Consider the following 112,753-nt stretch of genomic DNA (forward strand, 5'->3'; position numbering starts at 1 on the left):
GGCTTAGCTGTTAAAATATTTGACACACACTTGAATTCAAGAGAAACAAGCACTTTGTTATCTCTAACCTGCCAGGAACTCTCTCCATCTGCCAACAATACTTGCACTGAGCACTTGCAATTGAAAGGCAGAGAGTGTTGGGGGGGGAGCAAGTCTTAGACAAAATGTGACCACTCTTACCGGTAGCTGTCTTGCTAAGTATGCTGCATTTGCACAGAAAGATCTGTTCTGATTCAGCATGGACATTGCCGACATTGTACTGCTGCTTGAAAGAATGGGAAGATGGCTCTGCCTTAGTGCGCTGAGGGATAACTGCAACAATCATAGGAGAGGGGAAAGCATGGGGGTCATTTCGTCCATTACTTTCCCCCAGTGCCATTATTCTCCTCAGTACATTTTCTACCAATCTGTAAATGATTCAACCATTTGTATTTCTCAGAAGTCTATTCCCCACTCTCTTGCCCTGTCAGAAAGTTACAAATAACATTGAATTACTCAGTATGTAGAAGCTCTGATAGCTGAAGCAGTGAAAGAAAATTACTATTTCCCTCCTTCAGTTTACCAAAGTGTCTGCTTTTTATGTTTTCAAGATAGGAGCATACTAATAAATGCAGAGCAAGGGAAAGGAATCCAAGCTAAGGAGCACTTCAACAAATCACAGGTTTTCTAGGAAGAAAGGCTGAATGTTGTTTTTTTCTGGACTTTTCCAAACTTTAAATGGCAAAGTTTGGCTTTCTTGCTTTCTATTTTTAAATGGACTTAAATAAAGTTCTTGAATAAAGATAACATGCAGTTGCATACATGGGAGCATGGGAGCATATTTTCTCTCTCGTACAAAAGGTACATGCATTTTCTTGTTGCAGGGGCCGTGACTTGGAACAGGGCTCAAATTTGTATATAAATAACACTCCCTTGATAGGGAAGCATCTCTTCCCCTGCATTCTTATCGCTGATGTTTAGGAACTCTATAGCATAGTTAATTAGTAGTGAGATAAATGAAATTATTTATTTAGAGTATTAATATCCCACCCTTCAATTAATTCTTCTGAGATAGGTGGCAGAGGAGGTGTTAGCTCCACAAGAAAGAGATCCATAGGTGGGTCTGAGACCTCAACCCCCCCCCCCATGCCAATTTATCCTAAGAGCCACTGGCATGAAGATATTCTCCCATCTCATTGTCCCTCCTTTTTGTCTTTCAGCAGTCTGAATTCATTACAGCTTGTGGTATGAAAATGTTTTTTCTGTCTTTCCCAAAGCATGGAATTTAAAGACATGCCACTGTGTGGATGATGCCAATTTATGGATGTATTACTTGTATGTCTAGCCAACATTTCACCAAAAGGTCCCAGGGAGAGTTATAAAATAACATAATTAAAAAACAAATACAAATTACATTAAAATAACAACAAACACAGTAGCAGAAACCTCCATGTCCCCTCTGAATCGGAAGAGGCAGCTGAGGTGCTAAACCAATGTTTGCAGGCAGTGGTGGGCTGGATGTGGGACAAGAAACTGAAATTGAATCCTGAAAAGAGGTGGGAAACTGAAACATTATCCTTTTAATTGTGGACTTTGTTTGACTTGTGTCCATTTATTCTTCTTTTGTACAGAATGACTTGTTTGACTTACGTAGGCAGAAGAATGTGTTACAGGTATAGCCGTGTTGGACTGCCATAGTCAAACAAAATAAAAAAAAATAAAATCCTTCCAGTAGCATCTTAGAGACCAACTGAGTTTGTTCTTGGTATGAGCTTTCGTGAAGTGTGCATACACACGAAAGCTCATACCAAGAACAAACTTACTTGGTCTCTAAGGTGCTACTGTAGACAGAAGAATGGCATTGTTGACAGGTGCTGTAAGAAATTATTTTTAAAATATTAAGCGGGTTAGAAAATGGATGTTCAAAATCTTAAGTGGTTTATAAATGCTGGTAAATAATAAACAGCATACTGAACAGACTCGTGGTGCAGTCTTGGACATGTCTACTTATAAGTAAGCTCCAATGAATTCAGTAGGGTTTATTCCCACATAAGTATGGAATATGGGATTCTCCTTTTTAAAAAAAGCTTTGGGGCAGTGAGGGTTTACTCCCTCTTGCCTCCTGCTATACTGCCCTTTAAAGCTTCTCCACCCACCCTCTATGGTAGTTGAGTACAGGGGTAGCTAGACAGCACCTGCTTGTCTCTCAGCTGTGAGGTAACTCAAGCCTGGGACTTGTGGGCCTTACATGGAGTTAATTACTTGCCTAATGGAACAACTACTGTATCTACTAGTATAATAGTGACACACAGTGGCTAAAGGAGGCAATGCATTTTCTTCACCTTTAACTAAAGTAACAGCAAAGTCAATGAAACAACATTGGGAGTGGGGACATGTTCAAACTTAAGTAGGCAATTAAGAATACATTTTCCACAATAGTTACCTGATTTCTGATTGAAACTTTAAATATGATTTCAGGGGTGGACTTTGGTCTTTCAAATTTTAACGGCACCCTGTGCAAAGCCAAAATTTGGCATGCCCCTTACCTTCTATTCTTCTCAATTCACTACACCATAAATGTGACACCCTAAGCTCTGCGCCTGGTGTGGCAGAACCAATCGGCTGCCCTAAATCTGCCTCTGGTTATTTTTATTGTATGGTTTTATGTACAACTGTTGTAAACCACTCTGAAATTTTTAATGATTTGGAGATATATAAATATTTTCTATAAAAACTACCACATGACTTTTCAGCTTATGGCAAAATTGTATTTCTCCTTCCTTTTTTGAAGATTTCTGTCAATATTTTTCAAAAATGTGAGCCTCAAATCTATTCATACCTTAATCAGTAGGAAGACCTTATTTTTACCTTTCTTCTGTTGGATAGAGCACTAAACTCTTATATATGAAATTGTAAACCATCAAGTTGAGCAGTATACACCTCTGTTCCATTGCACTGAACAGTATTCAATATTGCAATGGGTTTGATTTGACAAACTAGCTTGTACTGCACATGGGTTTGGTTAGGGTGTTTCAGAGTAGAGGAAAATCAGGCGCAATTAACACTAGCACCCCAGGTTTTAAAGATAAAGTTACTATATATGAACCAATATACAGTGGTACCCCGCAAGACGAATGCCTCGCACAACGAAAAACTCGCAAAACGAAAGGGTTTTGCGAGTTTTTAGTTGACTCGCGAGACGAATTCGTCTATGGCTCTTTTTCGCAAGACGAATTCGTCTGGCGAGGTACCACTGTAAGCACCGGAGCCTCGCCCCGCCGTGTTTTAAAGCTGCAGGGAGTGTTGCTGTTCGCTCCTTGCAGCTTTAAAACGCTGCGCGATGCGGATCCGGTGCGCGGGGGGCGGCGTCGGATCGCGCACGGCCATCCAAATGGCGGCGCGATCCCCCCCGCCCCCCGGAGCCTTGCCCCGCCATGTTTTAAAGCTGCAGGGAGTGCTGCTGTTCGCTCCTTGCAGCTTTAAAACGCGGCGCGACGCGGATCCGGTGCGCGGGGGGCGGCGTCGGATCGCGCACGGCCATCCAAATGGCGGCGCGATCCCCCCCGCCCCCCGGAGCCTTGCCCCGCCGTGTTTTAAAGCTGCAGGGAGTGCTGCTGTTCGCTCCTTGCAGCTTTAAAATGCAGCGCGACGCGGATCCGGTGCGCGGGGGGGCGGCGTCGGATCGCGCACGGCCATCCAAAATGGCGGCGCGATCCCCCCCGCCCCCCGGAGCCTTGCCCCGCCGTGTTTTAAAGCTGCAGGGAGTGCTGCTGTTCGCTCCTTGCAGCTTTAAAACGCGGCGCGACGCGGATCCGGTGCGCGGGGGCGGCGTCGGATCGTGCACGGCCATCCAAAATGGCGGCGCGATCCCACTCCGCCCCCCCCCCGCACCGGAGCCTCGCCGTGCCGTGTTTTAAAGCTGCAGGGAGCGAACAGAAGCATTGCTGTTCGCTCCCTGCAGCTTTAAAACGCGGCGCCGCGCCATTACAGGGAACTGTAAAGGCTTACCTTTTTCTCCGGTCGGGAGGGGTGTTGTGCATCGCATCCATCTTGGATCGACAGTCGATCCAAGATGGATGCGATGCACAACACCCCTCCCGACCGGAGAAAAAGGTAAGCCTTTACAGTTCCCTGTAATGGCGCGGCGCCGCGTTTTAAAGCTGCAGGGAGCGAACAGCAATGCTTCTGTTCGCTCCCTGCAGCTTTAAAACACGGCACGGCGAGGCTCCGGTGCGCGGGGGGCGGAGTGGGATCGCGCCGCCATTTTGGATGGCCGTGCGCGATCCGACGCCGCCTCTCCCCGCCGGAGCCTCATCGCGCCACGTTTTAAAGCTGCAAGGAGCGAACAGCAGTGCTGCTGTTCGCTCCCTGTAGCTTTAAAACGGCGCGGCGAGGCTCCGGTGACGGTCGGAAGGGGCCCCCGGACTTTTTTCCCCATAGGAATGCATTAATTAAATTTTAATGCGTTCCTATGGGAAACGGTGCCTCGCAAGACGAAATTTCCGCAAGACGAAAAGTCTTGCGGAACGAATTAATTTCGTCTTGCGAGGCACCACTGTATAGTAAACCTGAAGGCAGCCCTTTTTAGGGAAGTTTTTAATGTTTGATATTTTGTATTTGGTTTCTGTTGGAAGCCGCCCAGAGTGGCTGGGGAAATCCAGCCAGATGGGCGGGGTACAAATAATAAATATTATTATTATTATTATTATTATATTATTATTATATATTACATAGGTTGCCAATGTGGCCACACATACACCCACAGAGGCCTTCCCTGGTGACTTCAGATCACCTCCCCTGACAGGTATATATTTGAACGAAGCACTCTGTTTTAGCCAATATAATTGGTTGTTGGCTATGTGTGGTGCCCACAACAGTTTCTCCCTAACCCTGTGGTTTTCAACTGGTGTGCTGTGGCACCCTGGGGTGCCTTGAATTATGGTCAGGGGTGCCGCAGGCAACACTGGCCTCCATCCCTCTTTCTTCCCTCCTCCTGATGCCCTCTTGCATTTCTGCCTCCCAAAGGCTTGCACAGCTGTTTGTTGCAGCAGCCCTGATTACAAGCTCCCCAGGCGAATGGTGCCTCTGGGCTGGCCAGGCTCCCATTTCCAACATGTAGGCCCATGGCGCCCACTGCTGCCTCCCAAGGTGAGTAAGATGGTAGCCTCAGGTTAACCTTTGGCCAGTCTCCATTGGGCTGCTAAAGCTGGGGGCATCCTCTTCCCAGGCCCCTGTGGGATGGTGTGAGGAGGCAATTATCTTGGGGGTGGACCTCAAGGACTAGGCTGTGGCAGCTCCCTGGAGACTCCAAAGGAGAGGGGAGAAAGAGGAAGCTGTGGGAACACTTCACAAGGGAGGAGTGAGGGGCTCCCAGCTCTGCAGGCAAGAGGTTACATACTGGGCTTCTGAGGCTTGGAGCACATTTTCCTACAGGGGGGCTGTAGAATGTGGTGGTCAAGGGAGCCGTGGAGTATAAAAGGTTGAAAACCTCTGCCCTAATGTTCTTCTTTTTCTCAAAGCATTTTCTTACATGCTGATGAGTCCAGCCTAATTCTCCCTGCCACTGTGAATGTATCTGACCCTCGGAACTCTCTCCAGTCCCCACCCCCCTCTCTCTCTCTCTCTCTCACACACACACTCCCCAGATCTCACTCTCATTGGCCCTGCTTCACATAAGTGCTTTTGCCTGCCTGGACTATGTCCTTCAACTCTGATAATGCTCCTTGCTTGTCTGTCTGGAGGATAGGAGAGGTGTGTGTGTAGACATCTGTCTACTGTAAGAAGGTAAACTGCATTCAATGCTCTGCCCACTTTTGCCTCTAGCCTCTCCTACCATGGGCATATGCTGCTGAATGTTGCACAGAAGGGGATGCAGCATAATCCACATCCCTGAACCATAACACCAGGGGATAGGGTGGTCCACCCTTGAACAACTCCACCAGCTTTTGCTGACAGAGCTGTTGACACAGAGCTTCCTGTTCTGCCCACTGAAAGTGTGTGTGGAGAGAAGTATCACCTGTGGAACTGCCCCTTGTATTGTTGTTGTTGTTGTTGTTTAATTAAATGATTTGGTGATGAGCTTTCTTTCTTTCTTTCTTGGGACAAAATACAGATGAAACCATTGTGAATGAACAATGAAATGCTCCTAAGCATACAGTTGGTGGAATACACAGTACAAATACTGTAATGTAGAAGGTACAACATTTATTACAAAATTGTGAAGGGGAAAATGACACATAATATTAAAATTTATGCATGATTGTTTATTAAAACATGGAAATAAATAAATATATACAACCAGGGACTTTTTACAGCATGTTAGATACAAATTCTCCTGCCCACCTAGCAGTTCGAAAGCACATCAAAGTGCAAGTAGATAAATAGGGACCGCTCCGGCGGGAAGGTAAACGGCGTTTCCGTGCGCTGCTCTGGTTCGCCAGAAGCGGCTTTGTCATGCTGGCCACATGACCCGGAAGCTGTCTGTGGACAAACGCCGGCTCCCTCGGCCTATAGAGCGAGATGAGCGCCGCAACTCCAGAGTCGGACACAACTGGACCTGATGGTCAGGGGTCCCTTTACCTTTACAGATACAAATTGGCTAATGTCTGCCACCAACAATTGAAAGGAAAATGTCATAGGATGGTTATTAACAGGTCCTTTAGCAGAGCGAATGAATGATACATTAATTAATGAGTGCCAACAACAATGTTAAATAGGACCTCAAAAGGGAAAATGAAGCTTCAGCTCGACAGGTATCTAGTAATTACCCTGTGTTTTGTTTATTCTTCTCCAGGTGTTCATTATGACAATTCAGCTGGCATCCCCTGAGTGCCCTATGCATGCTTTCAAACAGTTCTTTATTCCAGAAATATATTTGAATAAATCTGAAGCCCCATAAAAAGGTAAAGGGACCCCTGACCATTAGGTCCAGTCCCAGCCTACTGGGGTTGCGGTGCTCATCTCACTTTGGCAGGAGATGTTATACAATAATCAAGAGGACCTCTTTTTCTTGTCTTTTTTGCCATGGTAGTACCATGAAGCCCTGGAGCTGTGATGTTTAGATCAGGGGTGGGCAGAATATAGAGCTGGGTTGAGTTTTCAGAAGTTTGGGTGATTTTCAGAAGATTGGCAAGGATTTCTGAATCCCAGTGGTTTAATATAAAAGCAAGAAATGACATGCACCCCTTTAATAACACTGCTAAAGTGAAAAAAGCTTGGGGATAACCATGGATAGGTTTTAATGTCGCAGCACTTGAAGCTCCATTTACTTCTGATATTTAAAAAGACTTTCATGGGAATTCTTTAATTCTAATTTATGAGTTTAGCCTCTGGTTGGCGGAACTTGGGGGTTCTAGTAAAACAAGCACACACATGAAGTAGATCCTGCAAATCTGAAGTCTGCTCACCCAAATTAAATTGTGAGCCCACTGGAAAGAGAAACACCCAGCTTTTTAAAGAGGAAGTTTCTTGCATTTGAAGCACTTGACATATGAACAAAACATACAGGCACTATTCTATTCTCAGAGAAAATAACATGCTTCCTTTCAGTGCTTTATTGCCCCTTCAGAAAAAAACCCCAACCTTATGGCAGCACTCCTGCCTGTTGTCTTGTTCTTAGTAAAGTGTCACATGCTTTGATTGTTAATAAAATAATAATATACAAGCAAGTGTGCAGTGGTTTGTGTGTCAAACTAAGCTTGGAGTGATTTATTGACAGTCATAACCGATTAGCCAACCTTCCTCCCAGGTTGCTACCAGGATAAAAAAAATGAGGGAAGAACCACAGATGGCCTTCAGTTACCTTGAGGAAAGGCAGGATAAAAATGTAGTTAATAAACCACGCCGGTTTTGGACAGAGGTGTGATTGATAGTATTTTGGCTGGTTTATGTAAAACCACATTACAGTTGTTTACTGACTGAGTGGTCTATAAAGGTTGAATAAATAATTAAAAATTAAAATATCACGAGGAACTTTACTTCCTCTCCCATCGTTGTTCAGCATTCTTAATTGCTGTCGCTGCAGGTTATGTGCTGGTTTGGCAGGACTAAGTACTGCACTAAGTGAGGCTGTCCTATGGAGAGGGTGACTGGCACGTAGCTAGTCATCCCCGTGCCAAGTGAGAGCTCCACGGTTGGATACGGGGATTGAAAGAATCAAGCGGGCAGAGACACCTCAGAGATCCGCGGAAAGGCAGCGCGTCACCGCCACGCAAATGGACACCGGCTGTCACCATCACGTGGAGGCAGCCCAAGGCCACGTGCGAACCCCAGCCTCAAGGACTCACGTGGTACTCCAACTGCGCACAGCGCGGGGCACTGCGGCTGCGCAAACCTGGCTTGTTATTACAGTATTTGCCTCTACCTACCTCCCTAATTCATAAGAAGGCGGGGCAGTTCTTGGCAATCTGAGGGACCGTGGCATATTACCCAATCACATGTCGCCTTCGGAGAAATTAACCCCATCCCCGTCAAACTGGTCACCTAGGCGACCAATGACGTTTCCAGTCTTGAGGTCAGAGAGGTACACGACTCGGCTGTACCGAAGGTTTCGAGATCTGCGATTAGCCGGTTTAAGATTGATTGACATCTTCAGGAGCGAAGACCAAGCGCACGCGCTTTGAAATATTATTATTTTCGGCTCCGTTTTTACGGCGATGCGAATTCGGTGGCCATGATTGGCTGGCTATAATGACGAAATATTTAGCCAATAGCCTTGCAGTAAGGAACAATATGGGTTGGACAAATGCGTGACTTGACCAGAAGAGTTGTGGTTTTGTCCAATTGGAAAAAGCTAGGGCGGAGAAAGCTGAGGAGTGCAAGTTAAAACAGCATAGGAAGCTGGTTTCACCAATAAGGAGTCGGGTGGTTTTCACGCTGCCCAATTATTATCATAAACTTATGAGGCGGAGCTTTGCTTGATATGCAGCCACTGTGACTAATGCATCTTGAGATGGTTGAAGAGTCGCCCAATGGGAAATGAGGAGGGGATGGAAAAGGGGGCAGGTCGCCTTGAGACGGCCAGGTAACTTCGCCAATCAGTGGTAACATTATTGCGTGCTAGCCAATGGACGGCCACTGAGGGCGGGTCCCAATGTGTTTGGGTTCGTGCTCCTCCAGGGAGTGAGACGGCGACGACGAGGAAAGTTTATTTTTTGGTGGCGGTTGACCCCCCTCCCCTCCCCCCGCCATTTGTTTTGATCTCGGTATCTGGCGGCTGGATTTCCCCAGCGGGTAAAACGGGCGGGAAAAGCGGCTCCCGCAGCAGCGCCCGTGGAAAGGAGGTGGGCTCTCCGTGTGCACCGCTGCGAGCGAAGAGGCGACGGCTGCGGCTTCTTGTAGGTGAGTGGCGAGGCAGGCCTCGGGGGCCCGTTGCGCGCTTCTGCGAGGCTGCTGGAGCAGGTGAACGGCGAGGCCTCTTTGCTCTCCTCTCAGAAGACGCCGCAAATCCCCTCAGAGGGGCCGAACGGCTCCTTCGGGCCCCTCCAGCTGTCTCTCAGCTCCGAGGGTGTCATTGTTGTTAGTATTATTATCATAATAACATGTGTGTTGAGGTAATGATGGTTCCTGGGGATACCTCTCTCGTTCCAGTTTCGCAGCTGTAGCTGCAGGAGCTCCGTTGGGTAAATGAATTTGGGGCTGTTTAGGATTGGGGCGCCGGGGGGGGCGGGAGGAGAGGGTTTTCCATCGCTTTCACTTGCGCGTGCGCAGTGGCGCTTACTTCTCTGAGGGCATCGGCACTGGAGGAGGAGAAGGGGAGTTTAGTATGTTTGGAGTGGACGTGAAACTCGCTCCTTTTATAACGACGACCTGAAAGGCTAACGGAGAGAGTTTTTCTTTCTCTCCGACCCCAACCCGAGCTAATTGTGAGATTCTTTTCTCTCCCCTCACACCGTCCAACAACTCGGGATGGAAACTCAGGTTCTGTGGTGCAACCAGTCAAGATCGGGTGGAAACAGCCAAGTACCCCGAGTGTTGCCGTAAAGGCTTATTTATAGCAGCGCTGGTTGTAGCAAGACCCAGATCTACCCATGCAGGATGAAAAATGATCCTAAAAGATATAAATAAACACAGCCGACTGGCGGCCTCTTGCTTCTGCTCTCCTTTGCTTCCGTGAGTGGGGCTCTCTTCCACCCAAGGAGCGATGACTACCTCAAGCGTAATTCGAAACAAAATAAAAATAAATAAATTCCTTCCAGTAGCACCTTAGAGACCAACCAAGTTTGTTCTTGGTATGAGCTTTCGTGTGCATGCACACTTCTTAAGATACAGTATCTGAAGATTTGTTTCGACTATGGCAGACCAACATGGCTACCTACCTGTATCAAGCATAACTCGTTTGGCATAATAATATTTGAAGCGGATAAGAAATGTTAGAACTGTTGACTCGTGGTGTTGCGTGGGGTACCCACTCCTTAGCAGTGTCAGAGCCTTTTAATTGAGAGAGGCCCGTGGGAATAGTTTAACATACAAGGTACTATCAAGCTACATATTCTGGATTAACACTAGTGTGTAAAATAGGTGGCAAGAGAAGTGGGTAGCAGAGTCAGAAGTGTTTTTTTGTGGTACTAAGTGTTGTGCAGACAGCTCTTTCTAGAGATGAAGGAACAGCTGGTATAATGCACCTCTGAGAACCCCATTTCTGGTGCATAACATTTTGCTGTGTGTTTTGTATTGTGTACTGATCAGGACTGAATTGGAGCTACCGGTACTGGGAACTTGGGAGGCAATGATCTATCTTGCCATACTTACCTCATCTGCCTTTCCAGTGCCATGGGTAGTAGAGTAAAACTGACATTTATTTCCTCTTGTGAAATAACATCAGTGATGGAACTTTGTTTCAAATCCACATTTCAGGGTTAAATCAGGCCGTAACCTTTATTCACTGAAGTTATCTAAACACTTAAGAACATGTTGTGGGCACAGAGTGGCAGGGTAGTCTTAGAGAATAAGACTAATGCTAATTATTTACATTGAGCTTTGTTAGATTCTGTGCAGCATTCTTGTCTTTCAGCTACTATATGATATTTCAGAACTACTGTAGTGTTAAAAGGAAATGCCTATCCTAGTGTAATTGGTTTGCCTGTACAATTTGCTTCAGAGTCCACACAGTTGCATACCCTTGGTGGGATCCTATTATTTTTAATTAGGTGACATATGGATTTTATTATGAAGTAAAACCTTTTTATTTTTCTATTCTGAATTGGGATAATACAATTGGGTTTTTTCTGAATATAAGGAGAGTTTTCTGCAGCATTTGTGCCTGCAATCCAAGTTTTAACTTTATAAATAGAGCTTTCATCATGTTATTTGTGCTTTAAAATGATATTCTACTATATGGAAACAAAATATATCATAGTTATTCATTTTAAAATTGTAATATTTATTATTTTGGTATATTATCAGCTACTTTGTAGACAGTTTGCTCTAAGTGGAGTATAAATCCCATAATTTTTCTTTTTGCTTTTTATGTGTCATAATGTTACCAAAAAATCTTATTAGTTCAAACCTTTTTATTTGGATTGCTTGCAGTGTACACTATAGGGTAGCCAGAGCAGTGTCTTCTCTCACCCTGCTAATTCTGATATGGGGCGGGGAGTGGCGGCTGGAAAGGTGTTTATACCCCCAAACCTTCAGAATTTTCTTCTCCTGCATGTCCATAAAGGCCAGACCAGAATTTTGTGGCTAAGTAATATGGAGTTGATTAGTAAGTTGCTTTTTTCAGATAGCGATGTTGATGTTATCAAGTTCTCTTAATCACAGAATTCTTTTTTTGTGAACAAACCACTTTCATTGCCTAGCATAAGTAGAGCATTGGCTAACAAAAATGCTGTGCCTGTCCATTCACAATGGAAGTGGGTTAGCCTCCTTAATATGAGGGTTAGCCTCATATGTAGGGGACCCAATTTGCACTGAGGATAGCCCATAGCAATTCAGACAGGGGTCTTGTAAAATCAAAATTGGTTAGTGTTAACCATGGTTACAATCTATACCAAAACATTCCCTAATCATGGTAAAAGTTGGGGATGGACTTCTAGTTGACCTAAGTGCTTCATATTGCAGGTGGTAGGTTGGAGAAAGAGAAAAGATTGGATGTTCTTCATGTATCCACTTCTGGTGAGTGCACATAACCTCAGCTAAAAGGGTGTGGTATAGTAGTTAAAGTTCTGGATTAGGACTGGGAGACTAAGGTTGAGAACATCATTCAGCCATAAAGCTCATTTGGGTGACCTTAGGCCAGTAACAAGGTTGCTGTGAGGATAAAAGAGAGGAAGTGAATCTTGTATGCTACATTGATCTGTTTGGAGAAAGGTAGGATATAACACAGTATAAATAAATACAGGATAAAACTAGCATGTGGATAACGCATAGCCCATAGGCCTCCATACTGTATGACTTTGTAAGAAAGGTAGGTGCCTGGTAGCCATTTTGTAGTACTTGATTCCCTGAACTGAAGTTCAGACTGATCAATTTGTCTGGGTTTGGATATAATGATAGAATCATAGGATTGTAGAGTTGGAAGGGATCCCAAGGGTCATCTAGTTCAGCCCCCGGCAATGCAAGAATCTTCTGCCTAATGTGGGGCTCAAATCCACAACCCTGAGATTAAGAGTCTCATGCTCTACTGGCTCAACTGTCCCTTCAACATAAACTGTGGTTAGTTAAAAAGCTTCCAATTTCCCTGTGATACTGCCAGAGGAGAAGAGATAGTACTTGAGCCTGAGGTTTGTTTGGATGTAGTTTTAATACTGCATCCAAACATTTTCTGTTTCCTGATATAGTACATTAAATGACAATAGCAAGAGAAAAAAACTGTCCTGCTCCATAAAAAGGGCTTAGAGGCTGCTTTATTTCTGTGTATTACCACTCCAAATCTTGTTAAGGTAAAGGCATTTCTTTGGGTATCACTTGTTTCATTTGCAGTTATTGGTAAGCAATATAATTCAGCACATGGATAGCCAGCGTGGTGCCCTCCAAATGTTGCTGGACTCCTCACATCATCCTTAAGCATTGTTCCTCATGCATGGGGCTACACACAAACATCTTTTGGTCTATACTTTCTATTCTATTCCTATTTGTCTTTCATATAGATTTGTAAGCAGTTGATACAGGGAGCTGAGTTCTCCTTATGATACCCTGTAAAGTGCTTGTTTACTTTAAAACATTTCTATCTTATTTTCCTGTAAGATGGTTTCTAAGGTGGCTAACAATAACTTCAAACAACCAATGTAAAACTAAATATCAATCAGTAGTAAATTAATCAGCAGGTGATCCAGTAGTAATATTAAAGTTATCACATGTAATGTACGATTCTCAGACTCAAAGCCTTCTTGGTGTTTCTGGACTCCAGTTATCAGCATTCTCAGACAGCATGGCCAGTGGTTGGAATAATGCAAACTGTAGTCCAGCAATATCTGGAAGGCCACAGTTAGCTACCCTTATTTTAAAAGCATGATGGTGAACCTTCAGCCTGCCAGACTTTACTATCTAGCCTCCAGCATTCTCTCTTGGATGTCTCACCCTCCTCCGAGGATGGGGAGTTCCATTTAACCCAGGGTGGTAAATTGCCCACTGTGCCACTATTGGGAGCACCCTCGTAGCTGAAGCTGACTTGAGTGGATCAACATGTGCATTTTACCCCCATCATGATATTGTGGTTTGGAAAACTTTCCACCCCCTCCGCTGATCAGACATTGTGGCTTCTATTCCAATTCCCCCTAATTGCTGTTGGGGGGGGGAAGGGAAAAGTGAAAAGGTGACTACAAGCCAGATGGGGTGGTCCTACCTATCAACCAGCAGACAAAGGATTCCCCACCACTTTTAAAAAAATAATTTGACTGACTTGGGGGAGTGCATGATTTTTCATTTCTGGTGAGCATACCTAGTACTTCATATGGGGATGAAAATACTCATCTTAGCTTATCTGTGTGGATTTGCTGAAGAGAAGACTCAGAAGGATGGTGTGTGTGTGGAAGGGGAGTAATGGTGTGTGATTATTTTTGTCTGGCCTCATCATATGCTGAAATTCCTCTCCCAACACCTTTACAACATGGAAATGTAACTTTGGGCCTGGAAAAAGTTTCCCATCTTTGGTTTAAGTTTTAACCCACTGTTACTTTGTATAAAAAATAGTGACTACCATGAGAAAGTGTGCCATTCTTCGTCATCAGCTCCAGTTATTTTGCTGTTTTTAGAGCAGTCATTCCCAGCCTCTGTGTATGTTCCTCAGGAAATGCAATTTTTGTTTTTAAATATGCAGATACTTATTTACATGTATGTTAGTTGATAGAAGGCATTTTGCTGTTCTGAAACAGGTTGTCACCTTGGAAAGTATAGTGGCATATACCATAAAATTGAATGTGCATTCATCTGTGATAGTGACTACCTGTACAGGCTTGAAAACACTGGATAGTGCTGCAACCACTCTAGTTCCCTTCACTTATCTTTATGCTCCAGTGGCCAGAGGCATAGGAAGGGGTGTGTGGTGGGTGCGACTGCCCCAGGTATCATGACGGGGTGTGTGACAAGATGGCAGGAGTGGGCGGCACACCTTGTGCCTGGCGGCAGCAGCTCTTCTGACCCGGAAGAGAGCAGCCCTCCTCAGCCATGGCGAGGCGCACCCGGCTGTAGCAGCTCTGTTGCCGGGTCATGTTTGACCCAGCTGCAGAGAGCAGGAGGAAATGGGAAGGCACCCTCTGCGCCCCCTCAGGAGTGTGCCCTGCCCCCCACGGGAGCGCGCCAACCTGGGCAGCACAGGTATATGCTTTGCCACTGCCAGTGGCTAACAAAATGCTGCTGTTGCATTGTATTAGGCAAGAGTATTTGTTTTCCAAATTTTCTGCAATCATTGTAGCTGAACAATTTGCTGTTCTTCAAAAATTAAAATGTTTTAACTCATATGCTATGTTAACATATACCACGTGCTTGATATTAGTGTGAATCTCATAAAGAAATTATTGTTAGTACATAATGTTAATCTAGGTCTGAGCAGAACATCCACCTTGAAATAGATCAGCATTTTCATTTCATATTTAAAATCAGAAATCAAGCCACCCAAACTGGCACTGTGGTAGTATGCCTGCATTCTTTTTAATATGGGTTTAACTACACAGAAAGCTTGATTGATGGAAAATCTGAAATGCTTGTAAACAGTAATCTGCAGCCTCTTTGGTGTAGAGGTTTGAAGTGAGGTCTCTGAATATATATATTCTGGCCCCTGAAACATGTAAACGTTCTTTAATTTGCCACTTCCCTTAACTACCAGTTAACATGTTCCCTTATGCAAATATGTATTATCAAATGTATGTCAATGTAACTTTTTGGGAAGAAAAATTTAAATTTACAACTTGATTGATGCTTTTCATTCATGTCAGACTGCAGAATTGCATGTTAGTGGTTCCTACTGTGACTTTCTGGTTATCATCTTTTGGATTATTTTGGTGATTAGGTGCTGCAGAGTATAATTTAGTACACTACTTAGTATGTGGAAATGTTTGATCCTAACAGCCACAATGCATTTTAGCCAGTTCCATTATTATGCAAATTTGTAGGACGTTGTTGGAATGCAATATCTCTTTTCGATGATCAAGTTTAACTACAGACTTTTAATTTCCTGTCAATCTTTACCAGTGTAAAAAAATGCCAACTGCAAAAAAGCAACCAGGATTGCTTATGTTGCTTTGTTTCTTGAGAGGAATTTTTGTATGTCATGCTTATGTGCTTTGCATAATAGTTGTTTTTTGTTTGTTTGTTTTGCAGTGGTTTGACTTTTGCACTGAATGTAGCCGGGATGGGTCCTTTCGGGCTTCAGCAGCCCTGAGAAGCTGTCGAGGTAACTTCTGTTTAAAATACAAGTGCACTACTAGTAGAAGGCAGAGGTGGGTAGAGAAGGTAAAGGTGTACTGACAGTTGTTTGATCTTTGGGCATAAGTCATGAAATTGAGGGAATACATTCTCTCTTTTGCAGGGAAATATGATACATTTGATGGTCTAGAGAAGTCACACAGAATGCCTATTATTAGAGAAATGTTTTATGTTGTCCCGTTTCATGTGAAGCTTTGTATTACAGTTTTAGCATGTCATGTTAAGATAAAAAAGAATTTTTTTTACTGCCAGTATAAACATGCTTACAATAATACAGTCATTGAGACTTCTGATGATCTTTTGTTCAGCTCAAAAGTTTTGGCATAATTGAATACTGGAGAGAGTTGCATGCATTTGGAGACTTCAGCACAGTAGGCATTAGAGATGGGTTGCTTATCCTAGTTCATGGGTTGGCACTCTCCAGCATGGGGCCTAATTAGGCCTGGCATGAGTCCTAATTTGGCCTTTGAGGCCATTTCCTCCAAACCTTGGCTACCTGTTCTTTCTTAAAACTATTTAATCTGAAATAGTCATATGATTAGCAGATGAATGAATACTACTAGCCTTTCCAAAGACTACATCTACCAACTCCAAACTACTTTATGTGTGTGTTTCTCCCCACTTGCCTGTCTGGGCCCCTCGTGCCTTTACTGCTGAGACATTTGTGCCAGTCACTGAATGTCCCTGATTGCAATCTGGGTGATTTTTTTTAATGGCCTAAGAATCTTCAGTATTTACAATGTGCAGTATGACTCAAAAAATTCAGATTCCAACTATTTTATTATAACATCCTTCCTTTTATTTATTTTTAGGCAGAATTTCGTGTTTCAGCAGAGTTTTGCACAGATTCTGTTCCCATGCAAACTGATGAGGGAGAAATTTTGTCGGAAGCTGGTTCCAAGGTCAGTGAATTCACAGAATGAGACTAGGGTAAATGTTGATACAATTAACTATTACTGTGAATATGTAGGTTTGAAATGTGTGCATGGTGTTTCCAGATATAATTCATTGTATTGATAAAGATTAAATACATACAGAGTTTTATTTTAGTCCTGTGCTGATATTAACAATACCTTAAAATGTGGCAATTAATACAAGAATATTGTTTCCATGGGAATACAGTGGTACCTCGGGTTAAGAACTTAATTTGTTCTGGAGGTCCGTTCTTAACCTGAAACTGTTCCTAACCTGAAGCACCACTTTAGCTAATGGGACCTCCTGCTGCCGCTGCACCACCAGAGCACAATTTCTGTTCTTATCCTGAAGCAAAGTTCTTAACCTGAAGCATTATTTCTGGGTTAGCGGAGTATGTAACCTGAAGCGTGTGTAACCTGAGGTACCACTATTTATATCTTGGAGTCTTTCCTCATCTTTATGCAGCAATTATTCCTGGTCAATATACACATTTCAAATGGGGATGTAAATAGTCACTCACCTGGTTGCTTATGACAAATGTTGCCTTTAGACAATTGGGCAGGAAAAATTTTGTAAACTGCAAAGAGCTGAGTGTTCCTGCTAGACCACTGATGAATTGTAAATACTATAGGGCTGTGTAGACTAGACATATTTTATTGATTAGTAACTTCTGTGGACTGGCTTAAATCAACCTTTTAAGAAGCTTATCTACTGAAGAAGTGTATAAAACTCAATTGAACCAATTCATGTAACACTTAGGCTAACATAAAATATTTTTAGTTTAGCTAGTTTTAGCTTTATCTATAGCCAGAGTTGCAAATGTCACAAATTATTATTGTTTTGTTGAACAAGTACTTGATGGAAAGGTAGTGTGTAAAACTCATTCATTACAGGTACTATTTGAATTGGTAACTGTAGCCCATCTTGAAAATGCAGCAGCATAAATCTGTATTCTGAACAACCCTTTTCAGTCTAGATCTAGGTTGTAGAACAGTTCATATTAGGCTACCAACACAATCACGAAACACTGTTCCCTGATAATTAACAGTAAGTGTTATACTCCTGCTTGCAAATTTTGCAGTGTTCACCTATGCTTCTCTGATAGCCCACTTGTTACCTGTGATTTGAAATTAAGTGTTGTGTGATAGTAGTTTTATTTAAGACTAGAGGGGGTGGAGCCTTCACACATTCTTCAGAGGTTTAAAGGCCAGAACACTGAGACCTGTTAGTGCAGCTGTCATGGTGCTGCTTCCCCAGCTTGGCAAGCATAGTGCTCTGCTTGCAGCCTAGGCATGTGCAATTTGTTTGTGGTATTTACAAGTAATCCTTCTGCTCAAGTGTGTGAGGTGATATGCAGCATTTATGTATGTGTACATAGCCACTTATCTGAGGATAACTGCTACATGCTACAGGTATGTAGCAAATAGCATGGCTAAAATTAATATTGGAAGTATGGTATTGGCACTAAACATATAAATCTGCTTTTTATGGAGTCTGAACACTCATCCATTTGGACCAGTACTATCCATTCTTGCTTTTACAGCCTTGTTACCTGATCTTATAACTGAAAGTGCTTGAGTACTGTAATTTGTGCATTGTGTATGCTATCACTGAGCTATGGCCTTTCCCACAATCAGATAAACACATTAGTACCTTAATTTGGATAACACCGAATGGATTGTGGTACTGAGAGAGCACAGTGATGGGATGTAGATACTACAGGAGCTAGGGAGTATGCACATGCAAACTGGTTCATCATCCAACCTTGTCCCTACTGTTTGGATATCTGAACATGGACTTTTGCATTTCAGTATGCTTTGGAGCTTTCCTTGAGTAATTGCTAATACTTGCTACAGAGACCCAGAGCAGTCAATTATGTTGAATGATTTTAGTATCAGTTGTCCACTCTAAATTATTGCTCAGCAATTTTCTTCAGAGTCTTAGGCAAATTACATTCTGCCCCAGTAAAAGGTATTTTTTTATAATTGGTTATTGAAATGAATGATGCATAGTTGTACACAGTACTGTTTTTCTAGAAAAAGAGGTGCCGGAACTTTGTTCCGGTGAGTTCCTGCTGAAAAGAAGCCCTGGTTGTACAACATTTGCTAAAGTAAAAGTGTTGTAGTAATATTTGTTTGAAGTGATCCAATCCATTCTTAATTGATTTTATTTGAGATATTCCAAGCTAGCTAATGTCTTGGAATCAGTTGTCAAACTGGCCACTTTACGTTTGGGCTTTGTTTCCTCTGGGCTCACAAGGATGAGTTGGCTTGTGCTTATTTTGCTCATGGTGGGAAAATGTTTTGTTTCTGTTAGTCTTGTGTTTGTAATGGGAGAGAAAGACAAACACTTTTATGAAACGCTTTAGCTATTAATGCTATTGTGGCTGGTGGAAAGGAAAGAAACTGGGTTGTAAATCCTCTCATTGTTAAAGCATCTCCAAAGATACTGACCAGAGTACATAGGCAGCTGCTTTGCTTCATGATTTGGTTCACGTTAACATGCCCCCCCCCCGAACTTTTATAACAGCTACTCCCAAACTCGCCCCTCCAGATGTTTTTTTGACTACAACTCCCATCATCCCTAGCTAACAGAACCAGTGATCAGGGATGATGGGAATTGTAGTCCCAAAACATCTGGAGGGCTGAGTTTGGGGGTGCCTGTTTCATAAGATCTGTTCTTATCAAACATAAAAAAGACTCGGAGGATGCAGGTTCAAATCTCCAGTTGGCCATGAATCTCACTAGAGTGACCTTTGGCTAATGACACACACAGAGAGAGGTATTGTGAGGATAAAATGGATGGAGGGGAATGCAGAGGGAAGGGGACCATGTGAACCACACTGAACTTGGGGGAAGGGTATGATAAAAACATAAACTAAAATATTGTAGGGTGATCTCACTATGTACTTGATAGAGCTTAGAGCAAAACATTTCAATTGTTTTAAAATGTTTTTATATTGCTGCACGCCAGCAATTTATGAGAGGCTGATATATAAATATTTTTATAGGTAATAAATATAATTTCCTGCTCTTGGGGAAACCATTCTTATGTTATTCTCTGCCAAATGTGTTGGAGTGGTTCTGTGACAAATCCGAAGCTCATTTTATGGCATGCCCTTGGTTTGTATGATGTACTGACCAGACCTATTGTGCTTAGCAGTTGCCCCTGGACAAAGTGAGAGCACTGTTGAACTTGCCTAATATGTCCCCCCACCCCATCCACAATTGCATATTAGTAATAGTAGGCAAATTGCCCAGAAGCTATTCATCTATTACAGTCGTTCCTTGGAAGTCAAACAGAATCCATTCCGGAAGTCCATTTGACTTCCACAACGTTCATGAACCAAGCCGCAACGGATGTTGGGATTCCAAAGAATGTTTGCAAACTGGAACAATCACTTTCGAGTTTGTGGCATTCGGGAGCCAAAACGTTCGTCTCGCAAGGCGTTTGACTTCCGAGGTACGACTTCCAAGGTACAACTGTATTAGTTTTCTCAGGAACCCTAGGCCTTTCTACCCCAATAGTCCACCTGAGACAAGTGAAAATGGGTATTTTTGGAAGGGAAAGAAAAGGTATAAGTTGTCTGTGAAAGTAGAATGGGAGAACAAATTATAAAAGAGGCATGTGGTTGTGGAAAGGGAAAATCTGTAAGAGCCTCTGGATCAGCATGTTTTGCCTAAAATAGGGAGGCTGTCACAATACCTCCAGAGAAATGTTATGCTTAGCTTTAAAGGTGTGCAGTGGAACTCATTTCCATGAGGAAATGTGGCAGATAACTTTAGCAATTTCCAAAGATGGGTTAGATAGCAGGAGAAAGTGATGATGTGATGCCCTCCCATCAGATGTCAAGGAGATAAGGTAACTATACAACCTTTAGAAGACATCTGAAGGCAGCCTTGTATAGGGAAGTTTTTTTTAATGTTTGTTTTATTATGTTTTTATATGTTGGAAGCCACCCAGAGTAGCTGGGACAACCCAGTCAGGTGGGCGTGATACTTACCACTACCACTACTATTAGTATTATTATTCCAAATTGTACCTCCATTCTTTTTGTGACTAGCAGCCTCTGACATTTTTTTCATTCCTCTTCCCTGGTTTTTCATATTCACTTCTTCCTCCCATAATAGCTTTCCTCTTTTAACTCCCTTCCATTGCCGTCCCAGTTTCTTACTTATTATTACATGTCAATATTTTTCTTATTTTCCTATTTCCTTTAACACCTCCTATCTCCTTTTCCCCTCAGAGGAGGGATACCTTCCTTCCTTCCATCCCTCTCGCTGCACCTCTCTGTCTTCTGGTTGCCAGCATGCAAGGACCTGCAGGTGCTGGCATAGTCTGACTAAAAGGCTGTGGCAGGCTAGGGGGGCACTGGGCAGGCTTTGACACTGAAGCCACCTGAAAATGACCCAGGTCTCTGTTCGAGAAACACTGGCCTCAGGATGTTGAAAAGATGGTAGTAACTAAATAAGACACATGCTTATTTGTGGGATTACATAACCATTGCTTAGGTTTAAGTAGGACCAGTAGAATAATCCTCATGGAACATTATGGTCAAAAGTGGAGTCTCCTACAGTGGTCTGTGTAGATGTGCACATTCCTGAATTAAATGAATACTATTTGGTTGGATAGGAAAGTTGAATGAATACTATACTTGCCCACTGCCCTTCATCTGATGCGTAGAAATTTTAAAACTTGGTTGCATTTTATGGTTCTTTTCACATGTAAGGGAAGCCACAATTTCTGCCACTTTTGTGCCCAAGTGTTAGGTTTGTGCACCTAAGTACACATCTTGCATCAATCATTGTATCTTAAACTGGGAAGACAATTTAAACTGCAAACAAAACTGGAAGCCATAGTTTGAACGTAGATAAACTATGTCTTGCAGATTCATAACTTTGCCTGTTTCTACAAAGAAGTATAAGTGAGTGAATTGAAGAATACAAGGTGGGAGAAGAGTAATTAGCTTGACCATGGTTTGCCATTAAAAGCGTAAAGCATGCATACTGGTGTACACAAAATAATTTATACCCATGTAAGTGAAGGGAAGTAGCCCATTTTGAAATTTTAGACTTCTTACTCTTTGGTGTTCAAAGAAACTTTCACAGAAAAATAAAATACTTTTTAAAAGAAAAAGCTGATATGGTGTATTTCATATCCTGCATTACCCCTTGTGATAATAGTCATTTGTACTCTTAATTTATTCTTTGACCTATGGCAGTTTCTTTCATCTTTATAATAAGTTTTTAAAGTGAATTCAGATAAATTGGATTCTAACATTTGTAAAGCAGCAAGTATGACAGTCTTCCTATTGGTTATGCAAGACAGGAGTTTAAAATTGGCCATCTCATGTTGCACAACCAAACAGTGGATGTCTGGAGATGATAAGAGCTTATCTCTAAAGCCCAGCAAGGTGTTAGGCTCATACTTACAGCAGAGTGTCCTGAGTTTTAAGAAGTCTGGCAATGCCATAGGCTGAAGTGGTTAGAGAAATATGGAGAGTGAATAGTCGGTGAAATTTTAAAAGGTAAAGGAGTTGTAGAATTTATTAGTCTACTTGGATCAGAAAAGGAAGTGCCTATTATGAATCATGTATGGCTTGAAGACCAAGAAATATTGTTAACCCTTATTTCCCTTTATCTTTAGGTTTATTCTTTAATTGTATGCCCTCATGCACCCCATAACTGGTGTGACTATTTTTAACATGTATGTCTTAATTATAGAATCATAGAATTGTAGAGGTGGAAGGGACCCTGTGGGTCATTTAGTCCAACTCCCTGCAATGCAAGAATATTTTGCCCAAAGTGGGGCTTGAACCTGCAACCCTGTGATTAAGAGTCAACTATAGCATCCAGAAAGATGGCAATCCAGCCCTCTGCTTACAAACCTCCAAGGGAAGGAGAGTCCACCACATTCCACTGTTGAACTGATCTTACTGTCAGAAAGTTCTTCTTGATGTTATCTAGGAATCTCCTTTCTTGTACCTTGAAGCCATTGGTTTGTGTTGTGCCCTCAGTAGCAGGTGAAAACAAGCTTGCTCTATCTTCCATGTTACATCCCTTTAGATATTTGAAGATGGCCATCATAACTCCTCTTTTAAAAAAAAAAAGTAATTCTGTAGCCTTCCTATAAAATAAGTTGTGGGTAAAGTGATTTCTTTGAAATGAGAGAGATGTAGCTACATTGTATATTTTTCCTGGTACTGTACTGAGTAATGCTCCATATTGTTACACAGCAGCACCAGCATATCTCTCTCTCTCTCTCTCTCTCTCTCTCTTCTCTCTCTCTCTCTCTCTCTCTCTGTGTGTGTGTGTGTGTGTGTTCTCAATATTCAGAACCAGCAGGACATGGAATAAAATTGTCAGGGGTAGTTGTTTCTGTAATTTTGTATTATAACATGCTCCCCACTGTAACCATTTTGTGAATGGTCCCCCAACCCTCTAAAAATTCAGAATGTACCCACTAGTGCAAAACATTTGGTAACCTCAAAAGTAAGAGTTTTTCCCCATGAGCTTAAAGCTGAAATAAACTGATTGGATTGGATTGGGTTTTCCCCATTTGAAAGTCAGCCTAATTTGCTTCTAAGCATATAAATTAGCATAATATTTTATGCACATGAGTCATGGACCTGTGCCCTTAGTCTTTTAAGTATATAGCAACACCACTGTTAAGGTACTTCTGGACAAAGTAAAAAGCTGAAATATATGGCCTGGTTTGCTAGAGAACTGAAATTTGGAATTCTAATAACTAGTACAGGAGTATTGGACATCACACTACCCGGCCCTAGAGGCAGCACATGTAAATAGCTTCAGAAACAACCAAGAAGGAAAATACTTTAAATCTTTTAAGTCACTTGAGTAGCCAACATGATGCCCTCCAGATGTTGTTGAGTACAATTTGTTTCATACCATGCTGACTGGGGCTAATGGGAGTTGGAAGTCAAACAACATCTGCAGGACACCTCTTTGCCTATCCCTGCATCATGTCTATTCTGAAAGCAGACCCTGTCAAATGCTTAAGCATACAGTTACAAATCTGTGAACAAATACATGGTCTGGTGCAAGCGTAATGCTGCATAATCTCTTGTCTATAACCAGATGCACTGAAGCCAGTACTAGTCATGATTAGTTGGAAACCAAAGTTTACAATCTTAATTCTATTCATGCTTAGTAAGATTGCAGCACATGTAACACTAACTGTGGAGGGAGAAACGAGGGAAGGAGACTTGGAATCGTAGAATTGGAAGGGACCGAGAGTTAAATTGAAACATTGTTTCTTAACCAGCAAAAACAAGCTGGTAGTCACACCTGAGTGATGGGTAATGTTCTAGTTTTTTTAGCTGGTGTATTTCAGCCATTTCCCATCTAATCTCTGGAATTTGGGTAGTACGTACTCATCACCAAAGAGATGTTCCATGATTAAAAAAAAAATAGTGATGTGACCAATCTCAGTTTTCATAAGGAAAAGATTTGGTAGTTTACTAGAAATTGTGAAATATCTTAATTATGCAGCTACTCCTGTAGCTCTATATAATGTTAGTGCTAAGGTTTCTAGCTTTGCCTCTTCATTAATATGCTAGTTTCTTACCCACAGGAAGTTTTGTTTGTTTGGAGAAGCATTCAGTTATTTGAGTCTTTATTTGCAGTCGGAAGTGATGTACTCTAGACACAGGTTTGCAATCTCAGTGAAAACTAGACATTGGATGCCAGGGCAAGATGTGGCCTTCAGCCACATCATAAGTTGTGGAAGATCTGCGAATTATTTGCAAAAATAGTTTCAAAAATTCACCCTTTCACAAGAGACCATTTCTACATCCATATTTTTCTTCCCCCACACTAGCTTTCCCTCACACTGTTGCCCAGCCTCTGCTTTCCCATCTGCTTACAGTCTCTGCCTGTGTCCCCAAATCAAGGTTTGTTAAACCCTCACTATTCCTACTTGAGCATATTTCTAATCTATGTATGAGGGGAGGGAATGACAGGAACATTTTAATCTCTCCTGGGGTGACACAGTACCTTGGCCATATCAGTGTGAATCAAATTTCCTGACACCCACTGCTCCACCCATAATGACTGTTGCCACTGAGCATGTGTAATATAGTTGTATAGCATGGGAGATGGAAAGTCCACAATGGACTTTAAATACTAAATGAAAGGCAAGTCTCAGTAACACATTTAAAGTTTTGAAAGCATCGACCACTTGGGCAGATGTTAAAGCCTTCTTAAAAGAAGATGGGTAATGCCTAGAGGAAAGAACCCTTCTGTCCCAAACATATAAATGACACTCATCTGGCTATTGTGTCCAATTAAGTTTGGGAAATTCAGACTCTTCACTGAGGAGAATTCTCTATACCAAATTTAGAATGGTTGGACAAATTTTGATTTTTAATAAAGAAAAACACATCTCAATGTATATAATCAACTTATACAACTTATGCAGAAAAAAACATGGAAGCCTTTATATGAAAAAGTAAAGAATCTAGGTCCCATATTTACTCATTTCATGTTTCAACATATAAACTTTCTTCTTCATGTTTTGCTTTATCGTAACTATGAGTGCTAACCATGAGAGTGGCAATATGACCGTGGGGTATGCATTTGTTAAATTTCAAATGGCAATCTCTTGGTTAGAGCTAACAATGGAAACTGGTGATCAATTCTGATAGGGAAAAGGGCCACTTTGGACAAAATGTATTTTGCTCCATCAATGCTGACCTGCAATGCTTGCCTTCGCAGATGGAACATGAGGATTTTGTAATGGAAGGGCATGGCAAGACTCCACCTCCTGGTGAAGAAAACAAACAGTGAGTCATGTTTATTTAAAAAGGGCCTTAATCAGTAAATTATACAAAACATGCAAGATAAATGTGTCTGAAGCATTGCTTCCTTTTTAACATATGCACAGTTTTGTTGTTTTACGATTAAATCTTAAGCAGCCAAAATAAGGGTTGTAATCCTAAACACACTTACTAGGGAGTAAGCCCAATTGAACACAGTGCACCAGGTTCGACTAATGAGCCATGCTCATGGAAGCCCAGACAAGGACCTGCTAGGGCAGTGCATTTTCCTCTGCCCCCAATTGGCTTTGGTGTGTGTGTTGAAAGAACCCCCAGAACAGCACAGGGAAGAGAGGAGAAGAGGGATTGTTCTGTCTGGCAAGCTGAAATGCTGGGGCTGATGGAATGATTGTCATAGTGCTACATTAAATTCCTCCCAGTAGAACTTACTTTTGAATTGACATGTGTAGGGTGGCCTTTCCTGGAGAACATACCATATTGCCAGTGGTGTACGTGCAACTTTACATCACTTTGCTAGAGAAATCACAGCAGCATGCCTGGTAGGGCCTCCCTATTAAGTTTATGATGTTTATCTTAAAAAGTATCCTTTTTCAAATGTGGGCCTTGCCTTTCAAAGCTAAATTTGGATTTTCCACTTCTAAGATGCCCAGACATTAACATGTATTCCAGTATGTAGCATAGTGAATTATTTTTGGCAGTACACTCTGATTTTACAGTTTCTGCAGGAGAAAATTGTTTACATGCTCAGTACCACAAGAAGGTATGTGCTTGCATTGATGGATGCATTAGCCTTTTATTCCTCCACCAATTGTTCTTAGATTCCTAGTCCTCATTCCACACGGTCTTCTGTCCCCTTCCAGCTGCTCAACTTCTGTACCCTGTCTTCTTTTTTCCTCCCTCGTAGGCATACATTGAACTTCCTAGCCCTCAACCCTTTGAGCTGTCCAATGTCCTTGTCTCTGCACTCTACCCCTCCCAACAGTGCAGAGCTGCTCTTTTCCCTCTCAGTGTTTTTCCCCCTTATTGTATGTTATTCAGTGTTCTATTGCTGATTCTCTTTCCTCCTCCTCCTACACACTTTGGATGTTCTTCAATATTACTGATTCTCACCCCAAAAGAGAGGGTGGGTTTGCAGGTAATAAACATATTCTTTTATACGCTTATGGATGGGTAACCACATTCCCTCACAGACATTCCCTCACAGACAACCTCTCTGGGGCTTTGCACCAGCAGTGAGGTGGGTCTAGCTCAGGGATAAGGGAACCTGTTGGGCTCCAACTCCCATCAGCACTAGCAGGCATGGGCAGTGGAAAAGGTTATCTCTATTTATCTCACCAACTCTATTAAAAAAAATTATTAAAGATTTTCTTGATTTACAAAGGTAGTGCAATGTCTCTCTTGTATTTTTCCGTATAACATTTTTACAAATAAGTTTTTGTTGTTGAGACATTAGGAAGAAAGGGGGGAGAGAGGTGGGTGGGATGGGGGGATAGGTGGGGTGGGGTGACGATGTTTCTATTTTACTTAATATGAGTAGGGTTTGGTGTCAGCGTTGTTTGTGTAGGTTCTCTGTTGTTCGCTTGTGCTCCTTTGGCGGTGAGAGAGGTTGGGGTTGGCTCACCAGCTCTATTTAATGTGTAAAGTGCCTTCAGTTCATTTAAACATTTTAAAAAGAATATCCTCTTCTCCCATGGTAATATGAATGAAACCTATGATTTCCTACACACTTCTGTAATTGAAACCAGACTCAATACATGTAAGGACTCTCAGTGGTTGCTCATGAGGAATCAGGCAGACGCAGAACTTCTTCTAAACTAAGTTATTTATTGTGCCGATATTTACAGTGGAGTTACAGTAAAGACGTCCAGCTCATCCCTCTGCAGAGTCCGGGAATGTCTGCTTCCGGTTTTTAGTCCAACATAAGAGGTGCGGGATTCTGAACCCCCGCCTCCCCCTTCCATGTCCTTCCTCCCTGTGAAAACGGGGCGCGGGAAAAGCTCCCTGTTCCCCACTTCCTGCCTGGTGCTGAGGCTCTCCAACTCTGTCACAGCCCCTGCGCCGACTTCCTGCTACCAGCTCCCCCTCCCCACTGGATTGGCTGTCGCTTCCCTCACTGGGAAGACGATGAGCTGCTCAAGGCAGGAGGGGGTTCCCGGTACTGCAAAAGCGGGCTGTCTTCCCGCAGCGGTAAGGGGGGTTTCCTGACAATACAATTTTTGCTTCTTGTGATGTTACAGTTTTCTGATACAATTCCAAACAATACCATCTGCAGTTCTACCTTTTCCTATATTTTCCAGCACCTTCAGTAAAATACATGCTGCTATACATGGTGATTTTCTATTCTATTCTATTCCATTATTATATTGTATTATATTATATTGCTGCATATTATTATATTATATTATATTATATTATTACACACACACACACACACAACAATTTCGCTTGCTAAGAACTGTGTGGGTACTGGAAGAAGAGCTGGGTTTGAAAATATTGAATCCATACTCCTGATTTGCTTAAGATTTCTGTATCTCCTGCATTTTTTGTTTGTTTTAAGAGAACTCTGTCTTGGGCTACTTCTACCCATGACAAAAAAAAAACAACTACTGGTGCCAGGGAGGAAGAATCTGTGATAGAAGATAATCCAAAGGCCTGCTGATCTTGTCCCAGCTAGCACAGAAGTTGGGGGAAGATGGAGGAAAACAAGGACTCCAACCAGCTTTAGGACTGGCATGTGTCAGGGGTGTGTTGGGGGATGGGAGGGCTTTGGATCCTGTGGATTTAATCCTTCCCATACAGACACCTTTTCCCTTTCACTGCTGTTATGTGCTGGCTGCAGAGTTTCCACAGTCTCACTAAGAGACTCCTAAGAGTGGTCCTCCAAGAGTGGTCGTCCTTGGTGCAATACAATATCCTATGGCTCCCAGCACATCCTGGAGAGTGAAGTCAAATGGGCCTTAGAAAGCCTTGCTAACAACAAGGCCAGTGGAAGTGATGATATTCCAGCTGAACTATTTAAAATTTTAAAAGATGATGCTGTTAAAGTGCTACACTCAATATGCCAGCAAGTTTGGAAAACTCAGCAGTGGCCAGAGGATTGGAGAAGATCAGTCTACATCCCAATCCCAAAGAAGGGCAGTGCCAAAGAATGCTCCAACTACCGCACAATTGCACTCATTTCACACGCTAGCAAGGTTATGCTCAAAATTCTACAAGGCAGGCTTAAGCAGTATGTGGACCGAGAACTCCCAGAAGTGCAAGCTGGATTTCGAAGGGGCAGAGGAACCAGAGACCAAATTGCAAACATGCGCTGGATTATGGAGAAAGCTAGAGAGTTCCAGAAAAACATCTACTTCTGCTTCATTGACTACGCAAAAGCATTTGACTGTGTCGACCACAGCAAACTATGGCAAGTTCTTAAAGAAATGGGAGTGCCGGACCACCTCATTTGTCTCCTGAGAAATCTCTATGTGGGACAAGAAGCTACAGTTAGAACTGGATATGGAACAACTGATTGGTTCAAAATTGGGAAAGGAGTACGACAAGGCTGTATATTGTCTCCCTGCTTATTTAACTTATATGCAGAATTCATCATGCGAAAGGCTGGACTGGATGAATCCCCAACCGGAATTAAGATTGCCGGAAAAAATATCAACAACCTCAGATATGCTGATGATACTACCTTGATGGCAGAAAGTGAGGAGGAATTAAAGAACCTTTTAATGAGGGTGAAAGAGGAGAGCGCAAAATATGGTCTAAAGCTCAACATCAAAAAAAACTAAGATCATGGCCACTGGTCCCATCACATCCTGGCAAATAGAAGGGGAAGAAATGGAGGCAGTGAGAGATTTCACTTTCTTGGGTTCCATGATCACTGCAGATGGTGACAGCAGTCACGAAATTAGAAGACGCCTGCTTCTTGGGAGAAAAGCAATGACAAACCTAGATAGCATCTTAAAAAGCAAAGACATCACTTTGCCGACAAAGGTCCGTATAGTTAAAGCTATGGTTTTCCCAGTAGTAATGTATGGAAGTGAGAGCTGGACCATAAAGAAGGCTGATCGCCGAAGAATTGATGCTTTTGAATTATGGTGCTGGAGGAGACTCTTGAGAGTCCCATGGACTGCAAGAAGATCAAACCTATCCATTCTCAAAGAAATCAGCCCTGAGTGCTCACTAGAAGGACAGATCCTGAAGTTGAGGCTCCAGTACTTTGGCCACCTCATGAGAAGAGAAGACTCCCTAGAAAAGACCCTGATGTTGGGAAAAATGGAGGGCACAAGGAGAAGGGGACGACAGAGGATGAGATGGTTGGACAGTGTTCTTGAAGCTACTAACATGAGTTTGGCCAAACTGCGAGAGGCAGTGAAGGATAGGCGTGCCTGGCGTGCTCTGGTCCATGGGGTCACGAAGAGTCGGACACGACTGAACGACTGAACAACAACATGGCTCCCAGAGGCTATGAAATTGCACTCTCAGAAACCATTGGGCTTTGAAATTGAGGATATTTTAATAGACAAAACTTCAGCTAGCATGTGTAGCTTTATCTCTCCTACTTTTTGCTGATAGCAATGGTGGTTTTTTTTACTTTTTGCCATTAAAGTGTGACAGTTGCTCTGTTTTTTTGGATAAAGTCTAAGAAGCAGGAACTTCTGGATGGGGCATAGAGTACTCATTACAAATTTGGCAGAAAATAGTAAAATACTCGCCTGTTTAAAAATGTCTTTACATTTGTTTGGTTGTCTACAGTGGATTCCACTCTTAAGTTGCAGCACTCTGAAGTTGTGCAGGAATAACACAAATGTTTTTTTTTAGGTTTCTGGAGAGTTAATAAATGTAATTCTTAGGGTGTACATGACTATCTAATGTACTCTATCATAATTTTCTATCTCTCCTACTTTCATAGTCATACTTTAAAATCGCACCTGGAATTGTATAATGAGGCAATGTGGAGGCTTGAGTATGCATGGCCTCGACCAGCCTTTCCCCATCCTTGTGCTCTTCTTATGTTTTAGACTACAGCTCCATGACCATTGGCCATGCTGGCTGGGTCTGATAGGAGTTAGGCGTCCCAACACTTGGAAGGCATCCGATTGGGAGAAAGCTGGTTATCTCATTAGTCTTGAACTGGAGGATTTCTCCCCATTTCTGAGTCTTGGTGACTGAATTAAGTTGCATCAGCAGTTGCATTACTATTTCTCTTTCTTCAATTCTTACTCCTCCTTCTTGCAAAAAAAAGAAGAACATGATTAAAGATGATAGCACTAAATCAATATTTTTACTTTTTAAAGTTCGGGTTAGGAGAAGCTGGAGTCTACTGGGGACTACACTGTTAATCATTTCTATAAGACTCTGGTTTATTTGGTATAATGAACCCTTTAATGAGAGTGAAATTAACAATCCTTTTACATAAATTTAGGCCACAGAATAAGGCTGTTTAGATGTTTGTTTTCCTCTGCTGGGGAAACAATGGTTTCAGTATTCAGGATTAGGAATGACCTCTGTGCAATGGCTATGGTTTGATGTTCACTTCTACATGTTGTGAGGGAATTAGGGAGGAAGCATGTGAACTGCATGCATGTGTGGGGAGTAGCATCCAGCAACATCTTATTAACTTGCTCAAAGCTGTCATGTGAGTTATATGGTTAGACCAATTAGTACCTAGGACTTCCTTATCCCACAGCTGAAGTGATACAGTGCAGGAAAATGTTGAGGTCATCACATGCTGACCCATGATTTTTCTCTGTGTAGAACTGCCTTCTGTATCATACTGAGCTTTGAGGTAAGTAGAATAACAGCTCAGCATGGAGGTAGTCTTTGTGGGCAATTATTGGACTGATTTCTCTTGGTATTTTTTTAAAGAATGAAAGATAATAATTTATTATTTGTACCCTTGCCCATCTGACTGGGTTACTCTGGGTGGCTTCCAACACATATAAAAGCATAATAAAGCATTGAACCTTAAAAAGCTTCCCTATACAGGGCTCCCTTCAGATACTGGGGAAACCCTGCCAGATGGGTGGGGTATAATAATAATAATAATAATAATAATAATAATAATAATAATAATAATAATAATATACTGGTTTTGAGCTTTTCCATGTCATGCAGAAAGAGTACTGTATTTTACCTGAAATTCCATTTCCCATGAAAGTATTTGCTTTTGAAATAAATGTGCAAATACAAGCTCTTGATTGTGACTGTACAAATGAAGTAGGCATTAAAATGATAGCCCCTTTATCTAGAAGCGGCAAAAGTCATTTACTAAAATAGTCCCTTCATGAGCTTTTGAAGCAGAAGAAAAAATAGGATTCATGATGTCCAGACCTTTTTATATAGGTTCACGCAGGTGGTTATTCCTTCTGTCTCAATGGAGGCAAGAGAAACTTTACATAAACAGTAACTATTATAAGAAAGCTCATTAATCAGCTGTGATACCTCAGTACACTGTCAAGTGACCTGGTAACTGCCATGCCACACTATATTAGTAAGAATCTGTGTGTAAATGTCTGGTTATTTAGAAGGCTAGTGTAGCTAAAACAAATGAAAACAAAATTGGGGGCTTGCAATAGTATCTTGTGAAAACAATTACCAGTAATGTAGCACACCCATGCATTGCTTTTATCATGTCCTTGAATTGAATACTAAAATGTTTTTTTGTGCAAAACATGATAATATGTCCATGCTGCAGGGAACTCCTAAGTAATTCTTGGTATCCCTTTTTTGGGGAGGAGTAATGTGTGTTGTTGATATAATGGGTGAAAGAGCCAAGGTTTTAGAAGATGATGATGATGATGATGATGATGGTGATGATGATGTATAGTCGGGTTAGAACATTCTAATGGAAGAGGAATGGTTTAGTTTGGCTGGCACTGATGTGATGTACTTTCCTCAACTTACCAAAGTTCACTCATGCAAGTGTGCACACACCCCTTTCACTCACGCACATACAGATACCCATACCTTTCATTCTCACTTCTCTGGTGTAGTGCTTACTAAGGCATTAGACATATTGAGCTGCAATGTGCTTTTCCTTTTAAGTCATATACGGCTAACAAAATCAGAAGTGCTGCATTTCCCCCAGTATCCACCAAAATAGGTAATTCTGTTCTGTTTTTAACCATTCTATTCCTCTCTGACCCTTATTCATTCTGTTGCTCTGTGTACCATACTCTTGAGTTGGTTGCTGCAAACTGATGACTACTAGATAATTACCTTGTATTTGGAATCAAAGCTACATGCAACGAGTCATCAGTTCAAGAGGTTTAGGATGAATAGTTTCCAAGGTGTATGCAGTTGTTTCAGTTAAATAAAAATGGGTCTTCAGGTAGTTGCTGTTGTTTTGAGGTGGGTGGGGGTAGATCTAAGAACTTACAAGATGGCTACAAAATGATTCGAATCTCAATGCTAGGAAGGATTGTGTGTTTTTAAGAAATAACTTTTTTTGTGAAATTCAAGCTCTCATTGTTTGGAGCCATCAGTGGGTTACAGCGGTAAAATACCATACATTCTTAGCTTCCATATATAATTTATTTTTGATAATGTTCAGAGCCAAATCCCCAAAGGTCTTTGACCTAGCAACAGCTTGCATAAACAAACTGATAAGAATTGGTTTATCATTATAATAATACAATAATACAACACCTTTATTGGCATAAAGGTTTATCATTATTAGTGAGTTTTTTTGTTTATAGTTATTACAGATGATAAACCAGATTTAATGTCCCTAGTTATCTAAACTTGCAGTGGTGTTTGCTATACCTGGGACATGTTCTGTTTGTTTTTATGGTGTCTTTAATAAGGATTCCCAAAATTGTAGCTAGCGTAGAAGGAAGGCATCTCTCTCTCTCCCTCCCCCCCCCACACTTTCATTGGTTATTGTATGTGAAGGTTTGTCTGTATGAACTAAGTACCACAGTCAAACTTGCTAAGTTTGACATTGCTCCGATACTCATAACCAATAGTTCCTCTGGCTTAGTTGCTTTAGGCCTGCTCAGGATTCTGATGCTGATTAGACTAAGGAGCAGATAACAATACACAAACTAAAACAAATACTTTATTTGCATAGCCACGTTCATCACAGGTCTGCTTTTTTTGCGAAAGCAAATATGCAACAAAAAGTGTTCCTTTTTGTCCTGAAATGCAGAATTGTGTGTGAACAACCCACAGTGTAAGTGCATCATATAAATGATGAGGCAGAGTTTAGTTGTAAAGGTCTGCATACCGTACTGTTTACTCATAAGTAGCAAGCTTGGCCTACACAGTTACAGCCCAAGCCAAAATCCATGGAAACTGACTCATAGAGGAGCATTCTGTGTTTATATGCTGCCCACACCAACCAATAACTTAACATTTGTTTTCAGTTTCTGTAAAAATGTGATGGTTTCATCTTTCCTTTGCTGTTCCTTGTCTCCTCTCTCCCCTGCCATTCTCACCTTGGTGATAAGCTAATTCCCAGCTACACTTTAATTTAAGCTATTTCTTGTAACAGTACCCACACTTTGGAGATCCCTTGTGGATATATTTGCTTTACCGGTATTTTATTTTGGGTCGCAACCTTTGAAATCTTCTCGTATTCTGATGTGTTTCTTCAAGATTCTGTGGCTGTTCTAGCATTGTATTTATTGGTGCCTTATTTATTTGGTGCCTAGTACATTGTTGAGTATTCTCACTTTGTAGGTTGCTTTCGGTACATACCGATACATACATACATACAAAGAAAGAAAGAAAGAAAGAAAGAAAGAAAGAAAGAAAGAAAGAAAGAGAAAGAAAGAAAGAAAGAGAGAAAGAAAGAAAGATGTGGGAGAGGGAAGACTTTTAAGGGGTGAAAATGCATTTTTTCTCTAAAGTTGGAGGAACTACAATATGAAAAGTGAAATGATTCCTGTTAAAAACCTAACATTAAAAGCTCCAAAGCAGCAACACTTACAGTTTCCCATGCTGGGCTGACATCACAATGATCCCTGCCCATCCTGCTGGTGGTGCTGTGGCAGTTTGCCACCCTTTCTTATTTAACTTTTGCAGTTTAGGGTTGGGTGTATATATCTGTAGGAATCACCCTGTTGCCCTCATTAGTAGTGAGACCTTTCTTTTTGGCCTAGCCAGGTTCAGATTTTTATGTGCCTCTTGACTGGGCTGAGCTAGATTACTACTGTATTTTATGTTTTTAATATATAAAAGCTATTTAATAGCATTCTCTACAAATAGCTTGTAGTCTTTTGGGGTGTTGTAGTACAACAGATGCAGATCCATATTTAATCTATATGCTTCAGCTTTGTGCCCTTATCTCATACCAAGAACAAACTTAGTTGGTCTCTAAGGTGCTACTCGAAGGAAATTTATTATATTTTATTTTGTTTTGACTATGGCAGACCAACACGGCTACCTACCTGTAACTATATTTTTGCTTTGGAGCCTGTTGAAGGTTCAGATGGCATAGAACTGGCAATAGACCTGCTAACTGTGATATGTTACTGGAAACATATTATACATTTCTAGTTGTCCTGGCACATTTCAAAGTGCTGGCTTTGATCTTTAATGCCCTAAACTCCTGGGGTATAAAGTATCTTGCAACAGCTTCCTCCCCTGCATCTCCTACAAGTTCAATTTAGTACATTGAGCTGATTTTTAAATGACAAGTAACAATTAACTTTAATTTATACAGCCTGAAAAAGAGTTCTGATGAAGTGGAAAGCTTGCTCACTGCTTATTTAAATTGGTTCTAATGTTGCATTTGTATTTTCCCCCCAATTGGTCTTCAAACAGACCAACTACTATTTTGGAGTAAGGGGAGTGGGAAGCATTTCCTGAAGGTAGGTTTTAAAAGACAATACAGAAAATGTGTTATGCTTCTGGAGCTAAGAAAGGTTTTTTTAATGGAACAGGATTGTTAATGAAATATTTCACACTTTGAAGTAGTTGTCAATTTGTGGATATGGTGCAAATTTAGAAGCATTTGCAAGTATGTGTGGTGCTTTGGGGGCATTTGGAAGAGTGAGAGCTGTTTGCCTAATAAGGAATTGAGCACTTACAAATGAGCATCTCCTACCTGCTCCTACCACCATTAATTGTTGCACCTCTTAGTTGCTAGAAGATATTATATGTGAATAATTATTAGAATCAATGGTAAGTTCAGATGAAGAAATTATATTAGAATTAAGGCTTTAATTGTATTGCATTTCCCACTTCCTCAGAAGGACTCGGGACTACATTTTGCTATTTACTAATAGAGCTTTCACACATACCATACAAAAGTCCTGTGGAATGGAATAGGCTTCAGATACTGTCTGGAAGAGATAGGGAGGAGACCTTCAGGAGCACAGGTAAAAATGTGTTAGGGCAAACATATTTCATAATAATTCTCAACTTTTTCTGTAAACCATTTTTGCGGCTTGCACTATTGTGGCAACAGTGGTTTACAAACTAGGTTGATTACTGTTATTCAGGAGTGCCTCCAAAGCAAGGTTTATGCTTAAACTTTTTTGGGTTTAATGCTTTCCTGTGCACATGGAGGTCTCCTCCCTATTTCTTCCTGTTGCTAGTGCCTTCCTGTTTGTCACAGGGTCAGGGGGAGAGGTAGTGCTGAGTTTCATGGCTGAGAAGGGATTTGAAGCTAAATCTTATAGTCCATGTTCATTTGGTCCAGCATATCATGGAGAGACCATAGCCTTCATGGTTATTAGTTTTTTATTCTATAAATTTGTCTAACCTTCTTTTAAAGCCATCCAAGTTGATGGCTTTCACTGCCTCCTGTAGATGCAAGTTCCATAGTTTAACTACCGGTATATGCTGCATGAAAAAGTTATTTCACCTTTCCTGAATCTTCCAATGTTCAGCGTTATTGATGTCCCTCATTTCTAGTGTTATGATAGAGGGAGAAAACTTTTCTCTGTTTCTTTCATGCGATGCATAATTTTATAAACTTCTGTCATATCAAATTTTCTCTAAACTAAAAGTCCCAAACACTGCAGCCTGTACTGATATGGGAGTTGCTCCATCCCCTTGATCATTTTTGTTATCCTTTCCCAGCTCTGAATATCCTTTCTGAGGCAAGGTGGCTGGACCTGCACACAGTATTCCAAATGCAGTCGCACCAAAAATTTGTATAATGGCATTGTGATGTTGGCAATTGCATCTTCTATTCCTTTCCTAAACATGGGACAGGACCTTCACATTTCAGATCCTCTGCTTGTAGAACTTTTTATCTCTGAATACTACTTGCTGGAAATTGCAATGGGTGGGAGGACTGCTGTTACCCTCCAGACATGCATGTGGTCTTCCTATAGGCATCTGGCTGTGCACTGTGAGAACAAAGTGCTGAACTAGAGGGGCCTTTGGCCTGATCCAGCAGGGCTCTTCTTATGCTCTCCCCCCCCCAAGCATGCTGGACACCCACTCTGTCATTTGAGTGTCTAATTAAAGATTCACATTTCCCCAGGCATCTAACTTTTGAGATAGTTTAAGTTTGATTTCATTTTTAATTTTGTAAACCACTCTAGAAATATTTATACTGAAGGCTGGGATCCATTAATTATCTCATGTTACAAATGTAGACCTTGCTTTTGACTTGAAACATAGACTCACCACCATGCAGCTCACTAGTGGCTTCTGGCAAGTCACTATATTTCAGCCTAGCCTATCACAGGGAAGTTGTGATGACTAATGAGTATTTCAAAAAAGTATTTTGTGCACTGAAATGCACTATAGAATATTCAGCCTTTAGGGTTGGTAATAGCAATAAGTGTAAAGGCTACTGAACAATGGATAAAATGTATGTCCATTTATGTATATGCAACTTCCTTGCCAACATGTCTTCTTAGACTATATTAGTAAAGGACCCAATTTAAACCATTTTGTGCAGCACTGTATAAAATTTTGCAGTATAGGGTGCCTTAATATATAAGTATTATATATACTGAAAATGCTAAATTATAATAATACAAATGAGTAAGGACTACATGGAGTAATATTGGAGTCACAGTGACTTGTATCACAGTGCCATAAAGTATCTGATCCCTTTTTCCATACATCTGGAATCTGAATATTGAAGAGTGATTTTGATAAAAGTGTTGGTAATTTTAAATTGCAAAGAGTAACTCTTTGAGTTTGTTTGAAAAGCTGGATTTTTATTCTGTCATCAACCACTCACAGTTTGTTGCCTTTATTGATTGAGCAGCTGAGAGAAGTGATGGGGTACAAATTATAACAGTAACAATGTTATTTGGGGTGGTATTGCTGTTACCAGTTAATTGTATCGTGTGGATTTATATATTTTTGGGTGTTGGTAAGCATTGGTGAGAAATGCAAAGTGAAATTGAGAAGCTTAAAATGATGTCTATCAATCCACCCTCCGATGTGTCCTAGACGGGGGACGACAACAACTGCAGCTTTTTACGGGATTATTATTTTAGAATGTGTAATACTGTTGATGATACACTTGAGGAATACTAGAAAACGTGCGCTGTTGCAGCTTTCATAAACGGGAGTGCACGAGAGAATGAAAGAACTACGTTTCCTTTAAGATTCTAGCTTTCCACCCTGTTTCCTGATTGACAGCGTGCGCGAGTCACATGGCCTGCCTCTATTTGAAGGTCACAAAAAGCTGCTTCCTTTATAGAGACGGAGGGGGAGAGCGAGGAAGAGGGAGTGTGTGTGCGCGCGCGCGCGCGAGCAAGGGAGAGAGTGAGTTCAAGCCAAGATGGCCGACGGAGTCTCTGCTGGCTTTTGAACATTTCAAATTGAAATCATAGAAATATAGCAAAATCATTTTTGAGATCTCTTAACTTCCATTTTTACCCTGTATGCCTCAACTTGCTGGATTTAAGCACTGTTGCACTTTATGAGGTTAGTAGTAGTTCTATCGTTTTGTCGCGTATTGATTTTTTTTCTTTTTGGGGGGTTGCGTTTAGTTTGACGGTTTCGTCTGATAATTGCAGCACGACGTTGGCTTCGCGTAAGCGTCTGTGAATCGCTTTGATCTTAGATCGTGCAGTTGCCAGGATTTAAAGAAAAATCTAAAAGAAATACGTGGCATATTTTGGGAGGTTTAAATGCGTTTAAAATACCTTTGCATACCAGCAAACCAGCTTTATGTGTTAATTCTTTTATTTTCATAAGATTCTCAGAGTGCCGTCTACACACACTTGAGGCTTGTAAATCTGCTGCAAAAATTAGCATAAATTAAATAGTCTTGGATTCTTGTTGCTAGGATTGGCATGTTATATAAAACCTATAGTTATTAAGAGATTCAGAGGGCAAAAATAATAATGTTTGCACGTTTCTTTAAAATACGGCTTTCGAATTAGTATTGAAGCAGTTTGAGATTTTGGAAGATGCCTACGTTCAAAATCTACCATGCATAATATATAGGAGTCCACATTCTCCTGCGTGCGGGTGCGCCCCCTCCCCCAGTGTGACTGCATCCCCTCCCCCTTTTCCGTTGCAACCAGATGCATTTTATTTGGATTGCAATTGGAACTAGATGGTCGCGCTCTGTAAACATAGCATGTAGAGTTCGGAAGAGGCAATCTTACTAGTTAATGCCAGTTGAGAAAATGGTCTCCTGCTTTAGAATCCTTTCCTTTAGCGGCTTTCCCCTCTTTTTCTGGAAGTTTTAAATCTTGCAATGTTGGCACCAATATGGTTTAAAAAAACAACAGTGGAATGTGAAATAAGTACTGTACTTTGATTTTACATATTTAATGCGTTTGAAATGAGAAGTCATGAGAAGAATAAAGATGGTATCTTACATGGATTTTAAATGCTTTCCCTTTAAAATTAAGCCCTGTGTTTCACATCTCTCCAAAGGAAGCAGTTCAGCAAGGGGGGGGGGGAATCAATGTAAATCTTGCTTTCAGTGGGCAAGCCCTTCCCCCTGCATTGTGTGAATGTGATGTAATGCACCTCTCTGTGGGGTAGAATTGAATAGGACAATGTGAATTTTGATTGTCATGTATTTTCTCCCTCTTTCTGAAAGGCCTTGTGTTTGGTTGTATTATGTTTATTTCTACAGCAAGAGGATGGAGCTAGTCTGAATTTCAGTGCTGTAATTGATAAATTACAAGAATATTTAGCTGATTTTATGGCCCTCACTGACTTGATATGTTTCCTGCAGCACACAGCACAAGTCAAGTAAAACTTGAAGCATCTCAACAGTTTTTAAACCAGTTTACACAGCTTAATGACACAATTATCAGTATTTTAAGCAATGTTGTTTCAAGCCTAGTTCCATTGAGAGTCTGTTCCCTACTTGAGCTTGTTATGTACTTGTGTGTGCGTGCACACATGTATGCAAGTGGGTGACCTACTTAAGACAAAGTAACCTTGGCTCAGTTTTGAGGGTTAACTTAATTAAGTATGCATTGCAGCTGGCATGCTTCTGTGTCACATATTTCTGTATCATGTAGAGAAGGGCATAGAATTAACCATTAAAAATAATAATAATGAAACACTGTCTTTAGAAGTCAGCAAAGATGATGGATACTGTTTGTGCCATGAAGGCCATCATATAGACTTGGTTAATATGAACTGTTTCCCAAGAGAGGGTTGCAGAAAGCTATGGTTAAGGTGACTGATTTTAAATCATCTAGAACAGTGTTTTTCAACCTTTTTTGGGCAAAGGCACACTTGTTTCATGAAAAAAATCACGAGGCACACCACCATTAGAAAATGTTAAAAAAATTAACTCTGTGCCTATATTGACTATATATAAAGTAATTCTCTTGAATTTTTCATTTTTTCCCACGGCACACCAGGCAACATCTTGCAGCACACTAGTGTGCCGCGGAACAGTGGTTGAAAAACACTGATCTAGAAAAGAAGATACTACCATTTTGAAATTCACATTTTCTAAACAAATATGCTGGTTGCTATTACAAGTAAATTGCAAGTAAACAAAGACTTTATACAGTCTTAAGAGTACAATCTAAAATCTCTGGTCATGCAGCCACATGCAGTGAGAATGATATTTGCTTAGGAAATGAGGACTGGTATCTTTGTGTTGATCACTCCCTTGGATAGAAGCAGCAAACACATGGACATGGAATTCTGAATAAACATGTAAGGCCCTAGGTGCTTAGAACATTCCACATGCAATGGCTAGTGCTTACTAGGCAACGTATTTCTTAATGAGATGGAAGGTAGATGTACATGCTATCTGGTTAATGGTAAATATTCACATTGTAATATTTTGGTAAGTTCTTTAAGTGAAGGGCAGAAAACGAGTACATAATAAGAACATAGCCCTGCTTATTCAGTCCAGAGGCCTGTCTAGTCTAATGTATTGGGAAGACAATAAACATGGCATTAAAGCAGTATCTCTCCTGCTGTCACCTACCAGGTGTCTGGTGGGGTAAAAGGTACGACTCTGGGGTTGCAGGCTCATCTCGCTCTATAGGCCAAGGGAGCTGACGTTTGTCCACAGACAGCTTCCGGGTCATGTGGCCAGCATGACTTAGCCACTTCTGGCGAACCAGAGCAGCGCACGGAAACGCCGTTTACCTTCCCGCTGGAGCAGTACCAATTTATCTACTTGCACTTTGACGTGCTTTCGAACTGCTAGGTGGGCAGGAGCTGGGACCGAACAACGGGAGCTCACCCTGGGATTCGAACCGCTGACCTTCTGATCGGCAAGCCCTAGGCTCTGTGATTAGACAACAGCACCACCCGCATCCCTACTATGGCTGCCGTTCTCCCTTTCCAGCTCACCCATTTCAACCACCTTTCCAAGATCACTTGTATGGACTCAATAGGTGACTGTGCATCTGATAGGAAACTCACTATAATAAATACATGACTTAGTGCAGGGGCGAACAACATGGTACCTGCAGGTGCATATGCACCCCCAGAGACTTCCTCTGGTGCCTACTGGGGTACCTCCCTGAAATTAGATTTCAAAACATGGTGGGTACCTACAACAGTTTCTTCTGATTGTAAATGGAATCAAAAAGCTTAGTGACTTCTGACTCACTATCTTGATCATGTTTCACTTCAGTTCAGCATTCCTCCCCTATAGCAGAGGTTTTCAACATTTTTGAGTCCATGGCTCCCTTAACCAACTACATCTTTCTATGGCACCCCTGTGGGGCTCAGGAGCCCAGTTATGCCATCCCTTGCCTGCAAAGCTGGCAGCCCCTCACCCTTTTTTGAATACACTCCATTGTGGAGTGTCCCCTCAGCCTCCTCTCCTTGAGAGTCCTCTGGGCAGCCACTGCTGCTGCCCTGGTCTCTGAGCCCCCCCCCCCCCCCGAGATGCCTTCCAGAGGCACCATTCAGCTGTGGAGGTTGTGGCCAGGGCTGCTGCAATAAACAGCTGTGCAAGCCTTTGGGAGGCAGAGATGCAAGCGGGCATCAGAGGAGGGAGGTAAGGAAAGAGGGACAGTGGCCAGTGTTGCCTGCAGCACCCCTGACCATCAGGATTCAAAATTAGGGCGCCAGGCACATTTTTGCACTTTAGCATTCTCCATTTGCAAGCACCTCAAAAGGTCTGGGTGCCATTTTTTGCCCTTGGCTGACACTCAAGGATTACTGAAATGTATGTACTTTGAAGCCTTGAAGTATATGTTAAGGATAGACTATATGTTAAAGTGTTTAACAATAATGAGTAGAGTGTTTTGAAACTTGAAGTATGGTACCAATATTTTTATTGTAAACACAAAATTAAAACTGTATTAAAATTCCTGCTAAAAATGTGATATTAACAATGTCACTTATGTGAACTGCATATTAATTCATACTTATCAAAATAATAAAAAGTGTTGCCTCCCCTCCCCTGGTGACTAGACATTCTGTTTTGGCACCCACAACCCAGGTCCCAGAAGTCATTTGGCTCCTAGCTGTTCTATCCCAGTTTCTAACACTGCTGACCATCATTCAAGGCACCCCAGGGTGCCATGGCACACTGGTTGAAAACCACTGCCCCATAGTGCAAAGTAACCTGTAACTGAGTTTTAAGAGGCTATAGCCCAAATCCTTGTGTTATTAGACTGTGGACAGATGTGGCCACATTCTCCTGCCTTTGCTTTGTGATCTGTAATGGGACTTCGGGGTTAGTTAAACCATAATTTTCCATTGCTTATGAACTGGGAAACTGGATTAATCTTGAACTACATATGGGGTCTGGTTTTAGAGCTTGGTTTGAAGTACAAGTTTAAAATACAGTTTCCTGGTTCATATGTAATGAGAGAGAGGTTTACTAAACCACAGAAGTACCAGTATTTTATTATGTTTTGTCAGAGAGCAGAATTTAGATCTTAATCAGTGTGTAGGCTTTAACATGTTTTGCTTTATATTGAATTGAGATTTCATTGTACACCAGGTTTATTTTTAAATTTAAATGCATTTTAAAGTTTAGTCTCAATTAAAGCTGTCCATCTTTATAGCAGTGTTTTCATCGGTCTTTGACTTCCCTCATCTTATTAGTTCATCTCATTTTCAGCTGGGTTGATTGGATGCAACATTCCAACATGAAAAAGGATATAAAATTGAAAACTTCATTTGTACTCGCACTGGAATGTACCTCATAGAAATGTATAATGGGAGTAGTATTCAACATTAAGCAGTTGAAATATAAACTGGTGTGTGTTTTGGTGCTATATTGAGTAATACTATGAATCCTGTTGAGTAATACTATGAATCCTGTTGGAAGAGTTGATTAATAACCATTAAATGATCATCCTTGGGAGAATTGGCTTTTCTTTTTCTTTTTGCTCTGATGGCTGTTCCATTGAGAGTACATAATTGAAGGTGAACTGGATTTGGCTTTATGTGCTAAATAGTAAAAATGCTCTGTTACCTGTTCATGACTGGCATCATGTTCTTTGATACAAAAATTTGGAAGAACAAAGGTGCGTGGATTCTCCACAACTACTGCTTTTCAGAGTACATTAGATCTCTTGGTTTTGTCCTTCACTATCATGGCTTTAAAATCTTCCTGTCCCTAACAGTTCATAATCTAGTCTTTGCCTTCTATTTCTACTAAATGGTGGTGTTTCTATAGCGTAATTGCTACTTTCCCTGCAGCATTCAATGCTCCCTAAGGACTATGCATATTTTGCAACTTGCTATGGTTCTATTGTGACCTATTTTAGATGTATGGGAACATGTATTGTGTCTAGGCCCTTTCCCTGCTTGGCGTGCAAGCTCTCTCCTCCAAGCCCCTGGCAGCGTTGGAAATTAGCCAGGTGCCAGTCACATTTTGCAACTGGTAACCAGCCTTTTGTGTCTGGATGCAGATGTCCAGGTTCCACCCTAGCATCTCCACTGGTTGCAGTCAGCTGGTCTGCTGGGCACAGCAGCAGCAAAAGACATACAACTTTCTGTAGTGCTACCCCCACCAAATGCCTGATTTGCCCAGCAACACAGTAGCAAAAGACGTATCTCCACCCCACCCACCCCTGCTGCGCTGCTGGGTGAATCAGGTGTTTGGTGTGGTTAAAGGTAAAGGTACCCCTGACCATTAAGTCCAGTCGCAGACGACTCGGGGGTGGTGCGCTCATCTCGCTCTATAGGCCAAGGGAGCCAGTGTTGGTCCCCAGACAGCTTTCGGGTCATGTGGCCAGCATGACAAAGCCGCTTCTGGTGAACCAGAGCAGCACACGGAAACGCCATTTACCTTATCTACTTGCACTTTTTGGCGTGCTTTCAAACTGCTAGGTTGGCAGGAGCAGGGACTGAACAACGGGAGCTCACCCCGTCGTGGGGATTCGAACTGCTGACCTTCCAATTGGCAAGCCCTAGGCTCTGTGGTTTAGACCACAGCGCCACCTGCATCCCATTTGTTTGGTGGGTAGAACATAGCAAAAGATGTGTATTTTACTGTCGTGCTACCCTGCAGACCCCCTGATTCACCACCAGCAAAATAAAATAAAATTTAAAAATTTGCTCCTGCACTGCTGGGTGAATCAGGTGTTTGGCGGGATAGAGCAGTAGCAGAAGCCACTTTTTCCTGCCACTCTATCCTGCAATGTAAGAGTGAATTGGTCAGACTATGAGTATAATTCTATGAATGCAGTCTTACTCAGCAGGAAATCCCATTGAGCTCAGTTAAAACTTATTTTGAAGTGTGTTGCAAGATTGTGGCCAAAACTACATTAAGTATGAAAAGTGTTCACTAAACAAAAGGCAAATAAATATTCCAGGTCAGAGTCTAAATCTGTTTAAGGCTTTGGGATCCTTTTTTATGAATTCTGGAATTTTCTGCTCTTCATTTTTTTTTAAATGCTGCTTTCTGGATTTTTAAAGAATTGCTTCTTTTTCACCCCCATGACTAAACCAGACTAAGGCAACCTTGGATGAAATGTAAATCCATCAGTATGAGGGAACTTTTTTCCATTGTTCAATTGCTATAGTTAAAAATAACTTACATATGCTTTCTCTTTCATTGAATAGCTGTTTTCAAGCTCAGTGATGAGAGAGGTGTGGTTTCAAATGTTCTTAATAGCAACCATTGAAATTCTATTGTATCCTCCTCCTAGTCCCACTGCTCTACCTGCATGGAGGCTATAGTAGAATCAACCCTCATTCTCAAATGGGACTTAATAGGCTTCTTTAAGATATCCTGCTGCCATATTCATAAATAGGTGGGAGAAACATCTTTGTGGAAATAAATAACATATGTTTAACATATGTTTCAGACACAAATCTCTCTCATTAGCTCCTACCTCAGATCCTTTTAGCTGGGAATGTTGGGAGCTGACCCTGGGACTTCCTGCAAAATTCTCCTCTACAATTGATCGCCCTTCTCTGCTTGCCTTTCCATACCCAAGATTTCTGTGATTTGCATGCAGCTGATTCCAGAGGTAGCCAATGATGTACCCTTCAGATGTTGCTGGACTGAAACTCTCATCCCTGACCATTGGCCCCCACCACAGGAGTGGGGAGGTGTTTTCCTTGTTTTCTCTCTCAACCAGGATCCATCTGGGATCTGTTCTTGGCCTGTTGCTGCACATGTTGTCTCTACATGGTCTCAGATCCTGTTGCTTACAGTATCGCTTCTACAGTGATGACACCTAGCTCTATTTTCATTCTTCAGACCTTTCCCATCTAGTGATTTCTATATAGCCAACTGACTTTATTTCATAGTTGTTCAAATCAGTCATAGTTTATTTCATAGTTTTCTCAAGTCAGGTATTTCATAGTTGTCTGAGATCAGTGTTAAAGAGCAAGCTGCTTCCTCAACTTCCTTTCCATGCCTCCCTCACCTGGTATAGTCCCCTTATTCATTGATGTCATGTTCCTACTCTGTTTAAGGCATGAAACGTTGGTTTGACAATCAAGTCCTCTTTCCCTTGTTTTCCAGATTGAGTCTGCCACTCTTGTCAAGAGAATAATTTTTGCAGAACAGAGTGGTAATATGTGCAGGGCTAAAAGCATGGCCCTAGCTCTTCATCAATACTGTTATGCCCTGCATGTGGGGTACACATGAGTAGGACATCATAGTCTTCTACTGTTGGAGAAATTTGGTGGTTTCTTTTTGAGTTAACTCATCAATCTTTCTGTGAAATAATAAGGAATTTACTTGGTGCTTTCTGCTTTGAAATGTATGAAGTTCTTACAAATAGGGCACATGCAAATGTGTGCAGGAAATCTATGCCAGCTCACACATTAATCTTCATAGCAGATTATAGGGTTAATATTGCAGGAAAGGGTCGACCTGCTATATTAAACTGCTTGTGACCTCTGTCTGTCTGTCTTCTTTATCTCTGCAGATTAGATGACCATTTCATAGAATAGTCAGGGACTTAACTATCCTGTCTGTTACCTAAAGTACACTTCCTTCAGTGCCTTTAAAGAGCCCTACCATGTTTGGGACGCGGGTGGTGCTGTGGTTAAACCACAGAGCCTTGGGCTTGCTGATCAGAAGGTTGGCGGTTCGAATCCCCACAGTGGGGTGAGCTCCTGTTGCTCGGTCCCAGCTCCTGCCCACCCAGCAGTTTGAAAGCACGTCAAAGTGCAAGTAGATAAATAGGTACCGCTCCAATGGGAAGGTAAATGGCTTTCCGTGTGCTGCTCTGGTTCGCTAGAAGCGGCTTTGTCATGCTGGCCACATGACCCGGAAGCTGTACACCGGCTCCCTCGGCCAGTAACAATTTACAAATTGCAAAATGACTGTGGTGATTAGTAGAAAGATTATGTTGCTTTCGGAAATTGTGGCCATAAGCATTTCCAGCTAAAATGTAGTGAATGCATTTATAGTCTGGCAATTTTTAACTTGCAATTTAGCAAAGAAGATCATTAAAGTGGCTTACAAACAGATAACATCAGTAGGAAATGCATGCTAGATTAGAATAACAAAGCTAACTAATAGCAGTCAACATAGTCTATCACATGTCGCCCCTCCCACTGCGGGGCTGAGGAGGTGTTCAGAAGCTTGTGTTTTTTGTTAACTGAAGCTTCTTGTGTTGTCTGGACACAGAACTCTTTTTAAACCTAAAACTAACCTTTGTTAAATAAGTCAACTTCAGAAACTGGCAGTTTTGAAATAAATGCAATTTGTTGGCCTTGAGGCAAATGCTTCTCAGTTCGGGGTGGGGTGGGGATAGAGAGTGTAAGGGGAGGGGACAGTAATATTTTTAAATTTAAAAAGTGGGGAATTCTTTGGCAGGCTGTAAAATGACAACAAAGCAGATGAAATGCCAAGGGAGCTTATTTTCATAATTGGAGCACTATCACAGAGAACACCCTTTCCTTGGTAGCCAGCTACAAAAGGCACCTAGCAGAAGATCTTAATGTACAAGTGACACAGACAGGCAGCCCTTTAAGTACCATGGTCATAAGCTGTAAACTACTAATTCAAGATCAGCAATGGGGAACTAATTAGGCCAACCAGCCCTCCTTATTTGGCCCATGAGGCTATTTTGGGCCAAGCCACAGCTACCTGCCCTGTACTTGATTCCATTTATGATGTCAGATGTGGAGCAGGAAAAGTCATGTTTTTGTGAAAAGGGTTTGCAGGCACCACTGATAGCATAATGCCATGTGCACCTCTTTGCTAGTCCAGTGATCTGTTGATTGCTGTATGTTTTGAAGCCCAGATTATCAGCTGATAGTTGGACACTGGAAAGGGCTCCCATTGCAAGGTATGACTTCAAAGCACAGTGCAGGGTTGTCTGCAAGCATTGATTGACAGCTGATCATTAGAGCTGTCATGGACCCTAACAAGCATTTTGTTGCCCTGACAATCAGGTGATAAGGCTTTAAAGTGCTGCTTTGAACTCCTGTAAGCACTGACAGTCAGGTGGTTGTTGGAGGTTTAAAGCACCTCATACACAGGCCATTGTGATGTCTGATGTTTGACAATCCTGCCTACCTATCAAACTTGGCTCATGAGGAAATTGTTTAGTGGCTATCAAATGCTAGCTAGGTTTTTTTTAAAGAGGGCAGAAAGCTGGGTGAGAGGTTGAATAGAGGGGCTAGAACATTAGGTTGGAGGTCTCACTTTCTGTACTCATAATGCCCAGTCCTATTTGGCAGTCTAGCTGCTGCACTCACAACTAATTGCAGTTTTAAAACAATTTTGAAATGCAGCTTCGTGTAGGGCAGAGCTTTCCAAACTGTGTTGTGACATTTGTGTGTCGCGATACGTTGGTGTGTTGGCTGCAGTGTGTAGGTGTGTTGTATGAATGCTTTCCACGCTCCTCCTGGGACTGAAAAGGAGTTTATTTAACCTCCGGTTTGCTAGTAAAACTGAATTACTGCGTTGCAAAATGATGCATGTCTTAAAAGTGTATCACCAAAATGAAAAGTTTTGAAAGCTCTGATTGGCTGGTAAGCTAAATGAGTGGAATTAATAAGTTGAGATTTTTTAGGGCTATTGTTTTGGTCACTTTCTTTGGAAAAGATTTGTTATATTAGCTTTTGAAACAAATCCATATAAATCTATGTGAAGGAACAAACAATAGGGACCTTCCTTTCTTGCTTGGTTATGCAGAAGCAAGTGCTAGTCAAGATGTGTTTGGTCTAGTGTTTCCTTGGAAACAGGAATAGACATTGAGCTTACATCCTTTGCTGTGCTATGGTTCAAATAGAAAAGCTGTTGGGACATGTTGATGAAACCAACTTCCTAACTGGCAGGATGCAGTGAATACTTAACTTTCTCCTTTGAGAGAAGTAGCACCTCTACATATCACTCATGAAGGCATAAGATTAACAAATAAGTGATAATTGTTTATTATTTTAGAATAAACCAGTAACTGTCAGTGGGACTACTATAATGATATTATGTTCTTGATATGCATGTTTTTAGTGCCTGTAATTTTAATTGATCATACACTTGTTGCTTTTTAAGGCTAATATGCACTTTTATATGTTTAATGCATATTGTACAGTGCTTATCCTGAATTAGCACACAATATATTTCCAGTGATCTTTTTTTGGGAATGCCATTCAAGCTGTAACAAATAAACAACTACTTGCTTTTTTTCTTTCTTTGAAAATGTTTCGTATATTGAAATTCATTTTTGAATTACTTTCTCAGGAAAACTGCTTCCCAGTGTTAGAAAAATTATACCCCCAAAAAACTGAATGGAAAGAAGATGTTCTAAGGTACAGCTCAATGATTAGATGCTAGACTCTGGAAGAAACGCTGATAAATACCTTTAATACAAAGGACATGAAAGGTTTATATGGGGACTGTGTTTATTGGATCGCAAATTGTCTGATCCTGCTGGATGAATAAAGTTCTTGTCAATCCTTGTTTTGGAAGAGTGGAAGAAAGATCAATGGTCAAATAACACCCTTCCACTTTAGTTGCCCCAGTTCTTAAGAAGTACTTGGTTCATGTCTTGAATGTAGCTGACCACCAAAGTGTAAGGAAAATATATTGTCTTTGCGTGTATCCTGAAAGAAAATACATAGATTCAAAATTGGAACATCAAAACATTCCAGTAGGGGAGCTGCAACTGTTGCAGTAGCACCCCATCCCTAAACAGCTGTAACATACCTGGCTCTTTAGAAAGTTAATAAAAGAACATAAATGGAAATGTTAACGTCTGAGAAAGTTCTTCTTCACACAGCACATCATATTTTAATACAGTCTGCGGAATTCACTCCCACAGGAGGTAGTGATGGCCACCAGCTTTGAGCGCTTTGAAAGAGGATCAGATAATTGTGGTGAATAAGGCTATTGGCCTTACTACTACTAGCCACAATATCTATGTTTTTCCTCCACTGTCTGAGGCAGTATGCCTCTGAATGCCTGCTGCTGGGAATCACCAGTGGGAAGAGCGGTGTTGCACTCAGGTTATGCTTGTGGGATTCCAGTGGACATCTGGTTGGCCACTTTGAAAACAGGATGCTGGACTAGATACTGGCCTGATCCAGGAAGGCACTTTGTGCTATCTTGTTATGTTGAGTAGAACTTTCTTTGTAGTTGCATGTACGTTAACACTAAAAGGTGGTATTCTCTTTCCCTGAGAACAAGAGCGGACCCACAGAACCACAATATTTAAATTCAAGAGACATTTGATAAGACTATACGTACTAGCTGGCTACTGTAACAATTAAATGCATCTTGTTTTGCCACTCAGAGATATCTAAGAAGAGATGGATTTCAATGTGATTCTATCCATGGAATAATACTAAGTAGGATCGTTTACTTGAAGGCTGCTCATAACTGCTGGTGTGGTGTATGCTTGGATCCAGTAGAAAATTTGTATAATAAATGCAGCACAAAAATTAAACCATTGGTTTGCATTTGGTTTACAGAAGTGTTCAAAAGCTGAAACACGCCTGAGTAAGGCATTTGCATATCCCCAGTGACCTGTGGTTTAGTTGTTAATGCATGGTACTGAAATAATAGGTGCTGCCCTCCTCCCTTGTTGCTGGAAACCCCCTAAACAAACCATGAGTGGTAAAACAAAGAACAAAGTTTGGCTTCTGCTTAGGGTTTATTGTTTTCTCCACACAGTGAGCCCAACATGAGAAGCCAGACCATAGCCTTTTCCCCATCTGGACAGGGAGAGGAATGAAGTGCTTATTATTCCAGCCACATTTATTAGCACATTATGCCATAGTAATAAACTATAAAATATAGTTTAATACAATATGAGAACACGGTCAGGGTGTCAAAATCAACCTCAGACAGATACCCACCTTTAGCCTAATCTGTTTGGATTTGGATGGTCATGATTCTGTTTTAAGTTAATACATGTAGATCTTAATATTGCCTGTATTTAAATTTAGGTTTTATTTTAAACCAGGTTATTTTAAGAAACATTAATATAACTCTGATGGCAAAAGACAACCCTTTTTTTGTTTTGTTTCTTGATCACTGAGATTACTTCCCCATGGGAAAAAAATCAAACCTTTTGGATTAAGATAGGTTCAAGAATTCAGACCCTATCCAGCACTGTTAATTGCCTGACAGTAGTGCAATACAGCAGGGTTCTTCAACCTTTGTGCCCGAGATGTTCTTGAACTGCAACTACCATAATCCCTAGCCAGTTTATCTGATGGTTGGGGATGATGGGAGTTGTAGTCCAACATCTGGGTACTCAAGTCTGAAGACAGCTGCATTAAAGGAATACTAGCATTCTGATTTTGGAGTGTACGGTTCCTTCTTGACCCTAATGTTGATGGCCTGAGAATAACAGAATTTATCCACTATGTCTTCCTGGGGAAACAAAGTCTGTATTTGTTTACATAAAGTTTTTAGTGGGTTATTAAATACTATCATGGGATGCGGGTGGCACTGTGATCTAAACCACAAAGCCTAGGGCTTGCCGATCGGAAGGTCGGCAGTTCAAATCCCTGCGACGGGGTGAGCTCCCGATGCTCGGTCCCTGCTCCTGCCAACTTAGCAGTTCAAAAGCACGTCAAAGTGCAAGTAGATAAATAGGTACCGCTCCAGCGGGACGGTAAACGGTGTTTCCATGGTTCACCAGAAGCAGCTTTGTCATGCTGGCCACATGACCTGGAAGCTGTACGCCGGCTCCCTGGGCCAATAAAGTGAGATGAGCGCCGCAACCCCAGAGTCGTCCGTGACTGGACCTAACGGTCAGGGGTCCCTTTACCTTTTTAAATCCTATCATATATATTTTTGCTCTGTGCTAGTTAGGGCTCTAAGGGAATGCTATTTTTAAAAAGCTAAGCAAGGCTTAGCATGTCAGGTTGCAAGCAAGTTCAGACTCTACCTTAAAACACTTTTTTCTTTAGTTTTTGAGAATGTCTACGGTTATCCTTGCTGACACTTTTGAAGAGAGGTAGCATTGCAGCAAAAACAATGAAGAGTTTTGTGGTACATGTATAGGTAAGAGCCAGGTTCAGCAGCTGGAGTTCATCATATGCATCACCTAAGTACACATGCACAACCTGAATAAAAAGAGAGAACATTCTCTTCTTTTCAAAATGAGACCAGGAGGTCAGGCTGTGTAAGACATAGCAATAGTTGTGACAGTACTATGCAGAGAATAAATTACTGTGGAATCCAATTCACATGGGTGTGATAAGCTAGTCAGAAATGGGCCACTGCCATATGTATGGGGTCTTTCATTCATTTGATTGCATTTTCATTGTGTTGTTACACAAGGTACTATTGGTATTGAACTATTGATATTTAATGATCCAAGGAATCATGTATCTAGTTCTGTATGTGCAAGTTGGTTTTGAGCCAAAGGATAAATGGACACAAATCTGACATCAGGAATCACAAGACAGAGAAACCAGTAGAACACTTCAATCTCCCAGGACATTCTATACAAGATCTCAAAGTAGCTGGCTTATTACAAAGGAATTTCAGAAATAGACTGGAAAGAGAAGTTGCTGAATTGCAACTTATCACCAAACTTAAAACCATGCAGAGACCTGGTCTGAATAGAGACATTGATTCTTATCTCATTATACATGACAAAGCTATTTTTAGCCATCTCACCCCTTGCTTTTTCCTGCAAGGCCAATTGCAGTCGTTAACAGTCATCAACAGTGAAAACAAAATAAATAAAAAAATTCCTTCCAGTAGCACCTTAGAGACCAACTAAGTTTGTTCTTGGTATGAGCTTTTGTGTGCATGCACACTTCTTCAGATACACTGAAACAGAAGTTTCATTGTGTTGTTACACAAGGTACTATTAAAAACAAAATCGAAAATTCTTTCTAGTAGCACCTTAGAGACCAACTGAGTTTGTTCCTGGTATGAGCTTTCGTGTGCATGCACACTTCTTCAGATACACTGAAACAGAAGTCACCAGATCCTTAAATATAGTGGGGGAGTGGGGAGGGGTATTACTCAGAAGGGTGGTTGGAATGGGTGATAGGCTGATAAGTGTGGAAAACCTGTTGACGACTCTAAACGGCTGCAATTAGTCTTGCAGGGAAAGGCAAGGGGTGAGATGGCTAAAGATGGTACTATTGATATTGAACTATTGATAATTAATGATCCAAGGAATCATGTATCTAGTTCTGTATGTGCAAGTTGGTTTTGAGCCAAAGGATAAATGGACACAAATCTGACATCGGGAATCACAAGAATTTTTTTATTATTATTTTGTTTTCACTATGGCAGACCAACACGGCTACCTACCTGTAACTGGAACTATGGAAGTCATCAACAGGTTTACCACACCTATCAGCCAATGACCCATTCCCACCACCCTTCTGAGTAATACCCCTCCCCACCCTATCACTATATATAAGGGTCTGGTGGCTTCTGTTTCAGTGTATCTGAAGAAGTGTGCATGCACACGAAAGATCATTCCAAGAACAAACTTAGTTGGTCTTTAAGGTGCTACTGGAAGGAATTTTTTTTCATTTTTTATTTTGTTTCATATAGGTTTGTCAGAAGAACTGTGGGGTATGTCCCAAATGCTTGACTACACAAAAAGTAGCTGTTTGCAGTTTATCTAGCATGTATGTAATATAACAGAAAACATCACTGAATTTTGTGATATTATTATTTCTTTTCACTGACCTAGAGTGGACATAATTACAGGAGTAGAAAAGCTTTCCACAATTTTCCTGTGTATTTTTCATAAAGAGAATGTCCTCCTTGAGCACAATTTGAAAATATTTCTCAAGGGAAATATATAAGGGAAAGTATTTCTCAAGGGAGAAATAACTGAAGTAAGAATATGCTCTTGCACATAAACTGCTTTTAGAGAATTTTGGTGGTAGAAAAGATATACTCATGTTTTGCATAGCGCCTGAAATATTAGGTTAGTCCAGGGAGTGGTAATGTCACATTTTGTGAGCCAGTTTGAAATGTGTGGTTGTGCTTCACCTCCTCAAGGGGTGCTCCCTGGATCCTGAGGTTTTGAGCAATTATCACCCAGTTGCCTTTGGATGAGATACTTGAGAGAGTTGTAGCCAGGCAACTTTGGACATACTTTGATGAAGCAGATTTCCTTGACCCATTTCAATACAGCTTCAGGGCTTGGTTTGGCACTGAAATGGCTTTGGTTGTTGTGGTTGGTGATGTGTTTTTGGAGAGACACAGCAGTGGTTCCTTGTGGTCACTCATTATTCTGTTAGCAGATAAACCATAGTATACATCTGGAGCAGCTGTATGGGTTGGTGACATGATGATACAGTGGTTCTGTTCCTGCTTACAGGGCTGTTTTCAGAGAACCATAGAGTGACATGCTTGGATCTGTGGCAACTGTGCTGCGGGGTGCTGCAGGGTTCAATTCTTTCCCCAGTGCTATTTAACATCTACGTCATGAGTAGGCAAACTAAGGCCTGGGGGCCGGATCCGGCCCAATCGCCTTCTAAATCCGGCCCACGGATGGTCCGGGAACCAGCATGTTTTTACATCAGTAGAATGTGTCCTTTTATTTAAAATGCATCTCTGGGTTATTTGTGGGGCCTGCCTGGTGTTTTTACATGAGTAGAATGTGTGCTTTTATTTAAAATGCATCTCTGGATTATTTGTGGGGCATAGGAATTCATTAATCCCCCCCAAAAAAATATAGTCTGGCCCCCCACAAGGTCTGGGGGACAGTGGACCAGCCCCCCCTGCTGAAAAAGACTGCTGACCCCTGATCTACATGAAGTCACTGGGTGGAATCAGTTTGGGTTTGGGTCTGAATTTTATTAACATAATATTCAGTGCTATGTTAATGTTGAGCTGGTGTCTAGCAGCAGTAATGGGCTGGATGAGAGCTAGTGAACAGAAGCTTAATCCGGACAAGACAGAGACATTGTTGGGTAGTTCTTGTGTTTGACCTGCTGTAGATGGAGTAGCACTCCCCCTGAAAGAACAAGTTCATAGTCTGGTGATTCTCCTGGATCCATCTCTGCACTGTAGGCTTAGGTGGTTTCTGTGGCAAGGAGAGCCTAGTTCTAGCTCAGGGGTCTGCAACCTTTAAGACAAAAAGAGCCACTTGGACCCGTTTCCGAAGAGGAAAAAAAACTGGGAGCCGCAAAACCATTGCGGCCCACAAAAATATAAACACCCAGAAGCTCATAGCACAATTTAGACAGGTAATGAAGAGCAGGTAATGAAAGCAAAATGGCAAAATATCACGAAACGCTCCCCCCCCCCAGCCAAACAACAAGCACTGTATTAAAGGAACCGTCCGAACGCCTGATGCTGCAGGGGCAAATCTAGAAGGGGAAATCCAACCCCTCAGAATACTTCCGCCCCATGAACAGCACAAATGCAACCCTAAAAGTTTAGCAAACTTACGCAAAAGCACACAGCATGCACACTGCCCCAATCACTATTGGCCAGCAGAGGGGCTGGGCAAGGTAGCTGAGAGGGGCTGAAGCAGGGGGCTGATCACGTCCCCCCTACAGGCGCGGGAAAACATTCCTTCAGAATGGATAAAACCCTTCTTTCAGTCCATGGGACTCCCGCTTCTAGGGGGGGCAGGGGTCTTCTAGGGGGGTCGCTGCCCCCCCTGCCCCCCCGTTGGTACGCCCATGCTCGGGCCCCTTTCACCACGCTGCTTAAGGGAAGTCTCCTGCGCACCCCCGAAACAGAGCCCGGGACCGGTCGTCCCCTGAGCTTTTTTCCGCACCCATCTCATCCCGTTGGGCCCCCTTAGCTGAACAGCCAGGCTTCCTTTTCCTTCCCAGACTGCCACGTGTCCTGGAGCCGGGCCCTTCCACTTTTTAAAAAGAGGGCTTCCCCGCCGCCCCTGGCCCAGCCCGCAGCTGCCTCTTTACCTCGACGAGTCGGCACGCCTCGTCGAATCACAGCAGCCAGCAGCTCCACCAGCAGCAGCCAAACACAAGCGCTGGGACAGGCGCTAAGGAGGGAAGCTGCTGCGGTCTGCTGCTGCGCCTGCGCTGGCACGAAACAAGGCACGCATGAGCAGCACAGCTGCCGGCAAGGTAGAGAAGTGGGTGGGCACAGGCGGGCCAGCAGCGCGGCGCAGTGCCCCCTACATTTCGGCGCTAAATGCACCGGCCCTGCCCGGAGCCGCAGCAAAGGTGCAAAAGAGCCGCATGCGGCTCCGGAGCCGCGGGTTGCAGACCCCCGTTCTAGCTATTGGCTGTTCTTCGACTTAGATGGGTGATAGTTTAGAACATTCTGATAACCTTCTGTCTCAATTATTATAGCGTGTGCTATGCAGGGTTGCCCTTGAAGATGGTCCAGAAATTGTAGCTTGTGCAGAAAGCAGATGCTAGAGTATTAGTAGTACTTAGGTGTTGCATAGCATCACTCTATTCTTGTGGAACCTATGCTGCCTGCCTGTGCCCAGTGTTCAAAACTAACCAGGCACCAGACATGTTTTGCAATTGGTGTGGGTCTAATTGCAACCATGTGGAGATCTCCGGAGGCCAGGTTGGCAGTTGACATCTCCATCTAACTGGCCCCTCCAGCTTTCTTAAACAGAATAGCTTACCGTATTTATTGCATTTATATCCCAACTTTTCCTCCAAGTAATACATGGTTTACCCCCACTTCAGTTACGGTAATTCCTACAACGACCCTGTGAAGTAGGTTCAGAGGCTGTGACTTGCCCAAGGTTACTCAGTGAGCTTCATGACTGAGTAGGGCTTTGAACCCTGGTCTCACAGGTCCTAGTCCAACACTCTAACCACTACACCACCCTAGCTTCCTGGAGTACCTCTGCTATGGGGCAGCAGTATAAATAAAGTAGGTAAATAAATATGGGGAAAGCAGGGAAAGATTATGCATGCTCCACCTATGCGCAAGATGACCCAGAATGTAACCCCCACACTATTTGGGGGTTGCCTGTATATTTATTTTATTATTATAATTAGATTTATATACCTTCCCTATCCGAAGATCCTGGGGTGGTTCACAAGATTAAAAAATACAGGACAAAAGCATGCTAATGAAAAGTACGGTTACGTGAGTGCCTTGGCAGAGGGTGTGCTTTATTCTTTTGTAACAGTTGTAAGCTGAGAGAGATTCTCTATTTATGGTTTCAAAGGAAATATGTAACTGCCGTAAGATATTAACTCATTCATTTTGGGTAAACAGAGTATTCATTGTGGTGAAGTTTTCCATCTACATGGGCATAATGGCAAGCTTGAGAACTTCTGGTGGCTGCAAATCCTTTCACCTCCTCCTTCTCTTCATCATAAGGTGGCCATGCTGCCCCCCCCCCCCAAAGTGCATAGAGCTGAAGGAAGAGTGGTGTGCTCACACCTTTTTCTTATTTCTGATTGTGTCACTCAGCTGCTGGTAAAATTTCATTCAGCAGAATTAGAGGAAAGCACTGGATCTGTGAATTGATTTTAAATCTTCAGTCTATCCAATACTCTTATGAAAAGTTATGAAAATTTAGGGGACTCTATTATTCTACCGGATCTGACTTTTACCCTTATTTCATGGAAAAGCTGTGTGTGTATCTGTCTGTGTGTCTGTCTGTAGGGTATGTGCATGCATTTGCACATTTTCTTTCTGTCTCTGGAGTGTTTGAAGCAATTAGAGAGTGTGATGCCAAGGGCACTCACTCAAAATCCCAAATACACTCATTGATCCAAAGAGATTGGTGATCTCTCATCTGTACGTTGGGTTTTCTTGCCTAAACATACCTGCATGGTGAGCTTTGTGAATAACTAGGAAAAAAGAGTGGAGCTTATATTAAAACTGGAGCTGCCTCTTACAAAGTATGTTTAGAGATGTGTTTGTTCGGGGCTTCACTAATTACAAAGGGCTTTTTCTAATTGTGTCACCCAGCTGGTGGTATAACAACAACACAACAACAACTTATTATTTATACCCCACCCATCTGGCTGGGTTTCCCCAGCCACTCTGGGCGGCTTTCAACTGAATATTAAAAACAATACAGCATCAAGCATTAAAAACTTCCCTAAACAGGGCCGCCTTCAGTTGTCTTTTAAAAGTAAAATAACTGCTTATTGCCTTGACATCTGCTGGGAGGGCGTTCCACAGGGCAGGCACCACTACCGAGAGGGCCCTCTGCCTGGTTCCCTGTAACCTAACTTCTCGCAGCAAGAGAACTGCCAGAAGACCCTCAGCGCTGTACCTCAGTGTCCGGGCTGGACGATGGGGGTGGAGATGCTCCTTCAGGTATACAGGACCGAGGCCATTTAGGGCTTTAAAGATCAGCACCAACACTTTGAATTGTGCTCGGAAACGTACTGGGAGCCAATGAAGATTTTTCAGGACCGGTATCATATAGTCTCAGCGGCCACTCCCAGTCACCAGACCAGCTGCCGCATTCTGGATTAATTGCAGTTTCCGAGTCACCTTCAAAGGTAGCCCCACGTAGAGCGCATTGCAGTAGTCCATACGGGAGATAACTAGAGCATGCACCACTCTGGCAAGACAGTCTGTGGGCAGGTAGGGTCTCAGCCTGCGTACCAGATGGAGCTGGTAGACAGCTGCCCTGGACACAGAATTAACCTGCGCCTCTATGGACAGCTGTGAGTTCAAAATGACTCCCAGGCTGCACACCTGGTCCTTCAGGGGCACAGTTACCTCATTCAGGATCAGGGAGTCCTCCATACCAGCCTGCCCCCTGTCCCCCAAGAACAGTACTTCTGTCTTGTTAGGATTCAACCTCAATCTGTTAGCCGCCATCCATCCTCCAACCTCCTCCAGACACTCACACAGGACCTTCACCGCCTTCACTAGTTCTGATTTGAAAGAGAGGTAGAGCTGGGTATTATCCGCATATTGATGAACACCCAGCTGATCTCTCCCAGCAGCTGCATGTAGATGTTAAAAAGCATGGGGGAGAGGACGGAACCTTGGTAAAAGTTTATTCAGCAGAATGAGGGGAAAGCAGTGTTCACATCTTCCCCTCTGCACCCTTGTATTCTGCTCTGGAGAGTCCCCCAACACTTCGGAGCAGATTGCCAAAAATGGCATCCCTCCCTATTGTGCTGAAGGAAACCTTGCCATCTGACTGGCACCATTGGATACAAACCAGAGGATTTTAAGTAGATGGAATTTCAGTACTTTATTTTTAACTATTGTGTTCTATATAAAATACTTTAAATGGATGTGAGTACCCCTTTTGACTCTTTAGGCACCACTGCACTCACAATAAAAATAAAAGTAAATCTCTCTTCCTTTTCTTTTTTAAAGACTAAGGTTCCAAGTTCTGAGTAAACAACATATGTTGGATTATGCTGTAAATGTACCTCCTTTTAGCCAAGAAGCGACCAGTATTTTTGTCATCGGAGGATAATGTGGAGCATGTTCTTTAATTAAAGTTAATTTTAAAAATTCCACAAGTCCTCAAAAGTCCATTTTAATATTGTCTGGAATTGATTTTAGATTAAGAAATTTCTGATAATGGGTTCACACAATACTTTGGTTAGGAAAAGTCTTGTGATTAGGAAAGAAGTTACTGAAGAATTCAGAATGTTGCATTATCTATTGAAGACCTTAAGTAATTCTGTCTTGCCAGGTCCTACTTTTTAAAATGAATTATAACATTAACTGATCATTTATTGCTCAAATTATGGTTATTTTAATCTTTTGGAAATAATTTTTTTTCATACAAAGACCTCTAACAGTGAATATCCGTTCCCTTAAACGTCTATAATTATCCTAACCATGGATGTTCAAGCCATTTGAGTAAACAAGACAGCATTGTTGCATTAGTTAACTGCTTTTAAATGCATGGTGTTTTACTAAGAGTGCCATATCAGTTGTTCTAGATACTCTATATAAAGAAGGCAGACTCCTTGCTGTGATGCTACTTTGGATTTCTGCCAAGAAACAACAAGCATTGCTTGTTGGTGAACAAATCTATGCCTCTTAGAGTGATTGTTTTAAATTAGTTGGCAGTTCTGATTTAAACATAGCTCTGAAGGATTTTAATTTTCCCTTTGTACACTCTCTGTTACATCTCAGATTGCTTCTCAAATCTCAGAACTCTCATAACCTAGGGAATTTTTAGCCGCAGAGTAGTGTTCATGTCATGTATAGCTCTCTTTACCCTGCAACACAAAGAACTAGGGAAGTATAAAGGGAGATCACCTATTTTAAAAGTGTTTGTTTGCCATTATATTTTAGGGCCACCGCTGTAATACATTCCAAAGAGGCAGTTATGGAACTTTTTAGATGTTGAGGAATTCCAAGGAAAAACCCTGTGCAATACAGTAACGTTATAAATCCTGGCCCTCCATAATGTTGGTGTTCTTCAACAGTAGGTGAGATAAGTGAAGACTATGTGGAGAAGTGACTGACAAGTGAGAAGCAAGTTAAGTAGTTCTTGGCTCTGGAGGACTTGTGGTGGTTGCCTTTTTAAAAGGCTTAGTAATTGGCTTTTTATATAAAATCTTACATTTAAACCATTACAGTATACTTTTTTTTTTGTTAATGCTGAAACATTGTTTATTTTGTGGAGATTATTTTTCAATCCATTATAGTTTCTCTCAGATCTATACATACTTGGTCTTTACTATATTGCACTATGAAATGGCATAGCATTACTTTGCTTATGTAACATGAGAAATTGTCAACATGGATTCAGCTCATAAACCTTACATTCAGACCTTTAGACTTCTTCCTTGCTCATCTAAACTGTTGATCATAGCAAAATGCACAAAATGACTTGTATTATAGGAATTAATCATGGGAATTACCGTAAGCAATAAACAGTTTATTGTCTTATCTTATTGGAGGCAGTTATTCTTCTTTCACATGTTGCTAGTTGAATATGTCTTTTATTTGTTTACTTAGGCCTAATGCCTCAGTTGTACCAGTGTATCTGGAAATTTGGTTATGTAGCTACTGTTGGTTAAAAGTGAAATGAGGTTATTCAGTTTTTACACAGTAAACACAGGAGGGAGAATGGAGTAGAAATGCACAAGGATCTTTTAGCTCCATTTTAGGGGTTGGTTCACACAGTTATATTCATCACTAAGGGGAGCATCAGTAGTCTGTTTGCCTGTGGGAATGAGTTATCTGATTGTGAAGTGAATGGCCCAGTGCTGACCAGTATGGCAATGAAAGGCCTTTTCAGAGAGAAGTGGGTAGTTTCTGCGTGCCCATAAAACAATCTGGGTATGCAGAAAAACAGTTAGAAAAAGCAAAAGGTGGGAAGACTGATGACTCTGCATGCATGTATATTGCAAGCCATTTGTGGGCCCTGTGGCCATTAGGCCAAAGGAAAACACATGGCTTTCCACTTTCCATTAAAATCAGTGTGGGGGACATGATGGGCATGTGGCATTTTGCATATCAAAGTCATGAGGTAGAATAGTACTGTAGTTTCTCAGTACCAGCTTCTGGGAATGATCTTGGATCATTATTACTATGAGAGCATTAACAGCCAAAGGATGGTGTGTGTGTACATGGTGGAGAACCATGGATATGGAATTTTCCTTTGAATTTTTGTCTGAGCAAAGAGGCAAACCAACTGTTCAGTTTAAAGATCAATTTGTATTTTGACTATCAGTAATAGTGAGGTGTAAGCTTAAAGGAAATCTGAAGCTCTACAATTTCTCCTTCCAGTTTGCTTACAGTTCCTTGGATTTATGCTGGTATATTAAATAATTTGTGTGAGAATCCAATTCAAAAATTGGATCATACTTTGATTTTAGACCCAAAGCCTGTAATTGATTATCAGGATTTTTTATTGCATTCTTTTAATGCAGTCTACAAAATGTCTGTAAGCAACTTACAAATATATAAAATGCTGAGTAGCTTTGTTGGTAATTTAATCCAAATATATAGAATAAAATACAATAGAACAAAAAAAATATTAAGTTTTTTATTTAACAAGAATAAAAATGACATATCCTACTCCAGTGTTTTTCAACCACTGTTCCGTGGCACACTAGTGTGCCGCGAGATGTTGCCTGGTGTGCCGTGGGAAAAATTGAAAAATTCAAGAGAATTACTTTATATATAGTCAATATAGGCACAGAGTTAATTTTTTTAACATTTTCTAATGGTGGTGTGCCTCGTGATTTGTTTCATGAAACAAGTGTGCCTTTGCCCAAAAAGGTTGAAAAACACTGTCCTACTCCACCCCACTGAAAGATGAACATCACAAACAGGATATAAATCATACTACACTATGCTCAAAGACCAAAAGCCTGAGCAAGCAGGAAAGCAGACATTGTTGGTGTGAGGTGTGTTTCCCTGGGGAGAATTTTCCACAAATGCAGAGCCACCACTAAAAATTCCTGTCTCTTTTTGCTACCCTCCATACCCTCCAGTGATAGGCTTCTGGTTGATTTATATGGGGAGGGGTTACTCTTCAAGTTAGGCATTACCGGTATATGGTGTTTTACACATTAGAGAGGTAGCCAGCATCTCTTTGCTATTGCAGAGGTTTTGTTTTGGCTTTTTTGTATAAAGCATATATTTAGGAATAACTTTTTAATTTTAAACTTTTAACAGAGAGAAGGAGCAAGAAAAGGAAGAACAGTTAATGGAAGACAAGAGAAGAAAGAAAGAGGATAAGAAAAAGAAGGAATCTACTCAGAAGGTAAGCCAGGTATTTGTTTGATCATACTTTGTAAGGTCATCCATTTAAAATTGACCAGTGAGCATCAACCACTATGATTACTGCAACTACTATATTCTCACTCACCCACCCCAGCAATGCTGCATGTACATTTCAGATCATCTTCTGTATTTTCTAGTTAGAATCCTGTTCCTTTTAAGCTAGAAGAGGATTTATCTTGAGGTTTGCATACAGTCATCTCAGCCATGCCATATTAAACATAGAACAGTGTTGATCAAGCTGTAAAAGCAGCTGGTTCCCTCTGTGTCATTTATAACTTGGGTGCTTGTCTGGCAACAATTGCTGCTTTCTCAGACATGCAGGTGAGTAGCAAATTATAAGATTATTTAAAGAAATCTATTCATGGATCCGAGAAGTGTTCCCAGGATGCATTTTACATCAGTAAGTGCGAGACTCTTTGTGCTTCTCTTAGCTTTCTTACTTTAGCACATGAATTGAAACTCTTTGGAGTGGTTCCCAAATTCCTGGGGCTGAGGTCCTGGGATTATTGACTCATACATTGCCTTCATTAAAGCAATGCAGGAACAGCATTTTATCTACAGCCCTTGATTTGGGGGGAAATTATTTTAATTTTTACACTTGTACCCCACATTTAAGAACGTAGGAAGAGCCTTCAGACTAGTGGCCCATATAAACCAGCATCCTGTTCTCACAGTGGCCAACTCAAACAAAGCTTGTGGGTCCAATGGCATTCTCCCCCCTTATGCTTCCCAAAACTGGTAGTCAGAGTCTTGCTGCCCCCAACAGTGGAGACAGAACATAATAGTCATCTTGGCTAGTAGCTTTTTATAGCTGTGTCCTCCAGGAATTTATCTAATCCTCTTTTTAAAGCCATTCAAGTTGGTGATCATCACTGCCTCCTATGAGAGCAGATTCCATGGCTTAACTATGCACTTGTGAACAAGTGCTGTCTTATTTTTGTTCCAAGTCTTCCAGCATTTGACTCCAATGGATGTTCACGAGATCTACTGTTATGAGAGAGAGAGAGAGAGAGAGTGAGTGAGTGAGGGGGAGAGAGAGAGAAAAAACTTTTCTATATCTACTTTCCCTGCACCATGTATAATTTTATATACCTTTAAACAAAAAAATCCAAAATGTTGTAACCTTTCTTTATAGTAGAGGTGCCCTTTCCTAAACCCTTTCCAACTCTATAATACACTTTTTGAAGTGAAATGACCCAGAATGGTACACAGTACAGTGGTACCTCGGGTTACAAATGCTTCGGGTTTCAAACACTTTGGGTTACAAACTCCACTAACCCAGAAGTAATACCTTGGGTTGAGAACTTTGCCCTAGGGTGAGAATGGAAATTGCGTGCCGGTGACAACAGGAAAGCACGCCTCAAGTTAAGAATGGTTTCGGATTAAGAACGGACCTCCAGAACGAATTAAGTTCGTAACCCGAAGTACCACTGTATTCCAAATGCAGTCGCACTATAGATTTGGTTAATGGTATTATGATATTGACACTTTTGTTTTCAACCACTTTTCTAATGATTCCTAGCATAGAATTAACTATTTTCACAGCTGGCACACACAGAGTTAGCCAGTTCTCCATTATGACCCATAGGTCTTATTTCTGATCAGTCACCAACACTGCATGAACATACATGTGAAATTCATATTTTTTTGCCCCAATATGCATCACTTTACACTTGCTTACATTGAAAAGTATTTGCCATTTTACTGCCCAGTTTGGCAATAACATTTGGAGCTCTTCACAACCTTTTTTGTTTTAATCACCTTGAGCAATTTAGGATCGCCAGCAAAAATGATTATCTCACTGCTTGTCCCTAGCTGTAGACTATGATCAAGTTAAAAAACACATGTCTCTACTTATTCTTGGAGGACTCGGTTTTCCACATTTCCATCTTTCTGCTTCATGTTTCTTGTCAGTTACTGATCCATAAGAGGACCTTGCTTCTTGTTTATGATTGCTAAACGTACCTGAAAGTATTTGTGAAGTACTTTGTCAAAAGCCTTTTGAAAGTCAAAGTTCATAATGTCAGCTGGATCACCTCTATCTATATACTAGTTAACAGTCTCAAATAACTATAAAAGGTTAGCGTGATGGAAGTTAACTTTGCATAAGCCATGCTGAATCAGTAATTTTAGAAAGATTCTAGGGCACTTTATTCCAAGGAGCTCAAGGTGGCATACACACTCTGTCCCCCCCTCCCCCCGGCCTTTATTTTATCCTTACATTAACCCTGTGAGGGAAGTTAGACTGGCCCAACATAATTTAGTGAACTTCGTGGATGAGTGGGGATTTGAACACTCTAGTCACTCCCCCATCCTGTATTATTACTATTACTGTTTAAATTTGTATAGTATATGGCCCTTCATCTGAAGATCACAGGGTGCTTCATAACAAAAATGCAAAATGAGAACACAAAATACATAAAAACCAAACAAAGCATTAATTCCAAAGACACATTTAAAAGGCCATAAAATGTTTAATCAGCCAGAGGGCTGGTTTTAGAGAAACATTTTCACCTGGTGCCTAAAGATTTGTAATGTAGGTGCCAGGTGAGTTTCCCTGGGGAGCATATTCCACAAAAATGGGAAGCCACCCTAGAAAAGACCCATTCTCATGTTGCTACCCTCCAGACCTCTTCTGGAGGAGGCACACGCAAAAAGGGCCTTAGATTATGTATCTCTTCAAGCAGCAGCATCTAAAAATTGTTGAGGCTTTTCCTCCTCTTGTTGCTCTACTTCGCCAGGACCTGATATGTCAGAACAATAGAATCTTCAGCCTTAGAAAAGCACTCATAAAGATTTGTTGTGGCTAATGATGTATATTTGAACAGGGCCTCTTAAGTTCTGATGAGCAAAGACCTTTTAAAGTAAAAATTGAAGGCTTTTTGACATCTTTTTATGTTGCTCTTTCTGGTTTACTGTACAAAAAACTAGCTCTTAATTCCTCAGACCTATTAAATGTGAAGTTTTACTTAGGCAGGAATATTCAACACTGCCTGAAAAACCACCCATCTTTTTGGTCTAGATCTTCTTGATGAGCCAGGAGAGACAGAACATCGATTTAGCACCAACCCATTCTCTTTGAGATGACTGCAGAGACAGGAGGTGATTTCTAAGCACTGTCACCTGGAGGCACAGGCGGGCCAGGGTGTTCCCATTGTAGTGTAATAACAAACCACCTTTTTTGCTGCTCACTGGCCTTCTACATCAGTGCTTTATACTGTGGCTCTTTACAGATGTCAGCTTGCTGGTCCATAGGTACACTACTCCATGTATGCAGTGTTGAAAATGGGCTATAGAAGCTTCAAACCATTATTGCGTATTTATCACATGGTACCTTAAGTCTTCAGAGATAACAGATCGGAATCAGAGCTTCCATTATGGCAGCTGTCAAAGGCACCTTAAGTCATAGAAGTTATAGAAACTTTCCAGTAACATAGTCACTTTTCCTGAGTGTCTTGGTGGTACTGGATCATTCCCCCCCCCAATCCTATGAAAATATAGCACAGAGGATACAGTTACTGATTCTGTTGTCAGCCTTAGGAAATGGCATCTTGATTTTTTTAAGCTGGATTCCTAACATCTTTATGTTGGACCTTCTTCGCCAACCGAGTTTGCACAGCGACTGGGGCAATGAAATAAAAGCTTGCCCACATTATCTTTGCTTATCTTTATTTTTATCAAACAGCTGCAAAACACCCCTTCTCACCACCTTTCCTCAACAGCATTTCTTAACAGTACACACTACACCATTTGATCAACTTAAATACAGTTTTCAAAATAATAAATTACCCTATCACATCGCTGCATTCGGTGCAGTAGGTAAACTCCTGCTAATTAAATTGTTAAGATACCTCAAGTGTGCTGAATTGTCAAAAACTCACAGATGTGCTACCATGCAGGTTATAATTACAAACACACACCTCTGAGTAGCACCATTGACCACATCAATATCAAGAAAACCCAACACTTTAGCCCCTGTGGATCCACATTATAGTCATCCTGTCTTCATTTATGATTAGCCAAACGCTTCTGGGAACCTACAAGCAGGGGATAAAGGCATAAAGCTTCCCTCCTTCACCCCCCCCCCCAAAAAAAACCTGATTTTCAGGGTCATGCTGCCTCTGAGCTTGGAGATGCTATTTAACTATAGTGACTGATAGCTTCCATTATAATTTTCCTCTATGCATTTGTCTAATCCCTTTCTAAAGACATCTAAGACACTGGCCATCTCTACATATTATGACAGTGAATTCCATGTAACCTTTACTTTGTGTAAAGCACTTCTTATTGTTTGCCCAGAATCTATTCCCAGTCAGTGGTAAGTGACCTCCCAAAATTAGTGTTATATGAAAGATGACATTCTTTCCATTTTTCACTGTCTAGTTAATAATTTTATGAATGTCAGTCATGTCCCCCCTTGTTGTTTAGTTGTGTCCGACACTTCATGACCCCATGGTCCATCCCCCTTAGTCCCCCCCCCTTTTAAACAAAAAATCTGTGGGATTGATGGGGGGACGCACAGGACAGGACAGTACAGTGGTACCTCTAGATACGATCGGGATCCGGTCCGGAGCTCCGTTCGTATCCTGAGAAGTCCGCAGCGCCGCTTCTGCGCATGCACGGATCGCGATTTGGCGCATCTGCACATGAACATGACGTCACTGCACGCGCCTGTGCGACCCGCCAAACCCAGAAGTACTCCATTCCGTTACTTCCGGGTTTGGCGCGTTTGTATCCCATGTTGTTCGCATCCCGCAGTGAAAGCAACATGAGGTACGACTGTAGTGAGAGTCTTAACTCAGTAGTGGTGGGGGAGGGCCCTTGCCCCTTTTGCTTCCTGAGCCACTATACCCCCAATCTAGGTTAAGAATCTGGACAAATCATACTTCCCTGGTAAGAACATGGCCACAGGGTCAGAGTTAGCAGTGCTTGACTGCCTACTCTTGTCTGGGGTCTCCCTCTCTTCCAAAGTTCCCTCTCCTGAGTGAGTAGATGCCCTTCCAGCCGTCGTAATGTGAGCCTGCAGTAGGAAAGTGCAGGGAGGGTTCTGATTGCCTGCATCCTCTGTTGGACAATTTCTCACAGTATTGGAGGGGGAAATGTGTTGGCTTCTCAGTCGGGTTGGCACACACTGCCCCAACCACTCTCCTGTGACTCTGTTAAATAAATAAAGAAAAGCACCGTGCCAGCATCCAGGGCAGGCACACACCAGTTACTGTTGCACAATTTCTTCCCACTGCTCTCATCGCTCTCCTGATGTCACTGAGCTTTTCTCTTGACTGCTTGGCCCCTTATGCCCTGTCTTATGCCCTGCCTTCCCACCACCACCACCACCCACCACTTACCAATTAAGCAAACAGTTGGTGGGTTGGAGTTGGGGCAGTGCAAAGGTGTGAATGGGTTTCCAGTGAAAATAAATAAAATAAAAGCAAAAATAAAATACAAATTTATGCATCTGCCAAAACTGAGTGCTATGTGAGCTCAGGAGAACCACGATCGTTCGCTTGTGAGGCAGGGCCAGTCTGGGGAGATCAGGATGGTTCCTCCTCCAAGGAGCATCTTAAAGCATCCTGCTTAACCCACCAGAGGGGAGGAGCCTTCATCTTGAGCTATTTGAGGAGCAATGACTGGAACCTGTGTGTTCTCTTCAATACTTGTGCTCAAATTGGCCTCTCAAAGGGTTTTTGTTTCTGGATTTGGATCTCATGTCAGCTTGCAGCCTTTTAGGGCCTGCTTCTTGAATGGTAAATAAACAGGAAGCACTCATTAAAAAACTGGGTCCTATAGCCGTGATCTTTTGTTAACTCTTTTAAGCCTCATTATTAACATAAATCAGGCAAAGTTGTTCCTGTATCAAATAATATGGTGAATTATACTGTGTTTTTCTCAGTTGAAATGATGGGCATGAGAAAAGAGGTGTTTTTGCATGCACTGGCAGAGGAAGAGGGGTGCGGGGGGAGCGCACCGCCCCCGGCAGCACGATCCCGTGGGGTGTCATTGTGGCTTCCTCCCTGCCCGCGCTGGGCGCCATGCGCTACGTGCCCCCAGGACACATGCCATACCCCCGCCTGCTCTCTGCCCCCCAGTGCCAGAGCATGAAGCTCCGCCACTGTTTGCATGTGTGTTTATTGTACAACAGAGATTTGACTAGGTTGGAGCAAACAATAAACTAACATTGTACTATACTGCAACACTGCACCAACCACAATTATTTTAAGAAGAGATAGTTAAAACTCAACAATTTTTTTTTCTTTATTGTGTAAAATTGTTCTTTACCAAAAGGTTCCAAGTTTATATAAATGTGCATAATAACACAGAGTTTAAGGAAACTTCCTAGTCGTAGAAATTTTGAATAATTGTATTCAGTCTTGTTATTTAAGCATTTTATTCACATTGGTTTGACTTACTGAAAAGCTTTTAGCAGCATTGTGTTTACCCTAGTGAGACTTTCAGCACAGTTTGTACCTGAGTTGTTGGAAATCTAATAGTGCTAGAATTCCAATGTTTTTTCACTTGTGACCATTCGGTGTTGGAAAGCCGTGGTATATATGCTGCATTGAGGTAGCCTCTTGAGGTGTTATGTTGTCTTGTATAGGAATCTGCATCCTTGCTCATGTTTACTTGAAATTTGTTAAAGCAGTGGTTCTTCAGATAATCTATTACTGGGAAGAAAATAGGCTTGTGCTTTAAGATGCTCTATTTCTTAGAACAGGGGAGGTGGGTGTCGTTGTGATCCAAACCACTGAGTCTCTTGGACTTGCCAATCGGAAGGTCGGCTGTTCGAATCCACGTGCTGGGGTGAGCTTTGTCCCAGCTTCTGCCAACCTAGCAGTTCGAAAGCACACCAGTGCAAATAGATAAATAGGTACCGCTGCGGAAGGAGGTAAATGGTGTTTCCATGTGCCCTGGCTTCCCTCACTGTGTTTCGTTGCGCCAGAAGCTGTTTAGTCATGATGGCCACAAGACTCAGAAAGCTGTCAGCAGACAAACACCCGCTTCCTCAGCCTGAAGTGAGATGAGCACCACACTCCATAGTTGCCTTTGACTGGACTTAACCATCCAGGGGTCCTTTACCTTTACCCTTACCTGTTTCTTAGATTTCTGTTGAGCAAACACTTCAGTTGTTAGACAAAGTAAATTTTCTTGCCTATCTTGTGTCAAATATTCTTGATATCTAGGTTCTAGTACATACATTAGTATCAGTTTTCTTTTATCTGCTTACTTGCAAAATGAAAGAAATGCCTAGATATTTGAAAAGGAGGAAGACTCTTTTGCTAAACAAAATGTATAAATACTGAAAAAGACAATTGTTTGACCATTTTAATATTTGTACATGCCTAAACAGGTTATGTTTCAAATATGGATAATCTCACCTTTAACACAGGCTTAACTTAGTTAACAAAATGCTGTTTTTATTTATTCTTCTCATTTCACTTACAGGTCACAGATCAAAAAACCAAAGGTAAAAGGCTTTTAATTTTTCTAAAACTTACAATTTTTTTTTTTTTTTTGTCTTTGAGCAGATCATTTTCCACTTCTTTCTTAAAACAAAGTTCTTCTACCTTTATTAGCTTCATAGGATCAGGGCATAAAATATATTTTAATACTAAAAATGGTTTTTCATAAATAATTTTAAATATAGCCTTTCATATTGTTCAGCTTGCAAAACAATTCAGAACACCAATTTATATGTTTTGTTGCAGTGCCCGAAGCGACGAAACCAAGTTTAAGCCAACCAGTGACCGCCAGCCCAATTGGCAGCTCTCCATCGCCACCAGTCAATGGTGGCAACAATGCCAAAAGGGTGGCAGTGCCGAACGGTCAACCGCCAAGCGCCGCCCGCTACATGCCTCGGGAGGTGCCGCCGCGATTCCGTTGCCAGCAGGACCACAAAGTGTTACTGAAACGTGGGCAGCCCCCTCCGCCATCTTGTATGCTCCTTGGGAGTGGAGTAGGGCCACCTCCTTCTCCAGCACCTGGAGTAAATCCAAACAACGCACAACTAGTAACAACAGGAGTGCTGCTGCCATGTGACAGTGGGACTGCAACAGGTAGGAAAGCTCTACGTTCTATGTTATATGATCCTAAACGTCTGTTTTCTTGCCAAATATCTTCAAGAAAAAGGCTAAGGCGTAAACCCTACACAAATCCAGAGTGGAGTTCCTAAGACTGTTGGATGGTGCCTAGTAAGCCTCCTCCTGGCAACTCCTGCAGCCAAGCTGGTGCCAAATGTATTGCTCTGCTTTCCTTTAGATCACATCAGCAAGGCTGAGGGTGGGGGTATTGTTTCTGGGCAGCCCAGGACCTCCATACACACTGCCCAGGCTTGCGCCCCGGGGAGGTCGCTTCAGTGCTGATAATGCAGCACTGCTGCATTATCTTCACCCGCAGAGGCACACTCCATTGTTTGTTGAGGCAGCTGGGTGTCAGCAACAACAATATCCTCCTGAATTGTTTCAAGACAGTTTTTGATTGGGTAGATAGGGAGGTAGCCCATCTTAAAAAGTGATGTTGTAGGAATAGAAAAAGGGAAATTAAAATCATTAAAGTCTGGGCACCTTCCTTATATGTGGATAGTCTAATGAATTGGGAGGATTTTACTTTTCAAAGAAAGAAAATGAAGGCAAGTGTTACAATTTTTTTACAAAATGATGAACACTAACAAATAAGTAGAAAGTGATTTTTCTTTAATTATAATGGAACTTTGCTTCTCCTGATTAAAATTGGTTACCAGTACATTTAGGTCTGACAAAAGGAGGTACTTTAAAATAGAACATGCAATTAATTAGCATGGAATTCACAACTACAGGATGCTCGGTTAGATAACTTTTTTAAAGAATAGATTCATGGAGTTCAGGTCTCAACAGCTGGTAGCCATGATAGGAAAAAGAAAAAGAAAAACATGTTCACAGTCTGCCTTAAATATCTTTTTATAATATTTTGTTTAAACTAAAAAGCATTAGTAGAATTAAAATATATACGCATTAAATATCACATACGATAAAAACACCACAGCACTAGCCCTTTCCTTAAAAGTAAGTGGCACTAATAAAGAAGAAAGTTCTAAAGGGCTGATTGCAGCAAGCTGCTGATTCTGAAGCTTCATCCTATCTGTACTTAAAAACAGTCATAAAAACAGGATGAATAAAATTACAAGATAAGAAAATAATAATAGAAAGCCTAAAAGAATGAATTATATAAATATATCTTCCATCTTTCTACCAAGCATACCAAATATTCATGAATGTTGCCAAATAAAGGTAGTGGGACTGTGTCAACCATTAGGCTGTTTAGTCATATAAATCACAAACGGCCCCCAAGCAGAAGCAGAGTCAGTTTTTCTGAAATGCACATGACTTTTAAAATAATAAGATGCACTCTTCCACCTTAAATACTAGATACTAGGAATAAACAAGGAAAGAGCAGCCTGTTTGCCCTTTGCTTCCCAGAGATAACTAGCTAGTTCTTTGGACACAGAAAGCTGATTAAGATTGGATATTGGTTCTAGAAGGCAGTTATTATACTGCTTTCAGATATCTTTGGTAAACCTGGTTTTTCATTGCCCTTTTACCTTGGAGAGAGGCTTGCATGCTCAAGACTTGAGATGATTGGAGCAAATTTTTGAAATATTTAGAAGATCATAATTATGTAAATCACTAACAGGGGTGATAGAACACTTGCAACCTAGGAAAAAAATATATAACCAAAGATGGAGGTATTATAATAGAGAAAATGGAATGTGAGATATAAGGGAAAGCGGATGAATGATGTAAATTAAGAAAACTAAAGTAGAGACGGAGGGAAGTCAAAACTCGGCGGAGTTTTTGCAATACTGTAAAAATTGTATGTGGCAAATGTGTGTTAAGTTTTGTTGATTTTTGAAAAAAAAAATTTCAAAAAAAAAGAGATGGGCTGAAATTTCTCCCTAGAAGGTAGTAAGTGAACAGATCCTCAGTGTGTTCAAAGGGTAACTGAAAATGTAAATGTTGTAAGGATTATTATTTTTTTATCTGCAAAAGATGTTATCTTTGGGGAACTCTAAACTAGTACTTTCATTTTGTTTTTTCATCTAATTTGCACACCTCACAAGCTAACCTTGAAAGTTATTTGGTACAATTGATGATGGCCCAGTTATCAATTTGCAGGACTAGGGGGTATTTTATTTGGCCTGATATGGTACTCTTCCTTACTGAGTATGATACATAATGCATACAAAATTAAATGTGACATTCTTAAGAACATTAAAGTAGCCCTTCTTCATCAAGCCAAGGTCCATCTAGTTCAGCATTGGACTAGCCCCATGCTTCTGGAAAACCTATAAGCAGGCCTGAAGACCGAAGCCTTCCCATTGTCTGTCACAGTCATTTGGAATTCAAAGCCATACTGCCTCTGCCATTTAGGCCATTTGTTAAATCCTTTTAAAAAGTCATCTCAGTTAGTGGGCATCATAGATTTTGTGATTGTGAATGTCATACTTTAAAGTATAAATGATGGCTTGTAAATATTTTAAAATTCAGAATAGTACAAATAACTGGTATGTGCTGTTTGTCGTTCCCCATGTTTTTATGTATAATTGTGAATAAGTTTCATTCTTTTAGATTCAACAACTGGAGGTAGTGCTTCTTCAAATTATGCAAATTCCACTTGGGGTCCTGGAGCCGCCTCCAACAGCACCAATGCCAACCCAACTCACGTCTGGGACGCGGTGATTGTAGACAGGTCTGACATGGAAGAGTGGCCTTGTATTGCCAGCAAAGATACTGAGTCTTCTTCCGAAAACACCACAGACAACAACAGTGCCTCGAACCCTGGCTTGGAGAAGAGCACTCTGCCAGGAAGCACCACTAGTAACAAAGGAAAAGGAAAAAACCAGTGCCAGTCTGGAAGCTCTGGTAACGAATGTAATCTTGGGGCCTGGAAATCTGACCCTAAAGCTAAATCTGTTCAATCTTCCAATCCTGCAGCGGAGAGTAATAGTGGTCTAGCAAGCTGGAGGAACTTGAGTGGGCAGGACAGAATTGGCCCCAGTTCTGGCTTCAGCAATTTCAACCCAAATAGCAACCCATCTGCTTGGCCAGCACTAATTCAGGAGGGCAATTCAAGGAAAGGGACTTCAGAATCTGATAATGGTGGCTCCAATGCACAGATTAATACAGCAGGTCAGACATCTAGGGAACAGCAGTCAAAGATGGAAAATGCGGGTGTTAATTTTGTCTCTGGCAGAGAACAGGCTCAAATTCACAACACTGATGGACCAAAAAATGGAAACACTAACTCCTTGAACTTAAGTTCACCAAACCCAATGGAGAATAAGGGAATGTCCTTTGAAATGGGCTTTGGGAACCCCTCCAGGAACACTGATGCCCCTTCACAAAGCACTGGAGAGAGAAAGACTGGGAGTGTTGGGTCTTGGGGTACAGTTAGGGGGCCTTCTGGAATGGACAATGTCTCTGGTCAAAGCAATTCTGGAAATCATGGGAACAATGGAAAGGATAGGGAGGACTCGTGGAAGGGAGCTTCTGTTCAAAAATCAAATGGGTCACGAAACGATTCTTGGGATAACAGTAACAGGTCTACGGGTGATGGGTCTTGGACCATTGGCCCTCAACACTCTAGTGAAAACAAATGGAGTGAAGGGAACAAAATGACATCAGGGGTGTCTCAGGGAGAATGGAAACAGCCGTCTGGGTCTGATGAATTGAAGATTGGAGAATGGAGTGGTCCAAACCAACCAAATTCTAGCACTGGAGCATGGGACAATCAAAAGGGCCACCCCCTTCCTGAAAACCAAGGCAATTCCCAGGCCCCCTGTTGGGGTAGATCTTCCAGCTCTACAGGAAGTGAGGTTGGAGGTCAAAGCACTGGAAGCAACCATAAAGCAGGAAGTAGTGACAGTCACAATTCTGGACGTCGATCATATAGGCCTACACATCCTGATTGCCAAGCAGTCTTGCAAACTTTGTTGAGCAGGACTGATTTGGATCCCCGAGTGCTTTCAAATACTGGCTGGGGTCAAACTCAAATCAAGCAAGATACTGTTTGGGACATAGAAGAGATGCCAAGGGCAGAGGGAAAGACTGATAAAGGAACTGAGGGGTGGGAGAGTTCTGCCATTCAGACAAAGAGCTCAGGGGGCTGGGGAGATGCACCCAGCCAAAGCAATCAAATCAAGTCTGGATGGGGTGAACTCTCTACTCCGACAGAGTGGAAAGAGCCCAAAAACACTGGAGGATGGAATGATTTCAAGAACAGTTCTAATTGGGGAGGAGGAAGACCAGAAGAAAAGGTGACAACATCTTGGAATGAGAATTCCAACAAAGACCCAGGGTGGAATGGACGGCCACCTAATCAAGGGTGGTCTTCTGGAAAGAATGGCTGGGGAGAGGAAGTTGACCAAACAAAAAATAGTAACTGGGAAAGTTCAGGAAACAAGTCAATGTCAGGCTGGGGTGAAGCTGGTCAAAATGAGATTGGGACTTGGGGTAATGGTGCAAATACAAACTGTTCCTCAAAAGGAGGGTGGGATAATAGTAAAAGAACTCCAACATGGAATGATTCTGGTAGACAAGCCAATTCCTGGAATAATCAGCAACAGCAACACCATCCGCAGTCAGAAACACCTGGCTCCTGGGGCCCACCACCACCACAGCCTCCAGGAAATGGGAGGCCACCCAATCCTAACTGGAACAGTGGGCCACAGCCAACTGCCTCAAAGGATGAGGAACCCAGTGGCTGGGAAGAACCATCCCCCCAATCAATTAGTCGAAAAATGGATATTGATGATGGCACTTCAGCGTGGGGAGATCCCAGCAGTTACAACTACAAGAATGTGAACCTGTGGGACAAGAACTCACAAGGTGGACAAGCTTCACGAGAACAGAATCTGCCAACACCAAGGCCCAGCAAAGTAGCACCCTCAGGTATTCCTTTTATTTGCCTTCTTCATTGTAATGCAAACTAGTATATGCAGATCTAAATATGGTGAGAGGTTACCTGCATTCTGTAGCTAGGTCTGTGTCATTTGAAATTTTGGAGACACAACTTCATATATCAAAGAGGTGTCTGTCTAATTATGGCTTCATGTGAAATATTCACTGTTCACAAGTAAGGCTGTTTGCTGTGTCAGGGAACTGGGAGAGGGGAGCCCCAATGTGTTTAACTTGTGAAAGGGGGGGATAGTGTTAACACAGAACAATCTGTGGCCGGTGTTGCTTGAAACTTCATCTGTATGTCAACACAAGGATCCCATCCATGTGCAGTCTTGATCCTATTACTTAAGCTGAATGTATGTGTATATGTGCAAATACACCTGCTGAAGCTATGCCCTAAAAGGGTGTTTTTGCAAGCTACCAGCTTACTGTCACTAAAATTTTGAATTAAGACATCCACTTGTTACTATCAAGGGGATCTGTGAACAGTAGAAGGCTTCTACAGGGTGAGTCCTTTAAAAGAGGCCCCGTGGATACAGAGTACACATGTTCCATGGGGCCTCTTTTAAAAGACTCACCCTGTATATGTGTATTTCCTGCTGAACCAGGAACTTTGTGCATGATTCCCATAGCTGGATCCCATTGTTTATCCTCCAGGACCACATGTACTATTTTAGTGCTGAATTGGGGCCTCATCCTGATCATTGTCTTGGGGAATGGTGGTGAAGGTTCTGTGGGTATTGAATTCAGCTCTCTTATCCAGCTGGTGATTGGTGCTTTCAAAGCTGACTGGTATATGCAGTCTGCTGCTGTACACTATTATCTTTGGATTGTGGGTAAGGGGACTTGTCTCTCAAGATGCATCATTACCAGTAATGGTGGTTTTTGTGAGTCAGTTTGCATCCTTGTTTCTTCAGTAGAAATATATAGCTTCATCTACAGGCAGCATTGGACCTGCAGTTAATTTAAAGTAGGGGTAGGGAATCTTTGGCCCGCATGCCAAATTTAACTTGCCCTATGTCCCACCAGGATGCTTTATCCAAGCCATATCCAACTACCCCACCAGTGGGGCAGATAATTTATGGGACTTTGTCAGAGGAGGCTGTTGCAAAGTGCTTGGGAAGTGCCGAACACAGAAATTGCAGAACTCTTAACACAGCACTTCCAAAATATTCAACAATCTCCTGGTTATGACATCAGATGATTTACCAGTGGATGGTCTTGCTTACCCAGGGGTGTAGGAAGCCTCTTTGCCGCCCGGGGCGGCAAATGCTGTGCGGAGGCACCCCCCTGGGGGAGGGGGCGTCGCCGTCACAACGCACGTCGGACGGACTGCGCATGCACGGAAATGCCGCACATGCTCAGTCCGGGCTGGTGCTGCTGGTCCCACGGCGACCGAGCGAGCCGCCAACTGAGCAGCGGCCTGTGGGGCTGCCCCATCTGTGCTGCTGTATGGACGGGGCAGCCCCACGAGCCGCTGCTCGCTCAGCGGCTCGCATGGTCGCCGCGGGACCAGCAGTGCTGACTTGGATGCACTGTGCATGCCCAGAATTTCCAGGCATGCGCAGTGCATCCGTGCTGGTGCTGCTGCTCCCACAGCAGCGAGCGGCGGCTCGTGGGGCTGTCCCGTCCGTCCGTAAAGCAGCACGGACGGGGAGGCCGGGCGACGGGGCTTGGCTTGGGGAGTGGTGGGAGGGGCCGCTGAGTGTCACCCCCCTCCCCTGGAACCTGGGGCGCGCCGCCCCCATCGCCCCTCCCTTGCTATGTCACTGTGCTTACCTGTCAAAGTTGGAATTGGGGGAGATCAAGATTTGGCCTGCCAGGTCAAACATATTCCCTACCTCTGTTTTAAAATAACAAATAGGATTAGTTAATGATTCAAATTATCCAATTTTTCTTGAATTGCTTTGCTTTCCCTAGAAGTGACAATGTAATTCAGCAGCATTATGTAAAAAGCCATTTTTTTGTTGAATGTTCAACTGCAGTTGAGTTCAGCAAAGCACCCAGGCCCCCTTCTGTGTTGGGAAGGGTGATGTGCATCAAAAAATCAAAGGGAGTGCTTATCCTTCCTTGCCAGTCACCCCCCCTCCCCCAGTTTCTCTTACTTTCAACTATTGCAGACCCGTGTTTTTTCTAGCAAACTGCAGGTGTCTGCATATACAGTTTGTTACATTGCAATGTAACGTGATTTTCCTCTTATATTACCATTTTTCTGACCTCATTCAGCTATATTTTTAAAACATTTGCTTAAAGTCTTTCTTTGCCTTAGCATATAGAACATCTAATTATTGACAGAGCTTGTTTTGTGGATAGGATCAGACTCATTTTACTACAATAATATTACATTATCACACTTTGTGTGTTTTTCTTTTACACTAAGAATCATGTGGTGTAAGAGTCAGAATAAACACTAAAGTATGACAGAATGGGGTCAGCAGTATAGAAATATGTAGATTTTTTTCAGTTGATGCTGTGCTAAATGTCAGAAAGCAACTTCAATTCATTAAAAGTGCATAATGAAAACTCTTTCTATATGAAGTCTGGAACAAAAGCACACCTCCTGCTCCAGATAATGGTACAGCTGCTTGGGGTGAACCAAATGAAACCAGCCCTGGATGGGGTGAAGCTGATGATACAGGGGCTTCTACAGGTTGGGGAAATGGACCCTCCACTGCACCAAATGCCATAAAACCTAGTGAGTACTTGCCAGTTGCCATTTCTGTAACAATTTTATGTACTTTTAGATTTAAAAAAACCAAATAGGTTTCTGAATGAGGGTATGGTGCTGCGCCCATGTCTGGTGTTTATTTCAGCCCTAGCATGGTAATAGAGGAAATTTTTACACACCTGATTGGAGGATTAGTACTATATCTTGGGCAAAGATGGCATGGTAGGCAAGGAAGCAATGGAGGACCCCCCCTTTGTCAATCTAACACAAGGTAATTAGTCACTAATTGAAACTCCCTGGTCGAAAGGTAGATAACAGAGGCAAGGTAAAATGTCAGTATTCATCAGAGTGGACTAGGCTGTTTGCATCATTAAATGGTCAAGAAGCATGTAGTGCAGGGTGGGAATCTCTGGCCCTCCAGATGTCAGTTAGACTCCCATCAGCCCAAGCCATCATGATGACTAACAGTCTAGCAGTATCTGGAGGATCACAGATTCCCCATCTCTGATGTAGGTACTCTATTCTGCTGTGAATCTTATGTGTGTTTGATAATAATAACCATTCTGATATAACAGAGAGTCTAATATACTTATTCCATGTTAATGCTTTTATCTGCCTGGTCAGATTATTGAAAATAGCACAGTAATAATTCTGTTGGAGGGTTATGTGGTTAGGAATTGGAAAATGGCAGTAATCCAGGTGTATCTCTAAACCAGAGGTCAGCAAACTTTTTCAGCAGGGGGCCGGTCCACTGTCCCTCAGATCTTGTGGGAGACCGGACTATATTTTTTGGGGGGAAATGAACAAATTCCTATGCCCCACAAATAACCCAAAGATGCATTTTAATTAAAAGGACACATTCTGCTCATGTAAAAACATGCTGATTCCCGGACTGTCTGCGGGCCAGATTTAGAAGGCGATTGAACCAGATCTGGCCCCCGCGCCTTAGTTTGCCTACCCATGCTCTAAACCAAAGCAACTACTTCAGATTACCGTATTGGCCTGAATATAAGCCTCACTTTCCCCCCAAATTCTGACCGTGAAAAGTTAAAGTGCAACTTATATTCGCAACCTTACAGTAAGCAGCCAGGAGCATGGGGCAAACAGCTCCAGGAGCGCAGCAAAGCAGCACCCACCCCATGCATAGTCCTCCGTCCTCTCCCCCAAGGCTGGGAAGGGAGAGAGCAAGGAAGGGGAAGGGCCGCCGGCAACGCAGCATCCCGTCCCCGTCCTCCCGTATGCAACCAGGAGCAGTGAGGAATGTAGCGGCTTATATTTGGGTACCCCCCCCCCCAGTATAAAGGTGCAGCTTATTTTGGGTGTGGCTTATATTCAGGCCAATACAGTAGTTATTAATATAGGTGGCTGCACTCCTACTAATTTATAGTGTACAAGTATAAAATTATTTACTACACTAGAATTACTGGGTTGAATTCAATGTAGCACTAAGAAGATCGTTCCATCGGCACAATCATTTTTGCTTGCCTGAAGGAACTGTCTCCCTTCCATGCTCAGTGTTCTGGGGATTCGCCCAACCCTCCAGAGGCTGAATTGAAGGAGGCACAGGGGAGGAGATGGGGGGGGGAAGGCCCTTTGCACTAGCAAGAGTCCTTGTGCTGGCTTCTGCTAGCATGGTGAGGTAGTTGAAACCTATCATTCTAATGCACTTTGTCAGCGACCTTAGTGTACCAGCATTAGGGGAGGGGTAAAAGATATTCAGAATTAGCAAACCAATTGCAGAAAACGCATTCGGTTTAGAGTTGATACGTTCACTTAGCAGGAGGAGTGCTTGGATGTTTTTACTATCTTAAATAAAAGTTCTATCTGGACAGCAGTAGGTCAGATTGAAACATGATTGACTATCTTCTTCCTTCAGATCTAAAACTCCATTCTCTTCAACAACTAAAACTACAATCTTAACCCCAGGGAGAAACCCCTGTTGAATTAAATGGGACTTTTAGGCAGCTTTTCTACAAAATAGATAAACAGGAAGCCATATTGGTTGATAGAACAAAGTTTTCAACAAAATACAGATCTCGCTAAAACAGAGTCTAAAGGCTCTATTGTTAAATGTGAGGAAGTGGGGGGATCATGACAGCTACCCCTTTATGGTTTATTGAAAATTAATGCCCTCGGTAGTCTGAAGTTACAAATTTTATTTTGTGCATATATATGGGTGAGTTTTTCCAACTCTAGGAAGCTGAACTTTTAGTGTTACGTATCAGCTTAGTGTTGCATTTCAAGTTTGCTATTGAAGGGCATCTTACAGGATTTTGAAGCCTCATTAGTGCATTAATTGGAACACAAATGTTTAAGCTTTAAGACAAGTAGTATAAAAGAAATTTCTAGTGGATGGAATTATTAATACAGTAATACTGTTGGGGGGCTTTTAAAAGTTACAGTGCTAGTATTGTACCTCTGTGCTTGCATGACATTAAGCAGAATTAGACTGCAAATTAGTCATTACCTTGATATCTAGTCACTAGTAGTAAGGGCAGTTTTCTAGTGCAGATGCAGGCAACATGGTGCTGTTCAGATATTGTTGGACTTCCCAGCAGTATCTGGAGGGAACCATGTTGTTCACCCCTGTTGTAGGGTTTCTTTGTGGCTACTTGCCAGCTTCTGACCGTTCTTTCATGTAGTATTACGTTTCTGTAGAAAAGTGGTTCTTTTCTTGATAATGCAGCTAAAGGAATATTTTACTTGAAAAAAACAGCACAATTTTTATAACTGCTGCTGTAGAATATGAAACTGAAAACTATTTCTATTCATTAACACCCAAACCTATGTCTTGTGATATTTGGTGTCTTTTTGTTCATCTCCTTCATTCTAGATCAGAAAACATTAAGGCTATTATCCTATGCACACAACTTTGAACTAACTCATATTGAACACAAGGAGACTTAACTTCTCAGCAAATACTGAGGTGGGGGGAATAACTTTGCTGTCTCCATTGTGGCTCCCATGGACTCACTAAGGCAGCCTGCCCTTCACAATCTTCTGATTTTTTTGCCCTTTTTGAGGGCATTGTCTGTATGTTCATGTTTTGTGGTGTGTAGGTGTTCTTCCTATTTGGGGAGTAAGGTTCTGACCATTGACATTTCTTCTTCTTCTATAACATAGGCATTTTTTGGTGTCAACAGCAATTTCTTAAACTTGCAAATGTGCCTCAGGGCCATAAAGGTTGAGGTTCTCTGCGGTAACCCCTTGATTTTGCCATGTGGTTAATAATTGTGGTTAGCTTTTGACAATGTTTTCCTTCCCATCGAAGGTTCCAAACCACCTCAAGATGGTTGGGGGGATAATGATGGGCCAGTATCAGGAACAAGGCATTCCAGCTGGGAAGAAGAGGAGGAAGGAGGAGTCTGGAACACAGCAGGCTCTCAGGGAAGCAGTTCCTCCCATAATTCAACAAGCTGGGGACAAGGAGGAAAGAAACCACAGATTAAGGTGAGAAAATGCTTATATGGTGCAATATTTCACTAGATACATGAAACATCAAACCATTTATCGTAACCGCTAGCAATAAATAATCTTAATTATGTGCATCTGTTGGTATTGAAAGATGGCACGTGTAATGACTGCTTAAGAATAGCCCTGCTGAATCAAGTCATCTAGTTCAGCATCCTGTTCTCACAGTGGCTAAACAGATGTTTGTGGGAAGCCCATAAGCAGGCTTTACTGCTGAATGCAGTTTCACTGGTTTTACTGTTGAATGCAACACCATTATTTGTATCTTTCGGTGTTTGCAAAAGTCTTCAGGCATGGATACTTTTCAATCAGAGTGTGCGTTTTGGCAGAAAATGCCCTATGTTGTTTATTTCACTTGCTGACATAAGCCTCAGACATCAGCAAGCTGGGCTACTGGCACCCACTGAAATGGTTCTTGAAGTCTTCTGAGGGGAGTTATACAACATGTAGCCATTTTTTATTTTTTATTACCAAGGAAGGTGACGTATGTCTGGAGTAAGATGGGGAGCAAAGTGCGTTGACACCCTTAATGGGTTGCCCAACTAAAAACTTTCGGTGCAGTACAGCCTTCTCTAGTCTAATACCTTCAGGTGTTTGGAACTGCACCTCCCATCAGTGTCAACCACAAAGCCAGTGGTAAGGGAAATAGAGTTACAGTCCAAAGCATCTGGAGGACATCATGTTGGGGAAGACTGGTGTAGTATTAATTACATGCATCACCTGGGAACATTTGCTTCTTCAGCTGTAAGTAACTGAAAGCTTAAAATCAGAGATAATTTCAGTGGCAAAAACACTTTTTACACTTTTTAGCAAAAGCATAAAACAATGGGCATATCAAGGACAAAAGCTAGCCCAATTCTCCCTTGCATGTCTTAGTTCACTTTCAGAAGGTAAGAGAAATGGACACCTACAAAGCTGAAATAGCTACCTAACAACTTTGTAAAGTAAGAAAATAATGAAATTGTAGCTTATTAAAGAAGATAAGCTGAATTTATTTTGAGTTTCTTCAAATGTGATGAATTTTCTACATTAGGAAAGTGTGGAAATTGCTCTAGGTAACTGTCCCCTTTTTTACTGCATGGAGTTTGGAGATTGCAGTTGTTTCACTACACACGTTATACCCCAGGGCATGATCTGAGGGCACATTTTGCAGCCACCTTGCTGAAACTTAAGCAGCTCTGTGTCTGGTCAGCTACTGAACCCCTTATACAGTGCATTCAGTTCCATGATGGTAGAAAGGCAGGATAAGTGTACTAAATAAATATCTACATAAGAAATTTTATGTTGTTAGACTGGTATGTTCGTCTTTGAACATGAGAGGTTGGATCCAATGCTGCAGCTCCATTTACGCAACAGACTTATGTGTGCACAATTGTGCTTCTTTTTCCTCTCCTGTCCCTTCTGCCCCTCATATGACCTCAAAATCAGCTCTGTAGGCTTGGGGAACCCTCAGTAGATTTTGATGATGTTGAAGAAAGGAAGCAGAAGTCCTGTTGCATGAGTGGAGCTGTGCTTGTGCAGCATTGGATACAACCCTAAGTGTACTATTCAGTTGATAGATGGTTTATGGGCCTCTCTAGTGTGATATTCTTTTTAACTAACATGTTTCAGTGCTAAAGTTAAAGGAATCATGCCAACCAGTAAATGCAGGGATGGCTGTCTTTTTGTTTCCTTCCTTGGGGTTTTAAATTGTTCTTTAAGTTTGTATTTCATGGAGTTATTTCTTAGTGAATTACTTCAAATAATAGGTTCTGATATTTCTTTGGCTCTACTGACATTATGCTAACAGAACAAACCTGTTAAAGAGATTGAAGAGCTTGCAGCAATTTATCATCTGCTCCATTTCCTAAATTCTGTATACCTTAAGTTTCCAAGGAATAATAGTAACAGTATTTGGTAAATCTGGTTAGTATTTCAATAAACCTTCCTAACCAGCCCCCACTGTAAGGTATGCCCTTGCACTAAAGAAGAGAGAACCAAGGCTTGAGCAGCATGTCTAAAGCTTACTAGGTTAATTTATTGACATTGGATACTTGAACCAGGCAATTGCTTTTTTAAGCTTTCATTCTTAGTCACTGCATGGTGAAATAAACTAATAAATTGTTTCTTTGCTTTAGTGTTCGTTAAAAGGAGGAAGCAGTGATTCGTGGATGAATTCCTTATCTGATCAGATTTCAAATATGGGATTACTAGTAAGGCTTTTAAAATGTCATAATTAAGTTTTATATAAACTGTTTACTGACCCGTATTTAACAGACTACAAACAGCTATCTGTCCTAGGCACCTCCATGAATATTGTCTACAGGTGACCAAGCTGGGAAGCTTTTTCCATCTGGATGAGATACAGGGTGAAATTCAATAAAACACTAAGGAGATAGTTCTGTTGGGCAAGCAGAAATGCTTGCACTGATGGAACAATATCTTTTCTCCACCTATGGGCTTCTCTGGGACATTGCCCAACCCTCCAGAAAGGATTTGTGGGAGCCTTTGCACTGGCTTCTGCTAGTGAAATTGGATAGTTAAATTTGGCCCGAGATCCTCAATTATTTATTTAGTTATTTATATAGTGTTTTATATGTGCAATCCAGTTGAAAGCAGTGTGTAATATAAATTTAGCTCAAACATTGAGTGTATTATGTATACATTCTAAGCTGCTGTAAGTGTCTGAGGAGAACACAGACAAGATTCTGTGCTGGACTTTATGGGGAGAAAATTGGAGAACACACTGCTTGGCATATGGCATATTTTTTTTTAATAGCCAATTGGGGGGAAAGCTTTTGTAGTGCTGTGATAATGCTTGCGTTACTCCTGAGAGTCACCTAGGGTTTGGTAGCAAACCCTGGGTGTCAGTCCAAACTCCAGCTCACTGGGTTAAATAGCTGCACCTTTCCAGAGTTACGGGAACATCCTGTTCCATACTGCCAACACAAGAATTACTTGGCAGCACATGTTAAGACTAGATGCATCTTGAGGATAAAGTAACATTCTGGCTGCTGTTCTCAGAATATAATCCCTTGACCACAGAAATGTCAGGATAGAGAGGTTTGTGTCCAGAGCAGCAGCTGTCCAGCTATTTTTCTCTCTGTTTCTCTGTGCTATTGGTTCATGCATTTCTGGCTGTATTTTTGGACACACGTCACCATCAGCAATTACAAAAGGCTATGCTCAACGTTAGTTCTGTATGCTATTTTTAGGCCTGCCAATTAATTCATCTCTTTAAATTTATAAAATGCATGCCCCCCCCCAATACTGGATTTTATATTGAACGACACAATATTTTATAGTGTTTTTTCTCTTTTTTCCCCAGAATCAAACTGAAGACACTCCAGGCAGTAAAATGGACTTATCAGTAGGTGTGTACCTAATATGACAATAAGAAAAGCTGACTTGGTTCATGAGGCTGAAGTGCTTGGCTTTGAAAACAGTATAGTAAAGCAGTATGTGGCCTTTTGCAAAATTATTTTAGAACAGCTTAAGGACCTTTTATATAATTTGGTGTGTAGCTGAGGACAATGAAAGAATGAAAGTTTGAGCTAGGATAATGGGAAGGGACTAAGTCTGGTTACTGAGTGCATTAATAAACAGACTGTCCTTGCACAAAGTCCATTTGTGATAACTGGGTTTCATTCTGTTGAATAGTACATAATGATTCATGGACCTCTAGAGAAAATGTCAAAGACCTACTGTGGAGAAAGAAAAACTGATTTGCTTAGTGGTAGTATGAAGGGAGGTTTTTTTTACAGTATTTATAAATAAATTACTTTAATATTTCCCATTTAACAAATACAAGCCTCACAGTCAGCTGGGCTGTCAGGCAGTGATGTGCAGTTGGGTTTGCTGGCCTCCCCCATCTACCTTCTCTATACTAGCTAGCACAGACAGTATTCAGGGTCTTCCAGGGTCTTAGGAAGAGGGTCTGTGGCACCACTCCTTAAATAGGGATCTGTAGACTGAAAGGCAGTCAGTAAACCACAGCTGATGTTTCTCTCCTCTGCTCAATACTGGGGAAGCTTAGAGGCCTCAAGATCAGCAGGACTGTCAGGTATAATAATGATGATGATGATGATGATGATGATAAATTTATTATTTATACCCTGCCCATCTGGCTGGGTTTCCTCAGTCACTCTGGGTGGCTTCCAACAAAATACTAAAATACAATAGTCTGTTAAACATTAAAAGCTTCCCTAAATAGGGCTGCCCTAAGGTAGTGATGCTTTTAGGATGTTGCTTGTGTGAGTGGGTGGAATCAGTATTTTTTTCTGTCAACAGCTAAACTAAATGAAGCTTCCCCTTCTTAGAGAAGATTGACAGAGCTCTGTAAAACTATAACCACTTGAAGGAGAAACAGACTGATAACGTACCTAAATTGTCAGAACTCATTCTAGAAAGTAGTTATGGAGGACTTATGCTTAGCCCCATGCAGGTTCCATCTTGCCCCTCATGTTCTTTAATGTCTATTTGTAGCCACTGGGGGACGTAATCAGAAAATGATGTTTCCCAGTATGATTGCAGTGTCAGCAGAATGCTGATGATATCCAGCTCAGTTTCTCATTATCATTTCACGTCAGGTGAGGATTTGTGCTAGACCACTGTCTAGAGGCAGCAATAGGGGGAAATAAAAGAAGGCTGAACCCTGACAAGATAGAAGCCGTGGTTTTTGGGTCTGGGAATTGGGTAGTGAGCGCACCCACAAACAGCAGGTGCATAGTTAGGTGTGTGTGTGTGTGTGTGTGTGTGTGTGTGTGTCAGGATTCAGCCTTCTTTTATTTGCTCCCATTGCTGCCTCTAGACACTGGTCTAGCACATTTTGTGCTCCTCAAGTCCTTGGGCCTCCAGTGTGAGAGTGACTTTTTTTACTCTAGCTGGTTTGCCAGCTATGTCTGCTTCTGAACAGATATCCTGCCAGGGTTACCCACCCCCTAGTAATATTCCATTTAGATTCTAATACGCTGTACATGGGTACATGTTTGAAAATGGTCTGGAAGTGACAGTAATGCAGAATACATTCTGTCAGAATGTTAGCTCATATCTTATAAACTCTGATTCTGAAAGATCTTCATTGGCTGCCTGTATGTAAGCCAAATTTTAAACTTTTAGGGTTCAAATTATGCTCCGTACTTACAGAGTCCTTATTTAGGTCCAAATCAGAGGAAAAGCGGAGCGCTCAAATCCGACAGTTAGTCCGCTGCTCAGTGTCTCAGTTAGCGATGGCTCTTCAGCACCACACCGGAGCCTGTCTCGCTCGAGCCTCCCTTTTACAAGGGTTGTTCGAGAGTCAGGTCGGTGCATCTGGCAACCGCAAGAAACCTGCCCTCGGGACGCCCCTCCCAAGGTTTTATGGAGCCCGCAGTGTGGTTGCGGTCACTCCAAATCCCTGAGAACACCAGAGCCGATCTGGCTCCCTGCTGTGCGGAATGGCACTCACACCGTAAGTCCTAATATGCCATTGAATCTAATGTGCACCTCAATTTTCAAAACCTTGAAACCAAAAAAAAAAAAAGGATTTCCTGACAAATATAAATGTCCCTTTGAATCTAATGTGCACCTTAATTTTTGCAACGTAATCTGGCCAAAAAAGGTGAGCATAAGATTCGAGTAAATATGGTAATCCTTGTCCCTTTATCAGCCCCCCTGGATACCTAGGAACTAGGCCCTCCCGGCACATCCGACCATCAGGACAAGTATATTCTGTGGTGTGTGTCGTCGTCGTCTTCCCCGTCACCCCTAGTTATGGAATGCCCTTGCCTTGGAAATATAACTGGCATCAATATGTCTGGTGTTTCAGCAGCAGGTGAAGGCCTACTTGTTTGCCTGGGTCTTTGCAAAGACATAGTGTGTTTTTACCTGCTCTTTTGTTTTTATAGGAATTATTATAACTGAACATTAGATCATATGATGAAGGGTAGGCTAAAAATGTATTTAATACGTTTATAATAAGGCCGCTAAGGATTTTTTGTAGTTATTGTAGTATATCAGTATAAGTGGAAAATACTTCCACTTTCCACTTTTTCCTTTCAGGTGGTCTCCAAGATAAGAAATTTGATGTGGATAAACGAGGGATGAATCTCGGGGATTTTAATGACATTATGAGAAAGAGTCGGCCAGGTTTTCGTCCTCCTAATTCCAAAGACATGGGAACCCCAGATAGTGGGCCTTACTTTGAAAAGGTGAGACACATTTTGCTTGTAAAAATCTGCAGCTTATTCCAGATATAATTGTAACATTCCATCAGATTTCAGCATTGCAACTTAAAGACATTGTTTTATTATGAGTCTTTGAGGAGAAAAAATGCTTGTTTGGGGCAAATGATAAGAAATGGGGTGAACTGAACACATGGGTGATCTTTGGAGTAATTATTACTGTTCTGGGAAAACACTTCAGGAGATTCCTCACTCGTGTTTGTATGAAAAAATGTTATTTTTTATTCTGAATGTATTGTACATTTCCAACATTTGCCCCTAAAAGTTACTGGATAGTTTTGCTAAGACTGAGTGCCAAATTAAAAAGCACAACCATGATGAGACAATACTTTTAATACTTTCAACAGCCCTTTCCTCAAAAAATAGTTGGTTCCCAAAGGTCTGTTGAAATAGAACTGTCTTCACCTGCCAGCAGGACAGCAAGGGGGAAGTCAGCCTCACTTCTCTAGGAAGGGAGCTCTAGATTCTGGGATAAGCCACTGAGAAGGCCCTTTCTCTCATCTCCACAAAGCATGCTTGTGAAGGTGACATGGGGCTGAAATCTTAATGGCGAGCCCCATCAGGATCATATGAGGGAATATTGTCTTTCAGATAGCCTGAACCTAAGCTGCCAAACACCGAGTCAATCTTTTCATCCTGCTATCCACTATGCTCCCAAGGTCTCATTCCTGGTCAGTCATTCCCAGTTCAGACCCCATGGGTGTGTATGTGAAATTAAGATTTTCAACTGGATCAACTCTGTCTATGTTTGTTGACATGCTCAAAGAATTCTAATAGTTTTGTGAGAAAGGACTTGGCCTTCCAGAAGCTATGCTTACTCAACTTCAGCGAGACTTATTATTCCACATGCTTGATTATTTTATGTTTAACAATTCTTTCCACCAGTTTTCCTGGGACATAGTTACGCTAACTGGCCTGTAATTTCCAGGATTGGTGTTAAATTAGTTACTTTCCAGTCCTCTGGTATGAAAATTTATCTGAGGAATAAGTTACATATATTTGTTAGAAGATCTGCATTTATTTGAGAACTCTCAGGTGGGTGCCATGTGGACCCAGTGATTTGTTAGTTTTTATTTTGTCTATTGGGCCTAGAACTTCATCTCTCATCACCACTATCTGCCTAAGTTCCTCAGACTTTCCTCCTGCAAAAGTTAGTTGCAGCACTGGAATCTGTCCTATATCTTCCATTGTGAAGACAGATGCAAATAATTCATTTAACTTTGCCATAATACACCTTTGACTCTCTTGTCATCCAAGGGTCCAACCGTCTCGTTCGATGATCTCCTGCTACTGATGTATTTAAAGAACTTACTGTTGTTTGTCTTAGTACTTTTAGCATTGTGCTCCTCAAATTCTTTTTTTACCATCCTTTATTGTCTGCTTGCCAAAGTTTGTGTTCCTTTTTGTTCTCTACTCCATTTTTTGAAGGCAGTCTTATCTTCAATAGTTCATGTTGTGAGGAAGCAGATTCCACAGGACATATAAATCAGTAATCTGAAGATGATGGAGACAGCAGGTCAGGTAGAGTCCCAACCTGTGATCAAGATCTCAGAGCATAAACAGTGAGAGGCAAAAGGCACTACGAGGCAGGCATTAAGCATAAATGTACATCAACAACAACAGCAATAAGATGCAGAGTTGTCAGGATCCTAAGAGTTGATCACTTGTTCTCATGGAGTCTCAGTTTTAACCAAGCCCTCACATATATATCCTGGCCCTGATTACCCCTCCCAGACTCTACCTTCTTGGCAGAGGACTGGAGAGCCTTAAAGAGGCAGCCCTTGGACTTCCGGCGGCGACGCAATGGCGGAGCGGTCGTGGGTTGCCTCGGCTGCGAGGCGACCCAGCCCGTCCCGGGGGTTGGAGCCCCGCTACCGCTAAGCGGGGCTCCGATAGGGTGCGGGAAGAGCGTCCCGCACCCTGGGCTCCCCGGCTATGCCCACTATGGCTCCGTCCCCTTCCCTCGCTCCCCCTGTAAAGGGGGAGTGGGGGTGAAGGGAAAAACGGAGCCGGGCTTCAGGGGACAAGCCCCAACCGGGACGCGAAGCGGCGGTTGCCCCCGCGATGTGCGTTAACGTTCTACCTGTCAAAGTTGGAGTTTAAGAATCCCGGTGTCGTGAGTATTGGATTGGACCTGTTTTTGTACCTTGTTGACGACCTGGGGGACATTTGGAAAGGGAGCCTGCCTCTTTCCCTTCGGGAGATAGAAAATAACCAGCTTAAGAGACTGCTGTTACAGCGATGGCAACAAAGTACTTAAAATTTGACAAGTGAGACTTATGGTTTTCCCCTTTGGGGACTAAACTGGTGGACAGTATCTCTTTTTAAAAATTTTGGTTCTTGCACCCTGGATTCGGGGAAAATGGCCGTGAAAGACTTTGACTGAATGGAAAGTTACTGGCAAGATGGAGAAGTCTGAGAACCGAAACTGTAATTTGACACCTATGCCCGCTTCTGCCATGCTCGGTTTTGTTTTTGACTTGGTTACGAACTGTGAAATGACCCATGAAGAAAGGACTATTTTATTGAGACTGGAACTGCTCAACCGAAAATTGGAGATATTGAACTGTCATATGTCAAAAAAGTTATATCCCACAGAGGAGACTGTACAGGAAATGGCTGCATTGGAGGAGAGCCTTGGCACAGAACTGAAGGGACTGATTGAACAACAGGATGAAAAGGTATGGCTACTCCGGAGTAATGGATCGTCCTTTGGGGGTGGCAGACCCAGGACGGAGAAAATTGTTATAACTAACTCCCGAGGTGAGAGCTTGGGAGCGAAGGTGAGAACTATATGTTTATATCTACAAATAAAAGAAGAATGTGATGATGAACCGGAGAGGCTGGGGGAAAAGGTGCGCACCCTGATGTTCTATGCAAGGACTACGTTGGACTTAGTCTGGATCTGTGGTTATGTAAAGAAAAAGGATACTTCGAGGAGCAGCTCTGGAGCAAGACGACCAAAGAAAATGGACAGAAGGGGGATAGGGTGAATGATATTAAGGTATAAAGGAAAAGAATGCATTATGGTAACCTGAAACCGGTGTGTCAAGACTTTAAGTTTTTTAGAGAAAGAAAAGAGGTATTCTAAATTTTTGTTATTAACAGCAGTTATAGGGAATGAAGACATTTGTTATGATCTACTTTGAAAACAAGGAGATAAGAACCAGAATCTTGTATGGAATTAATATTAAGTTATAACATGATCTGATCTATGTTAAGTTAAGAATGGGAAAATACTGTTTATTATGAAACAAGATTTGTTAAAAAGAAGCTTTTGATTTTAATTTTTAGATATTTGGATTTTTTAAGATTAAGATGGTATAAGATGTTATTAAAGTAATATTTGGGATTGGAACCGAAGGTGAAAAGGCAGGGGAAGTCTGTACCAAGATTCGACCAAGAAATTTTTTTTTTACAGCATAAGAAGAAGAATTATTGGTATTTGTGTATTTGTTTATTTCTAGTTGGGGGTGGGTTAATGTGGGTGTTATATTTGTATGTTGTTTGTTGTAAAACCAATAAATTCTTATATAAAAAAAAAAAGAGGCAGCCCTTGAGCCAAGTACCCCATAACCCTTCCATATGCTTCCATCAGATGTTCTGCTTGTGTTGGTCTGAAATACTTGTTTTCTTTTCTTTTTCTTTTTCTTAAATATTTTTATTCATTTTACAAGATATAAAACATAAAACACAAATACAAAACACAAACAATTCTTACATCAACTTCACATTTTCCCTTTAACATCTTGAATGGCTTCCCCCGACCTCCCCTTCCTGGGTTTCATTACCGTTCTTCTTTATGCAGCTTCATAATTTATCATAAATTCATTAACATATTTAAATACCTATTTTATTATCCAATATAATTTCCTTCAGTCTTTTATTAAAATCCCAATTACCCTATTTTATACCAGAAACCTCTAGTTACTTCCCTAGAATTTCAAAAATTTCAAAGATTACAATATTTTTTCAAATAAACTTTAAATTTCTTCCAATCTTCCTGCACCGTTTCTTCCCTCTGGTCGCGCAATCTTGCTGTCAGCTCGGCAAGTTCCATAAAGTCTATCATTTTCAGTTGCCATTCTTCCCCTGTTGTTAACTCCTGGTTCTTCCAGTTCTTTGCAGTAACTAATCTAGCTGCTGTTGTGGCATACAAAAAGAAATTATTGTCCTTTTGGGGGATTTCCTCCCCCATAATTCCCAAAAGAAAGGCTTCTGGCTTCTTTAAGAAGGTGTCTTTTAACACCTTTTTCATTTCATTATAAATCCTTTCCCAGAAGACCTTTATTTTGGGGCACGTCCACCACATATGGAAAAAGGTTCCTTCCTTCTCTTTACATTTCCAACATTTATTATCTGATGTATGGTACATTTTAGCAAGTTTTACCGGAGTTAAATACCATCTATACATTATTTTCATCATGTTTTCTTTCAAAAGTACATGCAGTAAATTTTAACCCTTTTTCCCACAACCCCTCCCAATCTTTCAACATTATATTGTGCCCCACATCTTTAGCCCAATCAAATCATAACCAATTTCACTTGTTCATCTTTCGTATGCCACTCCAACAATAAATTGTACATTCTGGAAAGATTCTTAGTCTTAGAGTCCAGCAATTCTGTCTCCAGTCTGGATTTTCCTATCTGAAAACCTGTATTCTTACTATCTGCTTTAAACATTTCGTTAATCTGATGGTATTGTAGCCAATCAGTCAACTTATCTTTAAGTTGGTCATATGGTTTTAACTTATATTTATTGTCTTCTTCCATCAACATCACTATACTTTAACCAGTTAGTTTCCATGTTTATAACCTTTTCCGCGCCTTGGCCTGAAAGACTGGTTTTCAACCAGTGTGCCGTGGCACCCTAGGGTGCCTTGAATGATGGTCAGGGGTACCGCGGGCAATGCTCCCTCCCTCTGATGCCCTCTCACATCTCTGCCTCCCAAAGGCTTGCACAGTTGTTTGTTGCAACAGCCCTGGCTACAAGCTTCCCAGGCAAATGGTGCCTCTGGGGTTGGCCAGCGTGTGCTGGTTGCCAGGAGCTGAGGCGGCTCAGAGACCAGGGGTGGCTGCGGCTACCTGGAGGACTCCCAAGGAGAAGGGAGATGAGAGGAGGCTGAGGGAACACTCCACAAAGGAGGGTGTTTGAAAAAGGGTGAGAGGATGCCAGCTCTGCAGGCAAGGGGTGACATAACTACATTCCTGAGCCCTATTGGGGTGCCATAGAAAGAATGTAGTTGGTCAGGGGAGCTGTGGACTCATAAAGGTTGAAAACCTCTGGACTAAGGAGGATGAGTCAGGCCCCGGTGCTTCTGGGGACTGCAGCTTAGTGCTGCTCTTTCCATTTCCAGTTCAAGGACCTTGTATTCCAGAGTTTCCTGGCTGTCAGATTCAGGCTTGCCATTGAGATTTCATCTTATTTCCTCTGCCACTAGTCTGCTCAACCTGGCTGGTACCTTTTTTTATCTCTGTCAGAATTCTGGCTGTTGCTCCAGGTCTAGGCCATGACCTCAAGTATGGTTCCTTTGTCTGTTTTTACCCTATTGTGATTCACAATGCAGTATACGCCTATTTCCTGGGACCTTGAACTTACTGAATTAGAGGAGAATCAACTTCCATATTCTCAAAGAAGTTCCATCAAAAATTCAGCTTCATTTTGGTGACAGATGCATTGCCTTGAGGATCAGACACCCATTGCTACAACCATACCCTCAGTGCACAGTGGGTTAGAAAAAACACAGTATGGATTTATTTGGAACCTGGACTGCTGGTCAATATATTCCCCTAAAGATTAATTAGAATCATAGAATTGTAGAGTTGGAAGGGACCACAAGGGGTCATCTAGTCCAACCTCCTGCAATGCAGGAATCTTTTTCCGAACTTGGGGCTGAACCCATAACCCTAAGATTAAGAGTCTCATACTCTGCAAACTCAGCCATCTCATACTGGGATAGAGTTAAACTTTTTTTAAAGTCCTGTTTCCAATTCCTCTGAATTAAGACATGTGCAATTTGGAAGCAAGAAACATACTTCTAGTCAACACAAGTAATAAACTTTAGAGCCATCAAATTATTTCAGAATTTGGTTATTTCTGTAACCATTTGCAATGGACCCCCTCCACCCAAGGAGGGTGCTTTTTAACGCCAGAAGGTGTATCTCATTTACTTAACACTTAATCACTTGTGGAAGTTATTTCAAACTGGGCCATTTCTTAATACTACAAGAAATAAACAACTCAGTATTGTAATTCACCTTTTACTAGTGCCAGATCCTCAAGTTGAGATGGTACCTATTGTTGTTATTTTCTGGCTTCTGGTAAATTTGGTCCTGACATAACGAAACCATAATGTCCTCTGTATAATTGCTTAAAAGAAGAGATCTCAGACATCTATGTTTCTTTTACATCACGTAAAGCTAGGAATTTACCCGCAGAAAGGTACCTGAACCATGACCTTTTGATAGGATTCCAACCAAAATTGCAATTGCCATGGAATCAAGTGTATCAGGTTATTAATGCTGAAGGACCCTTCAAAATTCTATCCCTACACAAAATAAATTTGCTCAGAGTCATCCCTAAAGTCTTCTAGTGTGAGCAGACAAGAATTTCAGTGTTCAAGTATTGCATCAGGTATACAGCTTTAAAAACTTGGAGCACCCTTCTAGACTACTTTTCTTGGTTTTTGTTTGTTTGGCCTGGTCTATGGCTGTTGAAAAAGTGGTTTTTTTCTGTATCTAGCTGTGCTTGTAAAAAAAAACCCCCAGCCAAATTCAAAAGCCTTGTTTGTTACCACTGAGTTTCTGTATTACTTGTTTTTGGAGAATGACAAAGACAGTGGTCATTATAGAGGTAGCTGAAGCAGAATAACTAAGAAATATAATTTCTAGAAATGAGGATCATTCAGGGAGCCCCAGAGTTAGGTCTCAGAGAGGGGACATTGATGGTTATTTCATATTTTTGCATCGACATAAATAGCACTTCCATGAAACAGAAGTAGCCCTAAGCTGTCTTAAACATGGCTCAATTCTCACATAGGCAGTAGGGAATTGTATCGTTCAGAGTAGCCAGTGTCAACCTCAAGCTGAAAACAACAGCGCTTCACCAAAACTGCCTCCATCTTCCTGGACTGTCAGTCTTTCTCCTCTGATCAGGGAGTAAGGAATTTCAGCATTCTACACTGACCTTGCTGGCTGACACTCTGCACAAGAAACAGATAAGGACATTAACCTGAGAAAACGAATCAATCAGTGTTTATTTTTTGTGTTTGGTTCTAAAGAGCTTTTGGTAACAAAATACTCTATGTGAGGATGTTCATTCTCTTGCTTTGTAAGAAAGATGGACGTACTAGTGTCAGTCAAGTACTGCTTGTAATAATGTACTGGATGGAAGATCTTTAAATTGCCCAGGAACACAGATACTATTCTGAGATTTCTTTCTTCTTCACCTGCCTGAATTCTTCTGCTTGCCTCATCTGCTGTAGGTGTTACTCAGTTGTAAATCTCCTGAAAAGAAATAAATTTTGTCAGCGAATAGAAATAGTGCATCTCTTTTATTGAAGATGATCACTTCCACAAGCAGGGCAGCATTAGCTTTGGGTAAAGGTTTTAAAGTATTGAATTGATTGTTCTGACTTGTCTCCTTTTAGTCCATATTTCCAAAGTAAGTAGTGTACTTTGTTGGAACATATCCTTTTAATGGTTAAAATCATACTAATTTTGCATACTCTTGGTCACTCACGGTCACTCTCTCTCTTCTTGCATTCTGTTGCTTCACTAACCAACTCCTGCTGATTGGCTATTTACTGCTTCAGCTGACTTTGCCTTTCTCCAATCAAGATGGGTGCCTTGGGGATGAGGCTCCCTGCTCTCCCTTCTCCCCTTCTCCCAACTACAAGCTTTCTCCCTCTGGTTCCACACTACCCGTCTGCCTTGGGGCAATCGGCTCAGGGCTCAACCCCCAAAACTTCGCTGCTAGACAAGTAAGGAGGTCACATTCTTGGTTATATTACTTCTTGGCTGCATCCTATAGATAATCCTTGTCAGCTTGGTTTTTGCACCCATTTTTTAAATGTTTTTTTCCATGGCAAATGTAGTAAGATAAATTTCAAATTTAGGAACCCACCAGTCTTTATTTCTTCCTTCCAGTCATTCAATATGTTGCTTATGTCTGTTACTTTTATCCCTTACTAATACCTCACAACAGTCTGTTGATTTACTTTCTCAAAGAAAGTAATTAAAAGTCAGGGAATAAACATTTTTGAACCCAGTGCAAGAATAAACACTTTCCCCCTTGTTCTAAAAAACAAATTTGGCACTAAAACTTCATACTACATTTATGCAGAAGTTACTCTGTTTAAATTTGTATGTGTGTTTGCTCTTAACTTACCCTAGAGCTGTTTTGAAACAGAAGAGGAGACTCAATCAGTTTGGAAATCTCCAGGAATAACAACACAAGCTATAACTGCATCTACAAATAATGCTTTTCTAAGGTTAACATGTATCATGAATGTATGCCTGCAAAGGGACTGGGACACTTCTACTGGAATTTGTTTACAAATAGAATATGCAAGAGACACCTGGCACAAAATGTTGCAGTGTGCTGTGTTCCCTGTTCTGGATCCCAGCCACTCCAGTCCATCCCCCTGCCTTAATTAGAGTTGATTCCCCACACCCCCAAACAGTCTGCATTATATGGCCGCTGAGCATGCTCAGATCCCATTGAGCTGTTTTGGGGTTTCCCCTCCCCTGAGTCTGCTGATACCGCTCTCTTGTATATCATGGTGCTGTTTTGACTATGTAAGCAGTGCTGCTTTCTCCTAGAATATTGGAATTGCTTTACTAGGTATGATTAAGGTTTGAGGACTGCTTAAGACCTGCTTAAGACCTTTGAGTAACTTTCCATTATTAAATAAACAAGCAGCTAAAAACAGTGAAGTCCGTCATGTTAGGTAGTTGTTAAATTTTTCTTCTGCTATATGCAATAAACACTGCTGTCTACAGTATTCTAACACAAAAGACAAATCCCTTTAAATATAAACATTTCTTATATTTTCTCTGCGCCTTCTTTTCTCCTCTTTAAAATGTGTATGGCATACAGTCAAACCTCTTAGAAGGGAATGAGTTTGAAAAAAAATGCCAGGCAAATGAATCAAGATGAAATAAGGGTGACTATCATTGGCATGTTACAAATTCTCATAGTTATATTAACCCCAGGCTCCAACTAAGATATATAAACAACTATACTCACAACCTGATTTGACTTTCATTCATTCGTTTTTAGGGTGGCAATCAAGGTCTGTTTGGAAACAGCACAGCACAATCGAGAGGAATGCACCCACCAGTGCAACCGCTAAACCCTTCACCTAATATCCGGGCACAAGTGCCTCCCCAATTTCTTTCTCCCCAGGTAAACAATTTTTTAAAGTTTCTTTGTAGATGGTTTGTTATAGTCTCTTCTGTTGTTCCACATATGGAGTTGGATTTGAGCAGATCTGGTGGAGGGAAGAGGTGCTAGTCCGTTTCCCAAAGCTACATATTTTGTATGGCTCATCAAGAGCTAAAGAGCAGGTACAGTGCCTTTTTGCAGTCTTCATCGCATAAGCTTTTTCTTCATCTGCATTCGTTGTTTTCTGATGTTGACTTTTTGATGTTAGAAGTATTCGGTTTCAGTTTGAAACTTGTGACACGGGAATCCAGATGTGCCATACAAGAGTGAGAGTGCCACCCACTTTCAGTTTGTTTTAATTGGTATTTATGAGAGTGCAGTGGGGTCATGAGATTGATGGGTGCTCTTTGATGAGAGGGAGAAGTCTTTGTAGAGGGGATGTATGACTTTGAACCTAAGTAAGGGAGAACAGCCTAGTTGGGTGTGGATTGCTATCCTAGAAAGTTTTCTAATAGGTGGGTAAGTGAGCTGTGTTTAATTATGACTTTACACAAACAAGCAGTGTGCTGGTGCATGCTGCTCAAAGGTCTTGGCTTAGCTCCTCTCCTGCTTCATGTTGGGAGCAACAAACTGTGATTGGTAGCCAAGATTTGGTTTTTGGGTACCGCTCATAGTTCCCTTGAAGAAAACAAACCATGAGCCCGTCTACATAACAACAAGCCAGAACATGCATTTTGTTGCTTTTGATGCTGCTAATTCATGTTAAATCCATAAGTAAACATCAACTGTGGTTTAACATTATGTGTATTGAACCAATGGTGCCCCCACTCCTTAGTTCATCCTAAAGTGTAAAAAGGATGTAGCTGAGGAGAAGAGAGGCTAGCAAGGACCTCACTCTGTCAGAGCTCTATATAATGTTCTGTCGTGTTGCACATTCAGAAAAAGCTCATCTTCCTCAGAGGAACAAGTTGCTCCTTTGTGCACTGCAGTCTCCATTATTCTCTTCTCCTTGCACCCCATTTCAAATGGTGTGGGTGTGGGTGTATATATACATGCACACATTTCTGTATGATGTACTGTTAAAGCTACTCATCCACCAGGGCCCTGCCACAAACTGAAAAAGAATATGTTAACTCCAGAATCATGTTCCATATTAAACTCAATCTCTTATCTTTAAATGTACAAAATGTTTGTGTGTTGTTCAAAATTTCAGCCAAACAAAAACTAGCTAACTCAAGTAATTTATTCCTTTCTGTACTCACATCATATTCCTATATGTGTTTGTACCATGTTCTTTATGTTCACTTTTCATTTGTTGCAATATTTGTTGATGTTCAATTTCATTATGATTAAGATCACACGTTTTCTGTTTTCAACAGAGACATCTTGCTTTTGCATACAGACCTGCCACAAATGTCCTTGTAGTTCTGTCAGTTTCTGGTTTGACTTGTGTATGCCTTTGCACTTTTTATTAAGGTTTCTGCCTCCATGCTCAAGCAATTTCCTAACAGTGGTCTGAACCCAGGTCTTTTCAACATGAATCCCCAGCTTTCTCCTCAGCAGATTGCTATGTTGAGCCAACTTCCGCAGATCCCCCAATTTCAGCTTGTAAGTAACCACCCTACTACAGTAGCTGACTGAATTTTGCATGCTCCTATGACTGTTTTTACAGATTTAATCTTCTGGGAATATGTTGTACTTCAGATATGTGGAAATATATACTTAGTGATTGAAAATGCACATACTGTATAAGTCATATGCAGTTGTGGGGAGGGGACACTTTCTAGCAATGACTTGTGCTTATCTTTACAATAAATCAAGCTTAATACTAGAAGTACTGGGCAGAGGCATACCATACATTTAAACCCCATGACTTTCCCAAAGTATCCTGGGAACTGTCGCTTGTTAAGGGTGCTGGGGTCATAGCTCTGTGAGGGGGAAACTGCAGTTCCCAGGACTCTTGGCAGGTGAGTCATATGCTTTAAATGTCCTTTAAGTGCTTGGTGTGGATCATCCCACTATTTCTAATTAGACGTAAAAGGGAAGGCACTGTGCTCATCCATAGTCTAAATCATTCATGGTAAGTTTATTTTATTATTAAAAACTTACAATGCTAGTCATATCTGCTGAACAGTGCTCATTTGGCAGCAGTTAATGCCTATAAATAAAGTCCTTCATTATCTCCTCTACTTGCCTTCCAGGCTTGTCAACTCATCCTCCAGCAACAGCAGCAGCAGCAGCAACAACAACAACAACAACTGTTACAGAGTCAAAGAAAGATTTCCCAAGTAGTACGACAACAGCAAGAACAGCAGGTACAATATTTCATCAGTAATGTATGCATGAGGTGTACAATAAAGCCTAGTAATATACCAAGAATATGTTATTAAAGCTTTATTATTGCTTGAAACTAATGCACTGTTCAAAATATAATCACTTGTTTGTACTAAGATAAACAAATTCTTCTTTATTTCATTAACTGCAGATTGCCCGTATGGTGAATGCCTTTCAGCCACAACAGAGGCAGCCTGGCATGAAACATTCTCCATCCCATCCAGTTGGGCCTAAACATTTAGACAGCATAGTACCTGGTGGTCTGAATGTGAGTCTCTCAGATATACCAACCAAAGGGCAAATTCCTGGATATAGTTCAGGTAAATACTGTAACTAGCTAAAACCCTGTGATCTGCTTTGATTTCTTATGCACTAAGAATCTGTGTACCAAACTCAAATACTGGATTTGTCATTTGTGTCAGTTGAATTGCTGAATCAGTCTTGCTACATAGAACTCTAGCTTCCGTTTCTTCTCTGCAGAGTGTACTTCAGTGTTATGTTGACTCACTAGCTTTATTTTCAAACAGCCTTGCTTATTGCAGGATATCATGTTACAAAAAGTATTTGCATAAGACAGCCTTGTAGTGATGAGGGTTTTCATCATCTCAGCCATCTATATGGTTTAAAAACATAACTATAAAGCAATTTAGCTTAAAGCAGGGGTGGGAAACCCTTGGTCCTCAAGTTGTCATTGGTTTTTCACAGGTTTTGGTTCAAGTGGCATGGATTATGGCATGGTAGGAGGGAAAGAAACTGGAACAGAATCTCGCTTTAAACAATGGACTTCTATGATGGATGGATTGCCATCTGTAGCTTCCCAAGATGCCAATATGCACAAAAATGGTGAGAGATTCCAGCTTATGTTATCAAAAATGATTTTACAGGGTATATTTATATTGCCATTTTTTGCCTCTAGTGAAACACTAGGACAGCAGCTTCTCCTTTATTGTTGTTTTGCTGTGAGATTGTTGTATTTTAATTCTTCTAAGCCACTGTTAGCAATGCAAATGCCTTTGGAAAGGTAATATATAAATCTGAACAAATCATAATGGGCTTTTTGTTCTGGTAACTTTTTTTAAAAGGCTTCTAATTTTGTATCTTATTTTTCTTACATTGTATATATGCTATTTTCGCTCTTACTCTAGTGCAGGGGTTGCCAATGTGATTCCCTCTGGCACCAGTTTGCCCTTCAGTACTTCCTGTAGCACCCATGAAAGGTCTTGATAAATATCCCCTCCAAATTCCACAATGCATGAGAGACTGTTTACTCTTCCAACTTAGTTCCTGTTTGCACTGGTGTGTCTTCTCCTATATGCCCCCATGGCAGCCATTTTGTCTTATGCCACACCTCCACAGCAGTCATTTTGTGACTGCCATCAACAACACTTTCACAAAATTGCAAACATGCCCACTGGCCCCCAAAAGTTGGCGACCCTTGCTCTAGTGGCTTATTGTTACAGTGAAACTGGTATGAATTGCCATTCTGTTTTTATGTTAGGTTTAAGCCCTGCTTCAGCTGCTACCATGATGTCCTTTTGTCAAAATAATCTTTTTCCTCTGCTTTCCAGGGACGATTGTGCCCCCTGGAAAAGTACGAGGTGCATCGCCCTATAACCAATTTGATATAATCCCTGGCGACCCACTGGGCAGCCACACAGGTCCTGCTGGAGATAGTTGGTTACCTGCCAAATCTCCACCAACAAGTAAGATTGGAAGCAAATCCAGCAATGCCAGTTGGCCTCCAGGTAATTTCAGTGTCCTTGAAAACACTTCATAGATGTTACATCCCAACTTAGAAAATAAATTTGCTACTGCTATCAATGTGTCACTGCTATCAATGGCTTTCTATGCACAGCAGACTGGTGCTGTGCAAACATGCATTGTAAGAGGGTTTTTTCAGATTTTGGACCATTTGCATGTGTGAGGGTGTGTAAAACTTGTTTCAGAGGTGTAAACTCCATTTTAAAGAAATTGAACTTCTTTGGTCTGTATAAATGGCATGAACTAAGCACTTTTTTATTTTGTATAATTTATTTTTGGGGAGGTTTAGGGTTAGGATAAAGTTGCTACACTGAACAGTAACGCTCTACTCCTGACCACTGGGAATGTTAATACAGTAATACCTCCGCAAACGTCCGCCTTGTCTAGCGTCTATTCCAGCAAACGTCTGCAGCAAACCCGGAAGTATCGGAATGGGTTACTTCCGGGTTTGCTAATCACGCATGCGCAGGTGCGCAAACCGCTCTGTGCGCAGACACGGCACTTTACCCTGTGTCCGTTTTGGCTAGCAGCTGGGGCTCCAGAACGGATCCCAGCCACAAAACGAGGTACGACTGTACAGCAATTTATTTATTTCTGAGACTTCACCAAGCATTGTCTTTCTCCCACCACCACCACCCCGAATTTTGAAAATAGGTGTGTTTTAAGCCTACTCTTGAATTGGCATCTTTACTTTTTGTGATTTATATTGTAATGGCAATTGGCTACAAACAATAAAAATGTGACTGATTGACTACATACACACATATAGTAGCAATATTAATTTGTATGCTTTTTATCAGAATGTAGAATAACATTTTAATTACTATTTTTAAAAGGGTAGGAAGGAATGGAAGAGCTAACAAGGGACTAGGAAACACATGTATGCCTTTACATTTGTGGTTAGATTCCTCTAATAACATTGTCCACACTTGACACCACACATTCTTGGACACCTCATCTTTGTTGGAAGAATTTAACAACTTTAAATTAAGTCTTGAATATTTCATTTGAAATACTGTATGCTTATTGATATGTTTCAGAGTTTCAGCCAGGAGTGCCATGGAAAGGTATTCCAAACATTGACCCTGAATCTGATCCCTATGTGACCCCAGGAAGTGTGCTGGGGGGTACAGCCACATCCCCCATTGTAGATACTGATCACCAACTTCTGCGGGACAACACCACAGGTTTATTTATTACATAATACAATTTCTGTTTACCTTGCAACTATTATGACTGGAATAACAAGTTGGATCAGCAAATACATGTTTGCTGATTATAAGTTGGGGCAGGGATACATTTGCAGGGGAGAATCAGCAAAATTGAGGGTGGTTAATCTCTCTACACAACCAATTATTTTTCCTTATAACCTCTTCTGCCAGGCCCCTCTCCCCCCCCCCCCCAGCCAGTCTTCATTGCAGTTTTAGACTTAGCTGTAGGGGAAAATAGGAAAATATATATCTGGAGGGTAAGCATTGGTGAACGAAGAGAATAAATTAAAACCATGTTTGCACTTAGCAATTTCCCCCTGGAAATGCCCCTGTCCTGTATTAATGGCAGTAGGCAAATACAAACAACCCTATTTTGCTCTGTATTCTATTCTAAGGTTTGAAGATGCAGATGTTGCTATGGTTTAATTTATGTTAAGGCTAAATACATGGATCTGCAATAGGTCTCTGCCATTCATTGTCATTGCTAGAAATGTCAGTTGTCATGTAAATTATTTATTAATCTATAATAATTTTATTTACCTTTTCTTATTATGCCATAGGGTCTAATTCTTCCCTCAACACCTCGCTGCCTTCACCTGGTGCCTGGCCCTACAGTGCCTCTGACAATTCCTTCACAAATGTTCATAGCACTTCAGGTATCTGGTTTCCATTCTCAATGCACCTAACTCACATTTTATATTGTAGATGGAAAACACTGAGTTATTTAAGCATATATAGCAATGTTTTGTACAATATATAGTTGCCTGGGTTTTTTCCTCAGTGTAACTTTTTTTTTAATGTATTAAATAACTCCCTGGTGAAACTTTTTTCAGATCCGTGTACTATATTGTCACAAAAGCGTGTAACCTGGATCACATGCAAATATACTTCGACAGACTGTTGGCAAAAACTAAAATTATGATGATCTGTGTTATGTGTGTTAACTATCACTAATTGATTGTCTTTTCCTTTCCTCTGTTGTAGCAAAGTTCAGTGATTACAAATCAACATGGTCCCCAGACCCCATAGGATCCAATCCCCCTCATCTCTCCAACAAGTGGAGAAACAATATTTCCTCAAGAAACACTACAGGGCTACCCCGCCCACCTCCTGGTCTGAGTAATCCAAAACCATCCTCTCCCTGGAGCAGCACAGCACCCCGCTCACTCAGGGGGTGGGGGGCACAGGATTCAAGGCTTGCCTCTGGTGAGTAGAATTTCCTAGCATTCTTATTGCTTGGCCCATGAACAAGTTCCACAGCATTACTAGTCTGGATATGATAAGACCTTTAGGTGAGAGAATGTTATAATTGCTCAATGAGAGAAGAGAGAATGTTATATTTCTCTCTCTTAAAAGGGCTATGGGGTGTTTGTCAGAAACTGCTGAGGAAACCGAGGGAGATACAGCTAGACCCTTGAAAGTTGACATGGAACATGTATTGAATCGTTTGTGGGTGGGGTCTCAAGAAGATACAGTTCGTTATGTTGTCTGTGCAGATCCACAGACTTTATCCTCACAAAGCAGCATTTAGCACTTTCTTGAAGGGATTTGGGCGGAAAGCTAACCCCCCAACTCTCAGTGTGCACACTCAAAAAAGGTCAGTGTGGCTCCCATTTTTTCTGGTCACTGCAGCAAGAGAAACTCACTTACCCCTGAGAGAGCATATGAGTTAGGCCCTTCTTTTCCTTCACTTCATCTTTTTCACCTTTTTTCTCTCTACAGTGGATTTAAAAAAACAAACTAAAAACCTTTGTGCTAATTCTGCAGCAGTAAACACCTCACTCTCAAGCAGGTGCTTGTGGTGCAACTGGCACTTTTTAAGAGGTGTTCAATTTGTGGCAGCAGACTACCTCCTTAACTTGATGAGGGACCTGTAATGGATATGGTTCCAGCTGTCTATGTTTCACTAGGCAGACACACAAAATCACTTGTTTCAGGCACAGGGAATGTTGTTGGAGCAGGCTGTCTTTGCCTTCAGTGCCAAGGTCAAAGTCTCCAAAGCAACACAAGCTATACAACTTGGTTCCACTTCAGTTCTGCTCATGTTGTTGATGGCAGGGACTGTATAATTGAACCGATAGGTCACTTGTACTATGGAGGTCTTCCCTAGCTTGCTTGCTACACTGTCCTCTATGGAATTTGACTTGCCCTTTACATTGAGGCACTTCAGCCCCAGGGGTTGAATTCTGTACTCCAGGCCTCTCTGTCTTTCCCTTGGAACTTTCCCCAGGCAGTAACCTTCACTGGTTGTGCTTAACACCCCAAATGTTTTTGCCAGGCCGCAATGTGTCCTTGAACTCTGCTAATGTCACTTGAATGTCTGGAGGGAGGATAGACAGAATTATGTGAGTGTGTAGAAACTAGCTCACTGTACAAAAGCTAAACATTTGCATTTGTTGCTCCATCCACTTTTGCCTCTGGCTCCACCCCCAATGTCATGTGGCCCTTGGAAGATTGCTGAGAAGGAAATGTCCTCCTTTGACTGAAAAAGGTTCCCCACCCTTGACTTATTTGGGTGGCTGCTGACACTGATTCTGGGGCCAATGGCCTTGAGAACTGCCATCCACCCATCTGAGAATGTGTCCTCTTTAGTGTTGATTCCTGTATGTGTTCCAGCCAGGGGTAAACTCCCAGGCAAAACATCTCATCTTGTCTTCTCAGTTCTGCATTCCTGTTATGGTTTGATCCTCAGCAGCTATAGTTCCACCTGATACTATAACTGCAAATGTCATTTTGACCTGCTCTCCATCTCATGTTTCTTTATATAGCTGCTGCAACAGGAGATTGTTTGGAAGGTAGAAGCCATACTCCTTTGAGTGTGCTCTTATCTTTTGAAAGTTCTGAATGTTACTTTGTGCAACTGCAGAATCTGTATGTGTAGCTGCACCAATGACCACTTGAACAATCCTGTCTTTCATGTTAAATGTGGCAAGTGAAATGGTTTCTGTAAAGCACAGAATTCATTCTGTTTTTCTGTTTAAGATAAATTTTGGTCTCATCCAAATGTATCCTGCTTACTGTTTAATCATTTGCAGCCTCTACCTGGAGTGATGGTGGATCTGTTCGTCCCAGCTACTGGCTGGTTCTTCACAATCTCACTCCGCAGGTATTTCTATCTTCTGCTTCCTTTTCATTACTGAAACTAGACTATTCTGAATTGTTGATTGTTTTAAATAAATATTGTATTTGTGTAGCAACACAAGCTAACTAGTATGACAGTGTGTTTAAGACATGAGAGACCTACTGTAAACCACATTTTCAGCTTTTTTTTATTGGATTGTGAATTAATTGCAGTGCTTGTTTTAGTTAGGTAAGTAAGCAATTTTGTGAATGCAAAACATAGTGGGTTTTTTTAAAACAAAACTCCCAGTCTTCAGGATGCTATCAGAAGCTAGGCAGAATGGCTAGTTTTCTCTCTTATGTTTTCATAGCGAAACCACAGAATGTTTCCAGCACTGCTGCCAAAAACAAAGGCCTGTAAGGTTCCTTCAGCTTTTGTTTGTGTCAGCTGAGACACCATGCTTTCTCATCAGTACAGTCATACTTCGTGTTGCGTTAGGTTCATGTTGCGTCTTTTCAGCTTGCGAACGCGGCAAACCCAGAAGTTTATACTTCCAGGTTTCGCCCCATGTGTATGTGCAGGAGCGTTCTGCGCACTTCACACATGTGCAGAAACAGTGCTCTAGTTACGGACTTTTCAGGGTGCGAACGGCACCCCGGAACGGATCGAGTCCGTAACTAGAGGTACCACTGTATTTGGAGCTTAGTTTATTTCTCTTGTGACATTTACAATAATTACCTTATATTTTTGGTTTGTATATTAACCAAATAGTATATTAATACCTATTTCAGGTATATTCACAAATGAAAATACTTACCTCCCCCCCCCAATAAACCTTCTGTTTGTCTTTGTTCTTCCCAAGATTGATGGGTCAACTTTGAGGACCATCTGCATGCAGCATGGTCCACTGCTGACATTCCATCTCAACCTGACCCAAGGCACCGCCCTTATCCGATACAGCACCAAGCAGGAGGCAGCCAAGGCCCAGACTGCACTGCACATGTGAGTTACACCAAAAACCTTTCCTGACCATTTGCAACCTCATTTTGTCAGTAGATGGAAGTCTTGTGTGCAAGAGGTAACCCAGTAATGTGTTTTGTTTGCCTAGTGCCCAGATTTGAAATGGCATTAAACAGTTTTTTCCCCCCAGGAGCTCCTGGAGGGGCAGCGTTTACACTGGGATGGCTTATCCCATCTGGCTGGAAAGGCAGGGTCGGTTGAGGATCCTTGGCTGGGGGAGGCGCCACCCACACTTTCGCCAGACTGGCCTTGCCTCTCAAGTTGGTCAGACAGATCTCTAGTGATGCAAGGCTCCTGAGCCAGCACATTTTTCCATTCTCGTTTGTTTTCTTTTACCTTGCATTTTTCCATTTCTTATTTAATTTCTTATTCCTTGTAATTTTCTTTCTTTTAATGCTCTTCCCTCCTCTTCTCTTGCCTCCCTGGCCAAGGAGGCAGACTTGGCCAGCTCCGAGGAAGAGCTCTGGATTTTTCACGAGGAGGCTCTGCCCCAGAGCCCACAGGAAGACACCCAGGCGGCTTCTGCTGCCCCAAACAGCTCAAACGCTCTATGCAGTGAAATAGGCTGGACAACTGATTTGCACAGTAGCGCAACAGTTCCCTGTCTCACAGTTGACTTGTGCGGCAGCAAAAGGAGCTTGTGCATGCCATTTCTGGCTGGCACTGGAGTTTTTCCTTTGGTCTTCACCTTTCCCTGGACAGGGGAGCCCAGGGGAGAAGCACGGACACCAAGTATGCTAGACTAGACGGCCCGTTCTCTGATCCAACAGGGCTCTTGCGCAGTATCTAGAAGGTAGAGGCATATTCTGTTATCTGGCTGAACTGTTCTCACCTCCAGGCAAAGTCCATTTTGTGGCCTTCCACTAGTTTGGCAAACTGAAAAAGCAAACAAAAATATTTCAGGTAATGGTGTGCCTCTTTTTAAAAGCTAAATTAGTATTCTCTTTAAAAGCTTTTGAAATATTTCTGTTAACTTAAAATATTTTAATATGGATCTCAAAAGGATGTTCAATTAGTATTCTCATTCCTGTATCCAATTATATTTCAGTTTGGTTAATTATTTGAGTAAGAATAGAGAAGAGATTAAAGAAGTCAAAGCTTTGATTATGACCTAATTGAGGCATGGCAAAGCATAGTTTGTTTTTACTTACTTGAGCAACAGCAAGCCTCAGTTTTATATGCTCCCTTTGCTCTTCCTCCTCTCTACTTTGCATGGGAGGGGTCAAGGGAAATTTAAAGCTCTGTCACTTTTTGAAAAAACTGTAGCTTCCAATTTCATCTGAATACAGGAAATTTTGGTTTATATAACCATACTTAATTAATTAATAAACTAGTATATCAAAGCAGCATTTGATCCTGGTTTGATAAAATCAAATCTTGGCTTCCCATATGTAAATAAAAAGGGAAGCATTTGGAGGAGGCATGGTTGTAGTTGGTTGTTACCCCAGGTGGATGAGTTCTGACTATACACCTCTGAAGTTTCACATTTGCACTGCATCTATTCTGGGCAGGCATGTTCTTTACTAGCCTTTCCTTATCATCTGTGCTCTTCTTTTGCCTTGAGCTCATGAGTTTTAGCTTAATTTGATTCTTCTCCCTTCACTCTGCGGAAGAGGGCTGTCTGCTGGGGTAGGGGCCACCACTGGCAGCTGGATGGTAACAGCTCAACAGGATGCTTGTGCTGCCTCTCCCCTCAGGGAGTTTAGAATGATTATTTGAGAAGCATGAAATTTATGTTTCTTGCATGTAAGTGGCTTTCTTAACCAAAAATTGTGGGTGGTATATCCATGTTTGTGTTCATCCTGAAAGAAGATTTTTTTTTTTTTGGTGTATGTTTCATGTCAGCATTTACATATGCAGTTTTTTTTGTACACGAAGAACAGACAAATTTTGTTGCTGCCATAAGTTTGTGGGCTCTTGGGGGAAGCAGTGAACTTGCACATTTGTGAGGTGACCATGACTTTGCTTGCAATGGGCTACAAACTATGAAAATTTGTGACTTTTACCACTATTCTCAGGAATCTCGTTTGTATATCAGCTTCCAAATTTGGAAAAACTTTTGCAGAAATATGTATACATGCCTAAACCATTTTTTTCTTTTAAAGTAAAAGAAAACTATTAATTCTTGAAAACCAATAAAAAAACAAATGTAGTAAGGATGAGGGCACTATATAAATATTGTTCTCCCACTGACACTAATTTTCTTTGTTGAACTATATATATATATATATATTCTTTGCAATGTTAAACTGTGGATTTGGCTCATGTTTCTGGGATATTTTTTCTGTTAACTTTGGTTTCTGTTCATTCTACCCTATTTTTTTTAGGTGTGTTTTGGGAAACACTACCATCTTGGCTGAGTTTGCCACAGACGAGGAGGTTAGTCGCTTTCTGGCACAAGCTCAGCCTTCTACACCTGCAGCAACACCCAGCACACCTGCAGCAGGCTGGCAGTCTCTAGAGACAGGACAGAATCAGACAGATCCAGTTGGACCTGCTTTGAATCTTTTTGGTGGGTCAACAGGGCTTGGGCAGTGGAGCAGCGGTGGTGGCAGCAGCAGTGGGGGTGACCTTGCTGGTGCTTCATTATGGGCCTCCCCAAATTACTCTTCAAGCTTGTGGGGGGTTCAGAGTGTAGAAGATCCCCACAGGATGGGAAGCCCTGCTCCCTTACTACCTGGAGACCTTCTAGGCGGAGGGTCGGATTCAATCTGAACTTAAAACTTTCAACTCTGACCTCGTGACCTTTTTTGGAACAGCAGCAGCACTAACTTGACCTTTTCTTTTTTTTCAACTTGCAATAAATACATTTTAAAAGGAAAAAAGAAAATGGAGAGAGAAAAAAAGGTGGGTCATTGACAGGACTGTCTGAGCACATAGTTGCCTCCCTTATAACTTCAGTTTTTTCGTTTGGAATATGAATCCAAAAAGAGAACATATCACTCTTGAAATACTTGAATCATGAACGCCAACTTAGAAAGACAATGTGAAGCAAGTACACATACCATTCAAATCTAAACACAAAAAATTAAAAAAAATTAGTTTCTAGTTTTTCACTTTTTCATGTTATACGGAAGTTGTTGCTAAGAAACATATATACTGAAAAATAGCTTTTTAACTTTGTTTGCACTGGGTGTGTTTCCGTCCTTAGGTCTACTATGTCGGGAAGGGGCAGGGTTCAAAAGAATTGGGGGTGGGGTGGGAGGGGAAGACTTGACGGAGCCTCACTTTAAAAAACAAAAAAAAGGAAAAAAAAACACTTTGTGATTGGCTGGTTGATATATACCAGTACGTTCTGGCACATGTAACTGCCCCGTGTGTGTGTGTGTGTGTGTGTGTTTCTGTGAGAGCGTGTATGTGAGCATGATTGTGTGCGTGGGTGCGCATTTTTGTCTTGGAAAGCTGCATTGCTGTTGGTCAGCAACCTACCTGGCTAGACTCTTAAACTGAATAATGATGGTGCCTGTGACTGGTGCAAAATCAAATTGACCTGTGTTAAAATCTGTCAGTTGGTGGTATTTTTATTTTAGCAGGGTATTCAGCGCAGTACAGATCTTGTTCTGACCCTGTCATAGAGCAAAACACTGCCATATCCTAAGGATTTGGTGAGAGGGGTGCCAGTGTGGGAGTTCAGGGTTTTGAGGGTGGGGAGGGGGGTGATCTGTTTTGCCTAGAAGTGTATTTGTGTCTCTAATGAGACTTTTTGAGTGAACCCAAGCTTACTTTTTATGACAAGGCCTTTCACCTTTTGGGGGACACCAGGGGGTAATGGGCATCGCATTTCTTTGTGACAAAGACCTATGTAATAGTTGAAGCTTCTGCAGTCCTTAAGAACCAAATCCTCAAGTCTGCATACTAAGGTTCTTTATCCTTTCATGGAAAATCCACCAAAATTCAGGCCTAACTCTATTTTCTTAAGTGGTCTGCTGTTTGTGACAAAACTAAAATGTCAGTAGTTTGCTGGCCTATCTTGTATTTGAAAGCACATGCAGCAACTTTTGTTCTCCTTTCTCCATAGTGAGCGTTACCTGTGCCAGGCCTAGGTGTATTACAGCACCAGACCATCACTGACAGAAACGTTTACTTACGAATGTTCTTAAACCAGTGTGTACTTTGAGCATTTTTTCTCTCTGTGTATTTCCTGTGTATGTCTTGCTTAGGCTTTGCTTAGGCAGGCATATGACTAGCAAAGACTTCTTTTGTTTATAAAGTATTGCACCTTTATTATTTTTACTTTTCCCTGTACTGTTGCTTTTTATTGTCGGTATTTAAAGAAAGGTTGTATGTTGTTGATGTTGTTGTTGATGTTGTTGTTGTTTTATTTTTTTAAACAACAGTGTAGTAGTACTCTGGGCAGGATAGGGGAGACCTATACTTAATTCAGAAGATAGCCAGTGTGTGCACTGGGACAGAATTGCTTGTTGTGAAGAAAGCCGTAGCAAACATTGCCTTTACACAAAGCAATTTTGAAGATGGGCAGACATGATAAGAACAGGAAGAAGGAGGCATTATTCTTTGAAGTGTTAGAACTTAGCTCTGGATTTTTACTAGCTCTGCATTATACTGAATAACAGAAGTGCTGCAATATTCTGTACCAGCAAATAGCTACATAACTCCGGTACTTGGAAGTAGCAGATCATACTGTACAGGATCACAACGGAAGATTCTTTCTCCTTCAGCAGTTTCATTTAAAAAAAAAAAATCAGTGGTGTCTGCTATATAAGCATAAGTATTGATAGCAAAATTAAAGCAAAAAATTCCTCACATTTATGTAGAAAGGGAGGAGTTGTGAATTCTGTACATGAAGTCGGTTTCACAGGAAGACTAAATAAGGGGATTACTGCATTTACATCTGCCTGTTACTTTGCTGTGAAGTTGAGTGGTAAACATAGACAGGTGTTGCGTATTTAACCTTCAGAATCTGCAGCATATGTGGATCTTTTAAGTGTTTCCCCATTTCTCCCTTTGTCATTGTATCTTGTAAGTTGAAGCAAAATGTTCCCTCCATTCCTGCCAGTTAAGTTTCCCTTGCATCCCCTACACATGCCTGCTCCTAAAACAGCTGTATTTGTCTCTGGGGCCTCAGTGTTGAAAGCATGCAGGACAAACTATTTTTTTAAAAAAGCTCTGAGCTGGGAGGACATCGGAATACTGCACCTCATGGCCTAGAAAACAGCTATGTGCTCCAATATGTGACTTGACACACAAGCAGGTTCACTACTGTGTTATCACTCTCTCCCAACCTGCCCTATGGTCCCTTTGCCTGCACTTTGGGTTTGTTGAGTTCATTACGATACTACGGTGAAAGCCGGGTGCTAGAGCCCCTCTTGTTTACAAGACATAATGAGGGATATGACGTATTTAAAAAATGAAAAGCTAAAATGTTCTTCCATCACAAGCTTAAAGGGAAAAAATTAAAAACTTTTTTTAAAAAAGACCAAAAAGTGCGTGTGCATATATAAATATATATATATATATAAGATGAAGACTAACTCTGGGAGCATTTAACAGTGTTTTTGTGTTTTAACATTTATTTTCCTGCTTTAAATTTGCAAGCATTCTCAGGAATTCTAGGGTAGGAAGCCAGTTTTCGAAGATGGTTTATTTAACCTATACCTTATCCTAGATAGATAGATGGTTGTTTCTTTCATAAACTTTTACAAGTTCCTGAATCTTCAAAAAGTTTAAAAGTTTTTTCTTTACAAAAAGCAAAAAAAATGAAAAACAAAATCTAACTAATACAAACTCCAATTGTCAGAACTGGGGATCAAAAAATTTTTAAAGTACAAATTGATTACAAAAGAATTCTCAGTAGCAGCAACACAAATTCATTGTATTCTTAGAAATCCAAGTTGTGAAAAGATTTATACCTTTAGAGCTTAGTCTCAAGTGGAAGTGCGTGTGCAGATGAGAGTGGGGGAGAGGATTGCGTATGAATGAAATTATAATCATCTAGTTGTTTCACAGTGAAAATAAAATCTTCCTCCAAGCACCTTTTTAAAATAAAAAGTTTTTAAAAAGAGTAAAAAATGCATTTTGATTTGACTAAATCAGTCAACCACAGTTATGAAGAATAGCTGGGAGTACAGGATGGTGCTTCTTGAAACCACTTTCAGATTGACAGTGCTTCAGAGAAGCAGAATCTTTATTGTGTCCCAGTAAGGAGCTGTTTTAACTTTTATTAATTTTAATACAGAAAATGGGGAAAGAAGAATGTGGGAGAAATCAGTGAAGTGTACCTGGGGAAAATGGCTTGGTGTGTTTTAATCATTTTGAAGATTTATTTTTGGTTTGCTTTTTCCATTTATCAA

General features: G+C 41.5%; 1 protein-coding gene across 16 annotated transcripts; it reads left to right on the forward strand.

Annotated features, from left to right (window-relative positions):
• Nucleotides 1–9,072: 9,072 nt before the first annotated feature.
• Nucleotides 9,073–112,454, forward strand: TNRC6B (trinucleotide repeat containing adaptor 6B). 16 transcript variants are annotated; one of them, XM_033162673.1, is made up of 27 exons: nt 9,074–9,318; nt 12,040–12,093; nt 15,736–15,808; nt 16,653–16,770; nt 25,491–25,558; nt 62,292–62,388; nt 69,840–69,861; nt 70,103–70,450; nt 72,998–75,319; nt 77,868–78,023; nt 81,268–81,446; nt 83,585–83,659; nt 84,775–84,820; nt 87,486–87,634; nt 95,482–95,649; nt 96,951–97,076; nt 98,532–98,663; nt 99,257–99,370; nt 99,541–99,709; nt 100,095–100,232; nt 100,958–101,134; nt 102,191–102,337; nt 102,922–103,017; nt 103,346–103,567; nt 105,397–105,467; nt 106,285–106,424; nt 108,770–112,454. In XM_033162673.1, exons 4-27 carry the CDS (start codon nt 16,708–16,710, stop codon nt 109,155–109,157), a joined length of 5,613 nt encoding a protein of 1,870 aa, XP_033018564.1. In that variant the 5' UTR covers nt 9,074–9,318; nt 12,040–12,093; nt 15,736–15,808; nt 16,653–16,707; the 3' UTR covers nt 109,158–112,454. The 16 variants fall into 16 exon arrangements, with proteins under 16 accessions (XP_033018576.1, XP_033018564.1, XP_033018567.1 ...); XM_033162676.1 differs by having other exon boundaries at nt 16,653–16,742; XM_033162672.1 differs by lacking the exon at nt 12,040–12,093.
• The last annotated feature ends 299 nt before the right edge of the window (nt 112,455–112,753 follow it).

Source organism: Lacerta agilis, chromosome 10, assembly GCF_009819535.1.
Source record: "Lacerta agilis isolate rLacAgi1 chromosome 10, rLacAgi1.pri, whole genome shotgun sequence".
Taxonomy (NCBI): Eukaryota; Metazoa; Chordata; class Lepidosauria; order Squamata; family Lacertidae; genus Lacerta; species Lacerta agilis.

Excerpts from the sequence above, each read along its gene's own strand:
- TNRC6B (XM_033162673.1), top strand. The coding sequence starts at position 16,708 with ATGAGGGAGAAATTTTGTCGGAAGCTGGTTCCAAGGTCAGTGAATTCA. Across the intron at positions 16,771-25,490 it reads ATTCACAGAATGAGACTAGG|ATGGAACATGAGGATTTTGT; the intron begins GTAAATGTTGAT and ends TTGCCTTCGCAG. Across the intron at positions 70,451-72,997 it reads TGACAGTGGGACTGCAACAG|ATTCAACAACTGGAGGTAGT; the intron begins GTAGGAAAGCTC and ends TCATTCTTTTAG.